Source organism: Gallinula chloropus (genome assembly GCF_964237585.1).
Source record: "Gallinula chloropus genome assembly, chromosome: 9".
In the NCBI taxonomy this organism is placed as follows: domain Eukaryota; kingdom Metazoa; phylum Chordata; class Aves; order Gruiformes; family Rallidae; genus Gallinula; species Gallinula chloropus.
In genome coordinates this window covers 22,720,598-22,861,812 of record NC_140094.1, presented here as the reverse complement: position 1 = coordinate 22,861,812, position 141,215 = coordinate 22,720,598, and the positions used below count along the sequence as shown (strand labels likewise).

The following is a 141,215-nucleotide window of genomic DNA, read 5'->3' as shown; positions in this document are numbered from 1 at the left end:
TGACTGAAGGTTTTCAAAGGTAGAAATGGTAGTTGAGACATTTAGCTTCATTTACAAATTTTAAGTGTATCCCATCTTCTCTAAATCTCCAACATGCCTGTCCTTTACATTACAAATAAAACCCCACAATTGTAGATTTTTTTCAAGGACATGGGGGGGGGGTCTGCCCAAAAAAACCAGTGTTAACAAAGATCCTGTGGTAAAGCTATGCTGATGTTTGGTTTCCACAGTTTTACTCTATTTTAAAAAGTTTTTCCCAGTCTGTGACTGTATTTCTTCCCTAAAAGGTTCTTTTGGAAACTAAGAATAAATCAGACATAGCAGCAGGGCCTCTTTTCTCTAGCCACCTCTCCTTCCTCCATTTGTCCCTGGATCCCACTGCTCAGGGGATCACTGAGCTTGGTGTTTAAGTTAGCTTTCCAGCTGCCTTGAACCAGGCTACCAGCTGTCTCAGGTTTCAAAGCCATTTTTCAGTCTCTACTGCTTTCTTTGCAGAATAATTCATTGCATATGCTGAAGGTGCTCTGAATTCTTCTAAGTTGTCTCAGGATATATAGAAGAGTCTGTTGCAACCTCATATTCTGATAACATTTCTATTACTTTCTTTCAGAATATTAAAATACTATAAGTAATACAATATAAATATTGTGTTTTTAACAAATAAGTAAATGCACATTTCAGATGGTACAAATACTTGCCTTGACAATGTCTGATTGAAATCAGTTTTAGGAAAACTGCATAGTGAAACAAGATTCTCATAGTTTTTAAATTGCAGTTTTCGCTTTGGAATTGAGCTTTTGTGGATAGATGAAAGCATCTCAAGTATCTGATGTCATTTAGCATCAGGAATGGAGTTTCTTAAATTCTCAACAATAGGATTCAATTACATCTGTTATCCTAATAGAGGGATAAGATATTTAGACATATATCTTTATTTTACAAAGATACTCTTTTGATAAGAGGATTCCATGGAGGTAGCAAAGCAAAAGCTAGCTTCCAGGAGTCTTTGAATGCAGCTCCAATTCCCTCCCTTGATAAATGGTCTTAAATAAACTTAGCAGAGTATCAAATCTTTCTACATTATCAGTATGTTTCCACTGGAATAGTAATGATGGAAGTGGAACACTTCAATCCCATGACCAGTCAGGGTTGTTACTGCATATGCCAGCCAAGTAGGACAGAAAAAATAAAATGCTTTTCTTGTTTTCTGTTCCATGACAAAAAGCTACGGCCAACAATAGCAGTAGTTCTTCCTACAAACAGTTAATGCATGTGTGAATCACAAAACATACATGCTATACTTCAGAGATTCAATTCAGCAATCCATATAATGGACCTTTGTTTTTACTGATCGTTTAAAGAAGTAAACAAAGTAGAAGTAAACATGCATTGTTTCCAAGGGTTGGACACACTGAAAGTCAAAAAGTAGGGAGAATACAACTGGGTGTTCCTTTAGTGAAGAAAAAGATTGTTAGTGAGGGAGAAGAAAATTAAATCAGAGTTCTCTCATTGGAAACTGTTGTTAGTAGAATTCCCCATCTTTTTTTTTTCTACTGCAGTTGCAATATGAAATGCTCTCCAGTATATGCACAGGAACTACTCCAAGGAGAATAAAGAAATACCAGCCTGAAGTAGCCAAACCAATAAGAGTTTTATCAACTACAGAAACACTGGCAGCATAATTTATTTTAATGGACATATTATACTTTCACCATCTGCTCTGCCCCTAATTATAAATGCCAAAAGAACATATTTCACAGTTAAATCAGTAAGACATTATTCATGCACTTATATCTTAGTTCTACACTAACACTTCTGCAGTGTTCTCATACTGCCTACGCAATTCAGAGCAAGCTGCTCACATCTGAAACTGAACTTGTTGGCAAAAAGTATTTTTCAATAACTGTTTCAGTGGGAAAGGATTTAATGTAAAACATTTTATCAAGAAAAGTGGGAGAATGGAACCCTTTTGTTTTGGTAAAGCTTCTTGGAGGCATACATTTGCATTCTATTTTAATCCCAAATACAAATATATACTTTTTATACATTTTCCTAATTTTTCATTTGGCTATCATAATTAAAACTAAGCGTAGTTGCTCAGGTGCTAAATATTTTACAAAAATTATGCTTTTAAGAATTTTTTTGGGTTTTTTTTTTGTTCACAGGGTAATCAAGTGTTTTAAATAAATTCATAGCTTCTATTTTCTGTTAATTCACAGGCATATATACAGATAATTTTCTCTTATATCCCTAATACCCTATTGAATGTGTTCTGTATTAATATAAAATTTCATTACTACAAGGAACGCTAATTTGCATACTTCATGCAAAGTACTTTGCTAAATCAAAGTGACCAGATGGGCCTCTAATTTGCAGTAGAAGGAATAAAGTTGGTGATGGATTAAGATCTAGATCCTGGAATTGGTTCTCAGTTTATACATACAGCTTTTGAGAAGGACAGAAGACAGAGAAAGCAAGTCATTAAATGACTTGCTAAAGATCAAGCAGACTTTAGAGAAGTCTGTTTTTCTCTGCTTTCTTGCATTTTGTTCCCTGTGTCTCTTTAGATGGTGTGTATGCTCTGTGTGTGTGTATACAGTGCCCACTGTATTGCACCCTGTCCTGCACCACTTCGTTGCGGAGTTTGTCCTCACTGAGGAAGGGGAGCCATTATTTAAGAAGAATAAATCAAGCAATTTATAATGCTCACATGAAAACTCTACAAATGAAGATTATTAGTGATTATGTAAGAAGAAAAGTAGTTTGAAGGGAATTGATTCTAGCTCAGAATGTCATCCTGTGGATGTGCTGGGTGTAGGAGAAGAGAACTCAACTTCCTTGCGCAAGCCATCTCTGCGCTTTGGTCAGCTGCAGGGCAGCCGTATAGGCTCCTACCTTTTAGTATACAGTTTGGGGGGTTATGTAAAGCTAAGCCTTATGAAACGCTTGGAGATTCTAAGAAACATTTTCTTTCTTCTGTCCTCAGTAATTTGAACAGCTAATTAGTACCTGTAATGTTGTAAGCCTGAAACCTTTTTTTTTTTTCACATGGATGTGAGCACAAACAGCAGGTCACAGAGACTGGATTGACTGTCAAGAGTTTTCTGTTCTTTGTATATTGTTGGATATTTTAATTTTAACTGAGGATATAGGATTTTAAGTGAAAATTAAATTCAAAAGGAGTAGAAGTTACTCATCTATTCTAACTGTCCCTAGGTAAAAACCTTTCCTGGGACAATACTTGGAGTGTCTTTAATTTTCCACTTTTGATTGTCTTTGATGACATGGAGCTCCTTAATACTGCACAGTGTCTGTAAGAATTAATTACAGCAATCACCAGGAAAAAAAAAAAAAAGTATGTTGTTAGTACGCTGTGTTAGCAGGTCAATTTGCTAGTCACACAATATTCAACTGACTGTTGTTCAAACATAACCTAATTTACCTTGTCTGCTTTTGTTCCCTGGCTCCATTCAAGATGCTCTAGGTGTCTGATGCAGATTGTTAGCAAAGATAAATATCAGATATTACTAGGAGAAGGCGACACTGTATGCTTTCATTATCTTGAAATAACTAGTAAGGACAGATTTTTCCTTGGTGTGTTTTTATATCGATTTATGAGGTCAATGATACTACATTCTGTCATATCACCTAAAGAGACAGATGACATTTTCAGGCAGGTGATCTGGAGATGCTGCATGTTTGCCGCTCTCTAGGTTGTTAAAGACAGCCTGTTACTAACAGCATGTCTGCAGTCATTTTAAGCCTCCATTGCCTGTGTTTCTGAGACACCTACAGCATTATGTACTGCAGGATGTTATCTATCAGCTTTGCTGTGTCAGCATAAAAAAATAGAAGTGGAGGGCATTTAGTGTGTTTAACGTGATTCCATGGCAGCCTGTGAATACAGAAGATATTTTTCCCTTTTCTGCTCAAAAGAATATTTCCTCCATAGGAAATTTATACGTGACTGCAGTAAATAGAATAAAGGAGCAGCTTTGATTTCTTTTAATATGGAGATTCTCATTTAACAAGTTCTTGATCATCAGCATGCATTATTTTCTGTAGTTTTTATTAACTGGCCTTATAGCTTGCAAGTTCATGAACCAGAGGAAGAGAAGCCCTTCCTCCTACACTCCTAACATGTTTCTCCAATTAGTTTCTTCTTGCACTTTTTTTTTTCCAAGTAGCCCTTGCAAAATAATGAATGTTTGAAAACATGGAAGATGAAGTGCTTCTCAGAAATACTTGGGGCTGTTAGCCAGCCTGTGCAAAACTAAGGATCATGACTACAGCTGGTTAAAAGTGGCTGGGAGGAATGTCAGAACCAGCCTCTATTAGAGCACACATTGACTGGCAAATGCCTCCTTTCCTAGTTGTCAGCGTTGTCTCCTGGCTAGTATTACAGCAATAAGACTCAATTAAAGCACTTACTAGCTATAAGTAATAACAAAGCTTTTAAAGATATTATGCATGTATTCTGCATGAGCGTAAAAAACCATGAAAATGTCTTTAATATGTATATGTATGAGGTAAAGGAAATAGGAGATAAAATTTTCCTTCAAAGTTGATGGGGGGGGGGAGGGGGCCCAAACCATAACCTGTTTTTATTTCCTTTGATTTATTTGCATTCTAATTAAAAGCATTTATATTCACATTAGTAAAATACATTAAGGACATCATAACTAAATATTAAAACTGAGTTAATGCAGAGGCATACAGTGCATCATCCTCAACCTTAAAAAGCTTTTGAGAATGCATGTCAGTATCCAGGGAGGGTTTGGAAACAAAATAATCAGGACTCCTTTGAAATGTGTGACAAAATATAGATCCTCTTTTTTAGTTAATATATGTTAGACATATTGTTTCAAAGTACTGGTTACTTCCATGTACAGACAGTTTTAACACTAATAACGTATATTTTTCATTGGAGACTAACATGTGTCAGGCTTAGAATTGTTTGCCCGACAAAAAGCTCATTCAACTCCCCCACCCTCAGACCCATGGTTTCCATGATGCTTGGCAAATGGGGAAAAAGAACTGGAATAATTACATCTAGAAGATATTTCAGGCACTTTTATAGGTAGACTCTGGTGTCCATTTATGAAGACTAATTTGCTCCACCAGACCAACTCTTACTTGCTCCACAAAATTGGTACAACCTGTGAAGGGATTCCCACTCCATTTATTAAAAACCTTGTTCCCTTTTATTGCCTTCAATAATCATCTTAATTTTTTAAAATAAGAAGAAATACTGTGATTTCTAGTTTTGGTGCTTTTTAAAATAAAAAGTATAGAATGTGATGTTCTTAAGTTATTTGTATTATGTTGGATGATCAGCTGAATGGATAAATTGTGCAAGACATCGGATTCTCAGAGCATTCTATGTTCTTTCAATTCAGGCTAATAACATGTAAATTAAAATATTGCATGTGAACAAAGATGTATTCAATATATATGCATATTAATTCTTGACAGTTTTCTGACTCAGTATGGCAGGTAACCCAAGCAAGGATGTACACAAGTAGCTTAGCATAGCTTGCAAGCCCTGTGCCGTGGGAGTGAACTGCTGTATCAGAATGCTTATGCTTGAGCTAGTCTTAAAGATTTATGTGGGTGTCTCCAGCTTACTGTATCATAGGCAGGCACTCATGCGGAGAGACTGCAGCTACTGAAGTGGGACAAGCAGGATTTAGATAATACAAATAGCAAAATAAAAATAAGTTGGAAGTGCATCTTTCTCTCCATCCCTTTCAGTGATAAGGAGGGTCATTGTAGTTGTGTGTGTTCATGGATAGTTTATTGATCCATGGAGATTTTTAAAAATAAAATCAAATTCAGTGAAATTCCAATTTACTATTTTACTCACATAAGCAGAAATATTTATTTCAAAAAATTTTAGTTATGTTTGAGCTGAATGTGTGTGTTCCATTCAGCATTATGTGCTCTGAGAATACTTCAATGTGTTTTATTTACCTAGTGAAATTTTAATCTCTCAGCAGAGTCTAGAGGTACGTTTATGACTGAGCAGGACTGACATTTTGAGCAAGATTACCACTGAAAGTAGGTAGAGAAAAAAACCCAGGATATTTGGATACATTTAGAAAAATATTTGGAAAACATAAAGGAAATAATCTTGATAGGTAGTTTAAAAAATAAAATCAGCTTAAAGTAACTCAATGTTTATTCTTAATTCCCTCTGTCAGTTTTGTAGTTTTGAACATGTAACTGTTTCCTCCCTGCCCCAGTGATATCCTCTTTTTAGGAACTGTATAAAAGGCCAAGCAGAAATTGCATCTGCTTTGGAAATAATGAAATTGAACAGACCCAAAGCTGCAAAGGTAAACTAAGCACATCGGAAAAAATAATTTTTACCAACCCTTTTTGGTTACAATATTCTTACAGGGTGGTAGTTTTAATGGCCACAGATTAGTTTTAAATTTAAATCCTTCTAAATAATACACACAAAAAAAGGAAAAAGACAACAGCTGTTTTCTGAAAGCTGAGTTGTAACACTTCTTTCAGGCATTCCTATCTCTCATCAACAGACAGTGTACCCTGACTGCTTCTGCTGCTTTGCCACCTTCAATAAAAAAAAATGTGTTTATTAATTCATTTAAGTGAGTCAGGCACAAATTTTATCCATCATTACAACATTCTATAAATTCAGATATGCATTATAGATCAATGGTTTTGATCCCTGAGCTAAGCATCCACACACAAGCTAGTCAATATGTGCAACAGCTAGGATTTACTCTGAGCCAACAAATCTCATTATCTTTGTGTTACCAATTGTTAAATCATTGGCTTGAGGCCTGCTTTTTTTAAAAAAAGATGGTCTTTATTTTGGAGAATTACGAGAATTATCTTTTGGGACAGAGACATAACTTAGCATTTTGGACAGCTATTGAAAGTATAAGAAACTCAAGTACAGAAAAGGAAGATGTGTAATAAGATAGCATGTGGCAATCTAAAAATCTGAAATCTGCAAACATGTAGATCATAACACAGATTACCAGCACATTACTCTTAAGCAAGAAAGATATGGGGAAGTATTCATACTCCCAGCACTCAGATTTCAGCTATTTTGCAGTGAGGCACTGCTACATTTGTGTTTTATTTTTTCAATGTGGAAGAAACATACTGCCCCCCTCCACCCCCCCCCCCTTGCAAATTCATTAATTTAGAGAAGAAAATGTGAGTATGAGAAAGGATATACGGTGAGATTTAGAGTCATGTGCCATCTATTGATGCAATGAAATTACAGTGATTTTGAAATGCTCTTGGTGCAGTAACTTGGAAACTGAAATAGTCCAGACATCCACACCACAGACATAGTACAAGCACTTGAAACAAATGTTTCAGCAGTCAGCAGTCTTTCCATGCAGAAAGAATTGTTTAAGGTATAAGATGACTGTTAGCTCACTGTACAATGACCATACAGGGTTTAGCTTTTCTCCAGAAACTGCAAAGGTTCCAGGTACCTTTACATACAGATGATATTAACGGAGACAAAATTGGGTAAGTGTAAGCTAGAAAATGTTACTGCTATGAAAGTCTTTAAAAGTTTGTTTTTAATAAAAAAATTAAGCCTGCTTATTTTTCTGGTTAGGTAGTCAATCATAATTAATAAGGAAAAGATGGCTTCCCTGTAATTAAAGGAGTAGATGCAGGACTTCTCCCTGCGAAGCGTTCTATTTTCCTGTGGTTGAATGTTATTTGTAGAGAATGCACGTTAAAGAAACACAGTTTATGAAAATGTATGAAATCCCAAATTACTATAAAGATCTCTTCTACATTGTGTCCTAGTTACCAATAAAAGACAATTGTTGCTGTCATTAACTTCTGCAAGACCTTAATACTTGCTAACTGAACTCCACAGTACTCAACAACTGAAGTTTAACACTGTGTTCAGTGTGTTTAAGGAAGTGATGTTGTAGGAAGTACACTATTCCTATCTATTTAAAAAATTCCACATTGGAATTTCAGAAAGGTTGCTTTCAGCAACTTGACTCTGTAAACATCTATCATATCTGTCTTTCAAGATACCAGGATTTTGTAGAACGTTTCCTTACTCAAATGACTCAGGTTAATTATTGATTACTAATTTTCATATTTTGACTTCCTGATACGATAAGTAATTTTGTGCAGTGATTTTGTCTGGTATATCTAATGGCAATGGTGATGGTTTTGTATTTGGCATTTTTGAATATTAATGAATACTTTGAGTGATAATTAAGTATCCTCTGTGGGCAAAATCCCCTTTAATCTAAACTCTGGATCTCTGCAAATAAGAGATCTGTAATGTTGAGAAAAAAGAACAAATTTTGACCTAAATTCTTGAGAGATTGATGCATATGAAATTTTAATTTTATTTCAATCAAAAACTTTTAAAGAGTCCCAGTAATAATTCCTGAATTTTTGGGAATAGAAAAGGACATTTAAAACTAAAACATGCCTCGACGTATATCATCTTAATTTATTTGAAAGGGAAGGACTATCTTATAGCTATTCAATGGCAGAGTTTGACTTGGGTAACGTGTTCTGCTGGTTTAGAGGAAAGATTATTAGACCCAGTATCTCCTCTTTCAGAGTGGCCCAAAGTAGGAAGAGAAGGAAAGGCTGATGAGACTCCCCCAGAACTGTCTCTGTTTCTGAGAGTTTGGGAGCCTTCTTATATTTCTTTTTGTTTAGGACAGAATTCTTTGAGGAGATAAGATTGCTGCCAAATTATTTGTTTTTAAAAGAGACTTTAAATTAATCTCACAAATAAATGTGACTTTTTGTATTGAAGAAAGATGAGACATTTCAGGCTGGATTTTGTTGACTAAATACACTCTGCCTCCTGTAAGTTTAAGTCTGGTCTGCATATTCAGATGTTATATGCGTTTTCCAACTTAGTACTTGTAATTGAATAGAAATAAGATGTTTCTGGCTACAATGCTATTTGGGAACCAGTTCACATACTTTGGGTGCTTTTTTTTTTTCTGGATCATCAAAAGATTTTAAGTATGCATGCCTGAAAACAGACAGGCAGCTTCATATTATAAGACTGTGGATCTACATGTTGGTGAACTAATCCCATTCTCAGAAGTGATTGTGTGCATACTTTGGTGTACAAGGTGAACTGCACCATACACAGATACAAGGCTTACCAGGTATACTGAAGCATGCTGCTTCTCAGTCCTGACTGAAAGCAACGAGTGCAGTATGAAAAAGGTTGGCCTTAATCTAGTCCTAGTTCCCATAGCCATAGGGAATGGAGAGCTGGCAACAGAAGGCAGCAATAATTCATTTGTCATTATCCATTTAAATTGTAGACTTCTTTGTTTAGAGTATACATCCTTCATGAGCTTAAATAGCAGCTAGCACAGCAGTATGTGCGTCAGGTCACTGTCTCTGATTCCAGTACCAAATAATAGTAAATAGTAGTAAAACCTTGTAAAGGTTTCAAGACATATTGCGTATCCACTAAAGTGCTTGACAATATTTATCTTCTAACCAGTTGTTATAAATTGGAGATTATAAATTTTACTGATATGCACATTTATGCCTTAAACGTAGAAGGAAAAAAATCTTTCAAATCTTGTTTTTCAGATAAGGTGATAATCTATGGAACGGTGTGCCTGAAAAAATCAGGTACAATTTACAGATATTTTTCCAAAATTTGGAATGTATCCCATTACATATTTCATTGTAACCAAACAACTGACTTTGTATTATCTACTATTCTTACTAAATATTTATTTTGTAAAATGCCTCATAATTTAACCTTGCAATTTACTGATTCTGCCTAACAAAGAATATTTTATCTTGAAAAGAATGAACAGAATAGTATTTGTGCTTATTTCAAAAGATTTTTTGCTAGTTACTAAATATGCCAACAGTGCAAGTATTTGTATGAATTTGAAAAAACAATGCTAAAACTGCTAACGGGCGAAAAATACAACGTAATTCTCTTATGCTAATTGAATGGGAAAGCTGTTACTGGCTTTCAGCAAGATTTTAGAGTTTTCATCACTGGGAAGAATGTAATTCCATTTCCAGACTACCCTTCTGTAGTTTCACCACAAATAATATTCAGCAGTATCTATTCTTTATTAGATTTCCACCAGGAAAATGGTCTAAATACAGTAAGTTCCTAAAAGGAATTCCTGTCTTTTTTTTGTGAGACACCCAAGTGTGATAATAAATGGCCATGTAATAAATTTTTAGACTATAGTTAAACATTAGTTTTTGACAAGTTGGAACCACCGGTTTCCAGCTAGGCAGTTGGAAAAATAGCCAATATTAAAAGTCTACTTTTAATTAAAAGACTACTATCAATACCTGTTGTGTCTTAGTAGATAGATAACTGCTTATGGGGAATGAATCATTTGTTAATACTTGCCAATCTGATCTGTTTTGAGGTTTGACTCATTAAAATGATGCTGTCAATCCTTTCTGTAACCTTTTCAAGAAAATCTCATTTTTCCTCTGATAATGTTAAGTGAGCACTCAGGAAACCGTTCACAGGACTTCAAGGTCAATAGTGATAAAAAGTCTTTTTGAAGAGTTATTATGCGCTGAGAATCAAGAAGCTGTAAAATTTGAGTGTAAATGCTTAGGTGCGAACTGCTAACCTGATTGTTAAACTCTGAGTTAATAGAAAGTTAAGCATCTCAATTTTCTATTACAAGTGAGGCCTTCACAATGACCTACCTCCAGAGCTATTGTAAATTGGCTGTCTCAATATTCTAATCACCTTCCCTTCCAGCCATCTAACCATTCATAGATGGGATGCTCTTGGAGTAAAGCTTACTGCTTTTAAATAATGCAGCCTGAAGTGTTTTGCTGAACCTCCAGGTTGCATTTTAAGTGACCTATTTTGTCTTTCTATTCCCTTCTACATTATTATTCAAACAGTATACTTTATTTACACCTTTGCCTATCACCTGAAATTAGTATTCATGGAAAAAAGCCATGTGATTGGGGAAGGACATATATGAAATCATGTTGCAATGAATAATTGCAATGAATAATTGCAACATGGTAATTGCCTTTTGTAAGTATTTCCAATTTTACTGTAGTCAAAATTCATGCCAAAAAAACCTTAAAAGAATCTTTACTTGGTAAACTAAAGCCTAAGATGTAATCAAATATGTTCTGATACATTAATTGCTTGCACACCATGTATTTTTAAATAAAGTATGAAGTTTAAGATTTTTCCTTCCTTTGGAATGGCAAAAGGACATGTAATTTTAAAATAATGCCATGCTAAAACATCTCCTTTGCTATTATGCTTTTCTTTAGTGTGACATCACTTTTTTCACATGAAGGGATACGGTAAAACATAGAATTTTCTAAGATGTGTATCTCAAAGAAGAAAGTTGATGGCTATAAATGCAAAAAAGTTAAAGGCACACTGAAGGCACGACTCTATGACATTAAAAAAAAGAATACAGCAGCCTAAGTTCATCTAGGCTGAGAGTTAACAGCAATTGTTCAGTGCAACCACAGCATTTCCTCACAGAATCAGTGGAGTAAAATGCAGTTGTGCCAGTATTTTAGTAACGTGTAATTCACGTGCACAAAGCCTGGTGTGCTTTCTTGTGTTCATGGAAATGCAACAGTGAACAGCTCTTAAAAGCCACCTGTTTACTGAAGATATAAAGCGTTGCCACAATGCTTTTATGATCTTTCCTCTACTTTAAAACAGCTAGTTTTAAATTAGCCATCAAAAAAACCTGATTCCAGATACAAGTACAGCTGCCTCCAGGCTCAGTGTGTCTTTTGCCTTGTTTGAATTTCAGGCACATGGCCTCCCACAGTTACATTAGCACTGGCTCATGGTATGCTTGCAGTAGTTACTTAGGTCTTAGTGTGAAGTCAGTGCGGAAACTGACCTTTTTATAGAGAAAATATTACCCAGAAAATTGCAAGATGAACATATAAAGCATACAAATTAGCAGCAGATAGATTGCCAGACTTACGAGTAGCCTCCAAAGTCAGCAGAAGGTATTTTGCAAGGCGTTCTACAACTTTGTATGATCCATTCTAGGACAGCCTAAAAGTTGTACCAGAGCTCTGGATGGATTCTAAGTTGTCTCATACTGGCCAGAACGCATTTTAACTAAATTGGTATATATTCCTTATACACAATAATGTTAATATATAGTTTACTTTCCCCTTAGTCCTGTATTTTCTTTCCCCATTCCTCTACATCCTATACTTTTCCCTTAGTCCTAACAAATTAGGAAAAATAACAGTCATAGGAAGATATTTAATAATAAATTTTAGTAAGTTTTAAGCTTGAAGCCTCTGCATAGCTATCAGTGGAGGTGAAATACAAGGATACTTTTTCATTATTTAAAACTGATCTCTCTGAGGAGGGCAGCGATAAGTGGAAGCTGTGACATCTCATGACCTTAATTTTAGGTCTTATTCTGTTGAATAAAAATATCCTGATTCTGTCCCTCCACAGTTTTTTATACTTGTAATGGGAGTATGTATTTGGTGGGGTTTTGGTTGTTTTTTGTCAGGCATAACACTGCAAACTGATACTAATTAAAAAAACCCCAAAATTTTCTCAAGCAACTATGTGGATTGGCACTGTAAGCTTAGTATACCTCTTTGAGGTGTGGAATTAAACCCTGAAAAATTATTTAGACACATCAACAATAAATTATAATTATGTGATTACACATTGTTATTTCTGCAGCTGGAAATAGCTTTTTTAACTTTTAAAGCTACATTCAATTAGGATATATGTAGAACAAAACTGTTTCTACAATGCCATAGGATTTGACACTGTCTTTATCATATCTTTGTGTCTGTTCTAATTTCTGTTAGTAGGTTCTAATTATAGAGCACTTTAACAATGCCATTTACAAGGAAATTATTGCATTTTAAAGGTTTGTTAGATTAAGCCAAGCAGGCCAAATACTATATACCATGAAAAGAGGTGAAAGAGTTATGAACAATCTCTTAAAAATTTGAAAAATTATTAGTTCATTTCAGAAACCTCTTGATATTGTCTGGTGAACGGCATGAAAGGAAGGTTGTCTGACATGTAGAAAATGAATCATAAGGATTTCACTTCCATGTGAGGCAATGAAACATTTCAAATACATTTGAAGATTGTGAACAGAGGCCAGAGACATTCCATTGAAAGTGATCTCTTGTTTTTCTGGTTCCAGGGCAAGGAGGTGGTGTGCGTTAGATATGACTGGTCAATATGTGCTATTAATTTCTTCAGTGTATGCATCTGCATGCCATCTGCTATGCAGTGCAATGTGCTTGCTGACAAGTTTGTTGTAACAAGGTAGCAGTAACTCAGGACAGTTTGATCCATTTGAAAAACATTGCCTGTGGATACAGGGATGTTTGTTTTTAAATCTAGGCTGTGGAGGTATCTACTATAGTGCAGCTGTTGCAGCTTTAAGCAGAATTTCTGTGAGACTGCAACTGACAGCCTTGAAGTTCTGAAACTTGTTTCTGGATGTTAATTTCTCACAGTCATTAAACTAATAGGAGTACTCTTAAGTAATGATCAACATATAATTTATTTTTTGGTTTGCCTATTCAATGGGTTTTTTTTTCCTAAATTGTTTTCTTTTATGACTACCTCAGATTCACAGTAGACAGTTATGTAACTGGTGAATGATAAGCTTTTTTTGCCTTAGCTACACAGGAAGACCCTAGTGGCTACTCTTGAGATAACGAGCAAGTCATGTATTTTAATGCCATCTATTTTTAGATGCTGCTCATTTTCACCGTCCACACACATTTCCCTCATTTCTTTAAAAGTCATTCTTTCTGCTTCCCATGCAAATCTCTTGCTATTTCCTAATTCTATGTTTCAATTTTGTTAAGCATGTTAAAATACTACTTAAATGATACACTAAAGCTCTGAAACACTAAATAGCACCAAATTTGTAGTTGCCTCTAGCTGTTTTTCTTCCTGGACTATCCCAGCTGTGGTTTGAACAAAGCTGAAGGCAGGTGGTATAAAATATGTAATCATAAAATTATAAAACAAATGTCCACTGTGTCAGGGTGAGGAGTTAAAATGAAACTGCCACTTAACCTGTTGCTACTACAATTGAAAAATATATATATTTTTTATACTTTTGTTACTTGCTATTCTGGTTTTGTCCTTGCTGAAAACAAGGGATTGTATACACCTGGATGCATGTCAGTGTGGCATGAACCTCAACTGCTGAGCACCTCCCACTCAGCCCCTACAGTTTAGCTACCAAACTCAGAGTTGTTATTAGATGAGCTAGAGGCACTGAGGGAACAGAAGCCATCTCTTCCCTTCAGATGCTATGTTTAGTGGTTTTCTGGCTTGTCTATTTAAAGGGTGTAATGTAATGTACTTCCCCCCCCCCCCCTTCAGACTTTAGGGAGTCCTAGCCTTGCATCTGCCCAGCAGAGAGATGGGATAGGTCTTGAAATAAGTGGCTAGAAAGTATTGAAAGACATCTAACTGCAGTGTTAATTCTATAAAGATATATATGTGCATTAATTCCTGACAATTTTCTGGCTCTACTGGAATAGCTTAAGTCATCAGTGCATTGAAATACAGCTCAGCAGCAGAGAAACAAGCCTGTAGGTCATACATGCTATCATCTAGCCTGAGAGTAAATGGTGCTGCAATGCTTATGTTCCATCTGAAGATGACTTATAAAGGGTAGAGAGTTACATCCTTTTAGAACCAAGGTAACAGCAGCTAGATTGTACTAGATATTTGAGGAAAATAGGAGGTATTGAACAATTTTCAGAAAGCAAGACTTGGGGAATTTTGTCATAACTGACAAAGGGTGCAGATAATCTTTCTCTCACATTTCAAGTAAGAAGTTGATAAAGAAAGGAACCTAGGGAGGAGTGAGCACAGGAAAGAGGCCTTGCAAAATAAAGCAAGTTGAGGCCAGTAAAACTCTTAAGTTCACCTATATGTTGCAAAAACAGGACTCAAAAGATCATTTGGCTGTAGACAAGCATGCAATAGTACATGTTTGTTGCCAAAAGAAGCTAACAACCTTCCCAGCCCACAGTCTCCTTGGATCACTATGCATCTTAAGTGAAAAGTTGTCAGAGCTCTAGTTTTCCTCCCACTAGAATGCTATTCAGCTTATGAGTCAAGTATGTATGTAAAGCAGTTCTTTAAACACAGCCTGGAATATTATACTGAGTATTTCACTTTATCACCACGTTTACAATTGTGTATCGTTTCCCATTTTAATGCTAGTTTAATTGGTGTCTCTCCAAGTAATGAAGCTATCTTTCCACACAGGTGAAAAGATGTAGAAGTGTTAAATTCTGTAAACCCTCCTTGCAGCTGTCTGGGATTAGGTACAAGGAATTCAGGAGAAAACTAATGACTATAATGAACACTGATTAGAATAAATTCCAGCTGTAAGACAGTACAGTCTTGTTTCTAGGGGCAGAAGAGTGTGGTTCCCCTATGCATACTCCTTTACTGTCACATAGAAACACAGCATGTATTTTCTGGAGACTGATTTCCTCTCAACATTGAGCTGAGGCAGGGAAACTGCAGAAAAATAAAGCAAAACCATTATTGAAAGAAGATATTTTTGAGAACCATATGTAACTTGTCCCCTTGATCACTGATCTTGATAATGCTGATGGAGCAGTCAGCATTGCTTGTCTCAGCAAGATAAAACTACTGACTCTTCAGGGGAGTAAGAGAGGATACAGCACTGACCCACCATGCTCAGAGGAACACTTCTTTTCCACCCAGTCAGAAAGTGAAAAGTGCACTTGGACTGATACCAAAGTTTGACCTAATTCTCCTCTATCAAGGAGGGAGCTGAGATATCAGAAGTAAGAGGGAGTCTTATACCAAGCAAAAGAAATGACCTCTTGACTCAGTTGAAGCCTTTATTCAGTGCCTGTGGATCCAACAAATTATTACTTACCTTCACTCCATAGGACATTGGAGTAGTGTTAGAAATCCAGTATTTGTCCAATTTCAAAGAGCATTCTTAGTAACTGGAATGTGAATATTAGCTATGTAACTACTCTTCTAGCACCATATAGTTCTTGAGAAAATTAGGAAAACTATTAATCCCTGCAGTAGCTGACTCAAGGCTTCTGCACAGTAGACTGAGTAGCTGAACATGTGGTAAAAATGAGTGTCTGCCACATTTGGTGAAAAACATCTACGTTACTTTTTTCCTTCTAAAATCTGAATACATTGGGTTCAGTTAATTGTTACCCACACAGATAAACTAAAATCTCTGCAGGTGAGAAAGTGAAAGAGTTTAGACCTGTGGCCATCATGAACTAACACTTCACTGGGTTACATGAGACAATATGGAAAAAACTTAGCACAATTTTAGGTTTTAAAAGGTATGCTAAACCTAATGCAAGACTAAAGCATTTTTCTAGGGAGCCTGAGAAAGATTTTGAAACAGTGGAAGAAAACTAGGCTAGCTTGGCTGTTCTAAGATTTGAGTTAAAATACCGCTGTTTGTTTCCTTGACATACGTGCTGCTCCATAAAGAGCAATTCATAGGCTTGTGTTTGAAAATTGTTTAGTAATTCAGATGTGTCAGTACAGTTGTAGAAGTTACATTTCGTAGTTGAAGGTGGTATAATCAGTACACATTGAGTTTGCAATTCAGAGGTTGAGAATAACAACTTCTATCTTTCTACTGTAACTTGAGCAATACTTGGTTTCCTAAAAAATAGTGAGGAGATGGCAAAGGCAAGGAGGCCAGCTTGAATTGTAATTGCTGTGCACATATTGCTTTGCAACTTCAGGCTACATTAAGCTCAGCCTTGCCTCTTACTGAAAACCAAGGCTAATTTTACCACCATTGGTAACACATATCTTAGTTTCAGCATACAGAGGTAAAGCACTGTTTTCAGTCATGGCCTGTAGCTGAATTAACTGGAAAGCAGTTTTCTGTCCTTCTAGCAAATCAGTGCTAGAGAGGACCACCTTTCTCTAGTTCTTGTCACTTAATCTCTACAGAGTTTTCAGTCTGTCACTATTTATCTGAAGTTGTTCCTTCACATTTCCCCCACTGTGCATATGCTGCACTCCCAGGTGCTGCTGTATGGGGGGAGCTGCAGCTGCTGTCAGTAATTGCACCCAGCTGAAAACCATCATCTTAGAGCCCTAGAGCCCCCAGCTCTGCCATTTGCCCACAGCTGCCATGCCTCAGCCATCCTGTCCTTTTCAGGCTTGTGTCCTGTCCAGCCCCTGGCTTTTGGCTCTCAGAGTGCAGCAAACGGCTTCTGGTGACGTGTGCTGTGATACAGTCTCTCGTCTGCAGCAGGTGTTCTTGCAGGTAAGAAACATCTGTGAACATGCAACTGCTGGAATTTATAGAAGTTCTCTGCAGTGCTACCACTTAAGGCAACCTCACGGCCTAGATACTAAATAAAGATGCTTAGAATTGGATGGAAAACTCCATTACATTGGCAAAAAAAGTTATTTTTGTCTCCATATGCTTTAGGAAAATCTGAGTCGTGAGTCTCAAACTGTGCTTGTCTTACATACTTGGTGCTTTTTTTATCTTCAGCTACACTGTAGTGATTTGTGTGCTGGGTCTACTGCACTGTAAATTTGTAAGTATTACTTAATAAGGTGAATGTTTCTGATACCTCTTGCACTGAGGCCACTGCCAAGGAGAACAGTTCTTTCCCTGAGAGATACTAAGTTGTTCTGTTCTTGACAAGAAATAGTTTTCAGTGAAGACAGATGAGATGTCTGTAGTTCTTTCTTGCATTACCATTCAAAAATAACACTCGGTCTTAGACATGTTTCTATAGTGTGTTTACCTGTTTCTGATCTGGTTGTACAAGCAATTTATCTTGCTTATGGGCAGGTTTTTGCAGCCTGTGCAGAGCACTGCAGTGTTCATTTGATTGCTATTTTAATCCAATGTAAAATAAATTTTGTTTACACTGCAATCACAGTATGGAAACATTCTTAGTTTGCAGAAAGTAGAGCTAACTAAACTGGAGGCAGCACTAGCAGATGGATGGCTTGGTGCTCAGTTTCTCATAATTGATTCCAAAGTAAGAATTGATGCTAGTTTGCTCAGGGGATCATAGTGGGCATACAGATCATGTTGAGCAAATTGTTCAAGTCTGCTAGTTCTATCAGTGATCAGGTAGCGATCACTGAGAATGTTTCTCATTTAAAAATTGACTTCAGATATACCATATACTTACAAGCTTTCTGTCAGGACTAGTTCTGCAAAGTATCAGTAACCAGAAAGAGCTTCACACAGGATCTAGTATCTCAACTTCAGGTAGAGCTTAGATTTGCCATGTGGTGCTGTTGCAGTAACACATAGATAAATCCAGGAATAGGATACATCACAGACTAAGGTTTGGGGTTTTTCTTGTGATACCAGAAATTCTGTAAGGATACTGGAGAGGTGCTAGGTTACAGTGACAGGCTATTTTTAAAATTTTGGTAAATTCCTTTCTGTATAGCTGGTCTAATCCTGTAGCTCCATGCTAGTTTTATTGTTCTGTCAAAGTGATCAAATGGCTGGCTGGCACACCTTTGTTCTAGGCATACAGTAAAACATGCAGTTGTGTGCTGCATTTCAAAAGTCTGTGTCTGAGCTTAGTTCACCCCAATTAAATAGCTGCCTGGGCCAAGATTGTCATAAGCGTACAACAATGAAATACACAGAAACATATATACTGGAAAGTACATGGTTTTCCCCATCCAAATCACATACAGCAGGGCAGTTGCCAAGCATGTCTAGGATTATCTTTCTTAATCTTGACTATTTTTAATACAGTTTATATAATATCTGGCTTTTTAAATTCAGAATTTATTTAGACAAAGATGTAATTTAAAATAGCACAAGTATTTATTGGAAAGAACTAACAAGCTTTTATTCTAAGTGGATCTTTCTGGCATATAGATTCAATTGTTTGAAGAAAATCTTGCAGAGGGATCTAGATAGATTAGAACATTAGGTTATGATTAACGTGATGAAATTTAACAAGTTGAACTGCCAGACTCTGCACTGGGGATGGAGTAATGCCAGGCACGAATGTAAACTGTGAGAGGAGTGGCTAGAGAGGAGCTCTGCAGGAAGGGATCTAGGGGTCCCAGTTGACAGCAGGCTCAATATGAGTTAATGCAGTGTGCCCTGGCAGCCAAAAGGGCAAACCCCATACTGAGGTGCAACAAACAGCATCGCCAGCCAGTGAAGAGAGGAAATTACCACACTGTGTTCAATGCCAGTGCAACCTCACCTGGAGTGACACTTACAGTCCTGGGCCCCACAACTTAAGAGGGATGCAGAGTTCCTTCTGTCCAGGGACTTTGGGCTTGCCTAGTGTCCCGATTTCAGCTAAAATAGTGTTAATTTTCTTTCTAGCAGCTGGTACAGTGCTGTGTTTGGATCTACTGAGAGAATAATGTTGATAACACACTGATATTTTAGTTGTTGCTTAGCAGTCAAGGAATTTTCAGCTTCTTGTACTGACCCTTAAAGGAGAAGGTGGGGGGGAAACCCAAGAAGGTGGAAGGTAACACAGTCAGGACAGCTGATTCCAACTGGCCAAAGGGATATCCTGTTCTCTATGATGTCATCTTCCATATACAACTTGGGGGGGTGGGCCAGGATGCAATTGAGCTTGATAACTAGCCGAGTATCCGCTTTGGTTGTTGAGCAGTTGTGCTATGCATCATTTGTTTTGGGGATTGTTTCGGTATCGTCCTCTTTGCCTGTCGTATTAAGCTCTATTTATCTAAACTCACAAGTGTTACTTTTTTCAGTTCTCTTCCCCATCCCACTGGAGGTGAGTGAGCAAACAACTGTTTTAGCTGCCTGCTGGGTTAAACCTCAACATCTAGTTTGGAGATAAGGAATCTGAGGGGCAACCTCATTGCTCTCTACAGCTTCCTGAGGATAGGAAGTTGTTTTCCCTGGTATCCAGTCATAGGACATGTGGGAAGGGTTCAAATGGCACCCAGGAAGGCTTAGGCCAGACAGTAGGACCATTTCTCTATCAAGAGAGAGTGGTCAAATACTGGGGCAGGTTTCCTAGAGAGGTAGTCAATGCCCAAGCCTGTCAGTGGTTAAAGAGGCATTCAAACAGTGTCTTTAACATGCTTTAACTTTTGGTCAGCCCTGAACTGTTCAGGCAGTTGGACTAGATTGTTGCAGGTCCCTTCCAACTGGAATAGTCTATTCTAGTGCAAAAGCGATGTTTAGTTTAGCAATGGGAGATACTTTATGGTATCCAGCTAGTAAGAAGTAATAAATCAGCAAGTGATTTTTTTAAAAATAACTTTAATAGCAGTGCATTATCCTTTGGTGCCTTATGTGACTACTGAGTTAATAGAATCATTTCCCTTTAGTTTTGGTAAGAGCAGGTCAGATTGTAAAGGCGTGCTTTCAGTACACATTAAAGAAATGCCTCAGCTGAAAAATGAAAAGAGCTGCTGTTTACTGCACAGTGATCAAAGTGTTACCCCTTACTGGCAAGAAAAAGAAATTGAAAACTAATTTCAAGGTTCAGGATTAATTCTGTCAGATTGACAGAGGCAATCCTATCCTAGAATATATTTAGCAGAAGTGTAGAACTTTCTCTTTATCTCTTTACTTTGATTTCATGGTTCCATAGCATAGGCATTTTAAAAGTCAGCTGTCTGAATGTTTTAAATATCTACAAAACATATCCTTTAATAAAACTCAAATAAATCTACCTCTTTGTTTCCTGTTAACATCACTGATCTCTACTCATAACCTTTTCCTGAATGTGTTTTTTTTCATCTTCCTTACAGTAATTGCCTAGAAATGATTGTCATATAAGGAGTTGGCTATGGCAAACAGGAAACGTCAAAGCACTACAGCCAGCATGCTGGATCACAGAGTGAGAGCTTGCCCTACTTCATCTCACAACAGGGAGCCTGAAAATGAAGAAAGTGACCTTCCTATTGAAGATTATGCAGCAAAGGAGGCAGAACTAGCAACTGTCAGACAAGGTAGTCCTGCACCTGTGGACCAGGAGTGCAATGATCATAGTGGAGACGGTGACTCCAGCTCTGACTATGTGAATAACACCTCTGAGGAGGAGGACTATGATGAAGGCTTGCCAGAAGAGGAGGGGATCACATACTACATTAGATACTGTCCAGAAGATGACAGTTACCTGGAAGGAATGGACTGTAATGGGGAGGAGTATGCTCCCCATGAGGAGCACCATATTGAAACAGATGAATGTCAGGAAGCTGTAGAAGAGTGGGCTGAAGGTAAAATTCAGCACCAAGATGAAAATGGGGTGGCAGACAGGCAAGAGTGGCAGGAAGGGCAAGATAATGGCGTTCAGATTTTGGAGGATGAAGTCTCCTCTTTGGAGATTCAAGACCAAGAAGAAAACCTACAATATTGTCAAAATGAAGGTGGCTATCCGGACTATTACCCAGCAGAGTCTAATGGAAACTCACAGGGAACATCACCATACCATTCTAGAAAAGAGGATGCAGAGCTTGAAGAGCAGGAAGAGGATATTGACCAGATTGTAGCAGAAATCAAAATGAGTATGAGCATGAGCAGTATTAATAGTACAACAGAAATGAGTCCAGAGCACACTGGGACTGAAAACATGGCAACTGATTATAAAGAGACTTGTTCAAAGGGAGAAGCAATTCACAGTGCTAACAGGCATGAGGGGAGGCCAAAGTCACTGAATATCCCATCTGCCTCTAAGCACAGTGGAGATGTGCCGAGAGGTTTCAAAGCTAAATCAAGAACCCCAGAGGACAGACAGAAGTGGCCACAAGAACAGGTATGAGGATCTCTGTTTAACCAGACTCAGAATCATTATGCAGATGTTATGTTAGGTATTTATTCCAAACAGAATTAGAGAGCATTATTTTTTTTCACTCTGTATTGCATTCAGAGCTACATAATCACATGGCACATTTAGACAAAGGTCTTAAATGGAGTTGGTTTAGGTAGACAACTGGGAAAGAGGTTTTGCCCAGAGAACAAGACAATTCTAAGTAAAAAGGTATTCCAGATATGCAGGGCAGACCTAGCTTATTGACACTATTTTTGTTCTGCATTGAGACACCAGGTATCTTTAAAGTGGGGTCAGCATTTATGTAATTGAAGGGACTTTTCCATTAAGGGGTCTTGTTTCCCATAGTGGGTGATTACTTTTATTTCTTTTGTTTTCAACCAACATACGCCAAGGCTAGATACTGCATATAAGAACTGCAAGAGGTGCCTGCATATTACTGGGTTTTTGTACCAGTGGGGTATAGCTTGACCTTGGCAAGAAGGAAGAAACAGGTGATTTACTTGTACCAAAAATCCTGTTAAGCAGTTTTATTGCAAGACTGATGTGGATGTTAATTTAAATCAACTAACAAAAAAACATTTTCTTGTTCTAATGTTGAGTGCCAGAAAAAGAATCTGTGAGTGAAGTTCAAAATTTTCCAGAGGAACAGAGGTGACAGTTTCTTTTTTTTTTTTTAAGTTTCAAATTGAACATGTTTACTTCCTTAAAGAGAGACATATGTAATTCCTTTTGTTCTAAGGTCAGTTTAAAGCTTAGACTTTCATCTCCAAAGTTATAAGCAGCTGATTTTTAGTTATCTTCTGCAGTGAACAGAGATCTACTTCAGAGATATGAGCTTCCTGTTTCAACTTTAGAAATAATATTTATAGATTGGATAGTTAAGTGCCTCACAGTTAAACAATTTGACCTAGATTATTCTGTTAATGTCTGTTTTTAAAATATGTCAATTCCTCTACAAAACAAGAGGAGGAAATAAGTTGTTTTAAGCCTATACTGATAAAACAATTTGACCTTTTTATAATTTTGAAGCGAGCTTGGGGGATATTTTCAGATTTCCCATTTCTACAGCAGGTTTTTATTATTCCCTTTACATTCTATTTTCATAAGTATAATTAGAACCAAGTTGTGTAACATACTATATTTGGTGCCTTGCTGCCAGCATAAAAGTTCTAGCTTGCATGAATAAGTTTTTATTATCTTGAATGGTTTGATTAGTTACTGGTGGCTAGGAGCAGAAAAATCTAGCTAGCATCTTTGAATCATGTTGAACTAGGTCTTTTTGGCACTGTATACCAGTAGCTGCTGCTGGGAGTGCATCTGCTTGTATATTTTGAAAGTATTTCCAGAACAAAAATAGGAGCTCGAGTAAGAAAGTTAGTGAATTCTTCTGTAAGCTTGAGTAAGAATGTTGCTTTTTTTGCCACCAAAATGATTGCCAATTCTAAATGGACTTGTATTTCAACATCTTTTTTTTTTGTATTCTTTTGAAGTTTACTTAGCAGAGGTTGAGCTGAATTATATTTTATCTTTATTATTTTCGCCAGACTGCTGACAACTGGGTTACAGATATCCTAGTATTTTATATAACTGCTACTGGTATGAAAACAAACAAAAGAAATTAAGCATTTCCAAGTCACCTGTCTGAGCTCTCATCATTATTTCCAGTCAGTCTTGGACCAGTGCCTTCATCTTTTTTAATAATAAGGAAGTGCTGCTCTGATGGGTAGGTCACCACTGGCTGGTGTGTAGCCATTGAATTTCTACAATCACTCTTCATAAAACCCACAAACTATTGTCTAATGGATAGATCATGAAATAATACACAACATCTCTTTCTTTCAAATGTGGAGAGGGGAATGAAGGCTGTTTCTCAGCCAGAGGTAAGGGCAGTACAGGCATTATTTCAATTCAACCTGAAGGGATAAACAGGCCAGGTGACAAGACACGCATTTAATCTGTGAGAAAGGGGAGAGAACAAAGCTGTTCCCTGCATCTTTGAAGAGAAGAGCACATAGGCCTCTAAGGCATAAAAGTGTGAACCAGCATTTGTTGTGGAGAAACAGAGGCTCACAAATGGAGAAGTGAGGTGAGTCTCCCCCACTACAAGCTTCAAGTGATACAAAAGATTAAAAAAATCCAAGCTAAATAATCTCTGGCAAAGATGACTGAATGTGTTTCGCATAAGACTAGACTGGTCTTCCCTTGCTGTGTTCTGTTCCTCTACTGCAGGTTATTTATCCTCAGGTTTATTTAAAAATCAGGCTCATTTGGGGGGACATTAGAATAAGAGTACAGTTTCTATTTCTGCCAGAGTTAGTTCTATTTCTAACAGGGCCTTGAGTGTCCTTAACGTTAGGTCTGGCTAGACCTTTAACATAGGTATTGGACCTCAAAGAATTGAGGTAAACCAGCGGATTTTCAGGTTTTCTTCTGGTTCATTCAATTATTTTAATATTGACTATAAAATGTTTAAGGGATGGAGGCAGTTAATGTATTCTCTGAATGAGCCTACGCCATTTGTGAAACTGGAGGTAGTCATTATTTTAACTACAATAATTAAAGTTCTCACATAGTGAAAGGATAAAGACCCAAGACCATTGTCAGTAGGTTTAGATGCCAAACATAGTGGAGTCTTTGCTTGGAACATCTTTGGTTTTGTTATCTTGATAAAAGATTTCAGTTATTGTAAGCGTGCATCACACAGTACAAAATACCACGGTGAGATGGATGGCAGGAGCATATATGTTGTATATCAAACATTTTGTCCCCATTAAACTGAATATAGAATTGAATGCTTTTCAGTTAAACCAAGTTACTATGTGTGTGTTAGGTTTTGTAAATAATAAGGTATCAAGAACATGCATTGTGCTGTCCTTAGCTTTTTTACATATTTCTGCCCTTTTCCCTTCCTGTCTCCCACAGGTGGTAAAACTGCTACATAAAGTTTCAGATTACTTAACAGTAACTGATAAACAATACATGTTTACATACCTTTAAAATTCTTAGCCTCTGGTAAATGCTATCTATTGTCTTGCATACAAAGTGTTAAATAACCAGGAAACAAATGCAATTAAAGGTTCAAATTGGTAGGTTTACAGAAAATGGAAAACATAGTAAGCACCTCATTTTACTTTCAGTGTGTGTTAGGCTCCAGGCTTAAATGTTCATGGTCACCCTTGAAAACTTCAGAGGTATGAGCTTGCTTGTATGAACGTCTATCTGTAAATTCTCCAGGATTTGCCTTCCATAAGCCCAAAGGAAACGTAGAGTACATCTAGAGTGTATTTGCTCAAACTCACTGCTGAGCACAACTTATTTCTTGCAGGTTTTCCATGCTTATATTACTTAATAAAGGGGTTACATCTATGAAGTTGAAGATTAATATTTTTGGCATTTTATGATGTAACTCAAATTTAACAACTTCAAGCTAGGAGTTTCTTCCACCCCCATTTGACATCTCAGTCATCTCAGACTGACACGATTGCTAATGTATCTGACAAATTTTCTTTTTGCTTACAATTATTTTTATACATTTCATCTTAATGCAGGCAAATTGTCTAGCAAAAACTGGACAAAATATGAACAGAGTCCTGGTCTAAATCAGAGCTTAAGGCACAAGAATCTTGTCTCCAGATTGGTTCACTGCAGAGAATCCTGTCTTGCATCCTTTCCACAAAGCAGTATGGTATGGGGTAGTCCAACCAGGTCCATCCTGCTGTTCCCTGACAGCACATGGAACTTTAATTTCTGCTGTTGCACCCATCTGCAGAGAATGATGGCATTCACTATTCTCTTACTAAACCGATAACTCTATACAGTCAGGTACCACAGTTTAAGACTGGTAGAAGCAGTCAAGAAAAAAGTTAGCAAAACATTGGACACCAACCGAAACAATACCAAAGGAAGATGCCATTTGTACTAATGGGACTCACAATTTTGGAACCCTGTATGTGGCAGGGTTTAGTCTTCCCAAATAGAGTCCTACTTTTATGAAATACTGGCATGGCCTCAGAGCTACTTCTGATGAGTGGGGACTAAAGATGGATAGAGGACTCAACACTTGAACATTGACCATCTAAGCAGACCTCCATCCTTAGTCTCATCTACTTAGGGTAAGCGTACTTGTGAGTCTACAGTCTGAAATCTATCCTGTTCAAACAGATCAATTTACCAATGATAAGAGATTTTAACACCACCAACTCACTACCTTCACCTATAGCCTTGGGATTTGCTGTTATTACCACAGGGGACCTTAGAGAGAAACCTACTTTTACTGAGGCTGCCTGAGACACATGAATCCAATTGCTTCTCATTTCTCAATCATACTTTAATACTGGCACACATTTGAGAACCTAACCAAGTACGTTCATGCAGACTCACCTGGTAGGGACCCAGTGAGCTTCTGCAACGCTAGCCTGTATGAGTTGTGAAATGAGACTATGTCCTTACCTTTTCAACATGGACATTCAGAAAGAGATAAAATACTATTAGAGTGCCGCGACGAGAGGGAAGAATGCTGCCTATCAATGTGATAGATAAAGCACTTCAACTTCATTGCAAGCATACACTTCCTTTTATACTATTCCAACCATGTGTTATACTTAACCGTATTTTAATGGGCTCTTAACTAAAGGTTACATTTACATGCGCCACCCATCTTGCAGCCTGGGAATCATGTCTCTCTCAGTCCCAGGAGCACTGAATCCTTATCACACCTCATGCTCCCACATCCCGTGGCCTTGCTACATGACACACAAGAATATGCTGACTGATTGTTGATCCTTTTGTTCTCACCAAGACGGTGTGGGGCCTAATCTTACTAGACTACACAGGCAACTGCTTGAACAGCCGCTCCATAGGCTCATGGCCTTGCTTCTTAAGCCATTCTGCAACATTAGAGCTCAGTATTGACAGAAAATACGTGATGTTTCTTCCCTTTTCTCAGCATGAGCACAGTGCTCTTGCTGCAAAAAGCCCAAGTCCAGGAGTCTTTTGTCATTAAAAGATCTCACCCTTAGAACAGTCTGAAGCAGCTAAGTGTTTTAGAAAACCCATATCTTAGGAGTGCCTTACTGGAACTCAGTCCAAGCATTATGGGATGCATTTGATAGAAGTTGTAGAAAATATTAGTGGGTATAAATAAAGAGTATTAAAAAAGCTTACTGCATTCTCCCACATGTTCTAGACAGCTGTGGAGCAGAAATATTAAATAACTGAGTCACAGTTCCCAAACTTAGCAAGTCTAAGTACTTACTGAAAAGTGCTAAACAACCCAAAACATTCTCAAACAAAACCAGCTTCTCTGTGCTAATTGGCTGAGTCATGACTTTTTAAAGCAATAAGCTTCCAACCAGGAGACAGCAAAATCAATGGCTCTTAAAGATGCATTAGTGATAGTCTTCTGTGGAAAGTTTCAAACAGAAGGCAGCATGCACTCCAAATTATATCTACATAGAAATGCACCATTCAGCGCAGCTGTTTCTCTGCAACTCTTATGGCTTGCTCTCAATTTTAAATATAGGCAAGGACAAAAAGCCCCTTGCCTTTTTTTTTTTTAATCATCTTAAAGGAAAGGCAATTGGTTTAGTGCTTATTGGATACAGTATTAAAATTCTTTTGTTGAATGCTTAGGTCTCTAGACTTACTTTGACTCATTCTCTTAACACCAGTTCCATGCTGTAACTTAACTTGCTTACATGGAACTATGTTCTTTAAATATTTCCTTCTTCACTTCTGACCTGTGCTAGCACCACCTCTAATTACCACATTAGTAAGGAATCTTTGTGAGACCATAGAGTGTGAAGTCTGGTCTTTTTGTGTGCGTGATCAAAATCAGAAATCCTTTAGCTAGTCAAGAGCTGCTCATTCAGAGCCTATCTTTGTATCTTGCTGGGTCAAATTGCTTTTGCTGACAATAGCACCTCACCAGTGTTACCATACCTAATGCAGCAGCTCAGTAGGGATACATTAAGCTATTCCCACTACACACCACCAGCATCTACGAAAGACATTATTTTGGCCATGTAGTCTCACAGGAATAATATTGCCATAATAGACTTGTTACTAGGTTACTGTTTATGGATTCAAAAAGATGACTGAGATGCACCTTGATGTTACTATAAATCTAGTAGTGTTTAAGTATCAAGAGGACACATAGCTCAGTGATAAATCTTTTTCAGAAACCAACAAAACATCACAGGATTTGAAACTAGAAACCAAAGTTTTGTCCTTGAGTGACAAACATAATACCTATCTGCTTTACTTCTGTTCTAGAGACAACAAATGTGAAACACAAAAGAAAAAGTCAATTAAATCAGCTGGTTTACTTGTATAACAGGTAACAATAATCTAGTCAACCTACAGCAAAACATCTCTTTTCCAAGAAGGTTTTTTTTCTTCTTAGAAACTACCAGAAGGAACCTTCTGCAATTGAAGCCCACCACAAAATACCTCTTTTTCCAAGAAGCTTAGTAGTCTTCAAGATGAGCTTCGAAACATATAAGCCAGTACATTGGTTTCTGAACCCGTTATTTGGTATTGGAACAGCATTGCTAGCACAAAGATTGGCAGGTACAAATCATGACTCATTATTCAAATGCTTAAACATAGCAATAAAACCTTACCACACCTTCAAGCTATACTCAGTGCTTGTTTACCAGCTCTTTACAAAAAGGTTTAACACTTCTGAAAAAAACCTAACCTTTCATTCCTCTCTCAGACAAATTACTTCTGTGAATAAAGCAATAAAGGGACTAACCTGCAGGTTTCCATCAGAGCGCTCTTCAGCAGGAAAGAGTTTAACCAGCACTAAGGAACACAGCAACATTCAGGATCAGAGGTGGCAACTTTGAGGAGGACTATATTGCTGAGATGAGCTTTTGACTGGAAAGCTAAGTAGCTTACACTGCAGCAAACAACCTGTAGTGTAAAGAGAGAGCAAGACCAATAACTACCAGCTAAGAAGGGCTTTATGCTGCAGCAAGAGGTGGTTATAAAGGGGGCCTGGTTAACTAGGAGGAGCCCTGCAAGATTGATTGGAGGGAAGAGGCCCAGGTGACCCCAGGTGTGGCACCTGGCAATCAGGACTGGGCTAGAAAGGATACTAAGCATTAAACACATTTAAAAATTATTAATTAGGTTTCCAAACAGTCTGAACGTGTTAGCATTTGGCTTAATTTTATGTGAAAAATTTGCATTGAAATAAAATAATCTAGTTTAAATCAGTATAGCATAATTGCTACTTAATGATAATTGAAATATCTTGCTTTTTACAAAAGACTTGAAAAATAATGGAGAACATGCTAAGTACAGTTTCATATGCTAACGCTTTGTGAATTGTTACTAAAATTTTTTGACTGTAATTTAATCTGGGAAAATTTTCTGATTATCTTTGCACCATGGACTTCCATGGAAATCTTTACTGCATTTGGAAGCTTTTCAGAAGACAAAAGGGTTTAAAATCCTTTCTCTTTTTTCTCATAGATGTGCAATGGTTTAGAGCAGCCAAGGAAGCAACAGCGTTCAGACCTCAATGGACCAGTCGACAATAATAACACACCTGAGGTAGGCACATTAGGCCTTTCTGCTCCTCATCTTCCTGTGGTCAGAAGGACTGTTCACAGGAGGGAAAGGAGGCACCATCAATTTTGTCCCTCAAACACACATACTTAGACTCTCTTTCTTTTCCTGAACTGACAACAAATACAACATCTGCCTATTCCAAAAAGTTTTTGAGCTGTACCCATGAATCTCTTCCTGCCACAGCACACAGTCAAGCCTAAAACTTGCAGATGACATACAGAACAGTGAGAACACTTCAAAAATTCTCTTTTTGGATTACTGGAGAGCAAAAGTAGCATCAAAAAGAAATTGGTTTCCGCTTTTTGATCTTTTTCACTCATTCTTTGAGACCAAAGGACTGTTTAATTCCTACTGGAATAATTCTTTTTAAATAACCCCTAATATCAAGCACATCATCCAGTGCTAAAGGCTGAAATGATTCACATCTTCCTCAGTTAACTCTGTAGTAAGATGTGTCCTGGCTTAGTATGCTGTGAAAAAGATGCAGTCATAGGCAGACCTGCTCTTGTCGCTGAAGACTGGACCAAAGTTGACATCTAAGAATCCAGAATGAGGTTATGCTTGAGGCTAGACATAATGAAATGCAATTCAGACTTAAAGGCAGAAGTCTGTTATCTCCAAAACATACAACATACTTAGCCTATAGCCCATTACATTATTGAAGAGACACATTTCTAATGCCTCTTCCTGTAATTGAGAAATCAGCCTCTTTCATGGAAACAGGAGTGCCTGAAGAGACTGGCAAAGGACAAGCAAATGGAAGGCCTATAAATGTTTGTTGAGAATAGAAAGAGTAGTGCAGAAAGAGCACTGTTGTAGCCCCCACTGCAATTAAGTGTAATGCTACAAACTGTGCAATCAGGGACAGATCTTTTTAGTTACTGAACTAGCATCTTGCTTTGTAAAATACTGTTTAATGTTTTTAACTGTCATTAGTAGGCATTGTGATCTAGTGGACAAACTACTGGACTGGGAATTGCTGTTTTGTATCGCTTGTTTGACAGGACATTTTCATGTTCTTCCCCACCCATCCTCCCTTATTTTTTGTGTGGTGGGATCTGCTTAAATGCTTTGAGATACCAGGTAAACAGCACTATGTATCAGTTGTGTTGTGTTAGTTACTGTGATGTAATGCATTACACTGTGCTAAATAGTGTCTATGTGGAATTTACATAGAGAAATTTGATTTTTTATAAACAATCATCACTCGTTTAAATATAATGCTTCAGTTTGTGATAATGATATTGCTACAGCAATGTCATTTTTATCTCTCCACAGACAAAGAAAGTGTCTTCATTTCCAAGTTTTGTTGATGGTAAGTTTTACATCATCTTAAAGTAGGATAAAAGAGAAGCAGGTGTTGTAACATAATTTAAAGACCACAGTACTAAAAACCAGTCAAACTTGAAAGAATACAGCAGAAGTGTTTAACTATGGAAGTATTTAACATTTTCATCCCCCTGTCAGGCAGTCAGAGCCTGGTGATGATAAAAAGAAGGAGAAGAGACAGCTCTCAGAGGGATTAAGGTGAAGATGCAGAAAGCTACAAATCTGGAAGGGGAAAAAAAGGTGATAATAGCAGGGCAGAGATTTATGAAGGTATAAGAGCACTCTGTTCTTCCTGGCCTTGTGCAGAGGAAGGAGTCATTTAACTGTTCTGGGCAGCCCCTGTGTCACTTTGATGTGATGCCTGTTATTACACGCTAGAAATTTCAGTTGTTGGCACAAATGGAAAGGTTCTCCTGATCTGACAAAAAATAGGTAATCCAGTCCTATTTAGGAGAACCATGCTTTCATGTGTTTCTTCAATGTCCTTTGCACTGCTAATAGGTATTTTTTCTTCAGTGAAAAATAAGTCAATATTTTAACACAAGCAGGTGGACAGAAAGAAAATGGGATTATATTGAAAAACTTTATAATTCTCTAATTCACAGTCCTCTCAAGAACTTTGTATGGGGAAAATTCATACAGCTCTTCCTCAGAGGAAATGTCTACACTGTAAAGTGAGAAAAGACAGTAGGAGACTTCTAAGGATCTGACCCCTTAGGTCTACCATGAACACACTTTCCCCCACAATGGAAACCATAACTTAATGTTAAAAAATTTATTTCTAATGTAATTCTCAACACCGGGAAAGCTTACTGCGACTTAGAATAGTATCAGCATGTACAACATACTTTTCTTCTATTCCTTCATCTCATCAGCTTGACTAGTAACTTCTGGTTTTAGTAATTTCCTTTAAGAGCTACAGCAAGTAAAAAGTTGAAAGACTGCCCGTTTTACACAGATTAATACCTGATGGAAATAATACATAAAACTTGGCATGTAGTGGCTAACAGACCCTGGATAGTAGTAAATTAAATGCATTACCCAAAGGTGGCAGAGACAAGAAAGCAAGGTGACACTTTGTAGTAAGCATCTACTGATTGTAGAGTGTATAAAGGGAGGCCAGCATGAACTGAACTTTAAAACAGACTAGAGAATTCAACACTCACAGCACTTGCAGGTACAACCTCACATTTTACTTTTGCTGGGATAAACAGGTTATATCTTTTTCTTTTCTTACCAACCAGCTCACTACTCTGTTGGAAAGCAGTCACTGTACTCTTTTAGATGGTGTGTATATATATGTGTGTATATATTTTAGTTCATTTTTTCACTGTTTTTTTCTGTAGTTGCACAGTATGTGAGGATAAGATATTGATTAGGCTTTTTCTATTGCAGGTATTATATAGCATCGTCTATTACAAATAAATATGTAGCTCACTAGGATCTTATGACAGCTAACACCACTGCTCTCACATTGAAATACTTTGTATTTTTCCCCAATGGAACAGGACTCTAGTACATATAAGAAAATATTCTGCCAGTTAACTCTCACAATTCTTCCCTGAACTTTGACAGAGATACCACAACTGTATTCAGGTTATATTAGTCTTCGAGTGTTCAGGCACTTAACTCCCAGCACAACTCCATAACTACTGAAGCTATATCTGTATCTCTATAAACACATAATATTTTTCATATGCCATGTGGACATAATAACAATGTAGGTAACAGGCACAAAAAATACTGGAAATGTGTCCTTTTGCTGTTATAATTGTTTCAGTAGTACTACCACTGTATGATTGTAGTGGTAATTAGTTCAGGTGTCCTGGGCTTTTTTCTCTATATATTCGTTCTGTCACCATAATCTCATTCCCTTGCACAGTAACAACCACGATGAAATAAAGAAAACCGCCGATTTTGCAGAAAACTGCAAGGTGATATATGCCCTGTGTCCATTTAATCCTTTAGTTTATATGCACTCTAAGGTTTCTGTGACTTCTTGGAGTATGATGTTCTCAGCAGGAAATTGAAAGTGCTTCTGTGCTCTGAGCACAGTCTCTAAATACTGAATCCTTGGTTCACACATGATTTTAGATTAATATAAAAAAATGTTCTTAACAGGTTATTATATTCAGCTATGCTGAATTATCGAGTAATCTTTTTCTTATGAATAAAAAGATAAGTTAATTTAAAAATGTTTAGACCTAGTCTACTTAGTCTAGGAATATGTTTATACTCGTTGCATTAATAGATAGCAGAAAACCAAGTAATCTCTATTGCATTGATACGTTAGTGCAGAAATTGAGGTAGATTTTTCAGAAACAGTTATCTAATGTTTAAGTTATTGGTTATCTAATGTTATCTAATATTTAAGCACAAATACTGATCATAAATCTCCATTCTCTTCACACTGAATTACTCTTCAAGTTTCAAATCTATTCCTCATCAATAAGCCTTATACATGCTTACAGTCAATGGCATGCTTAAGTGCTGTGATGAACTGGGACCTCAGTCAAGACTGCATTTTTATATTATTTAAAGCAGTCAGAGATAAGAGGAGAAAACACTCAGGTAACCCAATTTAACCCTTGCAATTTTCAATACCATTCCATCCTTCCAACAATCTGCTTTTCTCTGGCAGTTGCTTACAATACATTCATGATGGGAAATGCATGTTAAGAAATATTTTCTGCCCAACATGCCCTTTTTCCCTGTGTTAGTTATTACTATAAGCTTTTTATACCTGTTGTTGTTTTATACATGATGTTGCAGAATATGTTGCTAGTGTAATGATTCTGCAAAAAAATCACTTTCTAATGCTATGAAGAGATGATGAAACCCCAGTCTTGAGAGAATACAAATAAATTCATTTTAGCCTGATTTATTTAGCCTGAAGTGAACGAAAGAAAACAACTTATGTACTTATGCAAACATCTCAAAAAACATGGAAACAGGAAATGTGAGACTTACTCAACCAGCAGTTCAGCTCATGCACTGTAACAATCAGACATATAAGGAGTAAGAAAGGTATGATAAAGGAACCTATCAGCATTTCTGAAACTTGTAGATAATTCCAATGTGTTTATCAGTGTGGCACAGCAAAAAATTTCCAATGATTTTCCTCTAGAATTCCACAGTCAAGCCATTATGCAAATGTTTTAAATACTTTGTTTGGTTAATATGTTTTCTGGGGGGAAATAATTGTATGTGAAAACTTTTTTTCCCACTGGATTTCTTCATCTGTTACACATTAGAAAGATGTTAATAAGGTTGTCCATGTCTCAGTATGCTTTATTCAATGCCTCATCTCTCTGCCCTCTTTTGAAAGGCAGTAACTGTAAATGTCTTCTGTCAGTTCCAGGACCGTGTGAACCTGAAGACCTCATTGATGGAATCATCTTTGCAGCCAATTACCTGGGCTCTACACAGCTGCTCTCTGAGCGCAACCCCTCCAAAAACATAAGAATGATGCAGGCCCAGGAGGCAGTGAGCCGTGTTAAGGTAGGGGAGGGTTATGGATTGTAGAATACTCTCTCGTCCTTTGACAGCTGATCTCCAGGATCTGCAGCTTCAAACCTATTCTGAAGTGCACTTATGTTACTATAGATCTAGTACTGTAAATACACTGTAGTTCCCAGGGCTTATAATAAAAATTCATACAGCATGTCTGAGGAACAAAATACAAATTATTCCAGAATCTATTGAAATTTTTTGGAAGCTGTATGAAGACTTCAAGTATTACAGACAAATTGCCAATTGCAGTTAGGAAATATTCCAGTGGCAAAGTACAGAGTATTTATTTGACCCTGGTTTTCCTCTGATATCAGTCAGTCCTTTAACTTACTACAAAATGTGACTATTACTCAAAAAATATTGAATTACAACTTTTTTAGGACAAGAAGATGCATTACTATTGTGTTTGGATTTGGTATTATTTACAGTGAACAATTTCTGTGTAAATAATGTAGCATAGACTGCTCCATACAGCTGTGTAAAAAATGCTTTTTTGATTAATAATCCAAGTAGAAGATTTTTCTTTTACAGTTTTTGTGGATCTACTTTATGTACCTCATCTGAACATACACATGGTTAGAAAGAAGTAGACTTAAATGCTAACAGAAAAATTACCTTCTTAGTCAATAAAATGTTTAATTAGTAAAAATTGCCTATTTTTGAAGGAAACCAGTTAGTTTGAGGAAATTATTTACTTAGCAAGACACTTTCCTCATTAGTAACTGATTTGGCATTTAGAAACAAATGGAAGGCAAGAAAAGTCCATTTCTTTAAACTTTCCAAACTATTTAATTTCTATTTAGCATACTATTTGATGCCTCAAGCAGTAAGCAATTGTTGATTGTTATTAACACACGAAAAACTGTCCAGTGTATTAATAGCAGTCCTACTCTGTCAGTGACACTTGACTACTTTAGTCATGGAAGAGAGCTGGAGCTAACATTTTGTTGAACAATTACATACAGATGTATATTTAGTCAGATAGAAAAACCTTGAGTTTGCAATAGCACGTTCTGTCATTTTAGACTGCTGTATATTTAGGAAGATGTTAACAGACAACACTCTCTGGTACTGTTTTTTATTCAATCAATCAATCAATCAACAACATACATAATGCCACTAAATCCAATTATGCTTGAGAACTGCATAAGATATAAACAAGTCTTTCTTTCTTGTACATCCTTCTCCCACTGACCCCAAATTTTTAATTTTTAACAGTCTGGATTCATAGTCAAAAGTTTTCCCTGACTTCCCACACTGTCTTTTCTCTTTCTTTGTGTGTACATCTGTCTGCATTTTTTTTTTAATGCTACTCCTCAGAGGATGCAAAAGGCGGCTAAAATCAAGAAAAAAGCGGTGTGTAAACTGTTTTTCTTGAATGCTAATGTTTACCTACGTTTTTGTTGTCCTTGTTCTCCATGGATTGTTCTGTCTTGCATTATGGGTCCTCAAAAAGCTGTCATTTTGGTTTCTTCTTTACGTACCAGAACACTGGGTGGAATAAAATAAACTCAATTTTCTTCATTTTTCATTTCCTGGAGTGCCTGTCTGCTGCTCTTCTTCTGTTAAATACCTGTTGAATACCCGTGATATGTTCGGTCCAGATATACAGCCAAAGTTTGCCAGGAGATTTTTTTAATGTAATCTGGGTATTTTTGTTTTACTAACCAAACCAGAAAGATGTATTTCCTGTGCCTGTGACTTTGTATACTTTTATTACATTATTGTTAATATTTAAAAACAAGTAAAATAAATTTACCAGATAGTAGGTGGAACAATTCACACAGGAGACATTTCACTCGGTTAAAAACTGTACTTAGTTAACTTAATACAGTTGACAAAAAAATCACTAAAGTTAATCTTGATGTTTGTGAAGGTTTTGGATAAGAGCAATGCAAGTAATGCCTCCCAAAGTTTGTGCTGACTTTGTGTTTTGCTGGATGAGACTTAATTCAAATAAAATTAATCTGAATTAATTAAAGGCATAGGTAAGATTTTAGAACTACAGAAAAGAGCAGCAAATACACCATTCCTCCTTGCGCTGTTTCATCAAGGAATCAGTCTGTGGCTTGGATACTGATGCCTGCCTTTAGCATAGGGTGATACAATTTGTGGTCATTTGTTTTGACGCTGCTACCATGGGTGCTGCTAAACACTAGTTGGAGTAGCATACTGTGGATAAGTAGTCTGGAGGAATAAATAGGTTCTGGCTAGAACTGATATTAGGTAAGTTCTTGGATGATGCTTTGGTGAGAGGCTGCTTTGCCACTTTCTTTCCTGTTTTCTCATGTGGGCAGAGCCAGGACTTGCACTTAGGAAAACACAGGGCATTACAGTCCTGCTTGTGCTGTGACTGTATTTTCTAATGGGATATGAAATTGTTTCCCTAGTGAGCAGTGCTCCAAAGCTGAGGTCTAAAAGTCAGCTGATGGCTATCTCTGGTATGAGAGAAATATTAATTCAGCACTCAGTTCTTATTTTCCAGAAAAAAACCCAAAAAAACAACCCCCAAAATAATAATACAACCCCCTCCTCAAACCTGAGCACCAGCTTGCGCTTTTCTAGTGAGCTCACTGCTGATGGCAAGGGCTAGGCAGCTGATGAGGAGTAACTCACATTCTCAATTCTCCTACTTTCTCAGTTCTGGATCTCAAGTACTGAAGTGGATTGATGAGACAATGGGAAAGTAACAGCCATACTTCTGTTCTGACTATAAGTAGGGAACTTTAGTACTTAAGCTGTCAGTCCCACAGGCTCTGAAAATTCACTCTTGTCCGCAAAAGCAAGAGTACACTTCAGTCTTTCTAAGCAATAAATGCATTCTTTGCATGTATTTAAACCCACCTTTGAATAGTCGTCTTTGTAGTGATTTTACAATGCAATTACCTCATGTCACATTATGCTTGAAGTGATCAGCGAATATGTCATTCTAAAGAGGAAATTAAAATTCCCCTTGTAACAAAGCACCTGTCTTTTAGACTTCAGAGGGAGATTCCCAGGCCTTGACTGAAGTGGATCTGTTCATCTCCACACAGAGAATCAAGGTTTTAAATGCAGACACACAGGTAAGTTATGATTAAAACCCTTCAAGAATAACATTCAGTTCAACGGTACTTTTGTATTTTCAATGGGGAACTTTACTAAATTTGGTTAAATTCACTGTTGTGAGAATATTCAGAAAGAGCAGTGTCGTAATGCTTGCCATTTGCCAATATTGCAATACTGACAGCAGTTCTGCTTATTTGATGCATTGCAAAACGTCTGTGTGTTGCTGAGGCCTGTGATTCGATTTAGGAAAAGATTCAGAAGTATTTCAGAACGCACATACGCTGTTTCACTGAACAGTTCCAGCACCCAAATTAACAGTCTAACAGGGAGTTATTTGCTGCTTTAAGCTCTTCATATCTTGTGATTTTTAACATTTAACCTCCACTTTTTCCATAAATTACATCTGAGCTACAATCCTCTTTGCCTAAGGTAAATTATTCATTATTCATATTAAAGAAGCATCTGGAGACCACAGCAACGATCAGCCTCATCTTCTCAGAACACATGTATAATGTGTATTCATTCAATAAGAGGCAAATCTTCATAAGAAGGATTTTTTTTTTAAGGAATTTACAATTAAATAGAGATCCCAATATTTAGTAAAATAACCTTTCAAGATCTCTTTGACTTTGATCATACTTGCAGAAAGTAATTTAATTTTCATTCTAATGAGAGGCTTTGCAAAGGTACATTTTAGTGGCAATTTTTGCTTCAGTTTTCATTAAAAAACTTCACTGTATACAGCTAGCAGCAACTGAAAAATAGGAGGACCTCAAGTTACATTTAAGAACAAACCATTTAGAAAGTGCCTCATTAAGCTAGGTATAGCCAAACTAGAAAATTTGTCTTTGGTATTGGTATTTGGAAAAACAACTCAAGTGACCTTATGCTACCTTTTCAGTGATGCTCTCCAGAGCTTACAAAGGTAATATTTAGTCTTCTTGTTTAGTAGCAGAACAGACCAAGAATTATAGGTAAGTTTAACTGTCAGAAAAATACCAAAACAAACAGACCCTTTGTAAGCAGTTTGTGAACAGAGCTCAGCTGGAGTCAGCACAGTAAATCATGTCAAATGGTTTTCTTTTGTGCCAGGGAATATATTTGTCCGTGGCACAGAAGCAGCATGTGTCGCCTATGGAGTTAAGGAATGCTCTTATCTCGCTTAACATCAATCCAGAGTGTACTCATTTTTGATATATTGCTGTATTGATGGTAATGTGAAGAGATAAAGAGCAGAGAGAGATTCACAAACATGTTTCTTTGATGTAGTACTGTTCAGTATTTTCATAAACAATGCAGAAGATAAAAAAAGGGTTATTGAACTTGTGGTGTGTAAGATCAGAGCTCAGAAATACGAAGAAATGAGCTGAAACTACAGGATATATTTCAGTAAAGATAAATGTAGTACACTACATTTCGGATTTGGTTTTGTTTTCAATTAAATATATATTTTTTTCTAACAATAAACCCCCTGAGGAATTACTATCTTTCAGTGTGAGGGTAATGATCGTATCTCCAGGAAATGGATTCTTTTTCTTTGTACATAAGCAGATGTCCTAAACATGCCACTAGAACTCCCAAGAGATGGAGCAGATGAGGAGTAGAATATCCCATCTACTATGGGCAGCAGTATTTGCAATCTGCCATCCATAAATTGTCCAATACCCCTTTTTGTTAAGGCTCAGCCTTTTTTTTTTTGACCTCATGGTAAACATGCATCATCCAAAGAATCTATTATCAAAGCTTATGACTACTTTTTGCATTAGCAGAAAATAAAATTCTAGTCATTATCAGTGCAAAGATTACTAGAGACTATTATTGATAAATGAAGAGCTACAGCTTATATTTGAACATGTGGCCAAAACCAGGTGAGTTCTGTTTGTTGAGTAAGGGTTCATCTTAGTGGAAGTCATTCTTTCCCTTCGTTAAATAGTTCAGCATTTCCACTGAACACCAACCCTTTTAAAAATAAAAAAGGGAAGGCCTTAGAAGCAGGCCACAAGCACTTTGTCAAAGTAACTGCTGTCTTATTCTCCTGATGCCCCTGAGATTTCTACAGATTTAAAATGCAGTGCACCATGAGGAATAGTGTCTAGTAAGAGCTGTTCAACTAGATGAAAATAGCAACATTGGAAATTATTTTAATTACGAGCTCTCTGGCATTTGCCCTGGGTTTTCTGCCCAGAGTGGGTCTCTCAGAGAGCTCGAAGGCCTTATTCCCATGACTTTCTATCATTACCGTCGGCATGTTTTTGCACTTTGGGCTTGGCAATATTTTTCAGTCCTAGTGAAGTTCCTGACTAGTGTAATTACCGTAGGTCTAATTCAGCTGCTGTGGCAGCTGGCAGAGACAATCTGTTCTTTCATGGCTTTATCAATTATATAAAACCTATTTCTGCAGCATGCTCTCTGTTTTAATCCATCTGTGGTGCTTACAGCTCACATGAGGTAGCAGCTGATTTAAAATGTACAATTCTCATTTAAAACATGACATGCAGCAGGGTTCAAAATACTGACTAGGACCAGTAAGGTGTACTGCCATGTTGAACAGAGCCAGCTCTGGTGGCTCTGTGCCCCCAGCAACACTAGGAAATGGCACCTCTGCCACTTTTTAGGTGCTTAACCATTTAATTACTGAATACGTTCAGCCCAAGATGACCACTTGTTCAGTGCATGTGGTAGGTTTGGCCACATGCTTACTGCGTATGAGAGCAAATCTTCCCTGGGCCGCAGCTTTACAGCTTGCAGGCAGCGCATGAGAAGAGCAGAAATACCACAGCAGCCTCTCCCATCTTCCTGCTCATTCACTGAAGAGAAGCTGGGAGCAAAGCTACTGGGAAAAACGCAAAGAAAGGTACAGAGGTCACAATGTGTATACTTGCAGACCTTCTGGTAGATGATTGGTTCCATTGGTTCCATCTGACTCGTTGGGTTAGTTCACACTCCCACAGGTCTACAACACTTGAAAGCTTGGAAGAATGCTTAACTCCTTCAGGTATTCTTTGAGTTTCAAGAGGGACAACAAATGGGATTCTAAAAGAGTTCTTTAGAAACAAAAAGAAATTCTGAGAAAGGGGAATCTGGACAGGAGAAGATAGAATGGGATTTGAAAAAGGCCAAGTGAGAAGCTGAATTTTTAAGGACAAATGTAAAGGTAATAAGGGTGGAATGGATGGCCCTAGAAAAGGGAGGAGGGAAAGGATAAGCAGATGTGCAGAAATAGAAGGATTCATGAGAAAGTAGAAAGGAGGAGAGAGGGTGAAAATGAGATAATGGGAATGAAAAATAGAGTGATACAGAATATGTAGCAAGAAAGTAAAAAGTCAAGGCACAAGTAAGTAAAAAAATAAAGATGTGCTTACTGTCACCATATATTGTTTGCCTTATTCCTAATTGTAACTGCATTAGACAGGAAAAAGGTGGGAGGGAGTGGGGGAATGCCTTCTTGCAACCTTACAAGGAGAAAATAAAAAAACCAAACACCCACCCCTACCTTTGAGTAACTTCCGTGTGATGATAAGGACATAAAGACTTTTCTTGGCAGGTCTGAGTAAATGCATTCATTTTCCCAGTCCATTCACTCTTGTGCACACTGCATGTATGATTACACCCTTACAGAATACTTAGTGCAGACTGCTGAAAAAGCAATTATCTCAGTAGAGCTCCCAAGATCCTGCTGAGAGATGTCCATTAGAAGACATTTTTCCATACTGAGAGAAGTGCTATAAATCCTTCAGAGCCCCTACACCCCTCAGAGACACCCCCCCAGACCATCTCTTAATCATCATCACTTTTCATAGTTTAGAGATAAGCATAGTACATTTTATTTCAAGCCTGAGAAGAATCATTACAATCATTTTCTGGGTAGCAATTCTCTTCAGTAAGACAGGTGGTTCTAAGAAACACTGATTGTTTATATTATTCTCTTACTGTCAAGTTAAATCGGACTGAAATTCTTTCAACAATCTTTCTCTCTTAGGCCTTAGAGATTTGGTAAACTAATGGTAAACTAATACCTAGCAGTTTACATAAAGGATGAAAATCATGTTTTATCTCAGGCGTTTTTTGGAAGACCAGATATCACAGGAAGCTGCCAATACAAACACAGCAAGGACAGTATCTCAGTCATCTAATATGATTGTGTTAGGTGCAAACTGACCCCATGCTGCTCAGTGGGGTGTTCTAATACAAATCAAGAACCATTAGCAAATAATTAACACTAAACCCAACTCACCAACAAAAGGCTTGCTTTCTTAAAAACAAACCAAACAACAAACCTTTAGTCAATTTTTCTTTCTTCCCATTAGAAATATCCACATGTATATCAAAGCAGATGCCAAAAGCAGCAGAGACAACCTCAGTCTTGGCCAAGAACCAACTATATATTAGGTATCAGAAAGCAATGTACTGACTTAAAACTAGTAAAAAAATCATAAAGTAAAACAAACTAAATTGATTCAGTAATAAGTAACTTTTAACTCCAATTCAGGCAAACTTTGGTGGATGGTTTTAGCTGTTCAGGTGTGGCAAGTGGACGTCCTCAGCTAGTTTGTCCAATAGAACTACTCCACTTTTGGTTGTTTCCAGTTTGAGCAATAAATAAAAGTCTGGAAAACCCTCCAAACTGACTAACAACCGCAGCAAGAAAGAATTTTCAGATGGGCCCTTTCTCTTAAAGAGCTGTTCATCTCTACAATGGCAAGCTACATAATGACAGAAAACAAAGCAAACACTTTGCTTATTTTTTGTCTCAATAGAAAGCATTATCTTTATTAAAATAAGTATTTAGCATAAGGGTTTATAGTAAGCAGCATCCAGTTTAAGAAATCTATAAAGCTCAGGTTTGAAATGTCCTATTAAAATAGGATGTTATTTTTTTTTTCATTAAAACAAGGATGTTTGCCCAACGGCAGGAGATTGGATTCAGTCACATGAGAGTTGAATTAATTACTCTGCCAGCCTGCTCTTGAATTTACGTCTCATGAGCCTCCTGCAGTCTCCTCTTTGTCACTCAAGAAGCGCAGAAATTCCCTAGGAATTTCTCTTCCTCCATAATTATACACAGACTTCAGAAATAGTGATTCTTTTTACAAGGCACTTAAAGGAAGCGCAGTAACCAGGTTACTTGATGGCAGGAGCATTCCTCAAACTCTCATTTTAAACCTTCTAAATGGAACGTCTTCCATTATGGAATGTCTTCCATAGCAACACACCGTTCTTCTAAAAACTCTAAAGGAAAGGTCTGGCTGCTTATAGAGTATCTTCAGTAAAACCTGTATGAAGGGAGAAATAATTGCCTAAAATATTTGTTTAAAGAAGTATATAATTCTGTTTATCTTTGCAGCCCTAAATAGATCAGAATCCTTTGAAATTATCACTGCAGCACTGTCATATACATTGTTGTGTTAAACTATTATTTTACATATAGAAACCTTTTAATAAAAATGCGAGTGCTAGCTTGAGCCACATTAACTTACTCATTCTTAATGCTGAGTTCATTATTAATAAAGCTTACTACAAGTTCATACTTAATTGCACACAGAAACTGTTAGAAACGAAGGTTCTTCCTTCTGGGACCTCATTGCTCTTTTAAACAATTGATAGAATAATGAACTGGAGATGGAGACAAAAGATAAGATAATAAAACAACTTCAATGACAACATATCCTCTGATTGCAAATACACACTCAGTTTTCACTTGTCCAAGGTAGCTCAACAGTTAACCAAAGCTACTGAATAATGATATATTTCTGTGAGAAAAACATTTAAAAGCAGCAGGTTTCGGTTTCCCTGCTATTAGCAGAAAGAAAAATAGAAGTTTAAAAGGCTAAAGTAATTAAAAGGATGCAGAGCTCAGGGATTTGAGACAGGCAGGAAGGTTCAAGTACTCTTCATGTGTTCTTACATAAGAAATGTTAATTAGGATGAAGCTTGGACAGGTTTCCACTTAAAATCATTCTCACAGGCAATGGCTCCTCCAAGTGAAGTTATGCCAGCACAACCAAATTGTCAGCCCAGTGACACTGACTGGAATAGGATTTTGACGATGAGCCCAGTACTAGACTGGGTCCCTCCAAACTGATCTGTGTAGGTGGTCAGAAAAAGCAATAAAATCCTGCCTACAGACCAGGTGAAATGCTGCCTTCATGGCTCTTTACAAAGTAAGTATTGCTTTGCTGTGTGTGAGAAAATGTTGCCTTAGATACTACTGCTATTGTAACATGATTAGAAACCAGCGACATTGCAACTTGTTCTGTCATTGCAAACCCATGGGCTTTGTTCAGCAAAACCAACGCAGGAGGAAATGGGAATTTTCCAACAGCATGAAAATATTTATAAAATGCTAGAATAGATCATTATTGTTTTACAGTAGCAACCATGTTGCATTTGCTCAGGCAAACAATACTTCCAGTGAAGTCAATTTCTTGAACAGCCTCTAGAGGCCTTCAGTTTGAGCTTGGGCCCACTGATTGCAGAGGGAGTGTCAGATCCAGGCCCATACATACCATGTGTTTCTGTAGCTGTTGTCATTCTCAATAGAGAGGCCATCAAGGAGAGGGAAAATGCAGCTTTTCTTGAAAAAAAAAGCAGGCAAGAAGAATGGCTTTATTTCTCTTTGCTTTATGCAGGAAACAATGATGGATCATGCACTGCGCACGATCTCCTACATTGCTGATATCGGTAACATCGTGGTTTTGATGGCACGACGCCGCATGCCAAGATCAGCTTCTCAAGACTGCATTGAAACAACACCTGGAGCCCAGGAAGGAAAGAAGCAGTACAAAATGATATGCCATGTCTTTGAATCAGAGGATGTAAGTAGATGGAATTAAATTTATTTAAACAGTGTACGTCATTTAGAATCTCTGAAATTACATCTCATTTCTTCAATGAACTTCCTTGTGAATAATCTTTTTCTGGTCAAAGCTACAGGTAATCTGTGGAAACAGTAGCCAGTTTGTCCATATTCAGATCTATCTTCTGTGTCCACAAATTTTTGTTGCAAATTTATATCTCCTCACTGCTAAAATACTTACTCTGTCTCATGTGCTCCAGAAGCATTTATGTTCTTTCAACAGTGCTTCCCCAAATGCTCTGGCCTTGTAGCCAGTCCTTATTTCCCTACAGCTTACTTACCTGTAGCAGGTTATAGGTACTCTCAAATTTGTGACTTGATCCTTTGATGTTTAAGAACAGTCAGCTGTTTGTTTTTCAGTTCTCATTTCATCCCTAGGAGAGATTATGAATTAGAATTCTCACATAAATGCAGTAGAGCTAAGGAAGTTTAGTTCTTTGTATTTATCAAAGTGTTTCTTTACAGCCAGAAGGCTTTAGCAATTCTTAAGTGAAAGGCTAGGAAGAACCCGCTGCTCTTTCAGAACATCTGTACAACAGAAAACGTAATTCCAGTCATTTTATGCCGTAAGATAGTCTGAGTACCATATTAGCCTTAAGCCCCCTTCTGATAACATTCCATTTAAAAAAGCAGTGACTACTTCAGAAATTCAGTTCTTAATTTTGTTTGCATTAGAAATACCAAAAAGATGAAAGAAGCTGGAGCTGGTCTCAAAACAGAACTGCAGAAGTAGTGGCTGCAAAAGAATTCTGTACATCTCTGCTGCATCCTGTTTCACCCCTGTGGAAGTGCTGGCATGCCATGTCCTTAGCTCTTGTGGCAAAGGAAGATAACCTTACTATTGTACATCCAGGTTTGGTTTTGCAGCAAAATACATACTTGTGTCTGAAGTGGCAGACCAGGGGATTTCAACCTAAAACATGTCTGGAAAAAAAACCCAAAACAAGCGAGTAAAACAGAAAAGGCAAAATTTGTTGTCTGTTTCTAACCTGACCGTTGAGGTCCAGGTAGTAGTAAGAGGCAGTACTAAACATTTCAGTTCTGCCACTGCTTTTGCTGAGGTGACCTTTTCAAGCAACTTACATATCCCCTGATGACAGAATACAGTATCTGAAAAACATAAATATATGAAACTCAATGTCATATTCTCCTGTAAACTGCAGTAAATTCAGAACAAGAACAATTAAAAAAGTAAATAAAGCAAGTGGAGAAAAAATTCCTCTTACAGATCTCAACCTCTGTTTTGCTCTGTTCCAGTGCCATCTAGTGGAACCAGAGTACATTTTACAGCCTTTCATTAATGCTTCTGACATGTCCAGATACTGTCCCTGTAACGGTTCATTCATTGTACTCAGTAATACAGCCCACTGTCATGGGAAGTCATTTTTTATTGCACACCATAGTAAAATGCATGTGCAGATAATGCTCCAAAGATTAATAAAGACATGGGGAGTTTTGAGGATTTGTTGTTAACATTAACCAGCTATAATCATGGCTCTGTCTGCATTCCTGAAAGCACCCTTGACATTGCAAGGCAAGGTGTCCATGGGAACAGCTATTTCTAGACATGCAGTGGATAAGTGGGGCTGTTACTGGTTTGCTGGTAATATGAGAAAGTTACCATGGCATTAATAGGAGAGCAGATGGTTTTGTTGAAGCAGTGTTTTCGGTCCTGTAAAACCAAGGTGGAGAAACAGCAGGTGACAACAACCAAATTCATCAAGTGCATACATGTCTGTGAGAGCATATGCAACCAAAGCATCCCTCTCTCGTCACTCCTGCAATACACCGTGATCAGAAGCAGGGCTTGTGGCAGACTTTTCTGTGAGTTCTGTTCCGTACTGGTACAAAGCCAGTTCTCTCCTGTGTTTATTGGAACAAGTACATCAGTAGCATATGGCTGCTACTGCAACATACTGATGAAAGGAGATCAGCAGCATTTTTAAATGGCGTTTGCAATGTGATTTTTGGATGTAATGGGTTCTTTCTGTACAACTGACCTTAGAGTGACCTTTATATCTGTACTAATAGAGCATCTCTGCAGGATCCTTTACTTTGATTCCTTTTTAAAATCCAGACTTTCATTTCAGGGGTGAACTGCTTATTAGTCCTTTCTCTGAGCTGTGTTTTGTTCTACATTCTAGGCGCAGCTGATAGCTCAGTCAATTGGTCAGGCTTTCAGCGTAGCTTACCAAGAGTTCTTAAGAGCCAATGGAATTAACCCAGAGGATCTCAGTCAGAAAGAGTACAGTGACATCATCAATACCCAAGAGATGTACAACGATGATCTCATACACTTTTCCAATTCAGAGAACTGCAAAGAGGTAAGCTAGAGGTTTTTCTCTGAGTTTCATTTGAGATTGACCCATTTATTCAGAGGAATGATGTTCTCACAGAAATATCTTTTGGCATTTTAAGGATGTCCGCTTTATAAGCTTTTAATAAAAAAACCCCTTGTAAGTCAGCTTTACAAGATTTTAGAATGTCTTCTTTTAATTTTCCCTGTCTTTCTGCCTCCATTGATCAAAACAGTACTAAAGCACATTTACATCTGACATAGATAAGCTCTGTGCTACTAAGAGTATACAGTATGAGGTGTTTTTGTGTTTCACCAATATATCAGTACAGAAAGAGAGATGACAATGCATTTTAATTCACACTGTAAGTGATTTCTTCCTTAATAGATACAAGCACCACGGGTCCAGGATGACTGTGGCACTGGCAGGCCAGTTTCTCTTCCCCGTTAGAACACCAGCAAAACTTCCCCATGAAATGGAGATTCACATTTGTAGCACATGAAAAGGCAAGAATTCCCCTCATGTGCCCCAAATTCCATTAAGTGTAACTATTTATATTTGATTTTGGATGTAATGGATTCTTTCAGTACTTCAGTTCTTTCAGAATGTTCTCTACTTAAACTCTTACTTCTCTATTGGAAAAGTTAGACATGCTACGATTACTGAACAACATCACCATATTTAAGGAGAACTCATCGTTTACATCAGGGATCTTAGACTGACGTGCTAGGCCCAGGTATATTCAGTAATAATGGTGATGATAACAACAACAGTCAAAGCAGCCTTGCCTGAAAATAAGGGCAAACAAAGCCTGTGATCAAGAGAGTCACTTCTGCGACCACTGCGTGGAGCTGAAGTCAGGCCTGTGTTCCAGGCACAGCCTGAGCCACAGAAGTTGCAGCCTCCCTGGCTGCTGGATAGAAGGAGGATAGAAACTTCTTTGGTATTCATTTCTTTGGTATTCAGTTCCACCACTTCCTGTGTTAGTTTTTGCTTATTATAAGGACCCGTATGATCTCCAATAAGCAAGTAGACCCCTGAAAAGAAATAGGTATGTGTTAAACAATTTTAGTAGTGGTTTTGAAGTCACACTACTACCAAATGGCAGAGGAGAATTCTTTCATTTTTAAGTTATAGTCAGGATCAACTAAGATGCTCAAATTTAGATAAATCGAAGCAAAACCAATTTTTTTTCCTTTTTAATTGCAGCTCCAGCTAGAAAAACAGAAGGGAGAAATTCTTGGGGTTGTGATTGTGGAATCTGGATGGGGATCCATTCTACCCACCGTTATCCTGGCGAACATGATGAATGGAGGTCCTGCGGCGCGTTCAGGAAAACTAAGCATTGGAGACCAAATTATGTCCATCAACGGGACCAGTTTAGTTGGTCTACCTCTTGCAACATGCCAAGGGATCATAAAGGTACCCCAAACTTACAATTATATGCTGTAGATTCGGAGCCAGCAGAGATGTAATATTCTGACAAGAAAGCCTGTAAATTTCCAGCAGATAAGTTTTTTCATATCACTGCCAAAAAAAAAGTAACCTGTTGTTAAGAAAAGTAGAATAAAAATCAGAGATTCAAGGGCAATAACATAGGGCTGAAGAATTTGATTGCACTTTTGTTACTGGAGTATAACAAATGAGGCTAGGTCTGAAAAAGTTGCCTAAATTAATTGCTTGGCTATCTTCAAAGTTTCAGGCTTCCCCACAGCCTCCAAATTAAAATCTGAGGATTAAAATCTACTATGCTTCTTTGGGCTCCATGTAGATGAAGTGGATGCAGGCTGGTAGACTGCAGGACAGATCAAGTGAGTATATGAAGATTCCGCAGACAAGACAGAATATCAGAACACATTATCTTTATCTGTAATCACCAAGACTAAATCTAATGATGCTGCAGATTTACCAAGAGCAGCAGGAGATTAATTAGCCAAATACTGGTGGTAAAGGGCAAGCAGTAGTCAGTTTAGTTCTTTCTTGAAAATTTTCTTGAAGTTTCTGTAGTTTGCTATGTTTTGTTGGGCCAAATAGTTTGGGAAATAAATGGAACAGAGAAATGCATCTCTAAGTTAACAACAGATTTCTATTAACTCTAGCTGTTCTTTTTCAGATCAGCTGCTTTATACTCTTGCAATTAAGAAGCCACTAACGAAAAGAGCAAATCAGGATCTGTTTCAGAAACACTGACTTTTGGAATATCTTACAGGGTCTCAAGAATCAGACGCAGGTCAAACTGAACATTGTCAGCTGTCCTCCTGTTACTACCGTCCTCATAAAACGGCCAGACTTAAAATACCAGCTGGGCTTCAGTGTGCAGAATGGAATTGTAAGTTTCCATGTTTGGTGATTGACTGGGGGGGGTTCTTTCAAGAAACACACTGAAATGCTGAAAAAACAAATCCTTGCATGTGACCTCACTTCTGTATTGTCATTAATCACAACCTTATAATTACATCTCTGAGTAACATAGTGCAAATGGACACCACCTGAAAAACAAGTACTGCCATTCTTTGGGAACTTTCCTACGTAATACAGACACAAAATTTGTAGTCCACATTGTTTGGTGCAATATCTGAATCAGCTAATTAACGTATAACTGTCTCATTAGTGTGCCAGAACTATAAAGAAAACCTGAGCAAGGTTTTCACGACTATAACACTCTAATCTAATAATCCTATTTCTCTTCTTTAAATTTCAGCACACATTCACTAAAACCTTTTTCTTCAGCTGTGTGTAATTTATTTGGATCACATGGGAGCAGGCAAAGGAATGGAATTGTGACCTTCTTTGGTTAAACACCTCTCACTACAAGTAACTGTATAGGTTGTGGCCCAGGTATCCCTTCTCTGTGTGCTGCCATTTCCCTGTAATAGCAGCAGCAAACAGGAGACTGAATGTGGGGTAACGCTTACCCAGCATCGTCCTTTCACAGTCCTTCCTTCCCAAGCCATTCTCTAATACCTTTCCAAAGCAAACAAACTGGCTCAGGCAGTCACCTGGCCTTTCTGGGGGCTACTGCAAGCACTAGGACTGTCTGTAGTGCAGGACCATCACTATCTCTCCCTCCAGTCTAGGAAAAAACCAAAAATCAGGCTGCTCACAGAGAAAACCAAAGGGCTGTGGGCTCTGGGCCTGGTGTGTGAAACTCAGCGATTGAAGTTGCCAGATTTCTGTTTACCACCCTTGGAAGAGTAGCAGGTAACTCTATGGGACATGGTTAATGAGTCTTTCTGTCCTTTAGCAAACAGATGGCTCATTAGTGGATTTTTCAGCTCTGCTAGTCATCTGAGCTGTTATTGTAGCTAAGTTGTAAGTGTTCCTACCTAAGATCACCTATTATGGTGTGGTCCAAGAAGAGACTGGTATGAAGAACACTGCTACAAGCTTCAGTCCATCTGGAAGCACCCTGAAGTGATACCTACCCCAGGTTGACATACTTTAGAAGCAGTATTTGTTGTGTTTGGCATTAATGCTCTGACACTTGAGTAGAAAGGGGTCTGTAAAAATGCAGAAAAATCAGCTGTGTGGAACGTTTCTGTCCTCCTTTGCTTGTGCTTAAATCCCCTTCTGCCTATGTGTACATGTTCATGGAGTGGGTATGGTTACTGCTGCTTGTCCACTCTGTTAGCAAGTCCCAAGTCTTGGCATAGAAAGGACGAAAGAGCTGGGATGTGGTTTTACAGAGTTTTGTAGAGGGTGCTAGAGGGGGCTGAGAACAGCATATGACACAGAGGTGTTGATTTACCACCTAATTGCTATCCTTTGTAAATCTTGCATGTTCAGTTGGTGTTGTAATAAGCAGAAGAAAACATTGAAGAACCAACATGCAATAGTATGGGGTCAATATTGAGGAGGCCTGTCACAGCACTGGTGGGGGTTGGGGCTAAGGAAAAGAATCAGCTAAAGGTAAGTTAGAAGCAGCATATCAGGGCCTCCTATGGACAGAGGCAGTTATGGACTCAGGCAATTTCTTCCTCTTGTCCCAGCTAATAATCTTCTACGTAACTGGAGCCTGAGTTGAGGCAATTGTGCAGACTGTGGTGGTTTTGTTTCATAGCTTGCTCTCTCCATCTACTGGTTGGTTGTCATATTCACCACACCAGATGGTCATTTGAGCAAACATTTGGATAACAACCAATATAAAGTTTACCAAGTCCAGCATAATAATCCATCACAGGCAGCAAAAAAAGAAAGCCTTATAATACACTTCATCTATGAAGAGTCTGTTGGAACATGAAAGCCCCTGAACAAAGAGGAGAGGTAACATCCTTTGTTAAGCTGCTATATAGACAAGCTCCCAGGCCTCCAAGTCCTTCCCAGATAACCTCTCTTCCATAACACTTGAAAACACGACTCTGCAAAGTATGGGTCTTGGTACTTTCAGTGTCTAGACCTTAGCTTTGTACTTGCCAGCAACTGCTACAAACTATGACAGGATTCAGAAATAGCATCCTTATTCTTTCTTGGCTCAGCATTGTGTGAGTGCAGAAATGAATGACTTTCCACAGCCAGTGCAATTAAGAGTCTCCAGCTGCTATACCATCACCTCTTGATGCACACAGCTGGTACTTTTTTCTGTGCCTCTGCTGAGCACAGTTTCATGGGTCACCCTGCCTCTCTCATCCGTGCAGGGTGGCCAGCTATTGTGCCCGTGAGCAGCCTGTAAACAACCTGAACATACAAAGGTACTACCTGAGTGGGGGTTTGCTTGCACAGGCTCTCAGGAAGATGCAGAGACCAGGCTGCCACAGGTGACTGCTTCCTTTGTGCATTAGGTATAGTTTGTTAACGCAAAGCCTGAAGTTGTGCTTCATGGAGCACCAGTAGTGCCAGATTTTGGAAGTTTTAGGCAGGGAACATCACAACAGCATAAATCAGAGTGTTAATTTTGCAAAATGCCTCTTGGCCTAATGATGCAAATACTCTTTGTGGCTCTTGAAAGCTATCGCTGCAGCTTTTTGCATGTTTATCAAAGGAATCCAAAACCTGGACTATAAAGTTTACATGGTAAATAGAGTATAGGCACTTGCTTGAAAGAAGATACAGATCTGTCATGCTTCATTTAGTAATACTACAGCTGTCACCATGCATGTTCAACAAGTCTAGCAAGACAAACAATTTTGGCAGAATAGAATCAGATTAGTTTAAGTGATACTGCTCAGTTTAAACTTGCCAGCCTCCTGTGCCATGGCCTCACTGGCTGGGGACAAGTCTTACGGCTGCTGAGAGTGAGCCCCTGGTAGTACCGGAGCCATGTAAAGCTGCCCTTTTGCATCTCCACTCTGTCAGTAGCCTAACAGGATCTGTGAGGCTAGGCACTGCCACTTGGGCTCTGCAGATGTTTCTCTCTCATTAAAATAATGCTCACCTAAAACAGGCAGCTGGCTCCCTTTTCAGACTGATCCTGTTCTGGAACAAAGAGCAGCGACTGCTTCCTATGTCTAAGGCTGTTAGAAGAAATGCACTGAAGGTATTAGACGTGCTTTGAGAGCCATGAAAACACAATGAAAAGTGCTCTGGATAGATATTCAAGCTATTATCTTTTCTTTTATGCCAGTGGGGTGAGAGGTCACATTTCCAGTTGCTCTCAAAGCTTTTATTTCAACTGGCTTTACTGTCTATATTTTCTTCTTTACTGTGAGAAATTTATTTACAGGGTTTCTTTTGGCACATTCTGCTTTTCATCCTTTCAGATTACTGCATACAATCCCCAACAGCAAGGAGCAAACTGTTATTTTAACAGATAGTTGAACTGAAAAGTTTTCTATAAAAGAGGTCTACATAGTACATCTTATCAACTACATGAACATAGTACAGCTTATCAGCTATATGATTAGAAGGTAGACAACATGCAAAACAATGTATTTTATGTGACAAATTCAAGAGGCACTTCTATGAAGGGTCCTGATGGTGCCTCTTATTCCTAAGAGTCCATCAGAAATAATTAACGAGCCCCACTAGGTAAAATACAGACACTAATGACAGCATGGCAGAATCACAGAAGATTAGGAGTTGGAAAGGACCTCAAAAGATCATCTAAATCCAACCCAGTCTGCTAGGGAGGGCACAGATACTGTTGCTGAGGAGGAAATATGGAGTTCCCCACACTGGACTGAGGTTTTTTCTTTCTGCCTGTACACCATATGTGTTGCAGCCTCAAGTTAGTGTGAAGTTGCATTGTCTGCTGGGACTGTGCCTGATGAATGTACCTCTTCTTGTAGAATTATTCCCCTATTGTAGGGGTCATTAAAGTCACAACTCATGCTTAGTTCTTTCCTGTGACCCTCAGCTGCCAGTTGAAACAGTGGCCTGACTTGCCACCGTCACCCTAAGCTCCCTTTGGCCAGCAGCACTGTGAAACATAGAGAAAAGCAGTGGCTCAGAGAGTGGAGTGCCCTTCTCCAACCTATCATGCTTCACTGTGCTGAGCAGCCTGTAACAAAACAGAATTTGTACATTTTGTACACTCAGCATGGATTTGGGAAGGAAGCAACCTCAAAGCCCCTCTAGATCCAACCCCCTGTCATGGGCAGGGGCACCCTCCACTAGGCTCAGGTTGCCCAAAGCCCCATCCAGCCTGGCCTTGGACACTGCCAGGGAGGGGGCAGCCACTGCTTCTCTGGGCAGCCTGTGCCAGGGCCTCACCACCCGCATCATAAAAACGCACCTCCTTATGTCACTGAGATAGATCTTCCCTTATCTCTTTGTGAGCATTTTTACAGATCACCAACTCTCAACACATGTCTGCACGGCACCATGCTTTCCTTCAGCCTAAACTAGTGTTTGTGCAGGGTTAAGGATTAAGCTTTGTGTCAGGGGTTATTTTCCTCCAAGTGAAAAAATTGCTGTTACAGATCCATTTTTACTGTAGCAATTTTACATTTCCCATTATTCAGACAGAATAATGTCACAGTTTGCAGAAAGAGTCCAGGTGGCACACTCAGAATTTTTAAACATCACTTTTCTCCTATCCCAACAGTACACAAAGCTTCTCTCTTCCCTGAGCTGCACTCTCTTGTACAGCTGCTACCTGTATCACCGTGTTAGGTATTCATATATTCCAAGCCCATGAGAATGAAAGGAAAAATTATAATTTGGAGAAACTTTTGGGGAAGAAAACCTGACAAAAACCCCCAACCAACCCCAAGCCAACATTTAAAAACTTGTAGTATTGCTTAATACTTTCCAAAAACTCTCTTCTGTAATCCTGGCAATATCAGCACTCATGATTATTATTTAATCCTAGTAACTGCTGCACTATGACATTTCTAAACTTTAATAAACTTTGCTTTCTCTTGGCAGATTTGCAGCTTGATGCGAGGCGGAATAGCTGAGCGGGGAGGGGTAAGAGTTGGACATCGTATTATTGAGATCAATGGACAAAGCGTTGTTGCTACTGCTCATGAGAAGATAGTACAAGCACTGTCTAATTCAGTGGGGGAGGTAAGACAAATTTAAATACTTCGCAACAAGGAAGGATTTAAGCCTGTTGAAAGAATGTTATTTTCAGTTGAAAAAGAGTGTCCTAACATAGTATGAAAACCACCACTTCAGTAAATTGGAGTGAAGCACTAATAACAATCAATCAACAGAACATTTTTTTTTGAGCAATTAGATGCCCAAACACTGTGTTTTCCCACTTGTTTTCAAGAGTTCCTGGCATGATTCTTAATATTTAATGTACTGTCTGAATTAAACTGATCAATTAAGGGAAGAAATTACACAAGCATGTCAGCTGTGAAAATATCGCTCAGCTTATCACTACAGCATCTGCCACAGAAATATCCGAAGTGCCAAGATACTCGAGTTGCTATGTATTTTAATAATTTAATTTCCAACTTACCTTGGGAATAAGTCAAGGCATCTTTCTCCAGTACTTTTAGAAAGAACAGCAATGCACAAACCAGATCCTCCAGTTTATCAAAATCCCCACTGACTTCAGCGTGTCTTACACAACCCTGGCCAGATCCTCCACTAGGTCCTTTGCCAAAAAAAGTCAAAGCTGAATTTGGTAAAGTTCACTTTGATAAGCTTCAGCTTTCAGTAGAACCTCCGTGCCTTTATGGTACATCCTTACTCCATAGTGTCTCACTAAACATATGAGTACAGTCTGAAACTTTTTTTCCCTAGCATGAAGAGACCAAAATAACAAGACAGCATATGGCTGGGGTGGGGCTGTATTATCAGGTTTCCCTTCCTTCCTCTTGCATTGTCTGTCGGGTCCTTACAGCTGTTCCTACACTTGTGATACAGTTCTGATTACCTGCTGCCATTACTCCTGAGTCTGTGCAATACCTCTGGCAGGTATCACAGTACCTCTTGCAGAAGGAACTCAAATACAGTAGCCATGAGAGAACCTGTTGCACCAAACTCTGAACTGACATTTAAATACCAGGTCCATGGCTTGTGTTGAGAGGATCACACTGCAGTTAGGAGAACATATATACAGAATGACAGTCCAGAAGGAAGGAGGATAGACAAATCTACCTTCAGTTAATACAAGGACAGCAGTATGAATTTTCAGAGAGGTTGAGGCTGCTGCTTTTTTAAGGGCTCTTACCAGAGTAGGGTGTAACAATAGAAAGTGTATAGGTGTCTTTAGCTGTGTGATGTTGCATCCTGTTGTCATGAAAACAAACACCACAACCCAAAAACCAAAACAACCAAGAAACCCACAGGAGGAAAGCAAAGACAGCACCTGCTGCTTAGAACCAGAGAACTTTGGTAAGTCACGTCCATAGAGACCAGGACAGTAAGTGGACTTGGGCATTGTTTTCAGCCAGTAAAAATGGTGCTACTTTCTGTACAGATTCACATGAAGACGATGCCAGCTGCCATGTTCAGGCTCCTAACCGGACAAGAGACACCACTGTACATCTAGCGTGCGACTCTGGGGCAACCTAACTACATGATTCCATCAGAGCTGAAGAGAATTTTGTATTTTGTATGAATGGAAAGCTGACCTGAGGACTCTGAAACAAGGAACAGACAGGTGTCTCTGCCTTTTCTCTCCTTCCTTTTTATTTCTTTGCCAAAAAGTGACAAGAAGGATGGTCAAGGACAATAATCAATGACAAAAAAATCTTTGTAAAACATTTCAGTATTTTGCAACATCTTCTAAACTCTTTTCTCATAAAACTTAACACATATTTATTTGTAACCTTTATGTGGAGTGCTGTACGTATGTCTGTCCTGTTTGATAACACGGTGAATGTGAATATCTGATGAATGAGACTGCAGGAAATGGCAAGGAGAAGCAATTACAGAGTTATGGCTGCCTCAAGTTACAGCAAAAAGCACAGTCTCATAAAGCGGTCCAATACTGATGGCTTTGCTTAACTTTCAGTCTGGTGCCGAATAGAGGGTGTTTCAGTGGCAAGGAATGCGTGCAGTTAAAGCTTTTAGATTCTAAATGTACAGAAACCCACTGTAGTACTTGGTATTGTTATGACAAGTGTAACCTGTTTGGCAAGGTGTGAACATAAACATGTAACAAGTGTTTCATATGCTAAATAAAGAATAATTGCCACAAGATTAAAATCAAAATATTTATTTAGATACATATTTATTTTTAATGCTTGTGATTTTTATGATTTCACAGAGTTATTTCCTGGATAACTTATTGCACAGGTTGTGTAGTGTATGTGTTGGGCTGGGTTTTTTTTCTTTGACTTTTGCATATTACATTTTTGTTTACATTAGCTCAGAATGGGAAAGCCATGCTTACCTGTTTCTGTCTTTTATAAAGCGTTCTTATTCCTAAGGCAATGTGTTCTGAATGTAAATTGTTTCAACAAATAACCTAGCACCATCAGCAGTATTAGAATGTGTGTAGATAAAAAACCCCTAGTAGTAAAGTTGTATTCCTTATGAGATAAATGTTAATTGGTGTAATTTTTTGTCTAGATTTATTTTTTTTTTTTTTGGCCAAGGCCTTCAAGAAAATACACTGTGACTTAAGAAGCCTTACCATGCAGTAACTAAAGAGCTTTAGATGACTGTACTTCAAGGAGTAGTGTGTTGCATGCAACTGACCTTAGGAAAGAATTAACCTACTATCACTAATAAATCTGAAATAATAAAGGAAGCCTGCTTATTTTGTTTGTTGTGTAAGTTTACATAATAAATAAAAAAATCCAAGTAGAAGGTCATTTAATTCTTCATCTAAGTGCAGTTGCAAAGGTCACAGATCGTTGGGGTGTTTTTTTCAAAAAGGAACTGATCTCCTGTATTAGGCATTAGTGTGTCACTGTTACCTGATGAGTAGATGCTTTCAATTAGCTTACCTTGTTGCCACCACCGGATGTCACTGTGACTTCACATCAGTACAGAAGGATGTTATAGTTAAAATACATTAGAATGGATGATTCTGTAAAACTTGAAACTACCTGTCTTCAGCTGCGTTCCTTTGTGACCTTTTCGCAGGATGCCTGTGCAGCTCAGCGTGACACAATGAAAGCAGTACAGGATTCCACCTCAAACGGAAACTAACGCTGCTGACAAGCGCTGCTGCTGCAAAAAATTAAGCCCCTGAAATCTGTGGTAGGTTCTTTATGAGAACCTTTGGTTTAAGGCTTTTCCATTTTCCTCTGAGAGAACCAGGATGGAGCTGTGCTGGAAGACGTTGCTGGCAGACCCGTGTTTATGCTGGTAATCAAATTAGTGGCGATGATATTTACTTCTAGATTATTTTTAAGATCATTGATAAATAATTCAGAAAAGCAGCAGAATGACAAGGACATGTTTTAGGGATACAGCTGTCAAAACTACTAATTGCAGTAATAATTTGTTTTGAAAAAATGTTCAAGGTTCTGCTAGATAAAAACCCACCCAACTTCCTATCAGCCGCCTTGTGCAATCTGCTTTTTGGAAAGGCAGCGTTTCTAAGGCTTCTCCCCCAGCGCATCTCTCGGTCACAATTCGCAGAGTACTTCAGTGTCAGTTTCCAATACCACACGCTACTCCATCACTAAACTAGGCAGCATTCAGTACAAAGCCAAAATAAACCCCAAATTTCAAAGGGCAACATGAGAGGGGGGAGATCAGTTACCCTGGCACAAAAGACACGAAAACCAGATTAGAAGCAGCACTGTCTGTGCATATGAATCACCTTTACACGTCTATCCCAATCAGCTGTTGAAAAAGCAAAGTCCAGAAATACTTTTTTATTAAAACACTGATCATAGTTAAAACAGTTTGAGGTACATTAAATAAATACAACTGTGAAGTTGTACAGCCGGTCTCTGGCAGTTTCGCAATGGTTTTTGAGAAATGCTAGGCAGCATCAGTGGCATTTCTATTTTCTGGTTGGGAAAACATTCGTAATGACTTTACTAATAAATCAGTTAAAATCTTGCAAAAATCAGGGCTAAAATTTACATTCAGAAAAACAGGTGCTCTCCTCCTGCTGCTGGAAAAAAGTGGAATTCCAAAGGAAGACACTTTTTCCTTTTTAAGTCATCCACTACTTTTTAAATCATCCACAGTCCTGTTTTCTTCTTGAATTCCCTCTGCTGGAATCACATACCTGTGGTTACTATCAAAGGATGGTCTCCCGGCAAACTCCAATTAAACTGTGAGGCCTGTCCCGCTCTAAACCGCGGGTGAGGTGGGACCTACGCAGGAAGGCAACTGGAGAGCTCAGAGCACCACAGCTCTGGAGATGGAGATCTTCCTGAAGTCGCTTTCGAGAGGTATGCACATTCTGCTGGGAACTCGTCATTACCTGTTTGAGGAGGGCAGGAAAGGAGAAGGAAGAATGGGGAAAACAGGGTAAGAAATCTTTTCATTTAAAACGTTCCATCTCAGAATATCATTTAAGTTCTCTCATGATGGATCTCTTCCAGGAGAGATGCCTGTCTGTGCAGCCATCTGAAGATACTCCCGCTTCTCCTGTTCTTACAACTGGTCAGGGCTGGGTCAGCTGCTGGAAGCAGCCATGGTCAGGCCTGAAAGGCATCAGGCCTCCTGTCTGTACTCACTGCATCAACAGAGGTGCAAAGAAGTTTTTGTTTCTCTCTTTACAGATGAAAAAGAAACCTGCAGAAGAGGCAGCAGCTCTGCCTTAAAATTGGCAGATAGAAATTTGGAGCAAATTAAACTTCTCTGTTTCTTACAAGAGAAAGAGATGTTTCACCAGCTTTGCTGAGGGTGGTAAGGAACTAAAACCCCGCAATCCTGGCAATCAAATATTTTGGAGTTAATAGAACTTCACAAACCTGAAGGTACAACTACTGTACCAAAAATTCTGTGACTACTTAAGTCGATTGCCGGGGTATCATGGAGTTTCACTAATTAACAGTAACTACTGAAATTATTTCTTTCCCACATGTCTCCCTAGACTGAAGAAATTCACACAGGATGAAAATTGGGACCTTGGCTTCTGGGTTTATGATCTACATAACCACTTGTTTTTTAACACTGTTTTGTGAGGAAATATATTGTTTTTACTATTCTTTTGTTCATTTCAAGACAACTGTTTTCAGTTTCCTAACCTTGAGGATTTCTTGACCTAGAATTTTTTTAAAGTAGTAACAGTGTTAAAATTTAAGTCTGTACTGACACTCTGGTACGTCATGACTGTACTGCTTCCCTACCCACAGGGCCACAGAGGTCACCCATACTACTTCTTTGTTCTTCCTCACAGCTAGCAATGCCAATCGTGCAGCAAGCTTTATTAAATGCCACATGCCTCCTGCTACACATCACCCTCACACCTGCTGTTTAAGTGTTATCACATCCTATTTTAATACTTAGCTAGTTTCCCTCACTTTGGGATCAGCAGCCTAATACCATAGGAACTGCAGTACCTTGGGGGGCTGGGAGGGTGCAGACAGCCCCCAGGTGTGCATCCTGAACCCTGTGTCCAGCCCTGGGGAGGCCCTACAGGCAACCTCAACCTGGTTACTCAGGGCTGAGAGCATTCTGCTTTTCCAGTCTGGCACTGGAAAAAGAGCTCCTTGTCCATAGCCACCATTCTGATAGCTATGCTACCAAGAAGTGATTCTTTACCTTCTTTTCTGCACAGTAGATATAAAGAGTTGCTGCTGCTACTAATTCCCTTGTTTTATAGGATTCCTTTCAAGCAGTGTGTCTCTCATTCTCACTTGAGGTGAGAAAGATGCGTTGCCCCTTCATTTGGAGAGGCATAAAAACAAGGGTCATTCTCGTTTTTCTGGCCAGGAGTAGGGTAACTGCACTGTTCTGTTCTGCTATCGGCTCCCTATAGATCTCCTAGGATGTTACCAGGTCCAGCTGAAGAATTTGAAATAATTTCTGCGTGCCTCAGTGCAAAATGCATGGCTGCCCAACAGCCATTAATTATTTCCTGCTGAAAGCATGTTGCTAGTAAAGTACTTTTGTAGGAATTGTCTGAAGTACTTAAACTGCAGAACCATTTAAATAAGGCACCGTGTGTGTCTGTCATGGTTGAATTTAAATGGCTTACCTGGTCTATGATATTGGCACTGAAGATGGCTTCTTCCATGTGTCTCTCGTCAGATTTTATTACTGATCGTATGCTGTTCACTACATGACGTACTTCTGGAGGGAGATTACAGTTTGAATGTTCCAAAAATTTTGCCACTAAAATTTTTGTGTCTTTGTAGGCCTTAAGGTCCACTAAAGAGTGTGGTCGCTCTTTTGTGACTGTGTGCAAAGCCTTTGGCTTCAGGTGTAGGTCATCTTTCCTTGTATCCCTCTCTTTTCCAGTTGGTAGGAAACTGCTCAAAGAATGCTGACAAGCAGAGGCAGCCATATGAGAACCAGAAACAGGAACTAAAAAAGGGGGGGAAGAATATCTTTAAAGCAATAAGTTAAAAAAAAGAAAGAAAAAAAAGAAAAAGAAAAAAGGCAAAACAAATATTGTCACAAAATTTTTTACTTTGTCATAAAGCGTCTGTTTTTTTCTGTAGAATAACAAAAACATGCAATCAAGGGGACCCTGCAAAGTGGCATTTAACTGAGGGTCAAGAGAAAGACTCCTTCCCATGACTGAGGAGGACTGCATTTAGGAAGAGCGGGTGAGTAATTCAAGGACTTTGTAAGTCACAGACAGTTTTGACGCCTCTACTTTCAGGGACTTATCTGACATTCATGGTAAGGGGAAACACCAGCTACTCGGTGTTATGTATGGAATTTGTAATGTTATAGGCCCGCATTGCCCACACCGCCCTCCTGCCCCCAACTTCAAGGGTAAAGCCCCCCTTACTTCTAGACCTCAAAAACAGTGAGCAGTGAATAATGCAGGAGAAACACAGTGAAAGCAAAAATGCCGAACTGAAACGGAGGCCTCACTGGCAACATTTTGCCTCAAAGGCCAGTTCCATCAGCACTGTACAGCATGTATGTATGTTCTAAGTAAGTGATCTCTCTGTCACCAATTCCCTAGAGCTCATTGCTCTGTCAGAAGCTTGTCAGAAGTTTTTAAATGACAACACCCCCCCCCCCCCAAAAAAAAAAAAAGAAACCTGCGTGGTCCTGCTTTAGAAGATGGATCCTCACCTGCTTCTAATGCAGCTGGAGCTAGTCCTGCCTCTTGAAGCTGGCTACATGTAGGAGTCCAGGCACAACCGTCACCTTGAATCAGAGAGAGGGAGACAGAAAGAGCATAATCAGTCCCTGCTACCCTCTGCCCAACTCAAGGAAAAATACATTGGCATCTGTCATCTTCTCCTTTACAGAGTGAAACCGCCCTGAGGAAATAGCTCCTTTCAAGATGTCCATTCATAAAGAGGAGCCACTAGACAGAAAAATGTCCTGTAAGTTAAATAAATACAAATAGAAAGATAGAGCTCCTGTTTGATGGTTTCCTGTGTTACACAGCTATCAAACCCTACATATTTCAGGCCTACAGAAGGCTCCCTGTGGGGGCAGCCCTCAGACTTTCTGCTATTTTCTTGGCAGAGTTTATTTTGAAAACAGGGAAACCAAGAAAGACGAACCCCTCCTAGTTCTACGCATACAGTATTTTAGCCAGTATTTCTACCTCCTTTTTCAGTAGGCTCTCGTTCTTTGTGGGACAAATGCTATCCACCACTGATGGAATTAATGGGTAGGTGGCCACTACAGTTACTGGTGATCCAGTCAGTAAGTAGTAACAGCAGATGGACAAACAGCTCCTCACACAGATGTCTTCTCACGACAGGGCGTTTCTGGGATGCCAGTACAAGGATCAGCGATGAGGAGATCACGCTGTACAGTAATTACCAGTGCAGTCTTTTTGATTTCAAGCTTGTGATAGTCAAGATGGAATAAACCCTCACATTTATGCTAAGGCTATTTACATCTGTTTTCAAGACTGAAAACCATTTTGAACTTCTAGGTAGATTAGGAGAGGTTTCCTTCCCTATCTTCCAGGAAAGTTTAAAATTAAAAGCTGATATAATCCTTTCTAGTAGAGTGAATAATTAAATGAAGGAAAACAAAGACTTGTATGCTACAAACGGAAAGTCTGCAGGAAATTAAAAGAGACAGCTTCTATTCTGTCTTTAATTTGCTTTATTATGCTGAAATACTGCAACACATGAATGATGGCATGCTTATTGAGAGGAGACACTTCAGAGCTTCTGTCTTCCCATCCATTCTTATACTGCTTAATGTACTTGTGGCACAGGAAAAACTGCACCACCAGACATTATCCTGTGTTATCTGGAACACAGACACTACAATAATCATATTTGGTTATAGGTTATGTTTATTGTAACAGACATCAGTGCTAGAAGTTGATTTTGTCCTCCTTTGCTAAGAGGGGAAAAGATAAAACATGTCAGCTCCTCATGTATATTTTTCTTTTAAGAGAGAACCTGTCCTTACAGAGATTGTATGCGAACCCACCGTGCTTACCTTGTCCAGGGTCTACACAGTGACTACAAAGGCATCTATTAAACTATATTTCCACCGACTAGGAATGACATATTTAAAATCAAATTTTCAGCTTTAAGGGATTAGTGGGAGAATTATTGACTATACATAAAGACCTCATCATGTCAAGATGTGCTTGAAGCATATGAATTGCTCTTTCCTGACCTAAAAGCCCAGTTTTACACCAGCATTAAAATTCCCATATTTCATACGTGACTGGTCTATTTGACCAGTTGCTCTACTCCAGGACAACTTTGAGAAAACAAGTGTATATTAGTGAAAAAAAACACAAACACTTTTTCTTCTGGGTTGGTTAGTTCATGGAGATCAGTTGGTTCCCTCCTCCTTCACCTGTCAACAGAGAGATCTATATGCCAATAGACAGTCATGAAACTGGAAAAATCAAATGCCTTTTTACAGTTCTAAAGACTATAAAGAGCTTCAGCTGTGTGTCACAGTTTAGGAGAAAAAGCTTCAGGGCCGCTACAAACAGCTGATACATGCTATGAGAACTGTGCTACTTCCAGCCTATGTATGATTTCCAAATAGAGTTCAGCAGAAAGTAGAGAAAGGGGGAGAGTTGTGATGTTGTGAACATTCTGAGTGAAGTTTGGCAAACTGTAGTTTGCCAGACATACAAATAAAAGAAATGTGCTCATCTAGGCTCAAATGCTTCTCTGAAAGATTGAATTTTAAAGTCTTCTGCAGGCACCCAAAGAAATGCAAACTAGGTCAGCAAAAAGATGTTCCCTCTGAGTTACTTCTCTCTCCCGCCACCCACCCCGCACCAAGCCGTGTGTACATCAGTATCGTCAGACCCATCTCTGTTCTTATATGACACTCTTTGCTAAGCTCAACCCATATCCCTGGACTCATGGAGGGGCTAAGAACTTGGGAATTAGTCAAACTAATTCCCATAATATGCCGCTTCTCCAGAAAAGATGATGGATGTATTTAGGGCATGTTAAAATGAAAGCAGAGCATCTGTTCTACCAGGTGTCCCTGCAGTTAGCTAGAACACGTAGACACGGCTGCCTGCGGAAAGCCCTCTCTCCAATGCAACTTAAAGAGCATATGGAGCACAATATGGAAAACATGCAGAGCCTGATCCAGAAGAGAGAGGGTGTTTCTCCTCCTTGTCTTTGGCACAGTAGAAGGGATTCAGAAATGCCTACTTACTGCCTGCATGGCAGCTTCATAGCACGTATATCCTAGCAAATTTCAGAAAATAAATGCAGACTTCTAGGTTAAAGATTCACATTTTCTGAACAGGATGCTGTGGCTAGATTTCTAAATGTAAAACATACTCAATTACTGAGCTATTTATTATGAGGTCTATGAAATTCACAGAAACAGAATAATTATGCAAAACATGTAACAGAAGCAACACATCATCATCTTACCTTGAACTAGTTATTTTGACATTTTGTCTACTTTTGGTTTGAGCTGATCACATGATTCTTCCTCTAGATCTCTTAGAAAGCCCAGCCAACAGTTCTGGAACAGCACAGTCTGACATCTCACAAAGCTTTTACTCTTTACTCTCAAACCACCTCTGAACAGCTTACATCCTTCTGTAAAACCCACACATTTCAGATGGTTCAGACAGTTCTACATTCCGCTGTAATTTGATCAAGCCATTCTCTACCAACACAAATTTCTATTTTCCCACAACAAGCAGAGTTTTATGAAAATACACCGATCAGCTAACAACACCTTCACTCTTCTTTCCTACTCATCTAAGAGGAGACTCATATCAGAAGATGCTTATCCACAACAGTCAAAGTCTTTCCTTTGCATTTATCAGTCATGCATCTCATCCTTCATTTTCTTGTCCTTTAAAACTTTTCACTGTACAGTCCAACTTGCCAATACACAGTCAGACACTGGCTGCCTCTGACACACATGATACCGTCAATGTCACTGTCACCTTCAGGAAACACAACCTGCTGGATTACAAGCATGACAGCTCAGTTAATAGCTTCCTGAAGAGAGCTCAGCTACCATTCGACTACCTAGTTTAGCTTCTCAGTATAACAGTAACAGAGAGGAGGAAGCATCTACTCAAGAGCTGGGTTTCTGAGCTCTACAGAAAAGCTGGTACAATTTAGAAAAGCCAAAATTAATTTCACACCGTCACTGCTCCTGTTTCCATTTATCTAGAAATTGTGTATATAACTCAAGCCATTCCACACCAGTCAACCTTCCTTGCAACGGTTCGGATCATCCCCAGCAGCACCAACTACTGCATAAATCACATACCACTCACTGGGTCCACGCTCCACCAGCCTCGTGCTGTTACACCCACCTTCTGCACGGGACGAACATGACACAGGGTCACTAGTTGATCGGACTATACTCGAGACTCGGTGCTTTGCGGCGGGGTGCTGCCGGACAGCCCCCTCGCGGCTGCTCGCGTACGATGAAGTATTTGCAGTCCCAGAACAGGGGCTGGTCTGAGAAGGGACAGGAGACGGGCTAAAGACTGCACAGCAGATTTTCTTTTGCTTCAAAGGTGGCGTGGCACTGCTCTCCTGAGCAGAACTCTGCAGTTCCCTTTCTGAGGGGCTGAAATTCTCTGAGGAACAGTCTGAGGACCTGCCATGGGCACGGTTCTTTTCTTGTCCTTGAGACCTGCCTGTAGAGGCTGGGCTGTGGGGACTGTCGTCCTCATTAGGAAAACCCTCTGAGCAAGTTCTGTGCAACCTGCAGCGGGTGCTGAGGGTCTGGTCTGTAGCCCCTTTGGGGGTTGTACAGTAGGGAGAAAGATCTGCAGAAGGTAGAGATCCTTGAACTTCCAGGGAACAAACGTCTTCAGACGAGCAGCTACGGTCTGGGACATCAACAGCCTCGGAGACCATCAAAGAGGTGCTCTCAACAGAAACTGCAAACCAAGAGATTCAGAGAGAAATCAAGACCTTTCGTCCCTCTCCTATACCCTCCAGCCCCCTCCCATCCTGTTTTCAATATACTGCTTTAAATTTAGTAACTGGCAAATACCTCATTAGCTACTCAAAAGCTTTCAGATCACAGAAAGCCAAAGCAAAGAAGATGGAAGTCATTTACTTGTTTCTAGTGTCTTTCAGCAAAAATAATTTGTGCTGCCCTGAAGTATTTTCTTCAATTAGTAAGGGTGCTCGAGCACTGATGCCAAAGTATTATCTGTAACTACATTTGGACAGGAACTCTGCTGGCTTCTCTGGTAAACAGTGAGAGATTGCCTGTGGCAGAAAAGCTAAAACTTTATGCAAACGCTGAAAAAACATGGCCCTGATCACTTCTAAATCTATCATTACTGTCAACGTGGGCTTTGCAGCTAACACTTTCTAATCAATCATCATTTCCCTGAAGCATGTATTTAACTTCTTTAAAAATGAGAATTCACCATCATATAACATCTCTGGCACACAAAGTACGACTCACACACACTCTGGGTAGAAGTTAAGCATTCTATGCAAGGTGACATCATCTTTGAAGCCCTTTGTATTAAAAATTGAGATTGTTACCACATCCTCTGTCAGGTCTACAAATACATATTACAGATCAAAAAGACTCCTTGTATGTAAAATGAGTATTTGGCTTTACATTATTCCCAAACTCACGACAAAAAGAAAGTAAAACTAGATAATCCAGCCTCCAGGCTCCAATAATGCAGGCCACACTTCTTCCAGCACATGCTGGAGTTCCCTGAAGTTCTACATCTAAAATAAAAACATTTACAAACTATAAATTACATAATTGTACTCCTTTTTTGCATAACAGCTGTTCTTAATCATATTGCTGAGACATATATTTTAACTGGCTTTTTTCAGCAATAGAAAAATGGGATCTTTTATTGTATTGGAAAACATTTGTTAAGTGCTCCCATGTTTTGGCATCTAGGAAGTGGAAAGCTTTCTACAGTGTAGGGAAATTAACTATCAAAATTAGAATCAAATATTCATGAGGTTGGATTTTATGAAGAGCGTTTTCTTCTTACATAAAATTAAACAAAAGAAGTATTTTCTTTTTGGGTCGCCTGGAAATAATTTCATAACACTTGCAAGGAAATCATAAGATTGCAAAAAAAGGACATACTAATCAGTAATGGAAACACATCATACATCTCCATTACACTAAACATGCATAGCACACACTGCTTGTTATGTGTTAGCTGGAAAGCTGCAGCAGTTTGTTGGATCATTTGTATTTGTGATGAGTGCCCAAACATTTCTTACCTAATTAGATGATTCTTTGCAACATATTCCCTAACTCAGGCTTTGTAATATCTATAAAGTTTGTGTGCAGTTGTCAAACACCAGCATTTAAAACACAAAGTAACATTTAGCAGTAAAGGTGACCACTGATGGCTCTGGAAACTGAGATCCTTCTTCGCAGAACAGATACTCTGCAGGAACAGACGCTCCTCACTTACCTCCCATTCTGGATGCTGGGCAAGACGACTGTTTCTGATTCTTGGGATCCTGTCCCACCACCTCTCTGGTCATACTACCTATGACAACCTGCCAATCTAGTCACTAATATATGAATATGACCTGGAAAAATTATTTCATGGAAAGTGTACTAAAATAATTATTTCCTACAAACTGCTCAAATCTTGTGATCCACTGAGGCTGTAATACTTAAAAAGCCCTCTGTACCAACAGACATGGCAAGGAGGCCTCTTCTAGTAATTTCTACACTTTAAGGAAACAGGCTCTGTGCAGCTACTCATCTACTTGCATTCATAATACCTATACTTCAGACAGCAAGCTTCCCATCCAACCTTCTGGAAGCCATGCAGGAAACTACAGTAGGGAGAAGGCATGTGGACTACCATGCTGCTGACAATGAGAAACCAACCACCAGTTCTGTGCATGAATCTTCAAAGAGAAATGACAGGTGCCTCAAAGGGCTTTACAGAGCAAAACTCTCCTCTGCATTTCCAGTCACATTAGTTCATGACTGAAAAAGTTCTTCTTGCCATGAACAATCTGAAAGAAAATCCTGCTTTCTCCATTAGGAAGGGCAGAAGAGAAAGACAAGTCCACTTAATAATCTCAAGTAGATAAATGCCATGTTATCACAGAATCGTAGTTGTTGGAAGGGACCCCCAGAGCCCAAGCAGGGTCCCTAGGACAGGTCACACAAGTCGGCGTCCAGACGGCGCTGGAATCTCTCCAGAGAAGGAGCCTCCACACCCCCTGGGCAGCCTGTCCCAAGGCTGTCAATCTGTTATGATTACCTTGTGTGCTGAAGTCCAGGGTCATGTTTCTCTCACCCATGCTCGATTCAGATACTTGATCAGTTCCAGTGACCTAAATGAAAATGGTTTAATGCAACAGTGCATCAATCCGCCCTTTACCAAAGCACAGCACAGTGTGGATGATCCTCAGAACAGACCTGACTGCAGCAACTGTCACAGAAGCTGCTATTCAGATCAAAAGCTATTCAGAGTGTTTTACAATGTCTTTGGGTCAGGAACAAATGCAAGGCAAAGGAACATGCTTAAAGCAAATTCCCACTCCCCTAACACCGCCCCCCCCCCCCCCCCCCCCGAAATTATAAGCTAAATTAATCATGAATTCACAGGTTCCTGGGGCTGCTGGCCCACATGACAGAACTTAATGTCTGCAATGCTTAAAACTAATGTGTTTATTACAAGCAATCTCTTTTTCTACAGCCTACATTTTTCTTATCATACTTTGTATCACCCTAAAATAGGATAGAGAACAAGAGGAAGCATACACAAAAGCACAAGAACAGTTACTTGGCTGTTTGCTGAGGTGTTCACACCTAATATATTTTTTACCCCTGTAACATCATTGCCAGCCAACGCGGCCAATGCCAGGTCCTTTCCAGCCCACCAGAGGTTTACTGAAGGGAAATACTACTTTTTCCTGGAAGGATGGATCTAAGTGGGCAACTTCCCTTCTGAGAACTGTGTGAACAAAATACGTAATCAATCCTGCTGGAATGATTTGATCCATAAAATCACCTGAAATTTAGGAATTTTTCTTTTTACTGATTTTAACAGACTTTGGCTTTGACCTTGTTTCTAATCTCATTAGAATTTTCTAGCAGTTCCTTGGGATCATCATTATTTAAAAAATAGCTTGTAATAATAAATGAGAAACATGTAAAAAGAAAAGTCAAAGGGAATGAGACTGATACCATCTTTAGCAGACACCACCATATCTGTTTCTGTCTCTAGGGCCACAATTAAGTAGTAAAAGCTTATTACAGTTTTTGACAGAGTCTGGAAATAACCATCAGTCACCTCTGTGAAAACCTTTTTGTCAAGAGCTTAATTTATATCCAGCCTCCTAAAAAATGGAATGTGACACACTTACTCTGAAGCTATTAGGGAAAGAGCTTCAAGTGCACATGGCAGTGTAGATTAGTATATATGCATAACTGACTGTGCTTACTAATATTTTCATATCTATTTATCTACCTATCCATAGCTTAATATGACCAAGAGATCAGGAAACATTTTCTGATACAAATTTAGGTTTTAGAGGCGATTTTATGTCTAAGGTTAGCAAATACAACTATAAACAAAGAACAGGACCAGAAATACTTTAACTCTGCAATAGATGGAGGACTGGGAAGCAAAGGTGAAACTATTCATATTTTTTTAACAATTTTCTTGGAGATTTAATAAAGGATCTTCCTTTGTTGAAGCAGAAAATTGCATCTGTGGTACCAAAAAAAAATAAATCCCAAAGGAAACAAAAAGCAAAGCAAAACCAAAACTGGTGTGACTAAGCTGCAGACCATTCCTGGGAATGAACTGTGGAACTGCTGGGATCTAACTGGAAAAGAAGTGTGCTCGAATGCTCTTTGTTGCTGGAGAAAATCAATCAATCAGACTGACTACATTTTGGAACAAATTATATAATGGTTCAGGCCTGTGTTTCTTTTTAAAACCCATGGGGTCCTTTTTAAACCCAGGTAGTTTCACCATTTCTTAAACATTCATAGGAAAATATCTGAATATTTGTGCTGAAACATTTACTGGCATTCTCTGTTCTCACAGTCTTCTGGAAGCTGTAGTGACACTGTCTAGTACCTATAAATATGGCCTAATAACTATAAAATTAGGTACATGCAAGGCTCAAGTCTTGGTAAACCTGTACTAATGCAAAAGAACCATGGGCAGCTTTGATCTAGTGAATTTAAAATAATTACATTATTCTACAGCATATAAAGCAAACTAAAGGCTTGTGAAAAAAAGCTGGCTTGACAATTCTTGAAATCAAAATGCTGCAATCTCAGAAAAACACACTATTTTACAGGTAGAAGAAATAGACTCATTGTATTTACATGCCTTGATTTCCTGTTTACTGTACGACAGTTCAATCTTTGTGTCCTTTTAGAAATTATAATTCTGAGCTCAGTTTGCCAAAGGGAACAATTACAGTGTTGACAGAATTTTTTTGCCCTGGGAATAAAACAGCTATAAGCTCATTTGACAAGCCACAGAGCAGCAATCAGTACTCTGCTTTGACATCTTGTTGGAGCAGAGCCTGCACAGAACACACCACAGACCCAAGGTGTATTCCAATACGAGCAGGAGACTACTTTGCCTTGCAGTTAGGTGTTACTATTGAGAGTCCTTCCTCTCATCTAGGGTAAGGACTCATGTTTTGCTCAGAGAAACTAGAGAGAGGAACTGTTCTCAGCACTCTCCTTGACACAATTGCATTTGTATCAGCCTTTCAGAACCTTTGGAATTTAGTGGGACCAAAAGCTCATCCAGCACACATCACATCCCTTCTCAGGCTCTGCCTCAATCTCAGAGGCTCCTACAGAGGCTGAAAACCTAACAGCAACAGACCTAAAGACACAGGCTGCGTAAACAAGATAACACGGTTAGGGATGAGTCATTACTATGTGAATCGAAGGACATGGCCTGTCAGCTTAACTTTGAGATGATGGCTTTTATACTGCAGACTATATTATATTAATAGTTTTCTCTAATTACAGCTGCTGCAAATTGAAAAATATCCAACCAAACAACAAGCCCCACAATCAAACCTCAACAATAAGGCAAACAGATGGGAAACAACTGCTTCTTGAGACCAAAAGGAAGACTGACTATTCCTCTCTATACAAAATCTGCCACATAGAGAATAGTACTCATCACCTCTTAGGTTTAAACTTCAGGGCCTCTTTGATAACTAGCATCTTTAAAAGTGGGAAAATGAGAGATTTCAAGATTTGGGGCATGCAAAAGAAACCAGGGATATGATATGAACTGTAGTTTCTTCTACTTTTTCCTGGTATTCAGCCATACTTTGCAAAATACAAGCTTATCTGACCAATGTGTTAATTTTTCTTTTCCTTCCCTCTTCCCTCCTCCTCTCTGCATTTACAAGAATAATTGCTGAATGCATTTTTTTATCATTTGGAATTCATTAACCTTCTTGCTTGGGGGAAGAAGAACCATGATTTTAATTATAAGAGAGAACAATTTTTAGTCAACAGAGTTTTGTTTCATACAGGGCTATGGCATGTCGTTCATACAGGTTCCTGCACAGCCTAGGGTAACAAAAATCTTATTGACTTGCACATCCTCAGACACAAAGCTGGTAAAGGCAGTCACAAAGCTACCAACAGGAAAAGGAAAGAAACAAAAAAACCCCAGTCTTTCAGTAAGCCCGCACAGCCTACACGTTAGTAAACCCTGTAAAACACTCACTGGTGTAATTCACCCAGAATCCTGACTTGTTTGTTCTTGCCTTGTCTATATCCTAATCAATACTCTGCATGGAACAGTGTGAAAACTACTTTTTTCCCAGTCGTAAAAATGGGAATTCTTAATCAGTGCAGACGACAACAGTAATCTTTACTTAGATGCAACCACTTAAATTAGCAGTGACATTTGCTGTCCATGAAATGCATGGAATATTGAGTCTAATTTGATACAATTTAATGAAATTCTAAGGACCTCAATCCATTTAGAAACAAACGAGCTCCATTGCTTGATGCTCAGTAAGAGGTTTTACAATGATGACATTATTACATAATGGTTCCCAGAAGCACTTCTGTAGCTAAAGCTGTGCCATGATTTCCATTGCAAAGTCTGCCTCTGAGGGATTTATAAATCTAGTTACTTCAGTTCATACTGCACTGCAGCTTGGTGTACATTATGAATTTAAGACTGCATTTTGTTCTTCTTGTAGACCTAAAACCACCTTGGACTTCGGCTCCATTCACAGAATACCTGGTGTCTACAGATTTTTCTACATCTTCTCACTCCCTTCTCTGGTGACAAAAAGGGGCTGCTAGCAGGTTTTCTTTTTCTCCTGTGATTCCCAGAGGCACTGTGACCATCAGGGATTGGCTTGGCCTTGGTCAACAACGACTCTGGCCTTGAGTCTGCTGGTGTTTACTCTGTTGGGCCTGCAGAGAGCTTCTGACCACTTCTTGCAGAAGCCACTTCTGCAGCCCCCCTTCTCCACCAGAACCCAGCCATGCAAGCCTGTAACATGTGGTAAAGACAAGTACGTGGCTGCGTGGGCTATGCTGTAACTAAAGCCTGTGTACTTCACATCTGATACTTGTTATTTTGCTCCTTCAAGCTGTCTGAACCAGCAACTATCAGGCCCATATAAACTTAGTCCTGTTAAGAAACTATATAATTATGACAATTTAGAAATTAAAAGCCACCACATGCTTTCACCTGTGATTAGAAACAAATGCTTCTGGAACCCAGGTGGCCAGAGATGAACAGAAAAGGCACTGACACTGACTCCAGATGATAAAAAATAACAGTCAAAACATCTATTTGTTGAAGCTCATGCTTTTCTTCCACGACTTTGCTGCTTTAAATTATATCTTGTTACATGCTGGTGCTATTGTGCTGCTGGACACTGATGCTCTGTATGGTTTTACAGATAAGGAAGAACACTGCGCTTTGCTGATCCCAATCCATTCTAGGCTTTAGTTACTGACAATCCAGTATCACATAACAGCTGGAATATTGCCGAACTACACACAAGAACATAAGGAGAATACACATTAAATAACATCTGCTAGTTCAAGCCTTTTGAAAGGAATGGTCAGAAAAACATGTTTAAAGAATATGAATATGGTCTAATGGTTGTTCCCTCAAAGTACAATTAACTCCTATAATAGTTTAGATCATTAAATTTATCTAAAAATGTTTTGCATCATGACAATTTGCAGACCATGTAGAGAGTTTCCTTTGAGTTTCCTTACCTGACTGGCAGGCGTCTCTCCAATCACTGCCTCATAAGGAGGAGGAAGCTCAGTTGGATACAGCATTCCTGGGCTGTTAATGGTTACTTCATATAAAGCACTGAATGGGGAATGAGGGAATTCCAAATGAAGACCTCTGTTTAAAAACACAAACAAGGAAACTTAATAATTAAGAAATTGCATTGGATTTATTTGCTGAACTTTCACCTACACCACAGTGATATAGTGTCCTCTGAATTCAAAGCCAATATACTAAAAAGAATTCTACTGAAGAAATTTATTATATGACCAAAAGGAAGCCCTCATTCACAGGGTAGCTTTCAAAATTCTGTTTCATTTTGAACACCAGCCGTCTCTACCAGCCTGCTTTGCTGCCAAGAATGTCCTTCACTACTCCACAATAACACACATCAACTGCAATGATTCCCTCAGAAAATGAGATCTCACATTCAACTTCAGGTGTATCATGTTAACAACTGTGAAAAGATTACCTTTAAGTTGATCTCTGCATTAAGTTGAGATATTGCTACCCTTGTCTTAGCCAAGTGCAATCACTGCTCTGTTACAGCAGTGCTTTAACACACATATTCCCAGGTGCATTCTAAGAAGTTTACAAAAAAAGGTATGTAATCCCTCTGTTAAAGCAGCACTGAGTCTAAGGGAAGGACACCACTTGGCTTCACATTCTTTCAGAGAACTTCACAGTACAGAGCTCAGAACTACACGTTATCTGTGACCACAGGGAAGAATCACCTCTGTGCCTCTACCACTGGCGTGCAGGTATATTCTGGCGGGTAGTAGGGTGGAGGCGGGATCGGTGGTATGAACTCATCAAAATCCAATGTTTGATGCAGGATAGTTCCATGTGGAGTCATGCAGTCAGGATTGGTAGAATGGGGCCTCTGTGGCAGAAACTGAAAACGAAGAGATCAGGTTCCTTCAGATGGTACAAACATCATCACAATTAACAGAAATTTTAATAAAAATTCAGTCTTGGCAACCCTGACCAACACCCAATTTCATTAATATCCATACTGAAATGACAGAAACAGTTCTAGTAGCGTAAAAATACTTGAGATCAGTGAGGAGTGAGAGTCAAATTTCCAGAATATAACACAAGGTTTTACTACATAGAGAAGCCTGGGCCTCAAAGTCAGTCACTCTTAGGATGCAGAACATAAAACATTAGAGATTAAACAGCTTTTCAAGAAATACTTCTACCTCGTAATGCACTTTTATGATAGCACTACATAATCATCTGGATTTTAATAACTGATGAACAACATATACAACTACTAAAATAACTATTTGTACGTTGTTGTTTCAAATCTGAAGTGCCTTGTGCTTATAGAGAAAAAAGCCAACCCCACCTCCAAAAACAACCCACATAAATAAGAAACAAGCTACCACATATTCATTAAATTTTAAATAGGGCAACTACAAATATGTCACCTATTTTTCACTTCCACAGGAAGGGTCATTCATAACTATTCTTTATTATTTTTGTAATATGAAATATTCTTAGTAGCCATTTGTGGTCTGGTGATACAGCCACTGCACACTTCGATGTGGTATAAATGTTTTACATACTGGTATGAAAGTAAGGAAAACATTGATTCCACATAAACATCTCAAAACAAAAAGGAAAAATAACCACAGTGAATAATAATAAGTAGCAACACTGAGAACTACTGCCAACAGTTATGCAAGGGACACAATCACCTTCTAGCATAGCAGTGACATCAAGAAGCCTTAACAAGCCTTCTAGCAAAGGCTTAAACTACTTCAAGATCAAATATGGGCCATTCTGCGTATCACATGGAACCTAGCCACCTTGACCTGGCTTTACATGGTCCCCATGGATAAAAAAAGAATCAAAAGACAATCCAAACCCAGAGAATTCTTTCTTCTCCAGGCAAGCTTCTGCTGTCATATCACTTTTCCTGGATCAGTAGATGACTTGGTATGGCCTTTTAAAACAAGTGAGCTACAAAAATTTGCTGAAGGCATGTTTCTTTTCTATACTGGAATAAGAATATATGTCTTTGTACTGTTGTCTCATTACATTATTATTTGTTTAACTCCATGATAAAGACTTTAAGCAGTGAAATAAAAGGGAAAATTCTTATGTTAGGAGATACAGCATAAAGAAAGGAAATTTCATTCATGTTTAATGTCACTTTTTCAAATGTAATCTGGTGCAGTTATGCTATATTTACATTACAATAGAAATTCTATCTGCCTTTCTGATGTTCTTAAGCACTCTCTTCCATCTGAGATGTGATGCTGTTAGCCTGACTACTATCAGGATATATATACTATTTCTGCAGGTTTGTCTTACAGAACAGAACTACATTTTTGTAGTGATTCTGTTGAAATTCACCTGATCTTTTCAACAGCCATTTCCCTAACTGTATTATTACATTAATAGTAAAGCTCCAAATATCCACCCTAGAGTGATCCAGCCATCAGCAATCCTCAGTTTGCTGCCGTCACAGATTCACTGGAGAATCTTTTAGGAAAAAAGACGAACCTCAAACTTGATAATTTGGGCCATTTTTACAATCTGGAAACGAAACAATCTTGTTTTACAACTTTCTTTACCTTCTCCCAGACTATTTCCATATACTGCTGTGGAACCCCAGCTTTGGCTTGCACCAGAGAGCACGTAGCTCCATCCCTTCAGTGCTTGAGTCGCCTGGACTGGAGCCAGTTTCACTCAGCCATACAGACAGAGTAATACTCTTCACACTTTGCACAACAAGGCAATTAAACACACAGCACTTGAACAGTGAGTGAACTATCAGTGTACACTGTGGGATGTGACAGAAGGGAAAGGTTTTACACAGGGTAGAAGAGCTTGAGGTTTAAGAAGGCAAAGACCTGATGTTTAGATGCAATTCAGTTTAACTGTAGAATCATTTGAATCCTGTTAAGAACCTTTACTGTGAATACAAATCATGGAAACGAACTCTGTGCGACCAAGGCTGAAAATGAGTGGTAAAATGAACATGATAGATGAACATATTTGGGTGTGTGTGTTTATAAACAACAGTTTACCTGTGTGATATCATCCTGCTGGAAGGCACAGAAATTAAATTGAAAAAGGCTGTAAGAGGGAGACTAGCAGGTAATGAGACAATAGCAAATATAAGGGGTCATCAAAAAGAACAGGCATCCTTCAGAAAACAACTGTAAAGTTATTAAGTGGGAAATAAAATGGTATCATATTCTATACTGCCCTATCTACTAATCTCTACTAGCCTGCAAAAGTTTATTCTTCCTGCAGTAAAATGTATTTTTAAAATCTTTTAAGGGTTAGTCTCAAATGGTGAAGTCTGGGACGGGCTCAGCAAAGACTCAATAAAAGTCCATCGATAAGAACAAGACTCAGTAAGAAACAAAAAGCTGGCAAAGCTGGACTCGGTGGAAGAACATGCACAAATGCTTCCACAAGGAAACACGCATTTTTGGTGTTAGAAGACAGTTATTACTAAATAAACAATATTAAAATGTTGATGGCAAGTATGATATACAACAAGAACTGTCAAACTAAAAATGGAGGTGGCCTGTTAGGTCACAAGGATAAACAAGATCAAGTTGCATTCAATGCCACTACAAAAGCGATAGCTCACATTATGAACTCACAAAGCAGGTCTCCTAGCCAGGCTTTTGATTAAACCAACGGCCAAGGCAGAAGTAACAGATAGAAAATTGCCGCAGACAGCAAAAAGCACACTGCTGAAAGCTTTGTATAACTTTATTGCTATCAATGGGTATTCGTAACGTAATTATTAGGCATAAATGGATATCCCCATTGAAAATACAGCTATGCCTAAGGGTCCATGTGCCAAAGTACTGAAAACTCCACGCAGCCAGTGACACAGGGCTGGATGCCAGTGACCTTCTCATGAAGGTTAGAACCTGCAGCAAGATACAGATGCTGTCACTTCTCAGTGAAGAAGACAGTGCTTTGTAGAGTAACAGAATTCTTCTCTCTGGTTTTCGCTGTTCAAGGTGAAATAAACACCGTTAGATACATGTGAACAGGACCGTAAAACTCACTTTCTTTTTTTTTATTGCCAGACCAAATTTCCAGCTCTTCACTGAGAGGTCATCTAAAAGTTGGTCACTGAAATGGCTGTAACAACTGGAACTTATTATTTACGTTCTGGTTATTTTGAATATATTGAAGTAAAAACTGATGGAGGAATCTCAATTAAGATACTGAAAAAACAGCAAAAACGGACTATACACATAAATCTAATTACACAGTTACCCCACGTGATAGGACATGGTACGTCCTTCTACCTGAGATGTGTGAAACTAAGAACTCTTTATTATTTCCAGGTATGGGACATGCTCTATTCCACAGATGCTGCAGCTGATCAGCCCAATTACCTCCATATAAGCGACAGTACTGGGGTTCCATGCTTAGCAGCTATGACATATCTAAACCACTAATTGCCATACATCACCAGTGCTCCAAGGGAACCTTCTTGAGTATTTTCCCATATTTGCATGCAATTACCACTGCCTTACAGATCACATTTAATAAATTTGCTACGCAACTTTGAAATTCGTCTTTTGGAGACTCCAGGGCTCGTTATCTTCATTTCAGTCTTTATATGTCATTTATAAAAATCTGCTAATTCTTGGGAATGGGAAATAAAAAAATTTAATTGCATCTAATTAAATATTGGCATGTTATCTACAGGAAAAGCTCTCTGCAATATACATGGGTCCATAATTCCATAAGTGTTCTCCTCTTGGACAGGTTGCATTTTTCCTGTTCTGAAACACTGGAATCAATACCTCCTAGAGGAAATCATAGCTACTAATTGTCTGCAAGAACAGAAAGATCATGGCTGACACTTTTAATTTGGCCCTAATCTTAAAGGCAAATGGTAACACAGAAGATATTTTGATAAGGAAAACAGATTCACATTTTTCTGCTCTGTTGATTCCAACTGCTGTTCCTATAACCACCACAAGCCATTAGCTCTCTAGTCTCAGAGGGACTGGTCTGTGGCATTAAATCTTTCTTGAAGTAATGACCGTATTTTAAATAGTGCTAAATATTAACTATTCTTATTCTATTGTGGAAATGTGAAATGGAAAATGGTATGCTTCCTAAAAGATCAGTGTTATCTTTGATTTGTGGTGGGGGGTGGAAGGAATATTTATCCAACCACAGGATGGTTTAGGAAACTTTTGAGATGTTTCTGTGGATGTATGCCATTCACAATGCATATTTCTAAGAAAGGACTGACAGCCAGGCTTTACAGAACCTTTAGGTGAGCTTTGTGTGGGGAAAAAAATTAAGTTATGTTATAATTAGGTTAAATAATAAAAATTATGTAATAATTAAGGTCAATTCTTACTTAATGAGAAGCTTCTTCCTGAAGGAATTTTTTATTAGTACTTCAGCAGGATAAAGGGTTAAACAATGCCTGCAAAACGTTATCCTCATGGAGTTGTTCTTTATTTGGGGTGTCTGAGTAGAAATGTAACTACAGACTATTAAGTTAATGATACGTGGAATTATCATTATGGTTGACAGAAACAGTAATTAAATGTTACAGCTTGTGTGTGTCATCATTACCTTATTTCCTTTACAAAATAACAGATTGTTTTAGATACGACATAACACGAAGAACAGTTACTAACAGTGATGCTGATAGAATCAGAATACACTGAATGATATCAGTGCCAGCACTTCTAGGATAAGCACTGTATAAACATATTTGGAATGGAAGAGGGACTGGAATAGGTGTACTTCTTGCTATAGCTTGGCCACAGTGGATTTAATTTCTTCTATTTCTTTAGTTCAGGCAGCTACATTTTGAACAAAACAGGGTCTATTTCTGCAGTATCCATTCATCAGACATGATGCAAACTGAAAGTGCCTTAGGCAACAAATGAAATATCATGGAAGTGACAGCTTGGTTATTAAGAAATGTTTCTTCATGTTACAGAACCCTGATATAATCTGATTTGATTCACATTTATCTGCTGGAGGGGTGTGTACACAGAAAGAACAATTCTGGGAAGCTCTGTAAGGGAGCGCAGCCTCAAACTGCCTAGTCAAGCACATAACAAATGCTATTCCAGACTTTAACTACAGTATCCCTTACTCTTGCAGCTTTAGTACAAGTCGTAGATTTTTTTCCTGAGCAACTGTGTATACTTAACAGGGTGGGAAAGGGTAAAGGAACGTGAAAAATTTGGGGTACTTGCTTAAACTGTCAATGCAAAGGAGGAACAATCTAGGAAAATATGGTTTTCTGTCCCTTATGGCAGCACAGAAATAAAAAATAAATTAAAAGTAAAATGATAATAAAGTAAACAATACTGCAATAAATGGAGTTTGCAATATTTTGCAGTATTTTTTCTTTAACACTTGAAGCCAAATGTTTATTTGCTGGTATTATATTTTATCTAAAACACCCACTTCAAATTTATTGAAAAATTTAATCTGCACTTACTTCTGTAGACCTTGTGCTTATATTTTTCAGGGCATTTTTCCTAAGATAGGTACATCAGAAGGCAGCGGTTTCCAATAAAATAGCGTCAGTCTGCTTGTACTAATCAGATACTAACTGTATGCAAAGGTTAGCAAGAAAGCAGATAACCATGAAACATCATTGTGTTCACCAGACTGTGTTACATACCAGCTCTGTGTTGCTAGGCAATAAAACCTGAAGCACACAGAGCAGCTTCATGCCAGAAGAAAATTTGAAATTAATTTAAGTTTGAAAAAAATCACCATTCTAATAGACTAATTTCTGAGACAAGAACACCAACACAGTACTGATGAACTAATGATGAACTAATGGTAACCTAATGATGTCCAAGGAGGGTGTTTCCTATTGCATAATGCTTTTGCTGGCTATGAATCCTCTTCCTACAGGAGATCCTACAAACTCGTGAATACTGTAAGGACAGAGTAAAAGAATCAGCACAATAATTAAAACCTTTCCATCTAAGAGAACCCTTCTTGCTGCTATCTTTAACTGCCAGCATAGCACAAGCCTGCTAAGAGAAGACACATACCTCAGCTAAAAGTAAAAGGAAAAAGCACAAATCAAGCATTAACATGCAAGAAAAAAGGAAGTAAATAAGATTCCTGGGTGCAGTAGAGCAAAAAAGGATCTGTAGATCATGGGACAATAGACTGAAAATAGTGAAAGCTAAAGAAATCTTCAGATCAGAGTTCAGCTGGTCTAAGTCAGCGTAGCCCCAGGGAAGTTACGCTCACTTAGGCCTGGTAGGAATCTGGCTCAGCAACCTGAAAAGAGAAAGGGAAAAACTTAGGGATAAATAAGAAAAGACTGTGATTGAGAAGAAAGATAGGTATAATTCCCTTCTTCTGTGGAGAGAAAGGAAAATTCTTGTCAATGGAGCTGAAAGAGTGGGAGAATGTACAACTAAGCAGGAAGACAGAAAGCTGGAAGCACAAAGTATAGGAAGCAAAAAGAAATGGGTATATTGACAGCATAGCCAGGCAGTAAAAGAATTTTAGAGAAGTGAAGAATGAAGTAGCAGAGAAAAATTATCTGCCTTTAAAGTATTCAACTACCTACTGAGATTACTGCTTCTCGCACATGCCCATTAAAGCCCTTCAGTGTGATTCTGGGTTCATTGTCATCCGCACTTTTTTATTCCTTTAACATTACTAAACAGCATTAATTTAAGTGTAAGTTAAGATTTGGGAAGGTATATGGGTACACTTCTGGATCACTGCTACCACTGCTGCACTAGTCAGACAGATCTTCACAAGTGTGGTGATCACTTTATCTCTCATCATCACCGCAAGGTGAAACAGACCTTTACTCAGTGGGTATTCTTGCAGTAAGTATCAGGAGAGGGGAGGGAAGGGGAGCGTATGAAAAGAAAGAATACCCTCAAAATGATAAGAATCTCTTAACATGTAAAACACAATGTATCATCAGCTAAAGTGATTATTATTGCCAATTCTATTTGACATCCAAAACAAAGTTATTAAATAAGCACTGTTTACAAGCTTCTACGAGCACGCACAATATGGATACAGAATACTATGTGAAAATGCATTTATGTACCATTTGTAGGCACTGTGTAACATATGTGCGTATTATATCTGATGTTAGGATCACAGATTGCAGATACTCTTTAGCTAAGAACTCAGCAACAGAAACATTTGCCTAGAAAGGACAGCCTTACCTCTGTGATTCATGCACTTAAACTCAATTCAACTTGCAGCTATTGTATTTTTATTTCTTTTTAAATCAACCACATGCCTGCATGGTGGGTTATACAACACTGCTTTGTTATGTAAATGGTTTGCAGCTAAATTGCTGGGCCAGGATTCTATCTAAGCCAAGTTTTAAAATACAGATTTACAAATGACTGGCATTAGGTTTGTGCACTTGCCCTCTCCTCCTGAACAGAGGATGGTTTTTTAGATTAGCCAGTAGCAGTACTGGGTTAGGAGCAGTACATCTGGCCTGCAAAATGTAAAGGATTTTAGGTTTTTTTCCTTTTTTGTTTCAATGGTACATTTAAACCTCGAGAATCACAGCGCTCATTTGGGACAGGAAAGCTGTCTTTGTCTAACCAAAACAAGATGGTATCCTGTAATGCAGCTAGTTATGGAGAAGACTAAAACAAGAGGGAAAAGGGTCATTAAACACAAGTGCTACTCTGAAGCTCAACATGTTTTCCTTATGAAAATAATATTATTGACACAGGGCTGTGGAAAGTTCCAGTTTTGATCTCACTGTTCTCATACATCATTATGGTCATACCAGAAAAGTAGTGAAAAATAGCATCTCAAAGCTGTGTAATTGCTCTGGGTAGTGCAGAAACTGAAATAAACATGTAACGGCAAAAAAATGTCATGTGCATAGATAACTGAACCCTGTTAACCTTGGCTAAGAAATAGAACATAGTCCCAACTGCAAAATCCTGATTACATCTACTATATAAACATTCTAAACACAGCAGCTATTCATACTGCATGCAGCTGTAAGCTCTATTTATATAGCTAAAAACATACACCCATGTACACACATGTTCAAGCACTACACAAAGACACACCAGTAGTGTACAGACAAAGAGGAGGTACAAATGAGAATACACAGAGAAGGACAACGTGTTAAGTTGGACAATATCCTGTGTTGTCACTAAAACTTACCATTTGCAGAAGATCAGAAGAAACCATCTGCATGCAACACATTGCTGTTGCCAAAGCACAGACAATGGTGGAGATGATATTGAGAGCGCACACACTGAACAACAGGTCCTGTGAAAAGACATGCATCAGAATATCATCTCTTATCTGAGACACACAAAGGACAGGAAGTATTTTTAGCAATTTGACAATAAACACTGTCAACTGCTACCAACTGATATGGTCCCATTAGCTGTGTAGAACTCATTTAACTCGTAACCGTTTTTCTAAACCAGTCTGCAAAGGGAACAAGTACAGAAACAAACATCTTCCTTTCCTCATTTTTCACATAAATTCATTGTTAGAGATTTCCACAGAAATATTGGTATTTTAAGTTTTCCAGTTCCCTAAAAGAAAAGACAAGTTACTGCTTTTACAGTGGTCTCCAAGACAGATACTATGAAACAGACTTCTGATTAAAAAAACAACCCACACCCCCCCAATTTAATTGCTTTCAGTAGTTGAAATTACAACTTAGGGCTGTGTGTTAAAAAAATTCAATCTAAACGCTACATGAAATAGAGAAGTTTACCTTGTATCAGATAGTCTATGCATCTGAAATGTGGGCATTTCAGTTAGTGCTGAGGAAATAAGTGCATACGGACACATCATTTAAAAAAAAATCCAAACATTTGAAATGGAACATAAAGTATTCATTTACTAAGTAGAATAAAATAAAAGAAGCATTTAATTAAAACTGAAACATTTTAATAGCAAATGAATAATTGAAAAAAGCATCCACCTCTTCCAGTCACCAGATTTTTATTTAGGAAAAAACCAAGCTAGTGAAAAGGAACACTGATTTCGCATGCTGGTGACATTTCAAAACTACTACAGTCCTGCTACAGCAACTGCATAGCTGTTGTACTCGTGACAATTAGGTGGCTTAGTTAGTATTCTGAACAGCCAGTAAAAGTATTTGATAAGAAGCATCACAGCGAACAGATGAAAAAGAAAATCAAAATTGTTAATGCAGCACGAGTAAAAACAGTGTAAAGAACATTCTGTAGGATCTATGTTTCAAAGAGCTTTTTCACAGTTACTGTCAGTGCATAAAATAACTTCTATACTATAAAAATCAATGCATTACTTGCTTTGTTTTTACAAGCTATACTCAACCTTGTGCATTCTGCGGTGACGACTGATGACTGTTGTAACAGTACAGTGCTGATTTATCTTTCATCCAATGCAACCCCAGATCCTCTCCTGCAGAACTACTACCCTCCTCACCCTGCTATGAGCTAAGGACAACACCAACATTATAAATACAAAATTATTTTTATTGGAGAAAAGCCAATACCAAAACCTCAATTAGACTTACATTTATAAAACCCAAGAGAGATATCAAATCCATTTCATGCTACATAGACAGATAGGGAAAAAAAGATTTTTTTTCCCCCAATTCCTTCCTCTCACGCTCCAAAACACAAAGTAAAATAAAGCAGTGTTTTACATGCTTAGCTACTTTTTTCTTTCTCTACGAGTAATTCCAGAAAACCTCTCCAGACAGTGTCAAACCAATTGCTTTCATTTTTATTCACTGGTAACTACTGTGAAACAATAAAGTTGACTCTGCAAGTACCCTGAAGCTGCAGCCGTGTCCCAGACTGAACACTCACAGTGATCACCACTTCTTTGCCCCAGTAGGGGCTGAACTCAGTCTGCTATTCAGCATGATGTTGGCTATGTAGGGCAGGGATTACTGCCACAGTAACAATGGCCCTTTTTCTACCGACTCCTTGTCCGGGCCACAACAGTTACAGTATTGTTCCCACTGCAGTCCTTTTGAAGGTGCAGAGACAGTTGGAATTTTTCAAATGCAGTGATGCAGAATTTTTATGTATTTCATGCAGTTCATTAAAGTGCAGATATTTATCAGCTAAAACCATAACAAGACAGCAAAGTTAAACAAATTTGAAAAAGATGTTATGTTTAAACCTTTAACAGTGAAGGTAATAACTGAGCAATGATTGAGGTATCCTCTCCATCACCAGGTATTTCTTAAAGCAAGGCTACTTCTTTATTTGTTTGGGGGTTTTTGGTGGGTTTGTTTTTTTTTTTTTTTCTAATCTGTTTTAATTCAAACAGGAATCAACCCACGAACTAACGACCAGCCCTTTCCCTCCACCCCAAACACACACTAAATCAGCATAAGGCAATCTGCCACTTTTCAGTGACTACAGAACTTTTCTGTGCCCTATAGAACTAGGTAATTATAGAATCATAGAATGGCTAAGGTTGCAAGGGACCTTAAAGATAATCGAGTTCTAGCAAGTGAGCAAAACCAGGCTTTGAAAATCTCAACTCCTCCATGGCCACACATGCTACCAGAAAGACAGTGTAGGTGCTCAGGCAGGTTCCAGCTGGAACACAGTGGCAATTAAGATGCTCCCTTAGGAAATGTTTGTGAAAAAGTATTAACCACAACAGGGACAGTCTTAATCTCTGTAGCACCTGGCCAAGCCAGCTACATTTATATGGGACTAAAGGAGTAGGGAATCTATAGTAAATACAAAACACAAGGAGCTTTAGTGATAGATTTTTGGTCATTATCTGCAAGAACTACACTAATCAGAAAACACAAACCAGGAATATGTAGTGGTGTGAAATATGAATCTCTGCTCTTCACAAATACCAGAACCAATTTTTTCTTACACAGTCTTTGTCTGGGTATTTTTGCCTTTTAAAAACCAAAATCTGATTCGACAGCGTGCTTATCTGATAATGAATGCTCTCATAGGTATAACATACCATGTAAAAATTATTCCTCTGCAGGTTATGTACACAATTTTCTTGCTACACCTTAGCTCACTAATCGCAGAGGACATAAATCCCTTCAAGAGTGGAAGCAGCTGTCAGAATTACCTGGAAGTAAGCCTAGATCAATTCAGACACATTCCCACAGGAGCCAGATGGCACTGTGAGCTCTTTCTCTGTGGCCGGTTATTTCCCCAAGTGGGGCTCTTGGTAAATCTCAAAAGCTGAATTTGAATACTGATTTATGAAACAAGCAAGATTTCATGTATGTAGCATTCCAGTTTTTATTACAGCTAAATAATTACAAAATTAATTGCGTCATTACCTATATAACTGTTTATCATATTTTGCCTCCCTAATAAGACACCTGTGACTTACGTTGTGATCCCAGGAAGGATACCTGGGCATTCTCAAATTTTCTTCACAATACCATCCATGTGCCTTAAGGAGAGAACTTCTACTGTTTCTTCTTTTACTGAGTTAAGCTGTTTTCATCATTACTTTCTTGATATTGCTTCTGTGCTACTGCACCTCAAAGTTCTGCCTTCATTAGCACAACTAAAACACTACTTTGCAATAAAAGCCTTATAATGGCAAAGCAAAAGTATACAAAACCTAAACTTTGCTTTTATAGCTGTTGGGAGTTTACCCCATCTCCACACTGTGAGTGCCTTCTCACTGAAACCCTTCCATACTTCCTCTAAGCAAGTCACATCCACCTTTTTTATCCTGCAGAATCTTTGAGAGTTCAAAACTGACTCAGGAGGAGACAGTGCTTGTCACACAAAATTTCTGATCTTCCAGAAAGGCTCAGATAGAGATTGGAGAATGAAGGCTGAGTGTAAGATCAAAATGAATGCCATTTTTCAATCTTACAAAGGCTCTGGAGGACCAACCTCTTAACCCAGAAGATGTTGAAAGCTGTATTAGATAAATGGCACAAAAATGTGTCTGCATGTGAAATACAAGATGTGGACATTCGGATTTAGCTCTTTGTCAAATAGTCATTTCATGTCAACGCTTCTTAGAGAGACAGCATTATAAACAAGATTGTTTTCAGATATATTGAGCCCTAAGAACGCAGCTGGCAGCAAACTCAAGTAACTACTAAATTCAGTTTATGAAACTGAGTCTGCAAAGCCGAAATTGCAAGTCGTGTCAGGTATAGCCCTCATCTCACATAATTCAAACTAAGAAGCAGAAACTGCCAAGAAAAGGAGGTTAAATGTTGTTGACTGGCTTTTCATCTCCTTTTAGACAAATTCATATGAAACATGCCGTAAACAAAGAAAACAGGCTGATCCTTTAACTGTGGAGGAGTCATTGAGGTATTTAGAGAAACAAATTTTATAAATGAAAGAATCATTTGGACAACAGAGCACAAAGTGCTGTCTCTTAGGGAAGCAACAAATCATGGTACCATTTCTGAGATCAAACATGGTGTAAGTAGAGAATCCTATGAAACATTAGTGATAGAACTCTGACATCAACAGAGGCAAAAATCACTGTATGAGCTTTATAACTGTACTAAGGGGACTAAATGAACCTATTCAGGTCCTGTTGAGGGGTTGCACACTCCTCTGGTAGATGTTCTTAAATATTTATCAACCAGCTCTCAGAAGCAAGTTTTACGCGTGCACTTTCTTCAGCATAATACCTGAAAGTCAAATATTAACTAATAATAACAAAATGTTGAGTTTAGAACAGTTTATTTTCAGCTTATATAATAAAAAGAAGCTAATCTTTCAAACATTAGTTCAAAATTAAATTGAACATTTCCTCAGTTTGAAAGCACTAAGGTCTGTAACAAAGCTAGAAGAAGTGTTTCTGCAAAAAAAAAAAAAAAAACCAAACTATTTGGACACTACATGTATTTAATTTAATTTTTAATTTTGTCAAAAAATAAAGCTGGAACTCTGAGACCAAATGTACAGCAATATATCCCCGAACTATTTATTTTAGGGGCAGCTGAACAGAAAACGATATTCCTTGTCTCCTCTCTCTTGTTTACAGGCACGAAGTCTAATTAAGCAGAAATACCTCCCCTTTGGGTTTACGCCTACTTGTTAGGCTGGAAGACAGCCTTATGGGATGTGTTGGCTGCACTTTGTAGAAAATATGAATTTTCCAAACTGGCAGTGAGAAAGGTTTTAACAGGTTCTACCTTTAACCAAGATCAGCATTGTTCTCCTGATGCCATAACTGCATAAACTCCACACCTCTCGAAGCAGCTCAGCTACAGAAAATACGCTGCTGCCTGCACACATCAAAATCATTCAGAAGTTAGGTTTCCCGGTGCTTTCAGATACACAAGCAAGCACTGCTGGCTACACAAACAGAGTATGTATAGCTAAAAGTATGTGCCTGTTTCTTTTCCTTTTTGCATGTTTCCAGAACTATGAGAACGTGAGCCAGCAACGGTCCCATACTGAGCAGTCACCCTCGGGTGCCGTTTCTGAATACTACTTTTTGTTGATGGCACACAAATGAGATACCTGCTGCCAAAATTAGGCCACTGCTTATAAAGGCAAAAAGACTCTGAGAACAGGTTGTTTAAAGTTCAATTTAAAAATCCTGAAGTTCTGCCTGGAAGCCCTAAACATCTCAGCAGACAGAAGTCAGGGTCTGCACTGCTGTGTTCTAACAAGCGCTGACAACAGTTAGTCAAGACTTAAGAACACAGTGACAGTCTCTCTCCAGCAAAACGATAACTCAGTAAACCCCAGTGCCTGAGCCCCCCCCTTCCCTTTGGTCACCTTTAGGTGTACTACTCAACCCTTGAAACTCTGTCCCCACATATTTACCTCCTTCCCATATTCCTCTCCATCACCAGTTTGCAATTGTCTGCCAAGATCAGCAAATGGCAGGGTTTGTTTGTGGTTGGTGATTTGGGACTGAAGGCAAGGCAAGAGACACTGGCAGAAGTGATAATTTCTCAAATTTTATCAAAATTAGGATTACCAGCAGTCAATATTTAAGATAAATTACTAAAAATTAAATAAAAGCAAATCACACTCAGTATGCTATCAGTTTTCGTTTCAGAGTCTTCGGAAGACACAACCACTCTTCTGAAAAGCGACTACATAAAAATGCACGCTCTGTAAGCCTAAGACTATGCCCCAAAGCCTACAAAACAAAGAATAGCTGCACTGTGAAACAGAAGCGTTTTTAAAATCTGAATAAATTTTTTTCATATTTTGTATTCCAAAAAGATAGTGTTGTGATATAATTCAATGAGAATATTATAGGAAAGAAAGCATGCAGTAATATACTAAAAACCAGTTTGTTTTAAAAACACATTTTTGTTGTTTTCCACCAAGCTGCTGGGGGATAAGGCAGTCAGTATTAAACTGGAATAAAGAAAAAATTGGTGATTGATTTATCTCTTTGATAACTGTAGAAACAGTCATTTAACAAAGCAATTGAGAAGAGCTGTTAGCACATGCAATTACCTGACAGAAGCAAAGAAACTGTCTGGAATGAGATGGAATCTAAACCGAAAAATGACAATGGCATGAGTCCCCTATTAGTGATGGAAGAGGTGGCAGAACTGGGTCCTTTATAACTAAAGGAACCTCACTGCAAGTGCATTTACCCTTCAGAAATTTTGCCCTTCAAAATGTAATCTCCACCTTCGATCACAGCAAATATAAAGCCAAACTGGAATACTACCAATTTGCTCTAATTGGGAGCCATACCCATAGAGCTCCTTTATCTTTATAAAACTAGAGCAGAGTAGGTTTAGATTAGACAGTAGGAAGAAGTTTTACACTATGAGAGTGGTGAAACTGGAAAAGGGTTGCCCAGATAGGTGGACTAGATGACCTTTAAAAGACCCTTCCAACCCAACCCATTCTATGATTCTATGGTCTTAGGAAAAAATCTTGTCACTTAATTTCTCTCTACCACCAGTTTCCTTCCAGAATCAGCTGTACAAAAGCCGTATTGGCCAACCACAGCTGGAATCTAGCTGTAACACATACAATACTGCATACATTCAACATTAACAGCAAAAACTCAATGAAATGTTAGGTCCAGAGGGGAAGTACTACATGACTTAACAGCTTCCATACAAAACCAGCCAATAAGGTGCATTCCTAAAGATCTCTGCTTCTATATATACAGTATCTCCAAGCTCACAGCTATCCAATAGTAGCAACCTTTGGAACGAGAGTGTTTCCTCTTGTCTGCACACACTTTATTCACCAAATGCATTAAGCACCAACTCAAACCCCAGAAAACTTATCTGAAACTTCATCCCAATATGTAACCACCTACTACAAACTACTGTTTTGTAAGGGCTTGAAATGATCACACCAAAGGACTTCAGCATAAGCCTGATAAAATTATATGCTTCAGGATAATTATTACTTGGGAAAACCCACCAATGGCCTTGTTTAATTTGTCTCCTTTTACCAAACTATTGAAGGAGCTCTCTAATTCCTTTTACATACTCACTAAATACAGATTAAAAATCAAGTAAGCTAAAATAAAACAAGGCTCTCTGGACATCATCTCAAGTGCCAACTTTGCTAACTATTGAATCACTCCCTTGCCTCTTTGTATCATAGCAATGAACTGTACTGTCAGTTCACAGAATCAGAGAATCACAGGGATTGGAAGGGACCTCGAGCGATCATCGGGTCCAACCCCCCTGCCAAAGCAGCTCCCCAGCTCATACTGCTCATATTCAGTTATACACATGAATATCAACCATGGAATTTAACATTCGATGCAGACATGTACCACACAGATGAAGCACTATACCTATAAAACATTCATTCTTCCTGTGAAACAATTGTATAGAAAATTATCCAGCTGTGCTGCTTACACAGAATTGAGAAACCGTAAAAATATTCAGCTCTAAAGGGAAATGAACTACAGATCAATGCTTCTTGTCCCTTCATCTGTGTCTTCACATTTATTTACATATTTATAAATATTCACAAATATTTATTCTTGAGAAATGTGTTACTTATGTTCTTACTATCAAAAAAATAAGTTACATAGCACAAACCTTATTTCTTACCCCTGGAACAACACTGAACTGGCAACTTTCTTCACAATACATTCATTTTGCTAGCTCAATAGATTGTTTTCCCATGGAAATAAAAGTTTCATACTCTTTGAGGCTCCTAAGTGCTTTGCACTTTTAAGGGCTTAGTCAATATACAACAAAACGAGTAAAATAAGATCGTGATGTGTAAAAAGAACACTCTCTAATCAGTAGTCCTGAACACAGGGATCTAAACACTGATCAAGGGGCTAAACCAGTTTCACTTCTGCAATTCTATGATGATTTCTTTTCTTCTTGATTGACTTCAATTATGGTGCTTCATTTCCTATACTACTGTAACCTGAAAAGAGCTAATGAGCAGTAAAGCTTTTTCACCCATGAAATTAGTGTCTGTGTACCTCTTTTATTCAGGAATTCAAGGGCAACAATCATTTTAACCCAAACTACAACTTCAATTCTAACTGAATAGACCTGAAAAACATCAGAAAAGATTGCTGCTCTAATACTAGGACAACTCTCTGTGCTTATAAAGAATCAGTTTTGAACCATACGGGTCTCAAACTCACATTGAGCTCTAAGTGGATAAATGGCCAATGCTTCATAAAATAACTTTACCGTATGAAAGTAAAACTCGGTACACTGTTTTACAGGGATCTAAAATACTCTGTTTTTAAGGAGGCAGTGCACTGCTGCTACTGTAGAAAAATAAAAAGGTTGTCTTCTCTCCTTGGATGTGAGTCTGCCCATCTGTCACCAACTCGGGTGTCTACATTAAGCGCTGCAGATACATTAGTTATAGACTCCTGAAAGACTATGGGGTTCTATACAATAACTGGACACATTTAATAAACAGACTCCATTTGTTCACAGAGGCAGCTTTTCAGCCAGGAGAGACGTTCACAACCGTATTCACTCATAGCCTAAGCTAGGAACAAAAACATTCACGAGGAACGAAAAGTCTAAGTGTTCGCTGTCTGCTACACAACTGTTACTTCAAACTTTTGAATATGTGTAGGGCAACTATTTCGACTACAAAGCCCACCCTGAACCACGCTATTGCTCGTGGTATCTAGTATGGTAAATACACTCCAAGCATCAAGAATTTAAAGTTACCTGTTAAGTAAACAATGCCAAGATTTAAAATCTGATACAAAGCTACTTACTCTGCACTGAGCTTTATCCAGTTTTAAGAAGATTAGGAAGTCTTTTAGGTAAGTAATTTAGCAAAGTTAAATATTTTGCATTTCATCACACACAGAATCTGAGGTAAGTCTGCCCTCACTAACAAACGCATCAGAAGTCATCTTCCTCTGTTTTGCAAGTGAACGTATGTTCTTCTGAATAGAAGAAAAATAAGCACACAATAGGCTTGGTAATTAGAAACTCATTAATACATTTTTCCATTCAAAGAGAGAAGAGGAAAGTTTCACACAGAAGACTGCAAGAACCCCAAGTTACATGAATCTCAAATAATGATGCCCAGTTTACCAACTAATGAATGGAAAGAGTAACCTGAAGAATATATTTGCTATGCTTTGGCTGAGGGGTTGGACCTGATGATCGCTTGAGGTCCCTTCCAACCCCTATGATTCCGTGATTCTGTTTATATTGTACCTGAACCTTAAGATTAGCTGACTGCATGTCAAAATTCAGTTTATTCCAAGTTTTAGAAAGAAGCAATGATTATCACTGATAAAAGCTATCAGGAAAATTCAGTCCTTGTATTTTAATTAACGTTACAAGAAACACTTGGTTCCTTAAAATTTCATCTATAAACCAACACAATCAGTGCAGATTACTATGTCAGCATTTCACACCCATTCAGAAGTAACTGTTCAAAAAAAGGCATCTCCTTTGTACTGGTCTCATCTCCGAAAAGACTTAGGATGTTACCTAAGGTATAATCAGCAATATAATCCACAGATGGTATGATTTTATAGCTAGGTCTTTGCATGTCTGTTTGCACACATACACAAAAAAGATCGACCCTTTCACATTTTTTCTCGTTTTACCTGAGTAAAAGCCAGCTTGCATAGCAACATCAGATGACTGAGAGTCAAGGAAGTAATGCACTGCTGATAACATCCTAGCTAAAGTGACTGTCTCTTATGTAACAGAAAGCATTTAAACCTTCACCAACTTGTGAGCCTCTAAGAACTTTTCCAGAGGAGCTTCTTAGTTAATTCCAGCCTTCTCCTCACAGCTTTGTGCTTCTGTCCTGTTTTACAGTTCCCTTAGGAGTCTACAAATCTAGGCATTTTTGGCCATAAGCTTCTACTTTGTGCAGTAGAATCCCTCCTCTATGTTTGGACAGAAGGTAAGAGTGAAGAGAGTTGCACTGAAGTCCTTCTCAGAAAGTGGAAAGACAGCCAGTTGCTTCCACGCACAAGATAAGGCAACATCAGAGTGTTATTTGCAAAAGATCTATTGGTTCTGGCAAGCAATTTCTCTCAAGTGAGTGTTTTTCAAATATTTAAATAAGCTTTTTACATTTTACCCATGAGATTTCTTTGACTGTTTTTAAACCAAGTCCTGTAAGATTCCATTAATTGTAAGGTAAGGCAGTCTATATATCAATAAAACAAAACATCTTGCCATAGATTCACACTTCAGCTCATAATTTTCTTTGAGGAAATTTACTGTAAGTAAAAAAGTTATCTTTTTACTGTAAGAATGTTATTTTTTCCTTTTCGTTACGTTCCTAAGTTCATTAACTCGATGTAACATTTAACTAGCAGAAGACAAATGATTTCTATTTTTTCATTTTGTAAAATTTAATTTTTCAAAAATCATTAAATATTAAAAGGAATGTCCCAAAGCAAATCTCCTTGTGTAACAGTATCCCCTCCTACATTTGTAAAACCATCATATACCTTTGATTATAAACACAAAATCTCCTTAAAACACAGTTTGCCTGAATCCGTTATCATTTTATAATTCACATTGACGAAACTGGACCTAACGGTCAATTGGGAAGAGTGAGGCACTCACATTAGCCTTGCAAATGTGTGTCTCTGAAGTATTCATCTTGATACAGACAATCTTCTGGTATTGTTTATAAGGGCTATCAAGTTCAGCATATTGACTGGGCAACACCAAGCCTAGTTTCATACCAGCTGAATTGAAACGAAGAGTGAACTTGCAATCAAAAGAGATGACTCAGAAGGAACGAACAGACAAACAGGTGCTCCTTTTGGCATCCTGGCTACAGCACTTCACTTTACAAAGAAGGTGAAGGGTTGGAATGTCAGTAATCCCAAAGAGGAATCTGCGTGACAGAAGAAAGCATAGATACCCAGTGCCAGGATGTTTAGAAAAAAAGCCCAGTGCAGATGCTGTGAGGTTTTGGGCCACATTCTGTTCATGGAACAGCTTCATTCTGTGATGACATGACTGCTAAATCCAAACTAACAAACTCAGTGGAAACAGACAGGTAAAGAACTGCCCCTTCTAATGGGAGCTCTGTGGAAAAGCAAAATAATTTGATGCTAATGAAACTGCACCACAAGTCCATTACACCTGTGATCATCACCTCATTTCTGTACATCTGATTCTTAATAAACTTTTCTAATTTTTCTTAATAGTAGGTAAATAGGTGGGATTTGCTTTTACCTTCATTTGGCTTAAATTAAGTCAAGTAAACTCTTAACTGTAACATAGATTTGTTCCAGGACCACTGTTGTTAAAATCAAGACACTGAGACACCAATGCTCTTTAGCAGCACAGAATATTGACCCCGAGTATCCAGAGGAAAGCAAGGAGCCTTATTTTCAGAGGCAGTTTATGAGCTATTACTGCAGAAACCTGTTGAGAAAAACAGTAACCAGAAAAAATTCTCCATTGTAAAACTGGACAGATGGATCAGATCTGCATGCCTGCAGAATGCAATGGTAGTTTGTCACATCATGCAACTCTGCTATGTTACTGGAGATGCATAGACAAGACTGCAATATAACTAAAACTCTAAACCCACCAATTCACTGTCCTTGAAATGGGTTGAGTCCCCAATCCTTACAACAGTGAAATGGCAGAGTATTTTTTGTCCATTTTACTGTAACATAATTTTGTGCTGAAATTTCATTATTCAAATAATCGCAGGAATCCGCACTTATCTCATAGATCAGATATTCAGCCAGCTTTTGCAATCAATACTCACATCTATATATGTATATCCATGTGATCAGATACTGCAGTGATAACTCTTGTGTCCCTATTTAACTATTTGGGTAGTTCATTCAGAGTTTGGAAGGAAGAAACAGAAGCATAAAGAGATAATTCAGAGCAGAGATGACAAAAAAAAAAAAAAAAAGAAGAGAAATTTTTCAGTGCAGCTATTAAAAATTCCACTCAGTATCACGCCAGGCATGATCCCAGCACAATTTCACATACACAAGACTGGTAGCTACTTTTAGTTTTTCCCTTGTGCTGTTTGACTGTTTGAGAACAAGATCAAACAGGAGATACGTGCCCAGTTGTTCTGTTCACAATGCAGCTCCCATAGATGTTACCACCAAAAAAGCATAGATGATTTAGTGGAAACATGAGATTTTTACCCCACCCTCAGGAAAGAGGAGTGTGAAACCTACACAGTGTAATACATAAAGGGATATAATCTTAATGGGTACCCTATCCTTTCTCTTCCTCCTGCTCCCTAAACAATGAGCCCAATCAGGCTTTTAGTATTAAAACATCTGTTCTCTTAGAAATCACATTGTAGTTAATTGCAATTCAAGAGGTGAGCCTTATCACTGTCAGTTGTCTATCTAATGAGCCATAATTTTTTCTTTTTACCAACTTAGTAGGATGCTGTTTTTAAATTTACAGCCAGGAATACAGTGCTTTAAAAAGCTACATAGAAAACAAATGTAGAATTAAAACAGGAAAAGATTTTAGAAACTTTCTGAAGAAGTTATTTTCCTAATTACATTCCCTTAAATGAAAAATTCTGAACATAATCAAAGCTTTGCTCAGACTATACTCATAGGAACTCCTGTGTTTCAATCAGTATTTTGCTAGTGAAAGCAGGTAGTCACCAATTACTTTTATAAATGACTGATATATGATATATTTTAAGAGAAAGTATATCTTGTGCTTCTATTCGGATTGCTGTATTGATTAGAAACCTTACCCTGATTTCCAGCATATGCCACTTCTCATTTCATATTCTGACAATGTCGTCAGAGATAAACAGTTCTTTTCTCTCTCATTAAAGTTTACTCTACTGACATATTTACAGCAAGCAACCATATGCTCCCTCAATCTTTATTTTTATAGGATCAGCAAGTCAGCTTTTTCTGTAAGACAGGTTCATGTTTTTGCATCTGTCACACTTTGAAGAACGTCTGAAAAAATAGTTTTCCTGCATTACCTTCTTGTAACACAGTTCCCTGAAACTGCACCACTGAATAGTGTCTTGACTTTTGCACTCTGAATAGCAGCTAGTTGCCATTTTTTGACCAGCAGTCTGAAGTTATGCTTCTTTTCTACTTACAAATTGCTGCTCCCATAGTCTCCATTATATTCCTCTTAAAACCTGACAGATAGCTCATAATTTTGGGGCCATATACATTTGTTTTAATTTCCACATCAAGTAGTTCTTTTCCTTCGGTTTGTTTTTTATTATTATTATTTTATTTATTATTTTTAAACAAAGCTGAAAAATATTTAGATATTTTTTAAATACATTTTGGAGGATTTCTACTGGTTCTGAACTTTAAGAGACATCTTCAAATATCAATATATTTTAGCATGTTCAGGCCTCACAATACAGTCTAAATCCCTAAGATCCTTATCACACTGAATTCCACTACTTTACTCCATTATAGTACATGAACTTTATTAAAATATATACTTTGAAATTGAAAGTTACAGATGCAGTTAGTTGATTACTAAACAAAACTTAAAATGCATCGCGCTCTGTTTCTCTCAGGTTTGGCCTCTCTGACCAAGTCTTTCATGCGATCTTCACTGTCTTCCAGCCCAGCGGAACGCCACGTCTAGGTAGTTTGGTGACAATGAAGTGAAGCAATGGTGTGGGCAATTAGGATATAGCTTGCTCAAATATTCAGTCTTAATTTTTCATCTGGGTAGCTGTAACACCAAATGCTACACAATTTAAACCTCTTATAATACGGCAGAGCAGTCTATAAGCATTTTTCCAACATTATCCCAAAAGAGCACATTCTATTCTCTTCCAAATTACTTTCCATCTGAAATACCAGAGCAGTACCTCGTGAAACGCTTCATCATTGTGCTAACTGTGTATCTTTGCTGACTACCACATGACTAAACACCACCGACCACCACCTTGGATTTTAGTTTTCTTGAACAACATGAAAGATACCAAGATACTTGTTCCAATACTTTCCATCAGTCATAACATACTGTAACTTCTGTTTCTTAAATAACCTCTATCAAAACAGTTACCTATACAAATACAGATTAATTTTTTTTACATGATCATTTCCATGCACAGAAGTACTGAATTCTGGTAAAGATAACTTCTCTTTTTTTTTTTTTTTTCTGCATGTAAGAGTGTATGAACACAGAGAACACCAGTGCCTCCTCTTTTCATCACACACTTCTGACTTGCTAAGTACTCCCTACTGAAAACTAAAATAAACTGTTAATCCTTCTCATGACATACCTTTAGGGTCAGCCTTACAGTGTTGCACTCCTGCAGAGGGTTCAGTTTCAGTGTTTCCCCCAAGTTACTGCAGCCTGATGTTTGATGCTGCATTTCACAGCAAACACAGACACCATCACTGTCAAATTTAATCTGTGGAACGTAAAAAATCAACAAACCAGCAAGTCAGAGAAAGTATAAGTCAACAGAAATACACTTCCCAAAAATTATATTTACATTTATTGTGACAGTAATGACTACTAAATGCAAAATTAAAATCTCTGCACAGAACCCCCTGAAGCAGAATATCTTCCACTGGCTAATCTAAGCTATAAAGCCAGGCAAAATACAGAAAGAGATACAATACCAAAGAAGAGTGCTACACCCTTTATGCCTCTCTCTGGGAGAAAAAAAAAAATTCTTCAATAGTAGAGGAAACCAGACTAACTCCTGTAAATAAACATCAGTTCATACCCGATGGCAAAAGACAAAAAATAATAGAAAACAGTCAGAAAAGTGTATGAAGCAATCATGATCACAAATGTGACATACTTATGTAGACATGGAGAAATAATGTCAAAAGAAACCATGACATATACTTGAGAAAAGAGAATACAGCATGAAGAAAAAGTGGAAGAAATAAGAGATGCAAGTAATCTATACATTTTTTTCTTTGGAATAGGTTTGTTCCTTTGTTCAGTTTGTCTTGAATACAATAAACATTCAACTTTTTAACATTTTAAAAAGGATTATGCATTCTATTCTTCAAAGACATGCATTAAAGCATCTTTTGCAGAGTCCTGAACCCTGATCATTCTTAAAAAGTAAATTAATTATCTACAAGTGGTTTTAAAACATCACCATTCACCTCAATGAAAATAATCATTATGCTGACTCTGACTTCCTTATTTAAACAAAAAGAAATGTAAACGACCCCACCAAAACCAAAAAAAAGTACCACTGCTTGTATACTTCTTCCTTCCAACAAAGAGTTTTTAAATTGAAAATTTAATTCCATACATGTTTCTACCTAGCCTGTCAATATAAACTGTCACTGCTTTAAGTTTTATTAGTTGGCTATGTCTACACTTTCTTTATACCCATTTTGCAGGTTATTTAAAGGGCTAACAATGGGATACAATACTTTAATTCTCCAGCTTACTAGTTGCAACACAATCCAGACTACTATTGAGAAAAATAATTAGTATCAAATGTGAGTTCCTTGAACTACAAGTTTAAAAATACACTTCCATGGGCATTCATGTAGAGAACAAAAGATTTAATGTACCGTTCAGGCATACTAAATCAGTACTGCATGCCTCCAAGTGATGATGGAAACAGAGTGGCTGGATGGTGAGAGCCAAATCACCACATTACTCGCTCTATTCCATTAAAAAAAATAAAATAAATTTTTCCAGACACAAATCCACAAAATCAAATCCTACTGCAAATATGCATGTTAATTCAAATTCTCCCTAGCATGTCGCCAATTTCTTGGAAAAAATATGGATAGCAACGTTTTTGTAAATTACCTTGCATGGCCTTATACACAGAATCATTTCAATGGAGTATTTTCTTACTGCTAAGACCCTGAAGAATGTTTAAATCATTCCTATAATTTTAATATATTTAAATACATACAAGGGGTTTTTTTTTGTCATCCATCAGGCTTATCTCGTACTCTCTTCTTACATGCTGGTGACCAGAACAGCAGTTGGAAAAGCAGCAATAAGAGTCCATTGGAAAAAGATTATAAACTTTAGCAGGTGAGATGCGGATGAATAAACACCTGCCATATACAGTGAGTGACAACGGCATGCTCAGGGTAGGGTGCTATCTCAGTAGGCTTCAATTTCTGAGACTCCAGATTGTCCTCTAGCCAGTATTATTTGTAAAAAGGCTTTGGAAATAATCTGGATGTGTAAATTACACCATTTCCCATATACTCAAAGGCAGCACTGGAAATAACTGTCTACGGCAACTCACAGAGAGTCAGGGTCATACGCTAAGCCACAGACACTGTAAAAGAAATAAAGAAAAAACTATAGTTTGAGGACCTTTATAAGAGCTGTGCTGCTTATTTCTAATTAGCATACAGTTTAATTCACAAAGCCACTTTAACAATTTGAGACAGCCGTCTTACTCAATTCCTGCGGGCTTTTAATACTCTGTTTCAAACAGTGAAAGATCCAAGCAAAAACCAACTACATGGTTTATGATGAGCTCTTCAAATCAGTGGAAAATACAAAGGACTAAATGCCACTGGGGAGGTCTTGCCCCTGAACCTCTCTGGAAATGGTGCCAACTGTTTGATACATGCTACGGAGGTAGTTTGAAACTTACACTTTGAATTTAGAGCTGTGTCAAATTCAGTGGTCAGGATGCTACAGCACACCTGCTATACTAGTACCAGGCATACAGCAAATCAACATAGCCTTCAGCACCTAGGAAGGTTTTATAATGAGGAAAATGGACTTCAGACAAAGATATCTGGTGCAAGATCATTTATCCCCTTATTCACGTTGTCCCTATTCAAAGAAAGATAGCCACTAGTTCATGATGGGATGCACTTGACATTCCTAATATGAAATTCAGATCCCAAGTCTACTTTTGTCTCATGTACAGAATAGGTTTCACAGAAATAGGGCTGAAAAGAGAAATATTTTTTCAGTGAATATTCCCTGTCTAAGATTGATTCATTCTGAAAGATGTTCCATAACTTCGTATTGCCCGGTAGCCCTCCCTTTAATTAAACTCTTAATAGTTAAAAGAGAATTGTTTGCAGTTTAAAGTTCCTGCAAAGAATAGGGACATTTAAGAAGTCATAGCATCAGACCAAGAAACAAAATTATTTTAATATTAGGCATATGGTTTTGGAGAGCTTTCAACAATTTGCCCTGCTGTGCACCTTTTCCTTCAAATGTTTGTGAGACAACATCTTTGCTAACTTGTGGTTTTTGCAGTGGGGAGCAACACAAAAGGACGAGCCTGTCATTGCATTCCTGCTCTCAACAATACAGCAATTGATAGCAGCTTTGAGTCCTCATGCTCCAGAACACTCATCCCTGCCCTACTGCCGTCTGACACTTGTCAGACAGGATGAAGAATTCACAGAGCTATACTGTGACCTGAATAAACACTGGCAAAACTAACTTGGCTTTTTTGTGTGTGCGGTGGTTTATACTTAGAGGGGATCAGAACTCAAACGCCATTCACTCTTGGGCTTCATACACACAAACAGCAGTGCTACACTGGTACAGGGATAAAGAGTTGGGATTACACCTTCTAGCCGCAGGGCTGGTGTTTTCCAGCCTCAGATGCAATCACATCAGCAGTGCCTCCAAAACCATATTGTTCCTCCTATATCTGCTTTCTTTAAATCCTTTTTTGGTTGGCAAAGCTCAAAAACAAAGCATCATTCAGCCAATCCCCTGCACATACTCCCCACCATCCTGCACGTTTGTGTTCTATGTTGTGATTCTTACTCATGCATGTAAGCATACACAGTCATAACAGTGTGGTTTGCGTTCATTCAAATTTACCACACTGGCACAGTACACCCTCACCCAAACAATATTTACAATTTCAGACACCAGCCTGAACTTCTTATGTGCATAAATTGGCTTTTAAGTTTGTCTTGCTAGAAAGCATCAACATTACTTCAAGTGTGATAAAACCTATTAAAATCTGTCTTTTATATAGCAGAGGATCAAAAATGGGTCCTCCAACACTAGAGAACTTCAGACATTAAAAAGGAGTGTACACACACACACACACGAAGCCACTCTCATGTTACAATCAAGTAACACAACTGTGTACAGACTGGACTTTTTTCATCTGCATCAGTTCCTCAAATTCTGTCTAGGTATTAAAGGTGTCTTGACAAAGTCCTGCTGAGTGCACACACATTCTCATCAAAAAGGGTAGGTTAGGGATGGAATAATAGTGTAATTCTGCATTTTAAGCTTTCCCTATTACAACTGTGAAACTTCTAGTACAAGTAGTAATGAATTTTACATTTTCTTCTAAATCAGCAGGCAAAACCACCCGGACAAAATTTCAAACCAAAATATTAGAAGTTCAGAAGTTGAAACCAAGGCAGTGAAGTGCCAAAAAAGCCTCACTGGTATGTTTATAGGAAGGAACTTTAGTCAATTATAGCAGCTTATGCCCAGATAAAGAGCAGGAGGATTCAGTGAGGAATAAAGTTGAGTGGTAGGGAAATATCATGAGAAAAAGCTGGCAGGTGAATAAAACAATAATAATAAAACATTCCATTTCCTGGAATGTTAAAAATATTTAGCATTTCAATACACAGAGAATCAAAAGCAAACGTATTCCACACAACTGACTACAAAGAACCCCAGTTCTGAAACTGGACTGAGTTGTTCATCTAGAGATGAGGAGGTGACCCTGCAGTTGTTTAGCTTTTCTTTGCTTTGCCTATTACAGCTGAACATGATTCATGGAAAAAGAAGTCTTCCTTTATATGTTACTATAACCACAGGCTAATTGCAGCTGTACAAATTAAAAATAGAATGTAAGCAATCTTTCTATAGAGACAGACGCTATCACTGCTTTTCTGAATAATAAGCAGATGTAAATTTGATTAAAACTAGAGCACTGAAAAAAGCAACTTACAATAAGACAGTTCATCCAGTGCAGACAAAAACTAAGAAATAAAACATCACTAACAAAATTCTATCCTGTTCAGTAATACAGTAAAAGCTAAAAAACCCAGATTGCTCTACCCACATATGTTAAGCACAATTTTCAGTGATTAATTTTTTGAAAAAGAAAATGGTAAGACAGAAATGTTGTTCTAAAACACATTAATGAACAGCTTGAGCATGCAACTTCTCATACAGATCCTACTCTCACTGATTTAAAGCAGTATCTTGACGTTTTGGCTGCAGGATCTACAGCTAATCACAGGAAATCAATCCAATTAAATTTTCATAACAAGCCATTAAAGCTACTGGTATTTTTTTGTTCCTCAGCGTTGTATGTTGCTAAGCTGCAGGATGAAGAGCACAAATACTAAATTCTCAAATTACACATTGTAAATGCTAACATATGGTGAGCACATTTTTCACAGTTACACAAAAATATATATTATGGAATATAGAATATATCCCCAGTGTTTAAAGCAAAAGAAAATATTCTGAATTTATCTAACTCCACAATGCACTATATGCTATTGTCACATTTAAAGCCAGACGTTCAGCATGAATGAGTCTGACAGAAATACTCCACAAATACCAGAATTTGTTTTGAATTTGACTTTTGTGCTGTACTGTGCTGGGAAATTTGCCCCTAGACTTTTGTCCGGCACAGTTACATGCTGCATTAACTGTATTGCAAACTGCATGTCAACGAAAGCTGGATTTTTGACCCCAGATGCCACCTTGTCATAAAGTAAACTTGTATCCTAGAAGGCAATCAAAGGCCTTAGAGCTCTCTGATAATGTATCCAGTCACACAGTGCAGGACTGCACAAATCTCCATCCAACACTCAAGTCACCTAAGGAATTAACATGAAATGAAAGCTTAGAACAAGCTGTTAAAACGGCTATTTTTCCTTTTTGAGTGGGAAACATAAATAAAAGAATTAAATATATTCAACATAACACATTACCAAATTCTGAATCACATCCTGCACTTACTCATGAAGCTGTGCATCGCTCCCAGTGGATGGTTGACAAGAACAGAACTCTAGAATTTCATAGGTACAAACACTTCAACAAGGCAACAGAATGTATTCACATGGAAACCCCCAATGTGACTGAAATGTGATTTTAAGTAAAGAAAATAATCTAAAACCTACAGTCTGGGCAGAAGAAACGCTATTCTTTTGAAACAGTTATGATAAACAGTCACAATGAAATTAAATTGCCTTCATGTAGTACAACACGCTGTGGCAAAGGTACTTCGTATTTCATCATGCTCCGAAAATTGCCCCTACACTTGAACATTTGTTTTACCTTTTCTCAGCTCTGCATTTCACTAGTCCAGAGGAAAGTCTGCACATTCCATCTGTACCAGGAATGAAAAGCTCAAAAAAAGTACAAATGAAACTTAACTGTTGCCTCTTAATTTACTAGCCAAGCACACTAGTTTGGAAAAAAATGCAAAATAGTAGTTGCAAGATGCGTTCCATTACCCTGCAGAAGCAAGCAAAGGTTGCCTTTGAATCCCGCCACAAGAGAAGAAATGGGGAAAGCACCTCCTCAGGAAGTTCCTGCATGCCCACCCACCAAATCTCTTAATCCCAAAATGCCTGCCCAAGGGCAAAGCCTACTTCCACCTGCAAATCCTCTTCCTGATTGCTGGAAGCACTGGTTGGATACCCTGCCCTTACCCTCACTGTTGATTAGATCAAGACTAGAGCAGGCATGGCAAAGGATGGAAGAAGAAAGGCAAATATAAAGAACCCAAGGCTGTTTTAAAGTTCAGATCAAACATGGTCCAACAAAAATCACTGAATCTAGGCTATTTCAAAGCACCACATTTCCAAGTGGAAAGCATTCTAAACAACAGATTTAAGTTTTTTCCCCCAAAAAGAATAAGATCAATTCTTCCTGAACAAGCTTTTGTTTTTCTTCTAAATTTCAACTTATACAAAATTAATGTATTCCTTTCAATTTCCATCAATGACTTCAGAAATCAGCTGCACAGCTCAGTCACTTCTTAGTTCTGCAGCAGTATTTTCCTTTTTTAGGTGAGGATTCTGACCAAAATTAGAGAAGAGGGATGGGGCTCTTAAGCAGAAGAGAGATTACTGAAGAGAGTATCTAAAAGACCAAAACATTTTCTGCTGACTTAGGTCTTTTTCTTGGTAGTGAACATCTAACCACTGGCTGGAGCCCATGTTTTCTTTGTCTATGAATGCGCTAATTAAGCAGAACATGCTTATTTCAACTTTCTGTCCCTGCAATGCCACTTCGTTGATTCTCATTAACTTGATTTTTGTCCTACAACTCTATTACAGCTTGTATTAGGAGAAATTAGTCTTTCTGCTTGTCACAAAGGCCTATGAGGAATCCTAACTCAGATATGTTATCACAATACATGCCAGAACAAAGATCATATACATCTAGGTGTATATAAACACTGACAAAATATTTAAACACAGACTCCACCACCACATACACAATCACAGCTATCAGTATTCTGAGTTAATAATATGTTGGCTCTGAGATAACTGACGTATTAAACACTTCAGAAATTCTAGGGGATTTGGTCAACAAATAAACATGAGCTACTGAGCAAGGAAGAGGTAAATTCATGTTTCCAGAAGTCCAACGTTCCTTCCCTTATTTCTTTAGGGCTTTGATACTATCCCACATATGAGGTGTGGCAAGATGGCATTGCTTGAGAATATGGAGCACCACATATCAACCAGCAGAGCATGGTGTCTACACACAAGCCTATCATTCCTTACAACGATGCTCCAGGTCAAAATACTGTGTTTGGAAATTACAGCAGATAGGTCATCCACTGTAGTAATATAGTTGCATTGTATAGTTAAGGCATTCATTTTGAGACACTGTTTAGTCTTTCTTCCATGCAAATAAAAAGCTATTTTTTTAAGTCTTCATGGGAAGTTCCAGTATAAACACAGTCGGTTAAAGTAACTTGTAATGGCCATAATATCAAAGTAAGGATCTCAAAACACATTATTAAGACTTCACTTCAAAGATCTTCCACAAGAAAACACCTATGGATATTTTTTTCATTAAAAAAAACCACAACAAAGTAGCTATACTCCAATCACACCTGGAAATCACAATCATAGAAAGCCTAGCAGAATATCTAAGTTTTTCCAGACTAAACTGATGGAGCTGCAGACACACCCATCTAAAACAGGATGGGTGATAGGAAAACAGAACACTGGCTTAAAAGCTGACTAAACAAACTGATCTTATCAGACAGGTCACATTGAAATAGTATCCTGTTGTGCACTTTTCATGAGCCTTTCAAATTATTTACCAAAACCTTTAACATTATTTTAACTTAGTTTTATTAAATATACTGTGTACAAATGGAAGCCTGAAATGTTTTACAGGACAAAAACCTTAGAACAAATGGAAAACGATAGCTGAATAGAAGAGAGGCACAAGTATTTTGTGGAGTCATCTGTTGGCATCGGAGAGAAAAGTGTCTTTATCATTCAAATCAATGTCTTGAGGTGTTTATGTCTATATATTCCTAAAAATAAATCCCATTCATTCCGTTTAAGCTGTTTGGCTGGTCTACTAACTGCCAGATTATACTATCAGAGCATTGATCCATTTGTCAGTCTTTCAATTTAATGTCGTTTCATGAATTGGGAGAGGGGGGACATAATTTTATTATCTACGTTACATCAAGTATTTCAGACATGAGTTTAATCATGAAGACATTTTCAGTTTAAGACAGAAAATATTTTAAAGTTCTTTTATATGCTCTTTTTTTCCCTGAGATAAAACCATACAGACTTCAGGTGTGCAATACCGTTCAATAATTTAGAGCATGTCAAATTATCATAATTTTTATCATTCCATATTTTATTTAACATAAGTAACACACCTTTGCTTTGGAAATTCAAAACAAAACAACCTAATTTCAGCTGCAAATAGACTATTTACATACTTACACCAAAACATTTATTACCGATACATCTGTGAAATACACTGGCTGTATAAGGGGTTGTTGGATGAAATCCTGATACTGCTGACATGACATGGCAATCATCACATTGCTTTAATGTAGCCCGTATTCCCTCTATTCTGTTTAAGCACCACTTGTACAGTAAGAAGCAAGCCTGGACAAAGCACTGTAAAAGCATTAGTGCTTTAGCTCCAGTAGCTCTACTAAACACATATTGTTTTTAAAATTAAAGGAATATGCGTATGAACCCCAAACGAATGCAAAGTAAAATCCATCGCCCTAAGAGACTTGTTTTTCATAACTCACCAACTGACATCCTTCCAGGGACTTTACCAGCTGAGCATTCTGACAAGAGAGAATGGAACCAGCCAAGTTCAGCATTACGCACACCGCAGATAGCAGCATGAAAAAGGTTATCTGGAAAAAAATCAAACAGCCTAATCTTATTCAGTGCAAGCAAGTAAAAAAAAATACATCATTTAGACATGCAAGAACTTCCAGCCTGACATACAGTTACAAGGATCGTCACATTTTATAAATTTTAAAGAAGAAAGTAGAATATTTCTGACAACAACCCAAGTCCCACACTGTAAACCCTAACTCAAAACTAGACCATCACCTATTTTCCTCCAGCCATTTCAAAATATCCATACATCTCCCACTTTTATCAAACTGAAAATTTAATGTTTTATGAATGAGCATTATTAACAAGTAAGATTTGAAAAAGGTATTTTTATAATCAAAAGTAGTCTTAAAACAATTTAAATCCCTTTTGGTGAGGATAATCACAGAATCACAGAACATTAAATTATTAAATGATTCTATTAATGCTTTTTTCAGTAATGTATCTACACACACATTCTGCGTATCTATGCTTTTATGCATTTTATTGTAAACGCCTTGAAGTGATTTCATTGTGTTTTACTCACAGGAAAATTTCAGATTTACTACCTAAAGATTCACGTGTGAGGTAGGTACATCGCCTTTTGAGATTAAATTTTGAAATTAAGCATTCTGGGTTATTTCATACAGGGGTCACCTCTGGATTTTTTTGCTAGGTGAAGTATATATCTGACGATCAGATCATTGAACAAAGCATAAATAAAATACATATAGGATCTCAGAAGACTGCATGTTTTTTTTAGTAGAATGAACAACTTATTAATTCAAAAGTGGATTACTGTTGAAACAGAAAACAGGGGAATCTTTGTCTGTCAGTCATTTCCATGTCCTTAGAAAAGGGGAATCGGTGTATGCAGGACAACCTCTGCTTCCAAATTACTTGAAATGCATGGGACTAAGAAAGAGCACCCACCATGCACCAATCTAAAATGGAAATACTGCTAGCAGGGTCCAGAACATAGGAAGTCATACACAGAATACCCAGTATATATATCTTTCATATAGCAACACTGGAAGGAAGAAACTCCTAGGAACAGCCAGATTTGATAGGGTAGCATGTTTGCCTCTTGACTCCAGCTCTGCTAATAACCAGTGGTTTGGCCTCAGGCTAGCCACCTTCAACCGCAGAGATGGGAAGTGAGAACACTGTAACTTCCTAAGCACCTTCATACATCTGACCATATTAACTACTCGCAAAACTACTAATCAAGAATTTATGTATCAAAACACATAAATCAAGAGCTCCTTCAGATTTCTGCAGGTCCAACCTTGGGAGCTTGAGTTCAGTGAGCATCACAATTTTCTTTTGGCAACTTGCTGAATCCTACACAGTACAGCCTCTTATGGGCAAATACCCCTTTCTTTTGCTGACAAAAGCACATATAAAGCATTTTTCTGCTACAAAGCTCCTTAAAGCATTTGAAGAAAAAGTTTGAATGATGTATAAGCCTTTCCAGAACGAGCCATCATCCAAGGAATAGGTTGCACTTTGAACTGAATATCAAAACACAAAACAATCTCATATCAAACACAACTGTGTGAAAGCTGACTCCTGAAAAGTTTAGCCATAAGCAATTATACCAAATATGTAGCATCTCTATGTTTTCAGTACCAGATACCAGGGAGGTACACATACCTGCATGTCTCCTATATGGAAGAAAATCAGCAAATGTGTAAAGCAAAACAACTACTGCATATGAACAAATCAGGAGCACAGGAAAAGGAACAGAGCACATTAAATATGCTTTGAAGAATGACATACTGCTACGAGGAGGAAGAGGTCTCTATATGAAAAGTAATTAAAGTCCTCCAAAAGCGATACATATATTGTATCAAATGAAGCCATTATTTGTAAATGCAAGCTTTTATTTCATTCCCTGCACTTTCATTTAAGATATATACAAAACAGGATTTTCTTTTCACTGCTGGCATTTCAATAATCACTTCCCCTCATACTTTTCAGTAGTTTAGTAGTCAAAACACTAACAGTTAGAAAATGTTACCTTCTGTGTTGATGAAACATATTACTCAACACTACTGTGTAGTGTACTTTGAGAAAAATCAGGAATTGACACGCTAAGCTTGCTTCTGCAAACCTACTGTTTTTGTAGGTACTTGTAATACTGTCTAATGTTGTACTTGTAATACTGCATCTGTGTGGCTTTTCCTGTTGATTCCTGTCCTGTAATTCCCTGAAAAGTCATAACACCGTCCTTGAATCAACTTTTTCTTTTTTGTATTGTTTAAATATTTTGTAGAAAGCAAGTTTTTTGAGATGCTGTAGCTTGACATTAGATAATATAGACTTTTCCCAATCACATTAAATACATAGTTTAAAATATACACTGTTTAATACACACTTTTTGATTTGTGAAGCAGCAAGAATAGGTAGAGGCAAAGCACTTGTCTCAGTAAACTATTGTATAAATAGATTAAAAACTTGCAGCATGGTATTTTGCTCACAAAGCTTTGGCTTACATGGTCTATACACAGTAACAGTTACTATCATTGATTCTGTAGAATTTACAGTTTCCCCTGACAAGAGAGGTGTGGAAGAACACAACCAGAAGCAAAACTGAACGTTTCTGAGTACCAAGCACGATGGAGCAGGGGCATCAGGAGCTGTGCAGGTACTTCATTAACGCAAGGCTATCGGGGTACTGACACAAGCCACGTGTTGGTGGCTTCTCCACAGTAAACGCACGTGCATTCTTTGCGCCCACGACGCAGACAGGCAGCTCATCTCACTTCACCAAGGAATAAGTAATGTATTTATGGCTAGTAGCGCCGTCAGGTCAAACTTAGGCGAGCATCCAAAGCCTGCCTTACCTTATTTCAGACTAACATTTCTTCTTGTTTATTTCTCTAAATAACCACCCCCCAATTAGTGCAATGAAGTTTTTAGATAAGTCTGTATCTAAGAGCTGCAGAAAGTAAAGAATGTATCCACACAGAATACAGGATTACTTCTCATTAAATAAAGTAATAGTAATTATATTTTACTGTTCCTGTTTAATTCAGCACTTCATGTCCTTTGCCTAAATTAAAGATCTGAAAAAAATATTTTCTCTAGGTCTAAAGCAATGTTCTCTATTAAATAGGAAGAAAAATTCCCTGCTGTGTGGACAACTACATCAGGTTAAAGATTTTAATGCTTTTGTGTTAAGAATCATAAATTATATTGTTTTATCCTAAAATATATGTAAGCATTCAATTCCAATCATTATTAAATTAAATTACATTTCCTCTAGATAAAATCTCTTTTGACTAGGTCTAATGAGGCTATTTAACATTTTTAGAGAAAGCTGAAACCATGGTATAAATACTAAATACATACAACTTTTTGTAATTTCAAAGCTAAGTATTTCAGACTAAAACTTCTAAAATTAAACTTGGTGTACATTATTTTATCGACCATGGTATGATCCTATTAACTTGGTTTCATTCAAATAGATCTTGTAATTTAATTGATTTATTACTAGTTGCTCGGTTGTACCTTTATCTCTATATCTCTTTATGAAATATTTTTGTAGAAAACCTAACTATAACTTTAAATACTACACTATTTGAGGTTATAATAAATGCTACTGGTTTTAATTTATAAGTAAAAAATACACCCCTCTACTACTCTTATTTATTGCCAGCTTTTATTTGTTAGTTTCAACCAAACATCAGCAAAAATATCCTCAAACTTATTACTTCAAACTGTTGAAAAGAGCACAACGGGCTGCCTGTTTCCAGTCAGATTTGAATCACAAAGAACAACACTATTTAAAGACCAGATGAAGCAGTTTAGTTTCCTCTAGTACCCTTGTGGTAGTAAATAACAGCAGCAGTAATAATAAAGCTAGTGATTTGGTAATACTTCCCAAGCTTTTTAAGAACCCTGGAATCCAACATACTACTTTGTCTCTGTACACCCCAGGGCAGAATGCTAGATAAAAGGAAAGATCTATTTATATCAAAACAAATCTCCCCATATATCTCATAATAAGAGTATTCTGTTCAATACCTTCAGGAAATTCCATCAGTAAAGGCAATAGGTGGCCATACAGATTATTTCCTCAAGTGTGATCAGATTAAAGAACTGTAACAAAACAGTAAGTATAGCATTGTCGTATTCTACATCCAACAATATGTATTTGCTATTTCTGTAATAAAACAGAAATAAACCAGCATCAATTTAGAATTTATTTAATTTTTTTTTTAGGGAAATGTTAATGGAGGCCTGATTTAGTCACAAAGCCTGATTCAGTAATAAAGCCCTCATGCTCTCAGCTCAGAAATATTAAGAAGAAATTTGTCAGAACTAGATATTTCATAATCTATTAATTTTCTGCTGTTTTGATTCTAATTAACACTTTTAACATCAACAGCTTTCTGCCTAGGAAGCCTAGTAACTAAAGCATTTTTGCCCTGAAGCATAAACAAAAACTGCTATACAGAATTTTAGCACTCATGGAGTACTTGAGCTGTAATTACAAACTGAAGCACCTTGTAACTTTCAGTCCTATTTGAAAGTTAAAAAAGTCCAAACAAATAATTTTTAATTGCTTTGCTGTCTATATTATCTCCCTACTAGTCTTAGGGGGGTAGCATACATTTCAGTAATTAATTTTGGTTACCTGAAAAAAACTTTTCAGCCTATTTCAAACCCTTTTCACACCCTAGCATATCCATTCCTCTCTTGCCCCCTTCCTCCCTGCCTCTCACCCACCACAGGGAGAAGCAAGAGAAGTTAACTTGCAGTTTTAGGGCATATTTACTTCTATTTTTCCATTCTTTGCTAAGGTGTTGACCATAGCAACAGCTGAGGAAATTCTGAGAACGCAAGTGTCACAGGATTTTGTAGCCACACTGCAAAAGGATTCTTGCCAAAGGGCAGCAGAGCACTGGTTTGGCACCCATGTGCAGTGCCATGATGAATACGTATCAGGCAAAGGCAAATCATTGCTTTATACAAATCCATGCTAAAAGTCTTACCATTTATTTTCAGGACTTTTGCACCAAAGATTTGTGAAATGAATAGATTTATTGTGTCTGCTAGAAACCTTGTGCATCTAAGGTGTTGGATTGTGTCAAATCATTCCACGAGTGACACATACTCTTGCCTCCCCACAGTGTTTTTACATGTTTAAATTGGTTCCCTCAAATTCTCTAAGATTCTGCATGTTGTTGTACACTACAAAGTAGCTAAAATTTCAGGGCTTTCAGTATCTGTACAAAAACATAAGTAAAATTGAATTACAAAATATAAATTATAACATTACATCAAACACATATATATTGTATTCTACTGTTAAATATATCTAAAACAGACAGGATGACATCCTTCTTTTCATTCACTCATTTGAAAAGTGCATTTCATTTTATACCCATCTTTAACATCACTGGCCTACAGGCATCTACTATGCTAAAAGAGGAACAAAAAGAGGAGCTTTACTATTTTGCAGATAAAATTCAAGCTCTTTTTTCAGCATTCAAGTAATGCAACACTTCCAATAGTAATTTTAACAAAGCAAGGCTTACTGGTAACTATTTAACTGTTTTCATTGCAGAGAACAATTTTTGTCAAAGAATCTTTTAAATGGGCAAGGGGGAATAAGAGCTGTAACACCACAGAACATCACACGCTTGCTACATGACAATAAGCACTCAAAGGAATCTTTTCTTTTGTTAAATACTTTAACAAAATTAAGCAGATAAACTTTATGTACAGTCAACAAAAAAAGTTTGATATAGTTTATATTGTCTAACTTTTATCACTAATATTTCCCTTTATACACAAGTGCTTCCCTAAGTAAAAACCCCATGCACATGAAAGCTAACTTAAAATATTATTTTCAAAGAGAAAGAAAGCAAACTGCACTAAATTATTTTAATGCCACTCAAAATGTTGTCAATTTGAAATGCTTTAAAATGACTGCTGCAGCTCTACAATCAGGCGGAAAAAGCAGAGTTTATATCCAGTGTGATCATAAACACTTCAAACATAAATGCTTCCTGACCAGAATTCTGACCACAGAGTCTAAAACCTGCACCTGCCTCAGCCATACCAGTTAAATTTTCCCTCCGACATATTCTCAGAGGGAGTAAAAACCGAAACATTTTACAATTCCCTAATAAAGTACTTTTTCTCCAAAATGTTCCAAGGCAATAGGAAACCATAGTTAGGTTAGGAAAAATGATATTTTTCTAAATTAGTTTTGTATATAACAAAACAATCCATATTTAAACAAAACAGACAGCTAAATCACTAATTAGAAATTAAAATATCTTTAAAAAATGTGCAAGCAGTCTAGCAATTTTAAAACAAACCTACCTAACACTGAATTCGTACTTTCATAGCAGCTGTATTAATACAGTCCCTCCAGGTATACAATATATTACTTTTTGCAAGTGTCACATTGCTGGAAGGATTCACCTCTGTGGAAGTGTTGGTGAAACGCTACTCCATATAAATTAACCTTCCATAACATCTGCAGCAGAATACCCCAAGGAAATAAAAGCTCATGTTGTCCTGCTGACAAGGAGAGGCATCAAAAGGCTACGCAAGCAGCCCTTCCTGGCAGTAGCATAATTACAGAGAAGCAGGTTATAAAGGTCAGATTCGCAGATATTTTGCATCTGTCTTTCCAAAAATATTAATAGCAATTAACTACCCATGTGCAGTCATTGCTGAACAATTGTGTGGTTTCTTTCAAAGCTATGACACCAGAGTATTTTTACTTTCATCATTAAGGAAGAAGACTTCTTTCAGGTAATCAAAGTCAGCAAGCCAAGACTACTAAATCATATCAACAGTGCATGTGCATTTTCAGTATCACAGAGTTTCTGCGGCAAGGCTTCGTGTGGACAGCTTTTTTTCCACATGTGATGTAATCTAATTATAATTTTGGCTGTTCAGTGAAAAACTGAACACACACCTCTGTGGAAGAATCACAAAAATAATTTGATGGAGATGCATCAATACATGAACATTAGAATTTCTAAGACCCTCACTCATATACTTGCATAAGACTTCACAGTACCTCTAGTAAGGAAATTCAAACACTTGATCACAGGCATGTCTAACTCAAGATCTAAACTGGCATTCATCTAGCAAACAAATACCACCAAAATAAAAGTATTTCTTTGTCAACAAGCACAGGGTAATTAGATTGTCTTTGGATCATGGTGCATTTTCTTCCATCTATTCCACTAAGAAAACTTTGTCACATGAGTTTTGACTGTACAAAGAATAAGGTATCCATCCCCCAAATCCACACACCCCCCAAATACTTAGTATTAGCTCATATGAATTTTTCTTTTATTTTTAAAAACACAATTCAAACACAATTAATCCCATCTGAAATACATCTCTGAAGTTACTGTGTCCTCATTATTCTACATCGAAATAGAAAGTTTACCAGTCTTTCCAGTATTGTGGCAACAACGAATGACAGAATGTGTTAGGTTGGAAGGGACCTTTAAAGGTCATCCACAGTCCAACACCCCTGCAGTAAGCAGGGACATCTTTAACCAGATCAGATTGCTCAGAGCTTCATCAAGCCTGACCTTGAATGCCTCCAGAGGACAAGAAAGATGACATCAAACACTCTTTTGAATGCAAATTCTAATAAAATATGAAATGTGACGAAAGGCAGAAAAACTACTTCTGTTCAGAACAGTATTTAGCTACATATCTAGAGAAAAACTACATACTTTCATGTCTAAAAATCTGTAATTTTGTACTGTAACAATAGAAAGTAGAGTATCCAACTGAATGTAGTCTTTCTTTGTCTTATAGACCTGTGAAACTTTTCAACCCAAAGCTTTTGTACCTCTGTTAAAGTAAGTATTGCAATACATAAGCAACTAAAACGTTGATCCAAAACCCAATTTTTCTCAGTCTGGGATCCAGGCAAGCCTGCTAAGTCACTTCACGTCATCAGCTTAAAACCTTCCGCAATGATTATGCTACATACACTGCAAATACAGGGGTCAAATGAGTTCAGCAGAAGTCTAAATCTAGCAGCTGTAGGAATTCAATAGGAAATGAATCATATCAAAATAGCTTGGCTTTCTATTATCAACCTGCTTCCATATTACACCGTGTGTTAACACTTTGTATTGATACTCTACAAGGCAGAGATACCAAAACTAGTAAAAATGTGAAAAATTAGAATAAGTTGGTTGCGCACACATTTTGTTCCATATCTGTATTTACGATTTGACTCCTTTGCTCTCAAAGGTTGTATCTGTCTTTTTTTTCCTTTGAAAACTCCTCGGTTACAAAATTCTTGGGACTACATCAACCATAAGGGCAGAGTGTAAATATGAAAACTAAAAATGCCATCATTGATCTCTCCACCATCTCCACACCATTTTTGATAATATGCAATGATACTGGTTTCAGAAACCTCTACAGGTGTTAATGCAGCTGGAATTGAAACAACTTCCTATTTGAATATTCAGCATCAGATTATTGATCTTCTTTAAAAAAATAAACAAAACAGAACAACCCCCTCAGTAATCTCCCCCTTTCATGAAATATCACTCATGAAAGTAAACAATGTGCTCTTGCTGCATGTCTCCAATGTTCTATAAAACATACATTAGAAATTAGATCTGTTCCTTTTTATGAAGGTACAATTTTGTAAAATAAGTAATTCAGTTTTTAACCTTTTAACATTTCTCTACTCCTATCTAGTCTTTGAAATACCCCAAATTTTCTTATACTGATATGGTTAAATAAACATTTCCTCTCCATCTTGTAAAACACATTTAGACATAGTAATGCCTAAAATATAAAGCTATAATGAACTCCCAGCATTTAAAAGCAGTTAATTACTTCATTTCTTATGTTCAGAAGCTACACATATTAAAAATTAAGAGCAAGGAAGGGTTTTAACTATCCAAAAAGTGAAAAACGTACTCAAGACAAAGTTACTTACTGAAGCAAATGTAAGTAACATGACGCTTCCAGCATATGAACAAAAAGCGAGCAATAGAGATGACTGCAGACTTGTAAAGAATGAACTAAATATTTTACTGAGTCATATTCCTAAACAAAAATAACTTCTTTTCCTCAGTGCTTACAAAGGAATTGGGACAGATGTCAGGAACCAAGACTCATTTATCGAGGAGGAAGAAGAAATGCTGAAGGAAATCAGACTCATACCAAGAAAGAGCTGAAGAAATACCAGTGCTCAAGGGCTGCCAAAACCTCCAGCAGCAGATGAGATGCAGCCTGCAGTTCTGAAAGAAGGAACAAATGAGATGGAAGAGCCATTAGCAGATACACTTAGAAAGCATGTGAGAACAGGGGAATTACCGATGGACTGAACAGAGATTAATGTAGCACCCATGCCATATTTTTCATTATAAGCAACAGCAAGGATACTGCAACTGTGACAGTTTCCTACTGCATGGTAATGTCATGGCAACATGATGCAACTGGAGCAGATGGAGAACATAAGGGTCTGTTTAAGGGTAATTAAGACGACCTTGTTTAGGAAGGGGCAAGTGTTATGCCCCAGCAAGCTTTGTTTGCTCTTCAGGAAAAGCTGCTTGTGGTCTTTTAAAATTTTGCCACTGGGGATAACTGATTAGCAGATGGATGCTCAAGAGTCACCTAGATTCTGACATGGGTGCCAGCTGGTGGCAGCTGGGCAGCAGAACAGTCAGCCTTTGTAGAGAGGGTAACAGAGAGATGTACACTCGGGCAAGAATAAGCTGCAAGAAATGTTCACCTGTAAAAGAGCACATAGAATGTTCATTCTAAACAGATGCTTTACTCTGTGACACCTTTTCTCCCGCTTTCAAGTGTTTTTTTCTTTCTCTCCAGGTTCACAGCTTTACTGGGTCATTTTCCTGTTTTTTTTTTTTCCTTCTTCCTCTTTTGTCAGGGATATTCTAATAAAGTGGCACTGGGAGTAGGATTTTCTGTCAGTCGTTTCCATCTACTGGTGAAGAAAGAAGGGAATTTCTGCAAATTAATATCACAGTAAAATGTCCTTGATGATTTGTAAATCTTCTAGTGAATGCTTAATAGAAAATACAACTGATGCTAATGTCTTGGAGATACAACTATTCTCAGTTTTGACTTTGGATCCAAGGTGTTAAACCCCCCATTCATGTCTATATCAATCCTACATACCACATTTCTGGTAAGATAGAGTCAGAAGTTGATAAACTAGTCTTCGTGTTTATTGATTCTTTGACTTGCTCTTTTTGCCTGCAGAAAATAATACTTTTGCAAAGAAAAGACATGGCATCTGTGAAAAAAACAAAGAGTAGAACTGCAAACTGAGCAAACCAGAACCAGCAGCATGAGGGGTTGACCCTGGCTAGGGTTAAGCACCACACAGCCATTCATTCACTCCCCCTTGCAGCAGGATGGGAAGAAAAACAGAAGAGCAAAAAGTGAGAAAGACATGTAGGTTGAGATAAAGACAGTTTAATAAGTCAAGGAAAGAGAAAGGGAAAAAATAAACAAAGCAAGGGATGCATAGTGGAATAAAGACAATGCCTTGATGCAGTGCTAGTATTGCTCAGCAATAGCCAAAACACTGTTGTGTTATCAATCCTGATTTAGTCACAAATCCAAAGGAAGCAGGAAACTAGCACCTTAAAATATTACCATACTTTCACCAATTTGCAGAATGTCACAGATTGGGTATGGTTTAATTTTATACAGCTTTAGTCACAGTTTCAAATTATTAAGTTATCTTTCTCTGCTATTGTTCTTTGCAATTTTGTAACGCTGTAACAAAAAAATGCATGCATAGAGTAATCAATTATATAGTTGTTTACAATGCTATAAATTGTATTAAAAGGTAATTATTAACCATATGTATTTTGCATATATATTGCACAAGTAACTCGCCAAGAAATACAACTCACCAGCATGTTGATGGTACTTTCTGCTATGAGGTTGTAAAGTTATACACGATTAATTGCTTAATCAGAATACATAATCATCCTGGCACACATGGATTCCAACTGCTAAAAGGTATTTACAATACATCAATGAAAACCAGACATTTTGTAGCCACTGCAAAGCTATTAATACTGGCTGTTGCACAGCTTAATGACACATCATAATCCCCTTGCCCTATTCCTCCAACTGATTATGTACCACCAAGTGCCAACACAGAAGTACAGAAGAAAAAACATCAGGATCTAAATCATAAGCACTAAGCTTCCTCTTGGAAATAAACAATTTCCTAGAGTAGATTTTAGGAAAGTGAGCTGTTCTTCGAGCATTAATGCTACCAATATTACTGTTTCTTCCCTTTTATATTTATTTCCTTGAATGACATGGACCACAACTACCTACTTACATTTCAGTGAATGTGAAAGTAAGTGTTTTTAATAGGTAATGCTATTACAATTCTATTCAGTTTTATTCAACCAAAGAAGCAGCAGTCCAAGGTACCAGGTAGAGAATTATTACTAACAAAGCTCATAATGTAGACTAAAATGCATTGGAGCAAAAACAGGTGTTCCAGTTATTTGTCATAACAGAGAGCAGAAATTCTGTCCAATCTTTACAAAAATACGCTTCTTACTCTAAAGAAAACTGCAAGCCTGCAAAATCTCCAATATGAACTACATTACTGACAGATCAGTAGAGAACACAGCACTTTGGGCCATGCTACCTTTTGGTAACATGGGGGAAAAAAATATTTGGTGCCTCCTCTTTCTGCTCCTGCCAGCAAGAGATAAACCAGAGGAATGTCTGTGGAGTCTCATATACCTATTGTTTGATCGTAAAAGAAACTAAATGGGAGAGTCTGAGAAATTCTAAATGTTACTGTATGACTACCCAATTCATGACATATCAGTGTTTTGCAACGTTTCAATGTGAAAGCTCTCCCTACTCAACAGCAGTGAGTAAAAATTTATCCTTTTAAAAAAATATATATATTTTATTTGATTTTAATTTTCAGTCCAGCAACCTGCCTGCTGCCTTTCTCACGAGCACTCATTAGTTTCAATCATTTGCTTCACTTTGACCTCCTTTTAGGCACATTTATCTCGCCATCAGGCAGCTTTCTACATCTGTTGATCCATTGGTGAAAACAACACCAAAAAGCAAATCAATACAAACACAGTCTGTCCTTTCTTTAATAACAATGAAAGGTGAATTATAGAAAGGTAGAGAGAGATTAAAAAAATTATTAGAAGCTTTAACACTACTGCTTTAGCCCATAATAGTGGAAGATATAAGTGAAGTTCTATTTAAGCTTATTAATGTAGGTCTTTCCATTTCATTCTTTCAATTATTAGGCTTTCTTCTTGGGACAATCTTTAGTATTAACTTCATTAGTATGTTACATATGTTTCTATGTTACATATGCACACTCTTTCAAAGGCAACATTTATGCTAATACATCTTTATGGACACAGACATCTTATCTTTTTATTTGAGATTGATTTGAAGCTAATATTGCTTTGTGGTAAACAGGTTAATTAAACCTCTATTAGCATGCATATACAAAGCATAAATTACTTCTCATTATTAAGCAACTAAATGAATCTCGCAGCAGAATACATAATGTAGCTGAAAATTTTTTTGCGGACAAAACCCAACAGCTACAAATTTGCAATATGCTTTTATGCCAACCAGGTAATTGGTTATAAAGACATATGTGCTGTACAATTTTGGACAAGTTAAATTCAAAGAAAAATGCAGACCAGCAGCCTGTCTAGAACAGTAACAGACTAAGCACTTAAATTCAGTATTAATTTTTTTTAAACATTAATTAAAAAATATCAAAAATTATAACATATCATTAGTATCTCTTATTCCAACCCACACTGCAGTATTGAGCCTGTCTACTAGTAAGAGTGCTGTTTTCAGCCATTTTTAATTTCACGCCGTCTAATACAATATGGTTCTTGCCTTTCTTTAAATATACACATTTATCACAATGTTTAGGATGCATTAGTTCTTACACTTACATTACTAAGGCTATCACTTTTAATAAGAGATGGAGCTGTAACAGTGGCAAGAAAGGGGCAGTAGGTATCTGCATTCCTTTACCCATAATGACTATTACATCTCTCCAAGACCGAAGTACAGATAGAAGGAAAATATCATCGCCCAGATCATTTACGTAATGCAACTTCAAAGGCCCAAATTTTTTTGTACTAAGTGTTTATAAATATTAGGATACATAACAGCACTTGAGAAATCATCCCCAGAGGCTATTAGGCTCCTTCATAAAGACAAAACCACTGGGAGTTACTCATACCAAATTCTTAAATAACTTGTCTAAAGTCTGTAAAACACGATTAAAGCCACATTGCCACTCACCACAAGTGAAAGGGGCCTCTTCCATGAAACAACACCAATTAATCCTGACAACAGCACCTGTAATAAAGAGAGCAGAGTCACCAGAGAAACATGGGGTTTATTCCTATGTCATTAAAACACACTAAGTATTAAGAAAAAGCTTAATACACAGTCATCATCTGTATTTCCAGAGTGCTGGAAGGCAACTACTAAAAGTATGTTTTCATTTTATTCTCTATAAAAATAAACAGAAATACTAATAAGCTGTTTAAAAACACATTTCAACCCAACTGCCAGATCTAATCAATTCTGATCAGATCACAATAGCTCTTCAAACATATTTCTCCAAGTCCCAAAATGTTATCAACACTAAACAAGAATAAATATTTAGGGTAAATATTCTTGTGGTCTGTTAGCATCATCAAAAATTAGCTCACAAAAAGGGGAGTAAAGATAGGATAATCACAAAATCAGCCATGGAACCCAGTTAAATTAGTAAAAGAAGGTTTTTTTGTTCTACCCAATCACTCAAACAACAACAATCTTATGCTCACAAAAGCCCACATACATATATTTAAACCTTATCTTTAACATGCAGACACCTCACCGCCTTCACTACAAGCCAAAAGCAAGTCAAATTCAGACCCAGATACAACTAAGTTGTGTAGTATGTATTTTAAAATAACATGGAAGTTACAGTTGAGACACCACAAACTTTGGACAGAGGAAGGAAAATAGAAACAGAAACTAGAACAATAGGCAACAGATTTTGACCCTGGGGTAGAACAAATAGGCAGGGAGGAATCTTCTCATTAGAATATTTCATTTAAAAAATTAGTAAACCAGACTGCAAATAAAACACAGATAAGAGAATGTATGATGCATTTATTTCCTGAGTCTGCAATGTGATTTCTTCACCTCACCTTGTATAAAGAATTTGTCTAACGGTAACTCATATACGTAGCTAGCCTGATAAAATCATTATTAATTCCTCTTGCAATTGCTTAGAATAACCTCTAATATCATTATCACTCTCTACAGATCTTTGATAGTCAAAAGGGAGGAATCCCAGAAGCTAATGAATACCCTTTTCCATGAAATTATATTCAAGGTTGGTTGAAGTTCAAATGCCAGAAAGTCAGTATTCCCCCCATGTCATGCTTTACTAGCAAACTTTCAGGCATAATAAAAGTAGAGCATAATAATTACAAGATGCATCTATATCTAGCAATGTACACAGTACTGGGAATCAGTTTGTCTACTGATGCTTGGTGTGAATGTGTGAAAGTCATTGGTTTTACAGAGGAGTTGGGTTGTAGAGTGGCCAGTTTAAGCTTTTGCTGTGTCTAAATTTGTGGACATTCATACTATGAGCACATTTGAAACATATTTAACAACGTGATAATATCTACAGCTGCTGCAGTTGTTGAAAACTTTATTCAGGAAGAGAGCACGTTGGAAAATGCACCTCCTGATACTTTCTTTAGCAGCTATGTCATTAAAAAGCCTTCAGATGAGGTTTCATAATAAAAACCTCAATGTTAGTTTTTTAGCCAAGTACAAATGCAGCAGATTACAATGCATAAACACACCGTAAAAAGTGAACCAAAACCAGGTTATGGATATCAAAGACAACGTAGATAATCCCTATGTGCAAATGTACAGACTGTATTCTACAGCATTTCCTACAGTATACAGACTGGTTACGTGCTTCTGGATGGTGGCCAAGCTGAGGAAAAGCTGAGAACTCCACTTCTGCAGTAAATTAAATTTACTCACATAGTTGCATTAGTTTATTATTGCTGTATGATAACTGTCTCTGGGCTGATATTCCTGTAATGTAAAACTGCACTCAAAAAGGTAAAATGACAGGGTTAGCAAATTTGACTGTAGGCTAGACAGCACATGCTCTCAATTAAATAAATGGGATGGCTGAAACTGTGAAGTTATTAAAGAAAACCCTTTAGGGAAAATAAGAAAATAAGAAATTGCCTTCCAAAACAGAGTATGTACTGACACAGAAAATACTCGTACATCGGCCAGTATTTGTCAGTCACCAAGTCATATGTTCAGAGTCAAAATCTTCTGGTGTTAAGAGCAGCAAAGCCTTACTGTGATTTACTGTGCTACCTCACTGTTAAATGTCTCCCCTGCCTGTCTGACACATCTGCGGCACTGTGTCTCCCTGAAGATGGAAGAAATGAGTTGATCCTTTTTGTTCAGCTGAACTACAACTGTGTTTGACCTTTACAGAGGCCTTGCAAGATGAAAGAAGTACATGTGTTTTTGTTTGGAAAAGGAGAGCTTTGTGGCACTCACCCTCCTGGCTTGCCATGCAAAAGGTCAAGCACAGTTAGGCCACTTGCTAAATTGCAACACGAACTGCCAATACACACTAAATCTCTGTGTCCCACCTGTGTCTTTAGTATTGTCATTACAAGAGGCCACCTAAACAACACTGTAAGGTAATTTTCTAAACCTCATTAGCCCCCAATATCGCAGTGGTTATGCAAAAGCTTATTTTGCTTGAGATGTGGTTATTTCCAGCTCTAAGCACCTTCAACCCTTTACACCACAGTACACACAAGTATGTAACTAGGAGAAAAGCACATAAGAGAACATCACATATCAACATTTGTTAGGACACACCAAATGACTTAAAATACAAAACTAACAATTACTCTAGGCCTTGCTAAAGACCAGTATATTTAAAAAACAAACAAACCATCCTTCACATTTTCTTTTTCTTCAGCTTTTACTTATGAATACATCAATATTGAATAAAGTAATTGAAACCACATTTGGTTTATATACAAAAGTTGGAATTATTTGAGAAGTAGTATGTAACTTACAGGCCCAAAACACTGCACAGTAATTGCTCAGATTAACTAATGCTTACTGCAGTGGCAACAGTATGTAAAATACATACGTGATTTCACAAGTTTAAGGGCCAAGAAACATAGGCACAAGGTGAATTATTTATACACCAGTAATTAAAATGCTGTCATTATCTAAATAATTATAGTTCAACATTGCTCTCTACAGATCTATTGTTTTTTTCAAGATTGCTGTATCAAACATATGCTCTACACAAGTTATTTCTTTCTGAAGTATAAAGTAAATTTGAGTTTGGTGATTTTTTTAAAAACTTGCCTACTTAGCTTTGGCAACATGGTTTGATTTCAGACCCTGCATAGCACATCTATCTAGTATCTTTAATCTAACTTCTATCTGCTGAATTGCAGTGCCCCCCTCCATCACATATTAATAAAAATTGAACAAAATTACTTAAAACCATGTTGAAAACACAGTAGATTTGCCAGCTTCCTTAAGCAGAATTCCTACAAATGCATGTACCTGTTGACTATGACAATGGTGCTGATTCATAGAGCAAAAAAATAAACAGAATACATCAGCGTTGACTTCTGCAGCACTAGAAATGCAGTAACATTATGTATGAACACCTTCCAACATGCATATGAAAACTATTATCTTTAATGCAAGCTGTGCTCATGCACAAAAAAAATGCATTGACTTTAATAGGCACCTACTGAGGCAGGACAAAACTAGAAGGGAAATTACTTCCCAGTACAGGGACTGCAAACAAAGGATTGTTTTAAAAAGTCCTAGATGGTGTCTTTTCCAGCATTTTCCTCCCTCCACACACAGCTAAGTCTCTAGAAATTCAAAATTTTTAATATGGGACAGATCAGGTGATGCAGTCTCTCAATATATCTCCAACCATTCGATTTCCAAGTCTCTGTCTCCAAAATGGTTATTGTACATAATTCACTCTCTAGCACACTTCCTTTAAACTTTTCTGAATTATATAAAATGTTTATTTTTATAAATACTAAGTAAAACCACACTGAATAGAACGAAACACTATAACTCTTATTAACTAGGTCTTATTTTTACTTAGTTTTAATCAGTCATAAACCAGAGTATCTAAGGATGACCAAAGATGTGCAAGTGTTCTACATACCACCTGTATGGCTCAGAGCCAAGACTGAAAGATGTACTGCCTTTATGGTGAAATTCCAGAATTTGGAAAGCATTATGATTTTGACATCTAATTTTATTTTTTAATTAGAGTACAAATTGTCATTTGCTTGTTTCAAGTTGTTGGGGTTTTTAAATTTGTTTTCATGCCCTTCGAATTCTGACTTCTTATTTCGAACTTCCAATGCTATTTCAGAATTATTTCATTATTTACTTATATTTTATATACTACCTGGACATATTTCAAAGGATTTCCAGCCCATGAAAGTGAATGTTAGTGCCTACAGGATACACACTTTCAAAAATGTATGTTGTGAATGTATCTAGATGGAGAAACCGAACAGCCCATCTGCACATTTACTCCAGGAACTAACACCACTGTCCCACAAAAGGAGATTCCCCCCGCCCCTACTCAGTCTGAAACACTATTGCTTCAATTTATATCGGTAGCCTCTTATGCTGCTGTAAAGAGCCTGTTATTAAGAGCAACTTTAAATTGGCACCATTACAAAAGAAATCTTCAATTTTCATCTCAATCTAGATTAAAAAAGCAGGCTGCAAAAATATTATGTGTCATGCTTTTTTAAGAAAGTCTTTTTGATACTTTGCAAGAGCAGATTTGTCAAGCGGGCATGCAGAACAGTAAGACAGAAGGTAATAGAATGGATGTCAAAGAAAGGAATACTTTTACCAATGAAGAAAAACGTATACAGCTGTCAGTTACCTTTAATTATTCTTAATAACAGTAGTTGAGATGCAGTTCAGAAACCATAAATCACTCCTATTCAGAATTTCAGGACTTGCAGTTTTCTGGAACTAAAATTTCATTTTCTCCTTTTCTGCCAAGACATTAAGGAGACCAATCGTCAGCACTCTAATTCTTCAGCAAGTCCAAGGGTATGTTTACATTTTGAGATTGTATTTAATATGCTGTACTCAAAGTGGAATAAACAAAAACCATTGTATGTTGGTGTGAGCTTCCGTATCATTCTTTTCTAACATTTTTCTAATGCAAGATAGAATTTTTCTATTTTCTGTTTATTGGCTCTAGAACATGAGGAGCCTTGCTAAGGAGATCTTCAGGTTAAGATAAAGTTTTGACAGGGATGTCTTATGCAAAATAAAGATCTACGCTTCAAACTCATTTTATTGTCGTTCTCCAGATACTTTTGATTTGAATGCATCTTTCTAAAGAATATGCCTACGAGGAGATTTTGAAGCAAGTTGGTTTTATAGGAGGGAAGACTGAGATGGAGCACAACAAGGATTTCAAACATAAACAAGACTGTTAACACAGCAAAGACTGATCAATTATTCTTCAAGTGAACTAAGGGCTATACAAGAAATATTGTCATTAATGGAGATACAAGTTGAACACTGAAAAGCTTTCTAATGCTCAAGAGCATTTCAACACTGTTAGACGTGGATTATAGAATTGCCAACATCCGAATTTTCTAACACCACATTACACAAACATCCATTGAGGTGGGCCAGGCAGAACCAGGCATACCACAAATAGGCAGAAGCACAAGGCAGCTGAATAGAGAGAACAGATGGCCTAATTTAAGATGCCTAAGGAGGTACATACCAGCATTTCCTGCACTAGTATCATCTACCACTTTCTGTCATCAAAGCCCTACAGCAACTGTTTCTCTTCAGAGGTCCCGGAAATGACTGGCACTGCCCCGGGTTCCTCTCCTCTACAGGAGTACAGACTGCTGCAAGGTTTAATTCTGCCGACTCAAAACATTCCTTGAAGTGTACCCACAGAACTCAGAAGTATTGTTATCCCCAACTATCTTTGGGTCTAGGTGAACTTCATACAGAGAGACTACACCAACAGCTGAAATATCTTCAAGGGTAGCCCCTATAACATGTAGACAATTATTTGACAAAATGCAAATATTAAAAATGTGGTGGGAGTTACGTCACAAGTATCACATACTGAGATTACAAAAGCGTGACAGATTAGTACCACAGTATGACATCTTGTAATACTACTGCCTGCAGCATTTGCAATCCATTAGTGCACACTGGTGGTGAGGAAAAAGAACTTTGACAGCATGAGAAGCAGCTAAAAGTGGACAAGGATAATCTACCAGTAATATTACTCTGCATTCCAATTCCTGGAAAAATAGTGAGGATGGAAATCTCTTGGGATAAGGGTGGTGGGAATGTATTAACAACTATGAGAAGAAAAAAAATTAAGTGTTTTTCTAAACACACATCAAAACTGCATGAACAAACACAGAACAGTGGCATGACTTTAGAAAACGTCATCCTAAATGGTGGGTGCTGATAAAAATCACACCCTTGTATCACATTCAAGACACTTCAAAAATCAGTCAGTACGCTATTTTTTTTAAACCATTAATACAGCTACTTATTTGCAAATATGCAAACCGACTCTCCCAACATACCGTTATCGTGAGAACCCAGGGACCACTCTAGTGTTTAAAGGTGACATCAATATGGACACAAGGAGTACAAGTGCCACCAGACTACTAAACCACAAACTAAAGATCTGTACACTGCAAGATAAACAAGTCAACATCAATTGAATAAGCAACAACTAAAGCACAGTTTTGAGCTATTTTCTAAAAAGGCTTGGTATGATCCAGACCAACAACCACTGCATCATTGCTTAGTCTCTGATTTACCCACCATGAACCTAAAACTAATCTAATTCTAATTGCCATGGAAACAGGAGCAGGGAAACAAAATCCCATGGTGCCCCACAAGAACAGGACAGTAAAATTACCTATACATTGACACAACTACCAGAATGGTTTAACAGTGTGCAATTTTAATCTCACTTTAAGCTCTAGAGTGAGCTTTTGGTTTGACTTTGCTTATGAAATATGTGCCACATGCATCAGAAATTTTCTTGTTTCACATCTGTCATTTGTTTTTGGAAGCAACTAACAATCATTATAAAACTACAATATGCACTAAATATTTCTGTAGAAAAATTATTAAACCAGTATTTTTTTTTCCTTTGACATACAAAGACAAAGGCTGATGGAGCACATATACATCAGAATAATATATTTTCTGATTATGAACAAAAATGATAACCACTTCCAAGTGGTTCAGACCTATTATGCTTAACTTCACTACAATATGCAAACTGTAATAAAAGCAATGGACAGGGATTTAGGCAAGATATTAAGTACAGAGCTGATATGTCAGCGACTCACAATGCAGTCTTAATTCTAATCTGTTTTTTATTAAACACATTCACAGAACACAACATTACATTATTTTATACAGCCCATAATGTAATCCAGGAGGATTAAGGCAGCACACAGCCATTAGCATAAGAGTATTTAAATAGAAAGGAAACTAAGCAGTTTGCCACCAATCCTCCATGCTTTCAAATTTATTAGATCATTTACGAATACACTTGAAATAAACAGATGACTAAAAGACCTAGCTCAATACGTGCTATTTCACAGTTGAAGTGCTTTAACTCAGAATAAGATCTATTAAGATATTGTAAGAGATCACATAAGCAGCTTTTTTGGCAATTTTTGTTTTGGACAATTCTCTAAAATCGAGTCCCTCTAAAGAACTTAAGCCACTTCCTTCCTCTAGAATGACCCATGAACAAATCAAAATAACACTACTAACACCACCAGCAACACTATAGCATAACCAATCACCTAACCTTTCGTAACGTTCAACTGAAAGCTAAAATAAGTAATTCTTTAAAAATAACTGACTGAAGAATGTTCTGCCCATACGTGCTACTCCACATCTCTAAAATAGCTCAGATCAACTCAGGATAGCCTACTAACCTTTTGCAGCAGGAAAGTTTACTGAGGCAACAGTCAAAAGCTTAATTAAAAAGCAGGGAACCAAAGAAATCAGTGAAATTAGAGGCAGTTTGTCCGTTATGATATATCTGTCTACAGGTATTGCATACTCAAGTGTTAATGTTTTCTCATCTGAATACTTATTTTCGTGGTCTTTATGATGAAGGCAAAAAAACCTCCACACTGAGAAGTATACTGAATTTGTTTCCAAAAATACTGGTATGTGTTAAATTGTCATTTCATTACAGTTAAATTTCTTCAGGGGCTGAGAAGGTGAAAACTTTATCTAACCTCAGTAACAAAAGATGTCATGACTTTTCCATTACAAATGCAAAGACATTACCCAGCTAAGAGCACTTCACTTCCAGAATATTCATTATGTGTTTCAGTTCCCAAAAAACAATATGATATATATCATGTTGCTGTGACAAAGAAAAACATTGTGGTAAATTTCCGCAGACATTTCCTAATCTGTTTTCACACCAATCTTGACTTGTATCATTGACTCAGTACAGAGCATTATTCTAGAAATGTTATTTTCCAACAGCATTACGAAATCACTAATCAGATTTTTGCTGCTGGGCTCTTCCAATAATTACAAGAATGAAGACTGAGATTGCTTTAGATAAGTGAAATGAGATGGTGGCTCTTTCAATTACTGACAAAATTTCTGAAGGGATGAAAGCTGAGGTGCTTTGTAAAGTGATCTAAACATCAAGAGCAACAGCATTTTCTCTGCCTCAAACTCAGAAGAGCTTCCACATGCAGACAAAATGCAATTCAGAGCAAGCTCCAATCCGCTGGTTCCATAGATGTTTGGAGCTATGTTTTTAACTGCACTGCCACAAGAGTACACAGAGAAAGGTTAATCAAAAAGTAATAAACCTTATACTCTAATGAGCATGATTAGTGGTTTGCCTCAGGGCCACGCTACCAGATAAAAGGCGAAAAACGCACAGACTGAGGTTAGAGATAGAAAGGGACACAGCAAATATTAAATGGACATACCAGATACACACTACCTTCACCTTTAGCAAGCTAACTTTTCTCACACTCCTGGTGAAAGCTGTCTATAATATTGTATTTATCACCTTTTCTAAAACATCCTGCCCAGGCATCTGCAAACCATAACAGTCTGTTAGTCACCATGTCCAAAACGGTACTTTAGAGAGAAAGGACAAGTGAGTTTGTGTAAGTACAAGTTTAATATCGGGATGGGCAAATACCTTCCAACAACCCTGAAAAATCCAAGGGTTCTAAAGAGGAATTTCCATGTCTCTGACATCATGTCTTTACCTGGTGAAGTTATTTTTCTCAAATGATCCCCCTATTCTAGGCATGATATTCAAAATAATTTATCACTATTACTTAGCAGAATCCTCGTTTGGATTTTAAATTTCTGTTCTTAGAAAAACAATTAGAAGAATGAATACTTTAATTACGTATTATCAATAAGAAGTTTTCTTGAATATCAGAAACTCAACTGACATGAACCTCGTGGTTAAGATGTTAAATAAAATATGGCAAGGCAAGAAATGCTTTACACAGTAGGTAGCAAGTACACTAGTAAGAAGACTTTGCTCCAAAATCAAGTTCATGTAATATTTACACTTGTTCCTTGAAAATGTAATAGAGAATCAATTGCAAGTTCCTAGGAGTGAAAGATATAAATGCACATCCTTTCCCTGAACTAAGGTAAAAATATTTACTTAAATTTTTTAGTATTATTTAGTGATTACTCTGGACCTAGAAGTGCAATATATACCTTGGGACCTAAGTAAATACATTCCTTTTTAGTCATTATGGCTTCAGTTATAAATGGTTACATTTCTTCAGGATAAATTCAAAGCTCACAGAACATGTCAAACTGCTTGAGAGCTTGATGCTCACTATTTAACTAGAGGCACAGGCAGAAACTCTTCAGCTCTCACCTTATCATCCCACTTAATGTCTCTCAACTACCACCTGGAGAGAGTAATTAAAACCATCCACCCATCCACCCACTGGCTTTACCGCAGAGATATTTCTCATTTGTCTCACTGTTGGTTTATTGGGGAGTGGGTTGGTGTTAGGTTTGGTTTGTTGGGTTTTTTTGTAAAATGCATGGACGTCTGCTTCGAATTGAACTTCTATTTTAAACAAATCTACAGCAAATCTCACAGGGTAATGGGATATAGAAAGATTCTAGTAACTACAAGTAACTAGAATAACCAAAACTCAAACGTTTCATTATCCTATTACAAACATGCACTCTCATGACAACAAAATGTTTTATATCATTTTAAGGCTGTGACTAAACACGTGCAAGAGAGAAAGGTTGTACTATAACCCTTGCTCTCTTTATGCAGTAAAATTACTCTCATCTTCCATTAACTGGTTCAAGATCAAAACCTAAATCTTCTTTCAATTTGGTTTTATCTTGAAATACTGAGTTACCTAGCTCATCCTCTATTTAGCAGTTTCCTTTTCAACTCAATGGAACTCTACGCACCAACTCCCACCTTTTCACAGACTCACCAAAAATGCTCATTTTTCTTGTCTACTTTTTATTACTCCCATCTTTGTATGTGCACATATACAAATGCATAAACACAGAAACCTTATGTATTACACTGCTATTCCCTCCTTTTAAAAGTGTTATAAGAAGCTATTTGTTTCAAATATATAAACATTTTACATGTTTTAATATATATACAGGCATGCAATCAACAGAATCTATTTTTATTCCAAAAACTTTAGAAGAGAAAGTTATTTTAAAAAGGTCTATATTTAAGAGAGAGTCACACACAAGTTCTCAAGCACAACTGTTTAATAACTAGTTATTTTCTTCCAAAGTTACTAATTAAGGATGAGGAGGGGAAAATTTAGCTCTTTAAATGAGATGTTTATATTTAACAAAGTTCTCTGTGACTGGTCAATCTTTTAAGCTTTCATTTTTTTCAGTCCATTTCCCCATTTATTGTAATTAAAACTTTTCTCGAGCACAGGACATCCAGTGTTCCAAGATAGGAGGTGAATTCATATTGCAGGCTGTTGTCATACACAGACTAGGGTAAAGACCACAAAAAGCTTCTGACAGACTGAGAATACACTTGCACTGGTGACTGTAATTTATTTCAGAAATCATTAAAATAAACTCAGCTTAAGGTTTTCTCCCATCTGAAGCTCTCATCTCTTCCTAAGAATTGCAGCACAATGAATATTCTAATGTTTTTAGCTCCTCTATCTGCAATATATTTTACTATTTATTTTGTTGTTTTTCTGAAGACACAGCAAATGCAGTTTCAATTAAAATTACAGGGAACAAACCTATGAGTTTACTGTTTCAAAACATTCTATACTAAAAATAGCACGTGACCTAATATCATGCTCAGCAAAAATAAAAGCATGCTGCAAAACCACAAAACTAGAATACACTGTGCGACTTCTTTAAAATCAAAGAAATCAACTACAACTTCCATTTAGTTACAGTTACAAGAGCATTCTATATAAACAGCTGATACATCACAAGCCATTACAGCAGTACAGTTCTCAGGGCCACATGACATGATTGAGAGTGTCAGGTACATTCTTCTATGCAAATGCCCTTGGTTTTCCCAAGGGATTTTTTTTTTATTATTAACCAAGAAATAGCACACTAATGCTGTCTTTTTCCCCTTCCCCCCATTAAATTAAACATAATCCAAGTCCTTGTGAGGTCCTGCTTAAGTTTTACATGCAGTACTAGGAAAATAACACAGTATAGATTAATATACTGGACAAGTCAGAATACCTTTTTCTCCCAGCAAATTTAACGTTACTTAACCAATATGAAAGGCACTCAGCAGTGATCCTGTGCAGAAACACATTGCTTTGGGTACATCTATACTATGACTAGAGAATGTTTCTCAACACCTACCCCCCCAAAAGCAAATCCTATTTCCCAGCTTTCTGCAGAGACAAGATCAGGAAATACCTCCACCTGGTCCTCTCCAGCCTGGAGGCCACAGTGTGGAAATCCAGGAGCCACCAACAGCCAGCAGCAACTGTGTTACATTTCAGCCAGCTCCTTGCTCAGGTGGCTAAGAGGCCTGAACTCCTGACATTTAGAGCCTTTCGGCAGCAACTTGTACAAATGAAATCATGGTGATAAAATAGACTGAACAAGCAATGTGATGTGTTCAGAACTTCTCATAGCACTAGCTCTATTCTTATATAAATTCTAATAAATTATGATTGAAAACTCAAAATACCGTATTGTAGACATGCTGCATAAAAGGCAGATGCCTGTTGTGGGACAACACTTGAGAATGACTGATAAAAATCTATTTCTAATCGGTTTGGAAATAAACAGGAAATGACTTGGCTAAGTGTGTAACTCCAACACCACACACCATCCATGAAGGTTTAGAATGGAGCCACTAGAAAATGAGTTTTCAGTGACATCCCACTGTGTAATGAAAGCCATCAAGCTCACGAAAGAAATCACACATCATTGGAAAGATCTAGCTAAGAGAGTTTTCAAACCAAGTGCTTGGGTAGCATGCTGACACGGACTTACAGTTTAAGACAACAAAATTACTTTTTTAAATCATAGTTGTTTTCTAGTGAAATCTGACATATGATGTGCCCCCAAAATTCAAGCCAAACACCAAGAATTAAAATACAACAACAACAACACACTTCTAATCAAAGTCTAATTGTGATATGTAGGCTTAAGCTGTCAGCAGCAATAGATCTGGGGAGCATGTGACACACACTTTCAGTGTTTTTTAATGCAATGGCTTATTTGAGCAATACTGGTCCAAACACTGAACAAGATATAACCGTACTTCCAAAAAATCAAAACACAATGCCATTTTAGGTGCAAGGGAAGTGGGAGTGGGGAAAGAAGGAATCCTAGAAACATAACAGAGTATCATAAAAGATGTCTATTTTCACTCTGTAAGAGATTTAAAAAGATGACTGGCATATAACACTAAACTGCATTTTACACTACTGCTAGATTCAAACATTTTATTCTAAAAATTTGTTCCCAGGAGTTACACAGAATCATTTTATGTCAGAAAAAACTCAGACCTGCAGAATACTGCAGTTCCTTACTGCATCATTAATGTGAAAATAAAAGCTAGTCATAAAAGATACATCTATATTGTCAAAGATAGGCAATGCAAAAATCCAGGAAAAGTTACTCATATTGCAATGCTAAGCATGCTTGCTTAACAAGGATTGCAGCAACTAGCATGATGTATGATCTTTAGCGGTGGATCCACCACTTCGCAAAAATTTTAGTGGATTTTAAAATCATTTCACAGTGCAGTCGTTCACATATAGAGGCATTAGGCTGAGCAGCATTCGCTTCTTGCTGTAATAAAACCCACTTTAATTCAGCTTAGTTAAACTGTGCAAATCAAGTCCTGTGCATTTCATTTACAACTTCGATCTAATTGACAAGGGAAAGGCATTTTTTTCACGGCAAGACAACTGTGTATATGCCATAATCACAATGAAATCTAGAAGTCTCCAACAATTCTGTCACCCACCCTATATATAAAACCTTTACACTGTCTTAACAGAACAGCATCTGCATCACCGTAATACTGTGTTCAAAGAAACTGGGAACACCATTGATTTAGGTAAGGACTAGATTACAGCGTCTTCACTTACGTATTTTTTTTCAGTTCCCTGTTCTAATAATGCAATTTGCTGAAAACTCTGGAGAACTCAGCAGCAGAATCTTTAATACACTTTCTTTAGCACCTCCTGAGAAATGAAAATGACTTCATTTAATGTTAAATGGATTACGGTTGAGTTTTCCAACGTCATTGCATACTGTCAAATGCCTTCATTTGAACAAATTTCACAGGGTTAGTGGCAAAGAAAACTGAGTACACAATACGTCAAACTCAATTACATTTCTGTGACGGACAGGGCCTCTCTGGTTTGTTCTATTTGTCTCTGCCCACAAAAAGCTTACAAAGCACCTCTGAAATTATCATGCCAGTAAGGTTCCCACACTACAGATGTTTGTGTTACTGCACGCTGGCTGACCACAGACTCAACAAAAGAGTAACACACTGACTTTTATGAGAGTAAGTATGTCCCTACTTTATTTGTCAGGAAATGTTTTATTCATTAAGACAGGATAAACTGAAAACAAGACAGTCAGACTAATACTTATTTGCAAGTGACTCAGGACAATCACATTTGACACACACTGCAGACAACCTAAAAAAAAAATAAAATGTTAATCAACCAAGGCAAGAACATTTGCTGGATTTTCAACACAACTCAGAATTTTAAACTGTACTTCAAAGTAACTTCAGCATTTAGACTCCCTCTAAATTACCTGCTTTACAAAATCCAAACCAGAGTAGAATGGTATTCCAGGTGATAAGGTGGCATCTGTCTTTTCCAAAAAATGTGCATTTTACTACTGTTAAAGCTTATAATAGAATAGGCTGGTAACTTTGCATATAATATGTGTTCCTAGAACTATCTTTCCATGTTAACTGTCCAGATTTATAATCTGAGAAGCCAAAGTTTTATTTTTAAGCTGCAGAATGCTCAGAGATGAAACTCTTCAAATGCTACTCTGGCCAGCAGCTTTTCTTTGTACAGATTGATAAAGCTGACAGGAAAACAATGACAATGATGGTTCTCCTGACATAAAGCCTTCAAGTAGCAAAAGCACTTAAAAGAGAAAATTGGCTTTCTAGCAGTATCAGACAGACCACACAGAAGTTTGCTGACTAACTGGGGAGTGAAATTCATGAGTTGAACTAATCTCAAACACCTACCTGTCAGCTTATGTGAAGAAAATCAGCTTCAGTAACTCCAGTGCCATCAAGAAAAGTCTCTCAAGTTATTGCTATTGATTTATAGGAAAATGATGACCTGTATGTGGTGTTTCAAGGAGTCTTTGGTTAAAGGGTATATCAGATACTGATATCTTAACTAGGAAAAGATTCTCTATGGAATAATTTATGAACACAAATGATACCCTATCTTGTATTCACAGAAAACAACATGGCAAAACCCCAAAATGACAGAACTGTGGCAATCAATTATGAAGTTAGCAGAAAGTTTGGGTGCTTGGGTGTTTTTTAAGAGGAAAAGACAAATCAATGCAAGCATCAAAGAAGCTGGCAGAAAGGACAAGGAGGGAACAGAAAATAGTATAGTGATTAACAACTCCATTAAAAAAGCATAAAGAATGTGCAAGTCGTTCTAATAGAAACAACAGTGTTGTGCAAATAGTCCATTTCTTTTCCACTTCTAGATCAACAAAACAGTAAATTGTAAAAAGCATATAGAATGCTACTGATTCTCATTTGACAAAAAGTGAAAGATTCAGATTTTACTAGATAGAATGCAAATTTTCTATAACAGCTTTTATTTCAGAAAGTTTTTCCATATATAGGCAGCTAACAGATGCCAGGTCAAAAGAGAGTTCATACATCTGAGATAGAATGTGCAATCTAGGCCAGAAATCTATAGTTGAAACTCTCCTCCTCTCCTCCCACAAGCCCTGGAATAATGTGATATCATTCAGTCTCTAACTTCATATGCATGGACATGCATGTGTAAGAACTCTGCACACTGTAGGTATAAATGCAGTGTGCATCCATACAACTGATATGACTAGATGGCTACAGGTTAGAAACTAACGAGGTGCAGCCACATGGTTATAGACCACACAGGCATCAGAAATGAAAATTAAGTTTACACAACCAGTATATCCTATCTTCTCTTTATTTGCCTCCTTGATCACCTTGTTGGTTCAGACCGTTCAAAAGAAGATGTGAATGCAAACAACTGGATAGAAAAGGAGGGAAAAACTATGAAAAAAAATAAGAGCAAAGAAGAAAACTAATCCTTTCCTGCAGTATATGCATACTAAGCATATATCTATTTCAGGCTTCCTGGTTTCACGACCAGTGAACAAGGGCAAAAGCAGAGAGCTACCCCGAAATGCCTACGTATTTTTCACTTTCAGAATAATTTACGGGTATTGCTGTTTATGGCTTATAGTAAAATCACAGTTCTCCAAATTTAAGAACTGGTTTTATAGCAATCACTCAATTCTCTAAACCCAACCAAAGTGCTAACATTATTTCTAGGTAGCTATACATAGCCACCAGCTGCAGGGTGGTGATGCAAGTACGAGTTTTCCTAGGATTTTCCATTTTTCTTGCTTTTACCTGAAGCAGTGTATGTTCTGTTGCACTGCATGGCTGCCAACAGAAAGCAGCACAGCCCTGCCACAGAATGTGGTTCAGCTGCTATTGAACACAGAAAAAAAAGATACATAACAAAACACATAGCTAAATTCCTTCATCTTCCATAGTGTCTGAAGAGATAGGCTCCAATGGGTGCAGCTGTATTAGGATCCTACTTAAAACCCATCTCTGGAGGTACCTACTGCTATCCATGGACTGCACCTGGAGCCTAAATAAATTAGCTTTTAACTCTGTCAGTTAAGACTAGCAGTGTAAAACACCTTTTCTCTAGCTCCTCTTTCCACAGTACATCAAACAGCACAGGTATTGTTATTGCATGACCTGGCAGAAAATACTCATTTTTATTCAGATATGGCCACAACGCTTCTGCAGTAAATTATACCAAAGTCCTCATTTCTACACTAGGTCTAAGTGATAGTTCGTAGCATGTACTGTAGCAGAGAAGCAAAAAAGAGACAGAATGAGAAAAGCTTACCATCTAGATTCATCATAAAGATCTTCAAGGGAAATGTAAATGTATGAGAAGAACAAATAAGTTTTGTTAAGCTGTTTCTATTTCTCAGGAAGAGGGAAATGAAGATGTACTAAAACTCCAGGTAAAGCAGATGATGTTTACCGCAACATTTAGGAGCTTTTAAAATCATTTGTTCATTCAGTTGCATCTTATGAATAAACTTTCGTAAGAACTTGATGTATTTTAAAAAAAATAATAGTTTAGTTTTAGGTTTTGTAGTTTAAACTCAGACGTCCAGCTGTTAGCAAGGGTCACACTGTAGTCTCATAGGATAACTTATATAGGAGCTGTGGCTGATAGGCTTATATTCTCCATTGTTAAATCTGATTAATCTAGACAGACAATGACTACATTTCAAGGGAACTTTCACAGTTTTTCAGAGGACAAACAACAAAATAATCTAGCATCCAGTGGGACACAGAAGTCTTTTTACTAAACTGGATCTGAGTACTCTGAAAAAAATCGTTAATTTTATACAACATTTATTCTTAATACATGTATAGCTATTAGCAGTGAACCTGTACATATTTAAAAAGAGAAAGTTCTTCAAATCTAAAAAAATATTTGAAACTTGAAAATGTGTGTAAAAAATTATGGTAAACTATTTAATCAAATCAACACATTTGAATAGGTTGCCACTCTTGTGAAACTGTCATAAAACAACAGAAAGAGTTAAAAACCCCTTAGCTTTACTTATTTGCAACATAAAAGTTGTACATACTGTTACAAAATATATATGGCAAACTTATATTTGCAACAGTATGGTATTATTTTAATAAAAGTCTTTCTCAATTTGCAAATACAAAAGAAAGCTTATTTGCTTGGGAAAAAGATAACTACAGTTCATTCTGGATATCAGTTTAATTTCATAATAAATTAAAATATTTTATAATAAATTACAGAATAACAGATCCTCAGAGGAACATGCTATTGTAAGAGTGAAAGGGATTGATACATTTGGGTTTCTGTATCCCCTGCCCATTAAAATAACAGAACTGCTGATAAGAACACCTTCCTGACCTAGACTTTCCAAACTTCTAATACCTTCAAACTCACAAAATTTTCTCAAAGCATCATAAAAAGGTTAAGACTTTAAAACCACTAACCTAAATACAAAATAACTTCAACAAGACTTAAGCCATTACTATATTTTCTCTAATTCTCAAGAAAGAAGAGTTAGCTGTTTTTCACTTGAAAACAGCTACCAAAAACCTGTTTGTCTGATAGACTGAGCCACAAGAGAAAGGCTTAAAGATAAGACTGCAGTTCAAGTGTTGTTATAAATAACTGCACAGGTATTGGTTTTTCACTGTTACACTCCATGCTTGTAACAAGTCACTTGTTACTCAGGTTGGCTGCTGCCTGAAGTACTAATACTGGATTTAGAAGATCAGTTTAAAGTATCTGCCTCCTGTCACCATCTCCCTGTTTACCACAGTGTCAGATCAATCTTTTTATACTCCAGGTCTTCAATACTCCAGGCTGAGTGTGGCGGCTCTATGTAAATAAGCAGGCAAGCCAAAATAGGCACTTGTGAAGTAATCACAAATATTATCTATTATTACTGTATAGAATGACTATAAACTGGTAACGCAGCAATATAAACATCTTTCTTCAAGAGAAAGGAATACAAGACAACCAGATATTAAGCACCCGTTGCAACAGCACACCATTAGATTTGCCTAGGGCACAGGTTTAGTCTTTCAGTTTATCAAGAAAAAAAATTAAAAAGTCTCTTTTTCTTTCAGAGATTTTTTACAGGCAAACTTTATCATCCATAGTTAGGAATTTCTCTGATGACTTCCCCTTCCCAGAGGAAAGGATATTCTCAAAATTAAGATCTGCATTTTTTCTCTAAAGAAATGCCTTTCAGCTTTTCCTAAGACACAGGGGAAAAAAAAAAAAAAAAAAGGTGCTTTCTGTTTATCTGAGATACTTCAGTGACAGCTCCTACTATGAACTGCTTTGCTTTCTACGTTTTCAGGCTGGCTTTCAAGCTGAAAAGATTTTTCTGCACTGCCACCAAGGATGGAATAAAACAAACAGTGCATTGGGTGTAAAATGAACGTAAGTCATTTTTCTTTGCAATCATTTCTTAACTTTCTTCTCTCTCCTGCTGCTACTGAACAAAAGCATAAATAGTTCTTCCTTAAAGGAAATGTAGTATGATTTGATTTGAAGTTGCAAAAAAACAAATATACAAACAAGCAAGGTTTCTGCTTTCTGTCAGTGCCTTTATCTCTTTAAGAACACAGGAGGAAAATTGCATTGACATCTTCAATGTGAATGCAACTATCAAAATGTTACCACACAATAAGACGAGGAATAACAATTCAATAAAGCGAAGGACTTATCTTAAGGGAATTACCTTTAAATCATTCACATTTCAAAAGTAAAAGAAAAATACTTAAACCTGAATGAGCCCTAACATATAAGAAGTTCAAACTGCAGGAAAAACAATGGATATACCAGATGCAGTTGTACATGGCTGTTTTAACTGAAGGAAAAGATTTCTTTTTCGTGTTTTGTATCCTGAAAATACAATTCACGTAGCATTAGAACACAGAGTATTTTAATACAATTAACTTTTGAGTTTTCATTCATTTCGTAGTCTAGGGTATTCAATTTAGAGATTGTGTTCAATTTAGAGACTTCTTTAAAAAAAAGCGAAGGGGATCCTTTTAGCAGACAAATTCAGTAATTTAGAAATACTGATCTGTAGAATCCCTCAAATCTGTATCAACTACCACAAAGGTATCCAAGTAAGGCCCTAAATCTCAGTATTTCATTTTGATTTTCAGTATGTAGCAGCAATATAATTTGATTTAGAAATTCATTACTTATAATAAACTATCCAAATACAGACATTCCCCCAGCCATCTGTGATTTCTATGTAATTTTACAAGGAAACAAAGCCAATTTGCAAGCCATCAATATGACTAAGAAAGATTACCACTTGTACATGCTTAAATTTACCTTATGAATGCTTGCAAAAAGCCATTCCAGTTATCACACTAAGAAAAACAATGGCTTAATTTATGTAAGCTTGAACAAAAGAAAAAGCAACCTTTTGTTTGACTGATTTTGGGGTAACTAAGTAGTCTCAACTGAGTATCTGAGAAGTCTTTTTCTCTAGGGAACATGAGAGACAACAGTAGGTAAAAAGTGAACTCATCCACAGCTACAGTTCATAACAAAGGTAAACACCAAAACAAAGAATCTAACACTTCCAGGGAAAATACTTCTATAACAGAAGAAAAAAAATCAAGACCGAATCTAAAACTAGAATTTACAAATGAGAAGAATTTCTGAGCTTAGGTCAGGAAAATTAAGTTCATCTTACCAAAAACATTTTGCTGAATTAATGCCAAGTTATATATGATTATTTTTATATTCCTTTCAGATTAAAACCTGCAGAATCCATAGAAAAGAGAGCAGAGTTTCTAACAAAGAGGAACTCTCAAACTCATCTTTATTTATACAGCATACTGACTAGGTCACAGGGAAATTATCTCAGTGCAGACACAATGGAACACAACAACCATAAAGCAATCTTTAAATCAATTTTTTAAAAACTCCTCTAGCTCTTATCTTTAGAAGAGCAGAAAAATGAGACTACAGACAACTCCAGTAAATGAGCCTCAGTACAGTACATGGGTGCACATGCATAATTTGGCATTTGTATTTAGTTTTTGCTAAAAGTATTTTGCAGAGCTCAGAAGTACTAAATTGGCCTGAATATCAAGTTACTCACTTCACAAGAACAAATCACCAAAACATGAGTGAAACTGCACCAAAGCACTAGCCCTGGAATACATCAGTCTTGATGAAACACCATGACAGAGTGCTGGTGGAACATGAAGAAATTTCACATCTCAACAGCACACAGTCACAGTAAAAGCCCCAGTACACTGCTGAGGAACCTAAACTGGTCACAGTCACTTGAGTCCCTGTTGAGAATCTGAATCAGACATGGACAATACCTGCAGGGATTTGGAGCCTTGTTATCCTAAGCCAGTTTAGCAACCTCAGTACTGCTCAGTTGCAGGACTCTAGGCAAGATGAGCCCAGATATCGAGTTAAGATTATCAGTGACCAAACAAAATATACTTCTGCTGATCCTAAAGTCAAAGAGATCTTTAGAAGAGACCTGGGACATATAGAAACACAGAATTATAACTGAAATTAAATTCAATCTCTAAGATGGTACAACAGCTTCTACTTCATTAAATACTCCTTCTAGAAGCAGCAAGAATCAAAGTGAATAGCCAAGAATGATGAGGGCTGTCAGGAACAAGAGACAATGATATCCAGCATTCAGTCAGTGTTAATGTGGATCACGAATCTTAATAAAAATTTCTAGTTAAAAAATTCAATTACTTTTAAGTTACACTACTTATGTTTCCTAAGGTAGAAAAACAATCATATTCTTAGCCAATTCTGCATTTTGGTATATAAATGAACTTTCATCTACATCTTCTCATCCTACTGTCTTCAGAATTTTCTTCCTACTCACTGCAAATTGCTCCCAGATAGTACATAGCATAGCATAACAACACATAGTTTAACTCTGCACTGGCAAATCAGTATCATGTACCATAATGCCATGTACTTTTCTTCATAAGGTTATGAGCAGTCAGATAATCAGTGACTAAAGGTATTATTTAAAATGAAGGGGGAAAAAAATGAGACACAATGAAAAAGAGAAAATACAATGGAGAAAGCTGAAAAGCCTGGGATTTTTTGCAAACAGTAGGTTTCCCAATTCCAAAAAGCACAAATCTTTGTCACTTAAGTAGGTCATCTCACCTTCTCATGCTTCAGGTTCTGTGCAAATTAAGGCAGCTCTTTGCTAATTCACTCTATTGCTGCAAAAGTTAAGGAACTTGCAATACATTTTTAAGTGCCTTATACTGTATGTCAGATGCTTCTCTTAGTATGTTGCAATAAACAAATCGCACTCTACTTTTTCAAAATAATTTCATAAAAGATACCTTTATAGACTAACAATTCAACCTACCTGTACTTATCTAAAACTGTTCCTGATCTGAATCCTGACATCCATTCTGTGTAGACTGACAGGAAAATCTGGTAGTGATAGATTGATCCTCATTCATGTGCTTTCAGTACCTTCTCACAATGCTAACAATTGCTATGAAGGACAGAAAACTTTAGCTTTTAGTTTGTTAAACAAAGCGAAATATGTGAGAAACAGAGAAAAACCAGTTCATTTTTCAGTCTGTTTTTGAGCAAGACCTCAAACCCAACTTGCTCTAGAAATTCCAATTATAAGAAGTAGTACTACTGAATATTATTGATAATTTTGCAGATTAGTTGTGTCCACAGTAGATTTGCAGGAGAGGAAGCAAGTTTGCTACTTCTGTTTGTAACAAGAAAGAGACAGTAAGACTCCTGCCTCTTCCCTCTGACGCACTAGACTTCCCATCCAACTTTCCATCATAAAAATACATGGAGATCAGCAACAGTAGCAAAACAAAGTGGATTAACAAGACAGGAACTATACATTATTGTCAATCAATAGTGGGAGGTTTGGTTTTGGTACTTTTTGTGCTTCTTTTGGTGCCTGTATAAATTTAAAATGCTGTTAAGGACAAAAACTAAAATGATACAACTGCTTAAACAGCGATATCTGAAGTAGATAGGGACTGGGGAAAAGGGATATGAAAAACAGAGGACCAGAGTGTGAAGTCATAAAATCTTAGAAATTATGTCAGAAAAATGTCATTAAACACTTGAGACCCAATTTAAAGCCATCATTACAACTAAAAGCAATATTGAAATTATTAGAGTCAAATGCATCCATTTTTTCTAGCAATCAGCCAAAAACATCGAAATACTTGAGATAAAAAAATAACCATAACAAAATTTAAAATACTCTGTTGTGTAGCAGAAAAATTTTAAAGCTGGAGATCTGACATGAAAACTAAGCTATGTCTTATATAGATATATCCTGAAAACTACAGAACGTATGTCTGAATGTCTGTGAACCTACAGAAAAGGAGCAGATACAGCATGACAGAATGCACAATTCACAGAAGAGTAATTATTTTATGTCAAGCAAGCAATGCAGACAGCAAAACTTTCTCATTACTGTTCCAGCACTTCCGTAGACCATGTTCAGTGATACCTAGCATTGTCACCTGTCCAATTAACACCTTATTCTACTGTCTCAACAAAGAAAAAAAAATACTACA

At 37.5% G+C, this 141,215-nt stretch overlaps 2 protein-coding genes across 4 annotated transcripts; one reads left to right on the top strand and one right to left on the bottom strand.

The window, feature by feature from the left end:
- Positions 1-20,811: 20,811 nt before the first annotated feature.
- On the top strand, positions 20,812-55,303 carry APBA2 (amyloid beta precursor protein binding family A member 2; the record flags this gene model as incomplete). Of its 2 annotated transcripts, XM_084268041.1 has the most annotated exons (12): positions 20,812-21,777; positions 29,278-29,358; positions 30,655-30,691; positions 34,061-34,206; positions 35,539-35,574; positions 37,197-37,283; positions 43,896-44,081; positions 46,267-46,446; positions 47,629-47,841; positions 48,629-48,748; positions 53,725-53,865; positions 55,232-55,303. In XM_084268041.1, 12 exons carry the CDS (start codon positions 20,812-20,814, stop codon positions 55,301-55,303), a joined length of 2,265 nt encoding a protein of 754 aa, XP_084124167.1. The 2 variants fall into 2 exon arrangements, with proteins under 2 accessions (XP_084124167.1, XP_084124168.1); XM_084268042.1 differs by lacking the exon at positions 35,539-35,574.
- A 2,325-nt stretch (positions 55,304-57,628) lies between these two features.
- Positions 57,629-118,519, bottom strand: ENTREP2 (endosomal transmembrane epsin interactor 2). Of its 2 annotated transcripts, XM_084268017.1 has the most exons (11): positions 118,466-118,519; positions 105,064-105,174; positions 96,127-96,258; positions 81,671-81,778; positions 73,246-73,406; positions 72,493-72,628; positions 67,508-67,580; positions 64,592-65,167; positions 60,925-60,999; positions 59,870-60,198; positions 57,629-58,147 (listed from the first exon to the last, which is right to left on the bottom strand). In XM_084268017.1, the coding sequence occupies exons 2-11, from the start codon at positions 105,160-105,162 to the stop codon at positions 57,962-57,964; spliced, it is 1,875 nt and encodes a 624-aa protein (XP_084124143.1). In that variant the 5' UTR covers positions 105,163-105,174; positions 118,466-118,519; the 3' UTR covers positions 57,629-57,961. The 2 variants fall into 2 exon arrangements, with proteins under 2 accessions (XP_084124143.1, XP_084124142.1); XM_084268016.1 differs by lacking the exons at positions 96,127-96,258; positions 105,064-105,174; positions 118,466-118,519 and adding exons at positions 75,553-75,570; positions 79,549-79,783 and having other exon boundaries at positions 81,671-81,689.
- Between the last annotated feature and the right edge of the window lie 22,696 nt (positions 118,520-141,215).

Bases quoted from the DNA above. Each gene is read 5' to 3' on its own strand.
- ENTREP2 (XM_084268017.1), bottom strand. From the start codon at position 105,162: ATGCTGCTATCTGCGGTGTGCGTAATGCTGAACTTGGCTGGTTCCATT. The intron at 67,581-72,492 runs GTAAGGAAACTC...ATTTTCATTTAG, and splicing joins GAGAGACGCCTGCCAGTCAG to GTCACTGGAACTGATCAAGT. The intron at 60,199-60,924 runs GTGAGGATCCAT...CCCCTTTTTTAG, and splicing joins TCCAGCTGCATTAGAAGCAG to TTCCTGTTTCTGGTTCTCAT.